The sequence below is a fragment of the Vulpes lagopus genome, chromosome 5 (genome assembly GCF_018345385.1).
Source record: "Vulpes lagopus strain Blue_001 chromosome 5, ASM1834538v1, whole genome shotgun sequence".
Classification (NCBI taxonomy): domain Eukaryota; kingdom Metazoa; phylum Chordata; class Mammalia; order Carnivora; family Canidae; genus Vulpes; species Vulpes lagopus.
This window is the reverse complement of record NC_054828.1, coordinates 21,939,124-22,052,375: the sequence shown is the minus strand read 5'-3', so window position 1 is coordinate 22,052,375 and position 113,252 is coordinate 21,939,124. Positions and strand designations below refer to the sequence as shown.

Below are 113,252 nucleotides of genomic sequence, written 5' to 3'. Positions count from 1 at the left end.
CCCCGGGATCATGACCTGAGCCCAAGGAAGACTCTCAACCACTGAGCCACCCAGGTGTCCCCAGATCTGGCATGTTATTGATGGGACTATACTAGCCATCTGCCCTGATAGAGGCCCCCTTGACCTTGCCGAATGCCTTGTGATTCGAAAGGTGCTTTCATAAATATTTACTGTTCACAACAGCGTTGGGAGGTACATACAAAAGAAGAATCAGAGGCTGGAATGTTGGGAATTGCTCCCCAGGTGACAAGGCTAAGGAGCAGAGACCATAGTTTAGATCTTCTGGAGTTGCCCTGCGAGTCACGCAGGCCCCGCTGCCTCCTGGACTTCATTCATTCATCTTGACTTTATGTTAGTGGATTAGTATTTTGGTGGAGGCATGAGTGAATAAGTTTAGCTTGCCCTGCTCCCTACCCTGCTAACACTTGTTAAGTCAGGCTCATGAATGTCACCGTGGGCCAGGACTGAGGGACTAAAGTGATTTAAATGATTTTCCCTCTTTATGAGGACGGTAGCCTCTTCAGTGCTACTTTCTTTCATATGTCGTGGGTCAGGGCAAGAATGTAAGGGCAGGGGCTTCTGGAGTGACCAGCCTTCCATTAGAATTGTCCAATTCTTGGGGGTTTGGGGAACTCATTTTTGGAAAATAAACTGAAATCACTATTAAACAATTAAATCAGATGACTGCAAATAGACATAAGGGATCTTTTTTGGGGGGTGGGTGGCAATGATCTACGTGGATAGACGGGGACAGTTGTACAATGTTATAAGTTGACTAAAGATCACTGCATTATAAACTTACAATGAGCAAATGTTATGATATGTACACTATGTCCCAATAAAGCTGTTGAAAACATTAAAACATCATCAAAATAATTTTAACCAAACAGATAAGCTGTATCTGTCTTTATTATAAACCAAGAGGCATATTTTTAACCAGATTTAGGTTTTCTTTTTCTTTTTTTTTTTTTTTTCAGAACAGAGGCATGAAATGTTAGAAAAATTGCAAACGATACAGAAAGGAGTTTAAAATTGGTTTTTGAGGAAGCCAAATAAAAGTAGGGGAAGGGCGCCTAGTAGCTGTGATTTTCGAGAAGGGAAAAGTTTTTGCAAAGCAGCCCAGCTGCAACCTGAGAAGTCGGAGGTGCCAGCATCAGGTTCTTCTGACATGAGTAAGCCACAGCCGTCCTGGGAGCCCCTGGGTACAGGCTACTTGGGACGTCACATATTCTACCTGGAGGAACTCGGCATTGGCAGCTCTTCTAGCATCTTGAAAAACACTAAGTCTCAGATTTCATTAAAATATCAAGCTATATCCATTTTTAAATAAGCGCCATATGCTTTGTGCCTCTAGCAAATCTTCATACATGGTTCAGGGAGTTTAAAAACCCTATCTTAGATGCAACACCTCTAAATTGGTTCAGAAAGGAAAAATAAATAAATAAATGAATAAGTTGGCTTTTAACAGTTAAATGCACAAATGAAACTCTGAAAGATGTGCTTGGAAACTAATGACTCTGAGAAAGTAATACACTGTAACTTCCTCTAAAGAAAGGTAGTAACACATGCAGACATAAAAACAGACATGTTGTGAGTATTGGGTGGGTTATTCTGGACTTTTCATTCTTTCTCATAACTATATCAAGGGTAGCCAGTTAGTTGACCTGAATCATAATCTGAACCTGTAGAGAGGGTTTTGTGCGCACAACAACATCCTGAGTACAGTAGTAGGAATCCCTGACCTGGGCCCTACCCAGGACAGAGGAAAGGGGATAAAAGCCTACAAGTAAAAGAGAAGAATGTCCTCTTCCACTTGTACCATCTTAAGCAAATCACTGAATCCGTATTGTTGTCTCATCTGTAAATGGAAGTAAGAATATATCATCAGATGGCCATGAGAAAGAAAGAAGAACACATTTTTTTGGCAACATTTTGTATATTTCAAAATCTTATCCAAATACTAGATACTATTATTGTGTCTTTGGTCAGAGGAAAAATTTAGTCTACTAAATTGGCTACTCAGGATTAGGCTTCCCAACCAGGGTGCATGGCCCCAGAGCAGTGAATGGACTACCGGGGTGTCCAAGGAATTAACTCGCTCAGCCCTCTGTCATTCTAGTCTACCATACAAATATTTTTTGTATGTGTCCTGGGGAAGAAGCAAGGATTGAACAGACACTGGTTAGTGGCCGAATCCCCATGCTACACTGTGTCTCTGTGGATCTGGCATTAAATCCTACCTCCTCTACAGCCAGCAGATTTTAAAGTGGTGGACAAGTAGGTTCCATCCACATTGGCTCCAAAGGCATCTGTGCGAGCTGGTCCGTCTGGGGCACAGAATGGAACTGAGGTCCGAGGGCAGCCTGGTGTTCATGACTGCTGAGGCCCTGCTGCGCGTCAGCCTTTGCCAGTCCTACAAAGGGTCTCTGCATCCTCTCCCCTTGTCTCTTCTCTGCTCCTGCCAAAAGACGTCCTTGCTCTTGCTCTGCAATCCTAACCCATGACAAATATAAAAGTCTTTTTAAAAAAGATATTTATTTATTTATTTGACAGTGAGAGAGCAAGCACAAGCAGGGGGAGCGGCAGAGAGAGAAGCAGGCTCCCCACCGAGTAGGGAGCTGAACGTGGGGCTCTATGCCAAGACCCCTGGGCCTCGGGATCACGACCTGAGCGAAGACAGACATTTAACCAACTGAGCCGCCCAGGCACCCCAGCAAACAAAAAAAGTCTTAAGTGAACCACCACTTACGTCATAACGGAAGTGGCACAGCCAGGGATTAAACCGGAACTCCTGGGTTCCAATGCAGGTGAATCTACTACTTTCTAGGTAAAGAACAGCTCATTGGTTTCCTCATCCATAAAACTGGGTCATTGGCCAGGTTCAATGAGATAAGCTATGGTTGTGGTTCTCAGATGTTCCGAGGCCATCTACCTCCCTGGACCCTTTGTTGAAACAGATGGTGGAGCTCCCCTCACCCCCACACCCCACCACTGGAGCTCAGATCAGTGGGTCTTGCTGGCCCTGATAATCTGCATTTGAAACACGTTCCTTGGTGATGATAGTGCAAATCCAGAGAGCCCCTGCGCTGTGAAAAAGGCTTAGCCTGGACGTAAAAAAAATGTAGGTACTACTAAGAAAAATAATAAAGATTTGCTCCCTTAAAGCTTCCCAATTCTGTTCTATTTGAAAATTTCTCCCCAAGAGTCCTGCCTGAGTTGAGAAATAAAAACTCTGGTCTCTTTCAGTTCACTTTTCTTAGAAATTCAGACACGTGGGGTAACACCTGTTTCTAAACACAGCTACTTGACGTATTACTTTTGGCAGCACTTGCATATTTTCTCATTGCCAATAAAGTTGTTGAAATTGAAATACACCATCTGTTTGAGAATTTGTATCAGAGACAGGTGACAGGGTTGCAGGTAATGACAGAGTCAAGCTGTTTCAACAGCAAACTTACCCATCTGCCAAAATTGACTTCATTCCTTAGAGTTGGCATTTGTGAACTGATATGTTCTTCTGGTGTAGGAATTAAAAATCCAATATTACAAACACCCATTGGTTACTTAAAGCAATATTAACCACTCCGGAGAAAGGACTCACCAAATTTCCCGCCATGTGGCTTGATCAGAACCAGCAAAAACAGCAAGTTCTATTGGCGATCTATATACCTGCTATAGTCTGTATTATATTCACAATACATACATGTACATATATGTCAATGGGTGTGTATTTCTAAATCTGTGAATTAAAATGTAGATGTACTTGTGCATATAGTGAGTACCTGACTTCTTTACTGTTTGTGTAAAATAGTTCCAAAAGAACTCTGACTCCCTGGCAGGGCACAAGGGGCCCTTTGTTCCTACTAGGTCGTCCCCCAGGAACACACGGGCCGGCTGGCGGGACCTCAACCCAACAATCTCCTCTCCTCTCAGGGGAGCGCGAGTGCACGGGGACGCGCGGGTGCACGGGGACGCGCGGGGGCGCGCGGTGCATGGGGCCGCTCGAGTGCACGGGGACGCACAGGGACGCGCGGGTGCACGGAGACGCGCGGTGCACGGGGACGCGCGGTACACGGGGACGCGCGGTGCACGGGGACGCGCGGTACACGGGGACGCGCGGTGCACAGGGACGCGCGGGTGCACGGGGACGCTTGAGTGCACGGGGACGCGCGGTGCACGGGGACGCACAGGGACGCGCGGGTGCACGGAGACGCGCGGTGCACGGGGACGCGCGGTACACGGGGACGCGCGGTACACGGGGACGCGCGGTGCACAGGGACGCGCGGGTGCACGGGGACGCTTGAGTGCACGGGGACGCGCGGTGCACGGGGACGCACAGGGACGCGCAGGTGCACGGAGACGCGCGGTGCACGGGGACGCGCGGTACACGGGGGCGCGCGGTGCACGGGGACGCTTGAGTGCACGGGGACGCCGGTGCACGGGGACGCACAGGGGCGCGCGGGTGCACGGAGACGCGTGGTGCACGGAGACGCTCGAGTACACGGGGACGCGCGGTGCACGGGGACGCACAGGTGCACAGAGACGCGCGGTGCACGGGGACGCGCGGTACACGGAGGCGCGCGGGTGCTCCGCACACCCTGCAGGAGCTTGCAGCCAGGGATATTGCATTAGGTACAGGTACAGAGCCACATGGGGAGAGGGAAGGGCCGAGGACTGCTCTGCTTGAGGACAGGCAGGTGTCGCAAAGGAGCTCACCCCTGGAGTTCAGAGTCATTATTGCCTGGGAAAATTCACTCATTTTCCTGATATCCTAACGGCAGTAACACAGACTTTCTGGATTGGCCTGGACTCACTTTTCACTTAATGCTTTCCACTGTCTGCACGCAGACTTGTGTTGCGGCCATTCTGTTTAGAGGCGTCGGAGAAGGCGATCTGGGCCCTCCATTAAAAACCCACACTGAAGCAAATGGTGGGTATTTGTCGTTTCTAATGGCTGAGGAATATTCCATTGTATACATAGACCACATCTTCTTTATCCATTCATCTTCCGATGGACACCGAGGCTCCTTCCACAGTTTGGCTATTGTGGACATTGCTGCTAGAAACATCGGGGTGCAGGTGTCCCCGCGTTTCATTGCATCTGAATCTTTGGGGTAAATCCCCAACAGTGCAATTGCTGGGTCCTAGGGCAGGTCTATTTTTAACTCTTTGAGGAACCTCCACACAGTTTTCCAGAGTGGCTGCACCAGTTCACATTCCCACCAACAGTGTAAGAGGGTTCCCTTTTCTCCGCATCCTCTCCAACATTTGTGGTTTCCTGCCTTGTTAATTTTCCCCATTCTCACTGGTGTGAGGTGGGATCTCATTGTGGTTTTGATTTGTATTTCCCTGATGGCCAGTGATGCAGAGCATTTTCTCATGTGGGTGTTGGCCATGTCTGTGTCTTCCTCTGTGAGATTTCTCTTCATGTCCTTTGCCCATTTCACGATTGGATTGTTTGTTTCTTTGCTGTTGAGTTTAATAAGTTCTTTATAGATCTTGGATACCAGCCCTTTATCTGATGCGTCATTTGCAAATATCTTCTCCCATTCTGTAGGTTGTCTTTTAGTTTTGTTGACTGTATCCTTTGCTGTGCAAAAGCTTCTTAACTTGATGAAATCCCAATAGTTCATTTTTGCTTTTGTTTCTTTTGCCTTCGTGGATGTATCTTGGAAGAAGTTACTGTGGCTGAGTTCAAAAAGGGTGTTGCCTGTGTTCTCCTCTAGGATTTTGATGGAATCTTGTCTCACATTTAGATCTTTCATCCATTTTGAGTTTATCTTTGTGTATGGTGAAAGAGAGTGGTCCAGTTTCATTCTTCTGCATGTGGATGTCCAATTTTCCCAGCATCATTTATTGAAGAGACTTTCTTCCACGTGGATGGAACTGGAGGGTATTATGCTGAGTGAAATAAGTCAATCGAAGAAGGACAACATTATATGGTCCCATTCATTCGGGGAATATAAATAATAGTGAAAGGGAATAAATAGAAGGGAAGGGAGAAGAAATGGGTAGGAAACATCAGAAAGGGAGACAGAACATGAAGACTCCTAACTCTGGGAAAGGAACTAGGGGTGGTGGAAGGGGAGGAGGGCGGAGGGTGGGGGTGAATGGGTGACGGGCACTGAGGGGGGTACTTGATGGGATGAGCACTGGGTGTTATTCTGTATGTTGGCAAATTGAACACCAATAAAAAATAAATTTATTATTAAAAAGAAAAAAGAAAAAGAAAAGAAAACCCACGCTGGTGCTTGCTCACCCCAGCGGCCAGGCTCCGCGGCCCTCCCAGCCTCCCTGCCCTGCCTCCCACTCCTCTGCTCCGTTCTCGCATTCCACCCTTCACTGCTTTCCCCTCTTCCCTCCAGGCCTTGCAGCTCTCCAAGTTTCTAGTGTACAGCTTGACTGATCTTTCCTTATCTGACCTTGACGATGAAGAAAGAAGAGGTTTGGGACTCTGTCCTTCCCATCAATTTAAAGCCAAACATATTCCCAGCTAAAGTCGAGATTTGCTGTCTGAAACTAGAGGTTTGCAAAACAGAGAGGAAATAGCCCATCGGACTCCTCTCTGGTTTAGGTCCATCACTATTAGATTGGGTCAAACACTTGGAAGGGCTTGGAGAGGTGCCTGCTGGGAATCTTACTCCCCCTGCAGCCCTCCTGTCTTCTAGGATCTTCTCCTTGGTTTGTATTTCTCCACTTGTCCATCAGGATACTCCTGTACCTCATAGCCTGGCCTCCTCTCTCTCCAAGAAAACCTAGCAGAATCCCCTTGCCCGGCTGGGAACAAAAGCCTGATGAGGAGGTGATAGGGACAAGGAATTATAGAGCTGCTGCCCACAAAAATGGAAGGAAGTGGGAAAAATCTCAAAACTTGGTCAAATGGGGCTTTGAGATTCTAGTTTTTCTGTTTCTAGAGGTTTGAAATGTAGTATTATAAAAAGTTTTTAGAAGTTATCAAGGAAAGAGAGAGACAAAGAGAAAGGAAGAAGGGGATGGGACGGGGGAGGGAGGAAGAAAGGCAGGCAAGCAGGAGTCACCAGCGCTTCCTGGCAACCTGGGGCTGGCCCTTGCCCTCAGAGATCCCTCGGGGTGCCAGCTGGTGGTCCCACACTGGGCTGTCAAAATGGAGAGCAGAGGAGAAGTTTCCTTCCCTCAGCCTCGTGGTTACCAGCCACCGAAGCTGTGTGTGTAAACATCCATTCTTCACCTCCTGGAAAGGAGAGCAGGGTGGGATCTCATCTCAAAGTTTTCTCCACCTCATCTTGGATGGTTTGGGGTGGGAGATTGCTTTCTTTTTCCCCATGCTTGTGAGCCTCATTGACCTAAGGCCTTCCTCACTCTCGCTATGGTCCTAACCAACACTGGTTTCCCTTTTGGGGCCTCTCAGTACCAGAAACCTGGCTTCCAGCCCTGGCTCCACGTTTTTACCGCTTTTATGACGTTGAGCTCTCATGACTGTATCAGAGCATCCCTTTCATCTCCCGCCCTCCCTCCCCCAGTTGTGAGGATGGCAGGAGGGCATAGCTGGGGGCTTGGGAAGGAGTCCTCACTGTGCAGAAGCAAGGTGGCAGGACAGTGAGGGTGGGGCGGTTGAAGGAGCTTTAGAAAACATCACAGCAAATTCGGTGTGTGGATAGCAGTGTTTCCTCTTTGCTCAAGGTCAAAAGCACCTTCTATCCTTTGCACAGATCCAGCTCATGAGGACATCGTCAGCCTGCTTGTGCTCACCCCTGAGCACACAGGCAATGCACAGGCTGGTTGTCCTCTCCTTAGCTTATTGATCTTCTGACACCTATGTGACACTCCCCACCCCCATTCCGGAGTGAGATGATTTGGATTGGAAAAACTATGATAAGTACCTTGAAACGGTTCCATTCCCAGCTGTCTTCTTTCTCGGCTTATAATTCACACCGTGGCTCCCATTCCTCAGAGTGAAAACCACCAGAGAGAGAGTGAGGGCTGTTTCAAACTGAAAGATCGGTAGTGGAACATTCCCTGTGCAACTTGTCACCTTTTACTCTGATCTTTAACTTGCCAAAATGTCTGGTAATAAATGTGTTGTCGATTTGGATATTAACAACAGGACTGTGACCAAAACGCTAAATTAAATATCTAAGACAAGTTGTTGCCTAGAAGCCCAAACAATTTTCATCTGATTCAACCTCAAGATACAACATATTTTTTGAAAAATTCTCTGCACTATCTGTTCCTTTGGTGAAACACGAAACCACTCTCTGTAACTATTACGGTAGGGACAATCCAATCTTACAGCATCACAAGGGTGCAGGTGAAGGACTCCCCACCAGTTAGGATCAACAGGCACACGGATACGGAAGAGCGTGTTTTCTATTCAGTGCCCCTTATTTTGTGTTCCAGGAAGAGCTTAATCCATGAGGGCTTCATATCTGCATGTCACAGTTTCTACTCTTTGATCCAAGAGAAAGAAATCCATGATTGAAATAGTGAGATGTGGAGTTGATTTATCATTAGTTTTTTATTTTTTTAATTTTAATTTTTAAATTTTAATAATTATTTGATCTTACTCCCTTCTTTGTACCAGGCATTGCATATGTATTTGAAAACTCTGGGAAGAGATAGGTAATTATCCCCATTTCACAGATCATAAAACTGAGGCACGAAGGTACTGTATCACGCTAACACAAGCATCTGTGTTCTGCACAAGGGATATCCCTCACTTGTAGAATAACAACACCCTGGACCTCTCATTATTCAGCTCAACCTCCAGAAGTTGGGTAACTGGACCCACCACTGAAAGATGAGCCCATCCTAGGCATGCTTGGCCAAATCAGGTTCTAGGCTGTATCTAAACTGAGGTAACATCACCAAGATACTACCACTTGCAGAAGCTTTATCCTTGCTGGCCTGGTGTTGGGTCTCCTGACCTTTTACTTTACCATATCCCTTCAATTCCAGGTACAGGTGTTCCCCACTATCTGAATTAAAGTGTTCCTGTGAAACCTCTTATAAGCTGAAGCGGTGTCCCTGCAATGAAGCAATTACCATTAATTTAGATGGGAAAATTTTTTCGGGACCCCCCCCCAGACCTAAAAGATAACCGCTGTTGGACTTTTCTGATACTCATAGACATATCTTGCTAGTGGATGCACAGAATAAATGGAGATAAAAAAGCGCAGATGCTCACAGACACAGGTCAGAGCTCTGGCGGTGTGATGCTGAGATGCTGAGTGCAGCTCCCCTGAAAAGAGCTTGGGTACATGATGCCTCTGGAGTGCTCGCTGCAAAACTGACATTGAACACTAGTGTTGCTTTTTGCCTTATTTATTTATTTATTTATTTATTTATTTATTTATTTAGGGAAAAAAAAATCCTCTTTGGATTTCTTTCAGTTAGGGAAAACCAGGACTAATGTAGGTTTGACATAAAAGCTAAGTGGCATACAGAAAACTTTCAAAAAGCAGGTGATCCATTTATCTATAATATCAACCATAAGGAGCTTAGGAAAAAGACACTTCTGGAAGCACAGGGGATGAAGTGGGACTTGCTAAGTGGAAAGCAGGATGGAAGCTTCCGAAGAAGAAAAGCAGGTCAAGTGTGTCCCTGCGGGAGTCTCTGGAAGCCTTTGTCAAGTCTAATTCTTATCCGATTCCCATGTTTTGTTTCTGGTAGAAAGTAGAAGGATGAAGAAACAATTCAAGTTTCCTTTTACTGCTTTCACTCTGGTGCCCTTATCCATGGTAGGAAGCTCTCGGCGGTCAAGTGTTCTTAGGGCTCATCTGCAGGCCTTGCCTCCACCAGGCCCAAGGAAGGGCTGCCATGTGATCCTTTGCCATGGCCAACGGAGATTGCAGGTGACCTGGTGGGGCCAGAAGCTGCTGCCTCCCCTCCCTGATGGCTCTCTGGCAGATTCACCTTGCATAACAACATTCTTTTTATTGAAATTATTATATATTTATTTCCCAAAATTAAAAAAAAAAAACCTGCTCCTATAAAAAGAACAATTGGTCAAATTGTTGTCTTGATGATTACAGCTTTGTAATACAGCTTGAAGTCCAGAGATGCCTCTAACTTTGTTTTCTTTTTCAACATTACTTTGGCTATTCAGGGTCTTTTCTAGTTCCATACATATTTTAGGATTGTTTATTTTGGCTCTGTGAAAATTGCTGATGGTATTTTGATAGGGATTGAATTGAATGTGTAGATTGCTTTCAGTAGCATCGACATTTTAACGCATTTGTTCTTCTAATCCATGAGCATGGAAAGTTTTTCCATTTCCTTGGATCTTCCTCAATTTCTTTTATAAGTGTTCTATAGTTTCCAGAGTACAGATCTTTTGCCTCTTTGGTCCTATTTATTCCTAAGTATCTTATGGTTTTGGGTACAATTATAAACAGGATCGATTCCTTGGTTTCTCTTTCTGTTGCCTCATTGTTAGTGTACAGAAACGCAACAAACTCCCGTGTGTTTATTTTATATTACTATCAGGTGATTTTAAGAAGTATATAAGGTATGCTATATTGTTTAACAATTCAAAACTGCATTCCATCTTAAGAAAACTTTTGCCAAGGTAAATGAATCCTCTAGCCTAGAAATAACAAAGGAAGGAAGGAAAGACAGATCCACCTTCCCTCTGTCACCCCCCACTGGAAATCCAGCAGCCCAGCGCAGAGAAAGACACTGTCTCTCTTCTCCCATGTCTCTCCATGGGAGAAGAAAAGTGAGCATCTGACTTCACCAGAGACCCCAGCATCAGTCCAAGCCAGTACCAGGCCAGTTTCTATGGCCCTAGGTGGCTCCCAGGGTTCCAAGCTCCTAGCAGTCTCCTGTGAACCCAGGCTCCCTACTCACTCCAGTGTCACCTGGCTCCTGCTGACCCAGCAGGTCCTGTGGCTTCTAGCTCTCAATCAGCCCTAGTTCCAGGCCAACTACTAGGGACTGACCCCGGCCCCTGGCGCACCCCAGCACCAACCAGCCCCCATAGACTCATGCTCTAAACCAGCTTCCACGGACTTAGATTCCTGACTTACTCTAGCACCATCCCCAGGTCTGCCCCTAAGGCCCCAGGTTATAGGCCACCACCATGGCCAGAGTCTCTGGACTGAGCCCTGTGTACCCAGATAGTGGTCCCCAGAGCTGGGTTGGGCCCAGTGGACCCAGGACTCAGGTCCACATAGACCTTGTCTTAGACCTATAACTGCAAGCTGAAGCCCCAGCCCGCACCACTGTTGACCCAGGCACCTCTCCAGGGGCTCCACCAGCAAGTATACCCGCTAACACCACCAGATGACCCACCCAGAATCTCTGGATCAGCTTGCCCCTGCTGAATATAGTCTGTAAAGACTAGAAGTGGTGCCTACTTCCTCAAATGGGCAGAACCAATCCAAGACCATAAGGATCATAAATATTCAAGGAAACATGTCACCAACAAAGGAAACTAATAAAGACTTTAAATAGCCAAAGCCATCCTGAGAAAGATAGTCAAGGCTAAAGGGCAACACAATTCCTGATTTCAAACTTTATTGCAAAGCTGTAGTAATCACAACGGTATGGTCCTGGCATAAAACCAGATACGTACATCAATGGAACAGAATTAAGAGCCCAGAAATAAGCCCATGCATGTAGGGTCAACTAATATTTAACAAGAGATACTCAGTGGGAAAAGGATACTGTCCAATAAATGATGCTGGGGAAACCGGATACTCACAAACAAAAGAATGAAATTGGACCCCTGTCTCACAGCACTCACAAAAAATTAACCTGAAATGGATTAAAGACTTAAATATAAGCCCCCAACTACTGGGATGCCTGGGTGGTTCTGTCTGCCTTTTGGCTCAGGGAGTGGTCTTAAAGTCCCGGGATTGAGACCTGCATTGGGCTTCCTGTGTGGAGCCTGCTTCTCCCTCTGCCTGTGTCTCTGCCTCTCTCTCTGTGTCTCTCATGGATAAATAAATAATATTAAAAAAAAAAAAAACACCACTAGAAGAAAACATTGGAAAATGGTTCCTTGACACTGGTCTTGGCAGTGACTTTTTGGATATGACACCAACAAGCAACAAAAAGCAAAAATAAATAAGCAGGATGATGTCAAACTAAAAAGCTTCTGCACAGCAAAAGAAACAATCAGAAAAATGAAAGAGCAACCTACAGAATGGGAGAAAATATTTGCAAGCCATGTATTTGACAAGGGGTTAATATCCAAAATATATAAGGAAATACAACCCAAGAGTGAAAAACAAACCAATGAAAACAATAGACTTGATTACACATGAAAAAAAAAAAAAGACGTGATTTCACATTTCCCCAAAGAAGACATATGAATGGCCAACAGGTACATGGAAGTGAAAAGCTAAGAATGCAATTAAAAAGAAAGGTGTAAATATTAATACATGTTTGGAAATGCAACTTTAATTGGAAATCTGCCGGAACCAAGGTGGATTTCCCCGTGTTTCTGTTTCTTTATACATACAGCTACATCACTTCCCTCTGCCCCCGAATAGCTACTTACTGACTTAGTTTCCACTTCCTCAGAGCTTGGGTTTGTTTGCCAGGACCCCTTGTATCAGAGTGTAAATAGGAAAGAGCTCAGCCCCTGATTAATAAGGGATTCTTGTCAAAGGAGAGGCCGGGTCAAGGGAAACCAGGAGGGTGGCAGCCGCGGGAAGCCCCTTCACCTCTTAGCCTGCGGGGCGAGGCAGGGAGCAGGAGGGAATCTGCAGAGAGGCTTCCTGGAGGCACTGAGAGCTTGGAGAGGAATAGACCACTGCCAGCCACACCCAGGTGGGAGGGAGCCAGAGCAAGAAAACCTTCCCCCTCCCCTCCCACCAGAGGCCCAGGGGAGGGGGCCCAGTCTCCCAGACAGTGGCAGGGGAGGGGAGAGAGTGGCCAGGAGATCTGGAGAAGCGAAAGCAGAGTGTCCACCATACCCCTGGGGCCTTGAGACTTCTCTCTATACCCTTTGTGACATCTCAGGGCAATTGCTTCAGTGGCTCAGTATTTCCCAGTTCCGATTTCCAGCTGAGTGAGTGGAGTGAGAGCATTTCAGCTCTGCCATCACTGGCCAGGCTATGGATTAGCTGCCCTTGGGGCCGCTGCCCATCCAATCAACTATCCAAGCACACCTCGGAGATACTGTAGGTTTGGTTCCAGGCCACTAAACAAAGCAAATATTGCAATAAAGTGAGTCAAATGATGTTTTTTGGCTTCCCAGCACATATAAAAAGTTATGCTTACACTAAACTGTAGTCTATTAAGTGTGCAACAGCATTATATCTTTTTTTTAAAAAGATAATTATATATCTTAATTTTAAACTATTGCTAAAAAATGCTAGCCATCATCTGAGCTTGCAGCAATTTGTAATCTTTTCGCTGGTGGAGGGTCTCGCCTCCATGTTGATGGCTGCTGAAGGTTGGGGTGGCTGTGGCAATTTCTTTAGTCTTTTCTCTCTCTCCTTGTCCCCCATCACTGCCACACTACGCCTGTGGCAATTTCTTAAAATGAGTCAAAGATGAAGTTGGCCACACTGATCAACTCTTCCTTTCACGAACGATTTCTCTGCAGCAGACGATGCTGTTTGGTAGCAGTTTAGCCAAGTAGAACTTCTTTCAAAATTGGAGTCCATCCTCTCAAACCCTGCCACTGCTTTATCAATTAAGTTCATGTCATAGTCTGAATGCTTTGTTGTCATTTCAACAATCTTCACAGCATCTTCACCAGGAGTAGATTCCATCTCCAGAAACCACTTTCTTTGCTCATCCTTTTATGTTTTAGAAGCAACTGCTCAACCATTTACGTTTTAACATGAGATTGCAAAAAAAAAAATAAATAAATAACATGAGATTGCAGCAATTCAAATAGAAGAATAATGAAAAACTTTGAGATATTGGAAAAATTACCAAAATGTGACACAGACACAAAGCAAGCAAATGCTGTTGGAAAAAGGGTGCTGATAGACTTGTTTGACACAGGGTTGCCACAAACCTTCAATTTGTAAACCAACATATAAACAAGATGCAATCATCTGCAAAGCACAATAAAGAGAAGGCCATAAAACAAAGAATGTGTGTATTGAAAATGGTGAGGGGTGAGGTAACTGGAAATGTGCTGGGAACATCCTCACTCTGGATAGAGCCGCTTCACGGGCTGGCAGGTCTAGAACACATGCCAATGCGCCCATGTGTATGACATATAAATGAAGCAACAGCCATTGTAACATTGTGATTGGTTTTCCTCGGGGCTCCATGATAATAGTTAACATTCATTAAATGCCATCTATGATCTAGGCGTGCTTTATTTTTTTTTTAAGATTTTATTTATTTATTGATGAGAGGCACAGAGAGAGAGGCAGAGACACAGGCATAGGGAGAAGCAGGCTCCCTGCAGGGGGCCCGATGCAGGATTCAATCCTAGGACCCCAGGATCACATCCTGAGCCGAAGGCAGATGCTCAACTACTGAGCCACCCAGGTGCCCCGATCTAGGTGTGCTTAAATCATTCTTTGGGCATTCTCTCATTTAATCTTTGCAGCTCGTCTATAGTAGGCCTAATTATTACTCACATGTTGCAGTGGAGGAGGTCATGTCAGCAGAGTCTAAGCAGCCTGCCAGCGGGTGCCCAGTGAGAGATAAGTAGTGGATGCAGACTTTACCCAGCCCAGGCAGTCTGACTCTGTGAGCTACTGGACACTGTTCTTAGCACACCTATGAGATATGAAATAAAAATTAACATTCTCTTTTAAAAGAACTTCTCTTGCGGCCCCTGGGTGGCTCTGTGGTTGAACATCTGCCTTCAGCTCAGGTCGTGATCCTAGGATCCCGGGATCGAGTCCTGCATCAGGCTCCCTTGCAGGGAGCCTGCTCCTCCCTCTGCCCCTCTCTGTGTCTCTCATGAATAAATAATAAAATATTCTAAAAACAAAAATAAATAAAAGAACTTATGTTTAGGGACAGTTTCCTCCTTTCCATCAGCATTTCCAAAAGTAATCCTATGGCAGCACTACAGTTACTTTAGACGTTACCATCAGGGAAAAGTAGGTGAAGGGCATATAAGATCTGGCTGCATTTTCTTCCCCATAACTGCATGTGAACCTACACTTATCTCAAAATAAGTTTAAACAAATACTGTAGCAACAGCCTCAACTACCATGTATTCATTAACCTCGGCTCAACATTGGGCATCTTCTCTGTGCCCGTCCTGTTCTCAGTGCTGGGGTTCCAGCAGAGAACACACACACACACACACACACACACACACACACACACATCAGTCCTCACGAAGCTGGCGTTCTAAAGGAAGCAGGCTTGTCCAAAGCTTCATTTGGTCAGGTTGCTTACAATAAAATGTATTGAATGCATGCTCATTACATAGATACTGACCACAAAGTATTCACGTTCTCATCCCACACAAAATAGGTCTGATGAGATTTCCTGGGGCTACTTGACAAGGCTCCTAATCTCTTGTGACTACCAAGCCTTGTTCTGAATATGCTAAATCAACGAGGCATTATTTCTCTCCACCCTAATGTTTATAATACCTGAAAAATCTAAACACTGTTGTATGCAAAGCTGCTTGGAAAGTCTCACTTCCTTCTCCCCCCTGCTTTGCTCTAGGCTACAGAGAGCATCCAAATAGGAAGCTGCAGACACAGTTGGCGGTCATGCAGATGATGAGACTGTGATTGATTTTGCAAATTCTGGCTAGTGCTTCCAAAGAAAGACGCTTCGCGACCATTCCAAGGCCCTAGGGATCCAAGAATGCAACCGGCACACTGAAAATGGCAGCCACCGAAGGGCTGAGGGGAGTCCTTCCAGTCCTTTCTGTCCCAGCTCCAAATTGTTTTCCATGATGGCCTGCAACAGCTCCACCATTGAGACCTACCAGAACTTGCTGCTGAACGGGAGCAATGTGTCCGACTCTGGGGTCCCCCTGGCACCTGCCCCCCTCAGGATATCCTTGGCAATAATCATGATGCTGATGATCGTGGTGGGATTCCTTGGCAACGCCGTGGTCTGCATCATCGTGTACCAGCGGCCAGCCATGCGCTCGGCCATCAACCTGCTGCTGGCCACGCTGGCCTTCTCCGACATCATGCTGTCCCTGTGCTGCATGCCCTTCACCGCTGTCACCCTCATCACCGTCCACTGGCACTTCGGCGATTACTTCTGCCGCCTCTCGGCCACCCTGTACTGGTTTTTCGTCCTGGAGGGCGTGGCCATCCTGCTCATCATCAGCGTGGACCGCTTTCTCATCATCGTGCAGCGCCAGGACAAGCTGAACCCGCGGCGGGCCAAGCGGATCATCGCCGTCTCCTGGGCGCTGTCCTTCTGCGTGGCGGCGCCCTCGCTGGCCGGCCGGACGTTCGTGGAGGTGCCGGCGCGGGCCCCCCAGTGCGTGCTGGGCTACACGGAGCTCCCGGCCGAGCGCGCCTACGTGGTGGCGCTGGTGGTGGCCGTGTTCTTCGTGCCCTTCGGGGTCATGCTGTGCTCCTACCTGTGCATCCTGCACACGGTCCGCAAGAACGCCATTCGCGTGCACAACCAGTCGGACAGCCTGGACCTCAGACAACTCACCCGGGCAGGCCTGCGGCGGCTGCAGCGCCAACAGCAGGTCAGCCTGGACTTGAGCTTCAAGACCAAGGCGTGCACCACCATCCTCATCCTCTTTGTGGGCTTCTCGCTCTGCTGGCTGCCACACTCCGTCTACAGCCTCCTGTCGGTGTTCAGCCGGGGCTTCTACTGCAGCTCCTCCTTCTACACCACCAGCTCCTGCGTCCTGTGGCTCAGCTACCTCAAGTCTGTCTTCAACCCCATCGTCTACTGCTGGAGAATCAAAAAATTCCGTGAGGCCTGCATTGAGCTGCTGCCCCAGACCTTCCAAATCCTCCCCAAAGTGCCTGAGCGGATCCGAAGGAGAATCCAGCCAAGCACAGTCTACGTGTGCAATGAAAACCAGTCGGCGGTGTAAAAGGAAACCTGCAGGTGGAGCGCCGCGGACTGGTCCCAGGGCGCATCATGCGTCCCTCCACTCGGTGGCCGGGCGCCTTGGGTGTAGTCAGCGTCTGGGGTGGCTTTGGAAGCACTGGGGTACTCATTTGTTGCTGGATAAGCTGCAGCTCCCAGGTTTGCAAGATGAATGATTTTTGTTTCTCGCAGGGGAAGAGCAGGATTTGAGTCTGATGGAAACAGGAGGATAGTCGAGACAGAGTGGGAGTGGGTGGGCACGTGGGGCAGAAAGTCAGGGAGGGGGGTGGGGAGGAAGGCTCTGTCCAAAGAGCTCCCAGTTCACCTGCTTCGGAGCAGGTGCCCCGCTCTGAGGCGGGAACACAGTAGGGATCATCTCACGGGTTCCCACTCATTTCACTTGACGCCAGCGTTCTTCACACGGATTTATGTCTGTGGAGCATAGGAAATGCGCAGGCTTCTTTGTGTTGGTCGGGAATGCGTTTCTGATCACGCTGAATCATCCTTTCTATAAACCAAAATCGCGCGGGGAAGCAGAGTGAGCCCCTGTGTGTTTTCAGTTCCCCCGTGTGACACGTGGGAGTCCTCAGCGGCTCAAAGCCCAGGGCATGATCAGGGGTAGTTCAGCGGGAAATGAGCAGCCCACCCAAGTGGTCCGCATGGACCCGTCCTCATCCTCTTTGTGGGCTTCTCGCTCTGCCGGCTGCCACACTCCGTCTACAGCCTCCTGTGGGTGTTCAGCCGGGGCTTCTACCGCAGCTCTGCTGGCCTACCTGGCCCCGCCAGCCCTGTCCCCAGCCCGGAGGCCCTTCGCCCTCTCTGTGGGGCCGTGACAGCCCCTCTGCCCCTTCTCTTTTCCCCCACTGTCCCCCGTGCCTCCCTTTGTTTCATGCCATCCATCTGCTGCACAGAAAAAAACCCACTCCTCCTGTAATCCATCTTTTCAGCAAGTATCTGCAATGACTTGTTTTCAGTTTCAGAAGTGGTCAGTGGGCTTGGTTGGTGTTTCCTCTCCATGTTTGAGGCTGCAGTCTCTGTGAGCTGCCACAAGGATTTCAGTGCTGGGGCGGGCGGGTGGCATCATAAACACCCGCCCTGCTGAGTGGGTCCCTGTTGAGCTCTGCCTTCCTCCTACCTCATTCAGACCTGCAGTCTGACTGCTGCTGTCTGGGCTACCTACCCAAGCCTGGGGCCTCTGACCCCACATGGGACTGGGACCCCAGGACTAAAGCTGCCTGGAGGGGACCTTTCTGCTTGTGCCATACACTCGGCCGCTGTGCCCAGGCAGGGCCACCCATCACCACCAGGAGCTTCTGATGCCAGGGGCTGATTTCCAAGTTCAGGCAGGCCACTGAGGCCACAGAGTTCTTGTTATAGTTTCAGATCTGAAGAGAGTGGGAATTTAAGGAGAGTTCAGGAAATCTGATTCCAAGTCTAACTCTGCCAGGAGCTAGTCCTGTGAACGTGTTCATTTTACCACACTTCTCTGGGTCTCAGTTTCCCTGTTTGCCTAGTAAGGAAGGAGACCTAGATGATCTCCAACGTCCCCTGCTGTTTCACAGACGCTCGGATTCTAAGTGTGTATGTTTCCTACCTGGAGTCACCAGATCCCCTGCATTTGTTTATTTGCCCATGCAATGAGCATTTTATTAAGTGCCTACTAGATGCAAGGCACTGTAGGGAATAGGGATGAATAAGGCATGGGATGTGATGAAAAACAGTTGTCCGGTTTATTCCAGGATAATTGTCACTTGAATTTGGTCTAACAGCACAGAAGCTCTCTTTTTGTCTCTTTCCTCATTTCCTTTCCAAGATTGTGTTAAGAGGCCAACTCTGCATTCTAATGCTCTCTTCCTGTGATACTCGTGCCAGAGGCAAAGAGAGAACATGATTTACATTAATCTAAGCCCAGAGGAAGGTCTGTTGAGGAAATAATTGCCACTTTCTCACCAACTCCCCCATCTGTCTATATGCAGATAAGAGAAAGAGAGAGAGAGAGACTTCTGAAGACTTGCAGTTGGCCTGTGATTGAATGAGGTGGATCCTGTCAACTCTAGTGCACCAGGCAGGGTTGGGGGATTTGCCTTCAGTTCCCACAAGATGAGTTGCATGGCCTTAGTGGTATCCAAGAGCACAGCCAGCACACCCAGGGTCACAGCCACAGGGCCCTCTCCTCTGGTGGGCAATCAAGGGAATGTTTTTCAGGAGCAAAAGAGATATCACAAACTGAATGAAGGTATCAAAATTTATATATCAGTGTTCTATGATGTATGTTGTACAGTAACATATATGTTTTAAAGTAATAATTTTGTATATATTTTAAATAAAGTATTATTGCTCTTTCAGTGTACAAGACTGTGTTCTTACTAGAATTAGCACCACGGCTGTGAATAGTAAGCCACCATCTGGTGTCTAACACCTCCTAGGACGAAACAGCTTCAGGAAATCTAGAACCTTGACTAACCAAGTCAAGGTTACTAACCAAGCTGGAATGACTAAAGGAAGCTAACAATAAGATGACAATGGGGAGACTATTTGATCAATGGGGGTCACAACCTGGGTTCCCATTTTTTTAAAACAAATCATAGCACCACTAAGAAACTCCAGCTGGTCAGTCTTCACCTCCAGTCTGCCACCTTCAGAATTCTCTCCAGCCTCGCTGAACTTTTAATGAACTTTGCTTTCCTAAAACAGTGAATGAGGACCAAGTTCTTATCTCCTTCCCCCAGACATGCAGGGCAAGGGCAAGTGGTGCTTATGGACTTTTAGTTTACATCTTCTCTTTAGCCCTGAGGCTCCTGAATTTTTTTCTGTGGGGCCTGGGCAGCAACTGAATACCTATCTCAGAAGCTCCTTGGGAGGGCCTCACCTCAGAAAATGAAACACAAATACCTCAGAAGTGTCATCCTAATTCTTGCTACCCCGAAAAATCCACTGCCTTTTTCTCTTGAGTCTTGATGCCTGTTGCTGGCGTGAAATGAAAGTGAAGTTTCTCTTCGACATTCTGACAACCAAGCCAAGCAACAAAAGTCTAGATCAATTCCTCCTTTGCTATTCTGACCCCTGGGAATATTTTCCCCAACGTGAATTATAGCACATGTTGTCTTGGACTAAAAAACCTACTATGGGGGGCGCCTGGGTGGCTCAGTCAGTTAAGCATCTGCCTTTGGCTCAGGCCATGATCTCAGGGTCCTGGGATGGAGCCCCATGTGGACTCCCTGCTCAGCAGAGAGTCTGCTTCTCCCTCTCCCTCTGCCCTCCCTCTGCTCATGCTCTCTCTCTCACTCTCTCAAATTAAAAGCAAACAAACCCACTATGTTAAGACTTTCCTACATTGCCCTGCTTGCCTGAGCAGATAGTGATGGGTAGGGTATGGGCGCTATCTCTGAACCTCTGAAATAGCAGGAGTGCCCAGAGGTTGGGTTTTCACTCTTATGGAAACACATGGGCCGTGGAGGGGGAAGGACATGTTTTCTGGAATGGGACAGTCCAAACCCAGGGCCGCCATGCTCTCCATGTGATTTGGAGCAAGATGTAGAGCATTTGCACACCTCGGCTTCCTCATGTCCTACACGGCAGGATCCTCCAGCCAGGGGGTCTCTCTGAAGAATAAAGGAAATAATGTGTATAAAGGATTTAGCACAGGCCTGGTCCACGGAGAGGCTGATTATATGGTGGCAATACCGGTCACAGTTGTTCTGCTAACTTGCTCTATGGCTAAGGTTTGTCCTTTTTGGGCAAGGGTAGAAATCTGTTTAAGAGGCTTGGCTGTTCAGTCCACGTCCTAAGATTTCAGGGTTCAGCTGACAAGAACACAGTATCCACAAGAGCTGGGAGCATGGGTGGGCTTAACGTCAGAGAGCAAACTTCTTGGGGCACCTGGATGGCTCAGTCCGTTGAGCATCTGACTTGATTTCGGCTCATGTCATGATCTCAGGGTCTCTGGAACTAGCCCCCCATCAGGCTCCATGCTGGGCTCAGAGTCTCCTTGAGATTCTCTTCTCCTCTCCCTCTGCTCCTCCTCCCACTCTCCTCTCTCTCTCTCTCATAAATACATACATAAATAAAATCTTTAAAACAATAACCTTGTTTCCCTCTCCTTGAGGTCCAGGGCAGCTGGGTGGGTTCCCTGCTCATGGAGTTGCTCAACTCAGGTTCCTTCTATGGCACTGTCCTCATCTTTGTGGTGAATTTTGGTTGGAGTCAGGGCTCTGTTTGGCTCCTGAGGAAAGGAATGGTGGGATAAGACCCCTGGTTTTCAGCTGCCAGGAGCCAAGTCAAATGACCACAGCCAGCTGCAAAGGAGGCTAGGAAATGGAGTCCCTGGTCAGAGGACCTGGGCCCAGCTACAGCTTTCTTAGCATGGAAGGGGAGAGGATTCGGTGGATTCTTAGCAGTTTCTGCCAAAATGTCACACAATTTTGAAAAACAAGGGATCCTAGCTGACGTACCAATTCTGAAATCCTCAGCACAAATTTCACAGGTGAAGTTGTAAAATAAACACACCTCTATCCCATCCACCCAAGAAGGTGCCTCTCTACCTCTAGCCCTCAACACATAGGGACCTACATCCACTGAGAAGTACTGCTCGAATTTATGCCTGGCCTAAGAAGATAAAGCTGCCACATTTAATCTTTCAGACACAGAAGGGAGACAGGAAAGCTAAACTCTTTGAAAATTTGCAGCCACAAAGGGGAATAAATTTTGGTCAAGATAAAAAAAAAATTACTATTTAAAACAACAGTCAAGGGGCACCTGGGTGGCTCAGTGGTTGAGCATCTGCCTTCAACTCAGGTTATAATCCCAGGGTCCTGGGATGGAGGCCCACATTGGGCTCCCCACAGGGAGCCTGCCTTCTCTCTCTGTCCTTCATGAATAGATAAATAAAATCTTTAAAAATAAATAAACTAAACAACAGTCAACAGTGATTGAGAACAACTCTGCTTAAGAATTTAATTATGTTCAAGGCAAAAGTATAATATCAAAGTTTTGCCTAGTGTATGGTGGAGACTAGCTCTACTAGGGCAAGGTGGACCAACAGGCAGTGTGGGCGGGCGCTCAGGCCAGGATGACCCAATGTAACTACTCACAAAAAGGGAGGGCCTGGGGACCCCAGTTGGGAGTTTCACATCTGGATCCTGCAAGAATAAAGAGGTTGGGACGCAAAAGCATAGCGTTCTGTGTGTGTGCGTGCACATGCGTGTGCCCCTGTGTTATATTGGGCAGGCATCCAAGGTTACTTTAGCAGTCTGCCTTCTGCTCTCTCATCTTTCATCCTGGAAAAGCAGGGGACAGGTGTCCTAGGAACAAGAGGAATGCCCAACATTGCCTGGTTCAGAGAATGAAACGGGAGGGGCTGCAGCACAGATTTTTTTTTTCTTCTAATTTTTCTGATAGGAACAGAAAAAACTTACCTGTATGACCAGAACTTGACCTTCTTGCCATCAGAAATCTGAGGCAAGTTGAGCCTTCTGAGGTGCTCCCATGAATGCCTGAAGATCCCTTGAGGTCCAGTAGGTAAGACAGATCCCTTGCACTGGATCTGGGCCTTCCAGCCTCCCTGCGCTCTTTCCTGCTGCCTCTGGCAACTGCTAGCCCTTTGCCGATCATGGCAGTGGGGGGAAAAAATAGCCAAGCTCACGTCTGGAAGCATTTTTAAAGACAGGTTTGCTGCTCCTTCCTAATTGTCCTTTGGGGGACTATATGTCTCATTTCTCCTTTCATTAAAGGGCTGCCGACCTAGCTCCCTGTCACACTATTTTGCTGTAGTGTCACGATGTCTTCCAATGTTGTATTAAACCATGAAGAAAGGATTACCATAAAAGACCAACAAGATGGAACAATTTAAAATATGCATAGGGAAAAATGGGAAGCTGAATTTGCTTTCAAAGCGTGAACAAAGGCAACAGGGAAACATGAGAAATGGGAAGCTCTTTCTCCACAAGGCTTTCCATACTTTCTGGAATTTGCTGGGCCTCTCTGGAAGCAGTCCAGGCTATTCAGAAGGCACCTCCCCCTTGGTGGGGAGCCCTGGGGCTTCAGATAGGCAGCCACCTCAGGCCTGCACCGTGGTTGTGGGCACTTCTGGCCTTCACTCTGGCTGTTTCCCCATTCCCCTTACATAGTGGTAATGTCCCACAAGATTTTGTCACAAGGAGTTAGATCTCTGTTATACTTCCCGTGAGCCTCTTCTGCCTACAGGTCCTCTTCATTCCCTGGCCTGCTCCTCTGGTTTTCTTGGATCTTCTCATAATGCAATAAGGAGATATGAGTAAGCTTTTAATTAGACAAGAGGGGATCCTAATTTATTAAAGTTTAGATTTATATTCTGTAGAAGAATTATATATTCTCCATCCTTAGGAATAAATTTCTCTAGTTTTAGGAAAAGTTATAAAAGATCAGGGCCCGGGTTGGCTCAGTCAGTTAAGGGTCTAACTCTTGATTTTGGCTCAGGTCATGATCTCAGGGTTGTGACACTGAGCCCCAGCTCAGGCTCTGCACTGGGCGTGGAACCTGCTTAAGATTCTCTCTCTCTTTCCTTCTCTCCCTCCTTTCCACTCCTGTTCACTTTCTCTTTCTCTCTCTAAAAGAATTAAGTAAAAAAGTTATAAAGATCATATCTATTAATTTTTTCAATTATAGATTTTTCAATTATAATTTTCTGCTTATAGAAATGAAAATGAGACTTGGATTTTTTTTTACTCCAACACAAAGAAAATTAAACATTTTCTAAACTTGCATAATAAAAATCCACAATTGTATTTTTATGTAAGAAATAGAAAAAAAATAGAGGGCACCTGGGTGGCTCAGTGGTTGAGCATCTGCCTTTGGCTCAGGTCGTGATTCTGGGGTCCTGGGATTAAGTCATACATCGGGCTCCCCGAAGGGAGCCTGCTTCTCCCTCTGCCTAGGTCTCTGCCTCTCTCTGTGTCTCTCAGGAATAAATAAATAGAATCTTTAAAAAATTTTTTTTAAAAGGAATGTAAAAAATGTGTATTTTCTTTTGCAAAGTTCAGATCATGCAATACCACACTACAACTTCACAGCCTAGTTTTTTCTTGTGGGTTTTTGTTTGTTTGTTTGTTTTTGTTTTTTCAAAGTGCTTTCTGCTGACTGGAAGTTTCCCATTGTGTGGATGCACCACAAGCTAAGTAACTGATGTACTCTTTTTTTTGTGCATTTTTTACATTTTTCATTATTTTTAAAAAATGTTGTAATGAACATCTTTGGCATAAATTTCTCTGCCAAGCTACTATTTTCTTAAAGTAAATTCTAAAAGTGGAATGGGTGGCTTTTTGTGCAATAATATATATATAATTTCATTATATATTACATTATGTAAATATACGTATTATAATATATATAATTATATATATATTTTTAGAAAGTGTGTGGCAATTTATTTTCTCACCGGTTGTGCTTAAGAATTACCAACAACTGGGACGCCTGGGTGGCTCAGTGATTGAGCATCTGCCTTCGGCTTAGGTCATGATTCTGGAGTCCTGGGATCAAGTCCCACATCGGGCTCCCCACAGGGAGCCTGCTTCTCCCTCTGCCTGTGTCTCTGCCTCTCTCTCTCTGTGTTTCTCATGGATAAATAAATAAAATATTAAAAAAAAAAAAAAAAAGAATTACCAACAACCTGAAAGAGTGTATGGGCAGGTCATGAAACACTTCTCATTAACCACCAATGGGCCCTATGCCTACGAGCTGGGCAGAGGCTCCTTTGGGCATCAGCTCCATCATAAATTGGGGCGTGGAGGTAGCTGGCAGAGCCAACAGGCGTCTGTCATGACTGAGGAGGCATGTACAAGAACACTGCAGTTGTGCGATAGTTAAGGCCAATTAATATGTATTCACTGATTCCATATAGAACGGAGTCACAGAAATAACTGTTAAAGCCATTCTACCTCTCCAGAAACCAATTTGGGCTGAAAGGATTATTTGTAGCAAGTGCAGGCTAACTCGAGTCAGCCAGACTCGAGACCCTTTGAACACAGAGAAGTCTGGCTGGCTGGCAGGCTGGGCCTAGGAAGCATGTCCAGACCATTCTATTTTCCGTTCCCCACCTTTATGTGACTCTGAGGCAACCTTTTCTACCCTGCTGTACAAAGCATATTAAGTATTTAAGTTCAATTCTCTGAGCTGGGAGGCAGAGTAGAATACAATTGAGACTGCCCGGGTGGCTGCATGCAAAGGATGTGTTAACCACATCTCTTATTTTCTATCTTCCGATGCTTTGACATTGTGGCCTTACTGCCAGTGGAGACACTGCCACTCCCAGGGCTAGCTAATTCCCAGAGTACCCAAATTGCCTATCGGGCATCTCTTAAATGCAAAACAGCAATCCAGATCTTAAATCTCCTTAATGCAAAACCCCACATCACCTCCTTGAGGCTCCCACGCCCCCGCTGCTTTCTACCTCCGCTGCTTACCCCCGGGCCTGGGACTAGACAACCAGGGACAGCCTCTACACCCCAGAGCCTCCTCAAATCATTCAAGCCTGTTTCCCTTGCCTCACCCATTCCTTCCCTGGGAGACCACAAGAAAGACCCTTGCCTACTGCACCCACCCTCTCCTGGAGCATCGTGACTACCCTGGGGACTCCTTGTGCAACCCTAGGCCACGGCATGGCCCCTCCTCTTGGGGACCGAGTATAAAAACTACCTTTTCAATTGCCATCATCTCCTGGTCTGCTGGCTTTCCTCTACCTCTAGTTGTCTATTAATACACATTTTAAAATAAAGGATTCTCCAAATAAACTGGCTAAAACAATTTGTGTTGTGGTCTTTTGGGAGCTCTTTCCAGTGTCATTAAAACTATGTAAAGATGAAGAGGCAAAATCCTAGATGCAGATGTTGGCAGTGGATACCCTGGTGTATTGGGACAGTTGGTCATTTCACAGCACAAACACTGGCATGTTTCCTTCTGCTGAGAAGCAGGCTGAAGCCTCAGCCCCAGTGTCATCTGTCACCCTTCCCTGCCTGCTTTCCAGGCTGCAGTCAAACTGAGTCTCTATTTTCAAGGTGCTCGACCATCCCACTTACCTTCCAGCTTGGCTCTGCTCTTCCCTCTGGCTGGAGCACTTCCTTTCTGACCGAGGGTTCACAGGTGCTGCGGGTGTACCTGCCTCCTCTTGGCATTTGTCCCGCTGTGTTCTAAGTATTCCTAAGGTGAACTCCAGCAGGGCCGAGACCAGATGTGTCTCTTTCACTGTTTTGTTTTGTTTTTTAAAGATTTATTTATTTGAAGTGGAGTAGGAGGGGCAGAGAGAAGACCAAGCAGACTCCCCACTGAATGTGGAGCCCAATGCGGAGCTCCATCCCAGGACGCTGAGATCCTGACCTGAGCCCAAACCAAGAATTGGATGCTTAATTAACTGAGCCACCCAGGCACCCCTTTTATCACTGTTTTATCCACAGAGCTTAGCACAATACCTGGCGCATAGCAGTCTTCCAACATAGGCTTGAGGGATGAATGAATGATTGAATATATGACTAAATGAAAACATGAATCGAAACAGGAAAACCTCATTAAATTGGCATTAAAACGTCATTAAATACAGTTCCTGGTAACGTGAGGCCTTTATCCCCTCCGCGCCTTCCTCTGGCAAGGTTGGTTCTGTTTCTGCACGTGCTTGAGCAGGACAGTAACTTGCAGTCACCATGGCTGCGATTGCCAGAGAAGGGACCCTAGCCGCTCCCCACCGAGGACAGCCCTGCACAGCATCCACGAAGAGAGCCTTCCATCCTCCCGGCCCACTGGATGTGCATCCAGGCACAGCCCTGGTGGGTTAGGAAGAGCTGAGTTTCCCTGTCAGCTGCGATGAAGCAGCTCATTTTCTTTTCTTTTTTTTCTTAGAAGCTCATTTTCTACTATTTTCCATAAACATGAGGTATCTGGAAATTATACCAGTAGGTGCACAAATCCGAATTTGGCCCATCGCCCACACTTTGCCAATGTTCCACTGCATGAGATTGCAGTTACGGGAGCAAAGATGATGCTCGTGTACTCCATGTGCCTTCCCCAGTGATGACATAGCCTTTGCTGTGGATGACCCAGAATGTAGGTGTGCAGTGCAGCTGCAGAAACGTGCTAGAATTCCCTGGCCCCAAGACTCCTCGTGGCAGCGGAAGGAATTGGACTGAAGTGAATAGGCTGGTTGCCACTTGCTGTGGTAGCTTCCCTGCTTCCCATGTTTGGAGGAAGTAGAGAATGCCACCGCTCACCATCCCAGACCCGGACACATACGACACACACTGTCCACACTGCCTGTCGCTTTCTTGCTCTCGCAGGAAAGCAAGGAAGAAAATGCCCTCTTCCTACCCAGTGTTTGGCTTCATCAGGCTCCACACTCCTGGGACCTACTGGGAAAAGGAACTGGACCCATAGTATCTGGAACAACAGCCTAAGAAGGGGCCTGACCAGGGGTCTGGGAGCCACCAACCCTCCTTCCTTCCCGATGTTCCAGAGATTTGTGTAAGGAATACTTGGGAAAACCGTGGATGCCGTGCACACCTTCAGTAGAAGGCCTGCTAAGGAAGCCCCCGTGTCCCCACTTGCCTGCTGTCAGATGCTCTGGCCTGTCGGGAAGTTGCTCTGGCTTTGGCCACTTTCTCCTATAGGCTAGTCTGGCCTGTTTCTGAATCAGCTCTATGCTGACCCTTGCAGATGAAGAGTATCACTTTGTGATGGGGAAAGGTTTGTGTCTTGCTTGTGGACAAAGAGCTGTGCTGATGTTGAACCCATTTTCAAAGGGCCCACATAAGGGGACTTGTGAGCCTTGTTTGTAGGTCTGTTTTAACCCAGCCAAAGAGGTTAGGACAGTAAATGGATGACCTTTAGATGGTTGGCATAGGGCTCTACCTTACATGTTGATAAGGATATATAAAGTGACAATTCTAATTTCATATAAAATCAGTATCAGTAAATGGTCTTCTGTACACACACTTTGTGTAACTACATATACTACTTAAAAGCCATGAAACTGATTACTACTCAGCCTTAAAAAGGAAGGAGGCACTGTGGTACATGGGTGGATTTGGGGGACTTTATAATGAGTGCGATACACCAGTCACAAAAGGACAAATACTGTGGCTTATAGGAGGACCCTAGTAGTCCAGTTCATAGAGCCAGAAAGTAGAATGGGGGTTCTGAGGGGCTGGGGAAAGAGGGTGGAGAGTTAGTGTTTAATGGGCACAGAGTTACAGTTTGGGAAGAGGAAAGCGTTCTGGAGATGGTGGTGAGGGATCTGTGAATGTACTTAATGCCACTGGACCATACACTGAAAAATAATGATAAAATGGCAAATTCTGTTATGTATATTTTATAATTTAAAAAATCCCTGAAAATGGCAAGAAGACTAAGACATGAAAAACATATTGACATACAGCCATTATTAGTAATATGGTAACTTTTTTTGATAGGAAATTGAGTTTGATTATCATTCATAATAAAAAAGCAAACACATTCCTGTAAATTAAGTGAAAGCAAAAAAAAAAAAAATTCAAATGACTTTAGATGTGTACAACTAGGAAGGAACCTGCTAATTCTAAAGAAAGCCAAAGTTTAGCATTTTGGTTTATTTGCAAGCTTAAGTGAACAGTTGACTGTAAATCAGCAATGTATTGAAAAATACTTTAGAAATAGTTGTGGGAGTTGACACCGTGCTGGCAGCAGAGGTGGGAGGGGTGGTGGGCAGCCCCGCTATGCTAATTTTACTGTACACACTTAGTGCTCTAGGTAAATCTCTGACACATGCGGATGAAAAAGGTAGAGGCTGGGATGAGTCAGTCAGATGGGTACCAATGGTGCCACACACTATGTATTGAAGCTTACAAGGCTACTGAGATGAGGCTGGGTATCTGCCTCCCTAGCTTAGTTGGGGACACTAAATGAAAAACTTGTCAAGTGAGACAAATGGACTACATTCACCAGAGGAAGATGACCCTAACCGTAAAGGACTATAGGAGAGCTAGGGCACAGCCTGAGATCCAAGAGCCTCTGGGGCCACATTTGGTCTCAAAGGCTGGACCATACCCACTTCACTCCTCTGCCCTGATTTCCCGAAGGATCCCCAGATACCACCCAGCTCCAGCTCCAGTCTACAGATGACGCCACCAAGGTCTAGGGGATGTGACCAGCCAAGGCCCTCAGCTGGGTGTGTCAGAGCCCAACGAGACCCAGGGTCCCTGGAGTCCAGTGATGACATCTTCCTTTCGCACCTGGCCTGTTGAGCTGCACGTGGTGCTTCTGGGCCCACTTGCCACATGTCTCATTTAACTAATCTACAGCTCTGGACTGCAGACTGAATTATAGCTATTTGTTTCCCTTCTCTGGCTGCAAGCTAAAGAAATGCAGGCTTCATTAATTCCCATGCTTATCACTGAACAAGGTATTAACAAGCTTTTAGATGGCGCTCCAGCCATTTAACGTTTTTGAGGTGAAAGGGCCTCTAGTCCATATGGTCTAGATTCTTGTACATTTTCATTTCAGATGCTAAGGCTGACAGATCTGCTACAAGCAAATGGGGTGTTAGTTGGTATCTAATTAATCTAACACAAGTCACAGCCCATTTCATGGAGTCAGGCACCAGTCTTTGCTTCTACCAACAGCCACATTTAGGACAACAGTTTACACTCTTTTTCTCTGTCAGCCACTTGGCCTTGTAATATTCTGGTAGGCAGTGTGAATCTACCACTTTGCCCTTTCTAGTCGGGTTTGTAAGCTTAAGGACCCATTCATTCATTCATTCATTCATTCATTCAGAGAGAGCATATGATCAGGACAGGGAGGAGCAGAGGGAGAGAGAGAATCCCAAGCAGGCTCCACATCCAGCATGGAGCCCAATGCAGGACTCGGTCTCACGACCCTGAGATCATGACCTGAGCCAAAATCAAGAACAGGATGTTTAACCGACTGAGCCACTCAGGCGCCCCTATGCATCCCACTTTTAATCTTCAATATGCTAAGAGCCACAGGATCCCAAAAATACAGAAAAAAGAGGATATTAAACTTGTTGCTTCATGATTTTCTGAAAGCAGCAGCACCACTGTTTGAATACCCCAGTCAACCCTGGGTTGATTATGGGTTTTGTGGTTGGTGGAACACTGGGAGGGTAACGCTGTCGGCAGGGACTAGAGTTCTTGATTTTGTCCTCGCAACAAAATCACCCACCAACCTGTGCCTCAGTTCCTTCAACCTGAGATACAGATGACACCTAACATCTCACCTCTACTATCAGCCACACGTATTTGGAATTTACCAGCCCAGCCGGCATGCAGAATAGGGTTAGAGCACAGCCTCTCCTCAGGGCTGGCACAGTGCCTGGAATGAAAAAGAGCAACCAGGGAACACATGGTGAAATTCATTCCACAGGGTTTCTCAAAGACCTGCTATAAAAAAAATTCTAGGGATGAAGTAAAATTTAAAAGGTGAAACAAAGAAATAAAAAAGTTCTATTCCTTGAATATGTTCAGAGTTAGAAATATAAGGGCCACAGTCTTACTTAAAGGGCATTTGGCTAAAAGATGAAGGATGTGAGAAGTTACCAGAAATCTCCTCTGCTAAATTCCTTAGGGTATGATGGATGCGAAGGTAACAAATGTCAAGGGGCACCTTGAAAATATGCAGGAGATAAATTCAGATGTAGATCGTTTAAAATTCAGTAAAGTAATATCAAAGAATTTAAGGGGCGGCCAATGCAAGTCCCCTGCAGGTGCTGGGAGGAGCCATAAGGTCCAGGTAAGTTCCAGAACACCTTTGGCTAGGTATTGTGCAAGTGGAAACCATCACTTCGCCAAGATAATTTTTATTAAAAAAAAAATTACAGAAAGAACAAAGAATTAAAAGAATTTTAATAAAATCAACAAGTTTACATTTGTACATCTTGTGTATTTGGGACCCAACCAGGGGTGAAGGATAAAGTTGCAAGGACACAGGTTTCCACAGGAGAGCAAGCAAAAAGGAAGGGCTACCCTAGTTGTGTGACGGGTATCAATTTGACGGTGCAACCCCATGGCCACCTGAGCTGCTCTGGACTCCTGACATAAGCAAGCATATTTACCAAGCTTGTGGGCATGAGCTTTTTGGCTCTGACCTCAGGCCATATGCTCCACACCCTACAGGACACTCCCACATTAATATCTGACAGGCAACAGCGGAGAAACAGTTCATAAAATTCAATAGTATTGCCCATAGAATATTAATGTCAACTGGGTTCAGTTCATGCTGTTTTAACTAGAATGGTTACATAGGACCTAATGAGGGGAGAAAGGGGCTGAGCAATGTTCTAACTGTTCTATTCAATGTCACAGTCACAAAACAGCGGGCCTTTAGAAAGAACCATGTATTTATTTTAAAAATCTGATTTGCGAAAAGGGCCTGTGGGAGTCAGAGAAAGATGGGAGCAAGGTATGATTTTGAACACGGGAGATGATTCAACTTTAATCCCCGTCATTCTAAAGGATGACAAACATTTCAAAAAAATGACCAATGTTCAGAGAGAGCAGAGACTAGTGTCCCCAAGTTAGGAATGAGCAACCACAAGGCGCTCTCCAGATTTTACCCATTTTGTGTCCAGTGAAACAGTGCTTTCAGAAGTGTGATACTGCATGTGCCAGGGACTTCTTCTTTGAGGAAGTAATGCAGTCTCGTCAGGTATAATGATAACGTGCACAGTAATACAACCATTCCCTGATAGTCATCCACAGGGTCAAACTCATGACTGGGCTGCGACTTCATCCCTGTTGACATAGTATGGGGTTGAGTTACCAGGAGAAGTTCTTCATCATTTATTCTTTAGATGGAGACACAGTTAGGGAAGAATGCAGGGGTGCCTTCGCTTTCTTGAGCCACTTAGAATCACAGAAGGAAGAAGAATACTGACCATTATTAGTACAGACAAACATGGTTTTGAGAATGGACCATGAGCTTTTCTGCCCCTGTTCGGCAAGGCTGGGGCCGATGGAGAGAGGCCATATTCCAGGGTCCTCTCTTGTGACACATAACAAGCAGGTGCTTGCTTTCCCAGCATCACGGCAGGGGTGAGGGGCACAGTGTTTAGTGTTAGTTCGTAATAGAATCATTCATCCCAATGAAGAAATTTCAAGAGAGGGCAGTGAAATAAGAATAGCTTCAGCTTCTCTGCGATGTTTGGCAGAAACACATAACGAATCCCCGGTCTGTGGTGAGCAAGAGGGACTCCTGTGTGTTCAGGAAACCTCAGAGCAGGCGTTAAAGTGCTGGGAGGTAAGGCAGCCTGACTGGACTTCCTCATCGGGGTGTGCAGAAGCACCCGGCAGGAAGGGGTGACGCTGTGGTCACAGGCGGGGGCAGCTGCCACCCATGGCCTGCCCCGCTAAGGGTGCGAGGTTAAAACTGGCCTCTCGTGAAATGCTGCTCGGCTTGTGCTCATAACATTTCCCTTTTCATTTCCCGAGTGGTCAGTTGGAGGTACATTTTAACAAGAAAAAAATGTCTCTAATGGATACGACAGATGAATTTCTAAATGCGAGAAAAACTGCAGAGATGACGGAACTTCAAATAAAAACCATTAGTTAAACGTATCAATCGCGGTGTCTCGAATCAGCAGGTGGCAGGACAGCACAGGGACGGACAGAAGATACCCGGGCGCCCGCCTGCCTCCCGGGGGCTCCTGTCTGCTGTCCTCTCACATGTGGGGCGAGCAGCTTCCCTCCTGGGGCTCTCGCACTTTCCAGTGGGTCCTTGCTGGTGCAGCAGCCAGAAGCACGGATATCCCCGGGTGAGGGTGCTCGGGAAACAAGGCAGACCCTTCAGGGGTTGGTGGCCAGCTGGGAACTGGGAAAGAACGAAAAGCCTTTCCCCAAGGTGAGCCGTTTCTAAGGGCAAAGGCAAAGCCCCCGAGGTGATCCCAACACAGACAGCACCCCCGCCCCCTGAGGCTGTGCTCCTCACCCTGCGGAGAGAGCTTCATCTCCGTGCCACCCTGAAGCAAACATTTCCAGTGCCAAAGCATGTCTGAAGACTGGGGCGCCGGGGAGGGGGAATCCAGCTGGTCTGGACGGTGCAGGGAAGGCTCATTTGTCTCTCTAAGCAGACATTTCTTTGGGGTGACTATGTCCTGGGGTGGGTGAACCCTGACGTGTCTCTGTTTCCGAGGTTTTCCACGTACATTCAATGTGGAGTGGTCAGCAGTGAAGAGCCCCTGTTTCATGTTGACTCAAGTCTCCCCAGCGCCCAGATGTCACTCCTTCATCTTGGCTGACACTAGTGCAGCGGATTTCCGCTCTCTGCACCCAGCAGGCTTGGTAAAGAACTCAGCGTCCTCCTCACGCCCTCGGTGGGCCTTTTCAGGTCCGAGTGCCAGGGCCGGGGGAGCTGGGGTTCGTGTGTCTGCTGGCGGCACAATGGGTGTGGACGAGCCCACCATTTGGATATCTAACAAATACAGGCTCACAAAAGGGGTTTTGGCACATCTGGCAGAGCTTTTTGTCCGAGAGCTGAACTGAGCTTCCCTTCAACTTCATCTGCAAAAAATAAATAAATAAATAAAACAAAGGAGAGAGAAATAAACACCGAGGACCCTGTCATCTACAGTGACACCAGAGCACATCTGCGTTACCCTGTGGATTGTTACTACTCCTGAGGACTGCTTTCACATCAACCTCTCAAAACAGAACACTAGAGGTGAAAATTAACAAAAATGTCCCAAGTAACTAGAGAAGTTAAAAAAAAAAAAAAGCTATAAAACTGCTTTCTTATTTTACAAATGTACTGCCTATTTGCTTGGTCAAGGCATTGCTAACCAGACCCTCTCTCAAACATCTGATGCAAAGTCCCACTGTGTCGGAGCTGAGGAAGGTCGGACAGATCATCTAATTCTCTGGTCCACTCATTTGCAAACAAGTCAAAGCCATATGGTCGATGACTGGCACGGTCCTCCCTGGTCCTGGGAAATATACTCTCATCTGTTTAAAGGTAACTAACAAAACTGGGCTGTACCTCCCTCAGACACTGTTTCATAAACAGGACAGTAGTTCAGCAAGTTAAAAAGCCTTTTCACACAGTTCACTGGTGTCAGCCCAGGCAAGCACCCTGTACTCAGTTTCATCAGTCCGTCAACAAGCATTTCTTAAACACCTTTGAGATGCCAGGTTTGGCTCTAGGGATACCAAGATAAACAGAAGAAGTTTCCTGCCCTCAAAGACCCCAGAGTCTAAGAGTGAAGGGAGACGGTTATGGACACGGGCACGGAACATGCAGGTAGACAAAGGGGGGAATTTACCTGCTTGAAGGGACATGAAGGCTTCACAAAGGAAAAACTACTAAGACTGGGTTTTGAGTGGGCAGTCACCAGGCCCAAAAGGAAAGGTTAAGAATATCTCAGAGGGAACTGCAGGTACAAAGGCTGTGTATATGAAACAACACATGACATCAGGGAGGTTCCACATGTCCTGGGGAAGCAGGGAGAGGTGAAGAGGGCCAGGCCAAAGGAGAGGAGAGGGGACTTTCCAGGCCTCAACTCCTCCCCTGGAGAGTCATAAAGGCTTCTACATGGGAGAACCATGTCAGGTTCTCACTCAGGAAAGATCCCTCTGCTGGGCGCATGCTGTCCAGCATGTCCTTCTCTAACAGGGGAGAAAAATAGCACCCTCCAGCCCAGCTCCCACCTCTGCTTCCATGCACCCCAGTTTCTACGTGAGGTGAATCATGTGTCCAAGGTGTCAAAGATGCAGAAAAAAAAACTGACAAAGAATAACCTTCCCAGGTAACTACCTGAAATACAATGGCCCCAGGGGCGGTGGGGGGGCGGGGGGGATGTCAAGAAGGTTGGCTCGGCCACCAGGGCCTGGCACTCACCTTGTCGTATTTATAGATCAGGTTTTCAGACTTGGCCAGTCCCAGAGCCACCTGCGTGGTCCTGCGGGCATGCACACTGTTCCGCACAGCCCCGGTCAGGAACGGGCGCAGGAGCTGCACTGACCAGCCACCCGGCAGCAGCTGCAGGACCCGGGCGGCGTCAAAGTTGGCCGCGTGGCGGTTCAGCAGGTCGGCGGCGGCCACAGCCAGCTCAGGTGCGGTGGGGCCAGGCTGCAGGTACATGGCCAGCAGCGTGTGGAAGAGGCGCTGCCGGTACGGCGGGTCCCGGCCCTCGGAGCGCCACAGGCAGTAGTCCTCAGCCGCGGAGAAGTCCTGCAGCTCATGCACCAGGATGCGCAGGGCCTCCTCGTGCTCCTCCAGCTTCCCATGCAGGATGGCGCTCTCCATGGGGAGGCCAGCACCCCGGATCCTGTCTGTGCAGCAGCAGCCTGCAGTCAGAGCCAGTCCCAGCCTGCCCGCCCCATGCCCTCCTCTTGAGAAAGGGCAAAGCACACTTGGCTACCTAGACGGTTCATACAAGGCTCGCAGGTATCCCCATGCTGCAGATCGGGGTGCTCCCAGTGGGGCAGCTAGGCCCTACTTCTGGGTAGTGCCTAATTGCAGAATACATATTTTTAATAATGCTTAGTGACTGAACAAAACAAATGACCTGTCATCTCAGCAGGCCCAAGTGACACATGAGCATCACGGCTCCAGGCTTCCAATTAATCCAGCATTGTTCCTATTTTCCCAGTCTGGGAACTTTCAACAACAGCAGAAAGAAACTATACTGATTTAAATTCAGACACTAACCATCCCTGGCAAAAAATGTGTGGTGAACTCCTTTATTTCAATTTAAACTATATTTCACATAAAGTAGTATGGGTTCATGTTGTCAAAAATCCCTATCTACGTTACTCTACAGCTCTTCTTTTGTTTCTCCTGCATTCAAGTTTTTAGGCTATAAGTAAAATGGCACCATCACAGAAAGTTCTGCCCAAGGCCCTGCCCGTCGTGGGCTGTGTCTCATGGAGAAAGAGGCCCTTTGCTTTCCAGTCCCCCTGTAACACAGGAAGATAATGGGACATCTTTTCCTGCTGTGAAAGATATTTCAGGGGCCAACATTAATACTCAGATTATAGGCCTCCCGCCTTTGGAGCTTGACCATACTCAGGCCGGAAGCGCATGGCAGACTTGTGCAGCAAAGAACTGGTTGTACCATGTATGCCGCCCAGGGAACTAAACACAGAAGCTGCAGTGTGCATTCTTGTCAGACGCGTGAGGAACGGTCACCAAATAATTACTAAGTGGCTACCATGTTTAAGGCACGGGACAGGTGCAAAGATGGTTAAGAAACCACATCTGCCATCTGTCATCCTGTTTATATGAGATTCTTAGCCACCCCGAAAGGGCAGGCTGCACAAGAATTATCATCACACTGTGCCAGGCTGGCCACCCCCAAGTCACCTATCATAGTAAACATGCCGACTTGGGTCTGGTACATACAACCAGTCCTCGTGATTCACAGATCCTATATTCATGAATTTGCCTGCTTGTCTAAATTCCTCCGTAACTCCAAAATCAGCAGTTGTGGTGCTTTTATGATTATTTGCAGACATGTGCAGGGTGGCACACAATCTGAGCCACCTGCTACGCATTTTTCCCACTAAGGTCCCATCAGGCAATCAATGTTCTGTCTTCTAGTTGCAGCCCTTATTCTGCAAATAGTCCTCTCGTGGTTTACTCAGTGCCACCATTTTTGCATTTTTGTGCTTTTTTGTTGGTAATACTGCCCCCTAAAATGGGCCTCCAGCACAGTGTTGAAGTGTGGCCTAATGTTTCCAAGCACAGGCAGGTTGTGATGTGCCTTGTGTGGAAAGCGTGTGTGTTAGCTAAGCTTCATTCAGGTCTGAGCTAGAGTTCTGTTGGCTCTGAGTTCCATGTTCATGGATCAACAATACCTATTAAATAAGGTGTCTTTACACAGAAACACTCATAAAACAAGGGTATGTACTGCTTGGCTGATGAAAATGTTGTGATCAGCAGTTTGCAGGAACCTGCCTCTATGTTTCTCTGGGAGAATGGTTCAGTGTCCATGGAGACTTTTTAGAATATAACTATGGTGAATAATGAGAAGTGACTATGGTTAATGGTCAAAAAACAGTGTCAATGCTGTTAAGCAGAAATACACTATTAATCCCAGTAAGAACAAATCTGAAAATTCTACGATGTCAAATACATTAAGAAACTCGTCAATTGTACCAGGCATGGGCACTGTGCTGCTCTGTGGCGCTTTCCACAACACAAAAACCATGGGCTGTGCACCCCAAGGAATGAAAACCAGGCTCCCATCCAAGATACCTGCCTACCTTCCTACGGCTCAGGGCTCGGAGCCTCACGCAGCCTGAGTGGGCTGCTGGGGGCAGTGCCAGCTGGCACGGTCTCGCCCAAACACTGGTGCCATCAGAAGGAACTATGATTTAAGCACACCAAAGCCAAATAAGGCAGTCTAAATGATGTGATGCTCAACAAGTAACACAGACTTCCAAACCCAGTGGGGCAGCTTTATGTCACCGACCAAAGGGCCAATGTCTGTTTCTTCACTCTGCCCTCCAGGAAGGCTGACTTTGTGCCAAAGGAGGCTCAAGGAATCACCCCATGGACTCAGGACAAGGAGCTGTGCCAGAGCCTTCATTTGTTCCCACCCTCCCTGCTGGGTGCAGTGGATCAGGGAGAGACTAGTGGGCTACTCCTCACCTATCAGGATGTGGACTCGGTACAGATCGGACTTCTGGAGCAGGTGCTGGAGCTTCACCTGTGTCTCTGTCGCTTCTACACCTTTACTGTTGGTGCCGGACCTCTCCTGCAGCACCTTGTCCAGGTAGAGGAGGGCCAGGTGAGTGTGGTACTCTTCCTTCTGCAGGAAATGGGGATCCAAGCAGACAGACAGTGTTTGTAGGCGGGAAGTGGGAACTCCCCCAGCCAGCAGGTGCTCCCAAGATCAGGACTGCGCCAAGGCAAGCGGGGCAGGGTCTCTGGGGCAGTTAACAGGACATGCTCACTGAATGAAAACATCAGAATACAGAGAAACCACAATACAGAGAAGGTAGACTTATGATCTGTGAGAAAAAATGCAAAAGGGTCGCTTCTCATTTGAGAAGTGAGGGCCACAGGATTTAGGTACTTTCCAGAAAGGTGAAGCTTCCCTCATTTCCCTAAGGATAATAACAAAGGAAGATAGAGACAAAGCCATGCGCTCCAGGCTGCAGAAACCTCCAGCGCCCTAGGCCATCCACAAATACAGGCTGAGCATCCTGGGAACAGGGCATTTAAAATACTACATTAGAACATTTAAAACACCTACACCTGGGCAGCCCCTGTGGCTCAGCAGTTTTGCGCCACCTTCAGCCTAGGGTGTGATCTTGGAGACCCGGGATTGAGTCTCACATCAGGCTCCCTGCATGGAGCCTGCTTCTCCCTCTGCCTGTGTCTCTGCCTCTCTCTCTGTCTCTCTCATGAATAAATAAATAAAAATCTTAAAAAAAAACCAAACAAACACCTACACCTAAAATATTGCATTAGAGCCATCTGCCAACAAGCCTTCTAGTCCACCTCTATCTCTTAGGTCACTACTATGACCGGGCAGCCCTGCACACGTTAGTCTAAGTTTGGAGGTGCTCACCTGCAGTCTTCTGTCTATGACTAGATGTTCCAGGTACTTGACAAGGGCTTTAGGGTATTTTTTAAGGCAAGTGATTATACTGTCTGGATTAAAACTGTTCTGCTGTTCATCCAAAGGTCTCTTGGTGAAAACTTGAACTCCAACCTGAAAGAAGAATGGCAATTTTGTTATGGCTTTTTTCCAAGACACCACCTTTTCTTTATTCTGAGCACTGCCCATTTATGTTTGGGTAATATTATTGTCAATACAGGGGATATAGAGGATACAGAAGGGCACCTGGATGCCTCAGTTGGTTAAGTGGCCAACTCTTGATTTTGGCTCAGGTTGTGATCTCAGGGCTTTGGGATTGAGCCGAGCCCTGCATGGGCTCCATGCTCAGCACAGAGCCTGCTTGGGATTCTCTCTCTCTCTCTTTCTCTGCAGCCCCCAAAACAAACAAACAAATAAATCTTATTTTTTAATTTTTTAAAGGTTTTATTTATTTATTCATGATAGAGAGAGAGAGAGAGAGAGAGGGAGAGAGGCAGAGACACAGGCAGAGGGACAAGCAGGCTCCATGCCGGGAGCCCGAAGCGGGACTCAATCCCAGGACTCCAGGATTGTGCCCTGGGTCAAAGGCAGGCGCTAAACTGCCAAGCCACCCAGGGATCCCCTAAATACATCTTTTAAAACCCCACAAAAAACAAAAACATAGGGATACAGAAAATCAGTGCAGGATGGGACTCTGACAGAGACCAAAGAGCATGACACAAAGGCAGGAAAGATGACCTAAACTCTGAAACCTACTCATACATCTAGTCGGAACTTCTTCCCAAAGGGTCACAAATTAAAGAAAGAAACATTTATTGGTAGCAGGTTTTGACCCAAGAAGCTTTGGCTTTGTGCTATTAAGATCGTCTGAAAACAAGGATGGCCACTTACTGAACAGTAAGTGACAGAGTATGTACAGTACTGAGTATCCTGTAAACTCAGTACTCTGCACACTAGTATCCGTGATGTGGTTCATCTGTGCAGATCCAAGGCCAGTCTGGAGCAAGTTTCCAGACTGCCTTTCTGTACCTGTCAAATGGAGCTCACTGTGGCAACTCCATCTCCCAGGGAAATGCTAATGGGTCAAGCAGGGAAGTAAATGCATCCTGCTCCTCTCCAGGCACTGATGTGTGCTCACTCTATCTCACACTGACACACACACACACACACACCACCCCCCTCATGGGCAATACAGCACAGCTCCCTTGAGTATGAATTCTCAGTTCTGTTAGCCTGGATCTCAGTTCTGTAAGCCTGGATCTGTCTGTGCTGTACCAATGACACGACATGGGGGAAGTCTCCAAAGCTGAGCTTCAATTCCCTTGTCTGTAGCTGCCACCTCCTGACGTTGCTGTGGCATTTAAGAGGTGATGTGCATTGAGCGGCTGGCACCTCATCAGGCACAGAATTCTAGGGATTATCTGCTGATGCCATCCGTCAGCACTGTGAAGAGCCCAAAGCGTCCCACAGCTTTGAGTCTGCATTGCAGGTGTGCGTGAGTGTGTCTGGGTACATTATCTATGCGTGTGCACAGAGACAAGGTAAAGATGAAGGAAAAAGTACACGAGGCACAAGGGCTTGGACCTTCCTGTTCAGATGGCACCATGGAACACAGACCCTAGCTGAGATTTTAGAAAGGCAGATGTGACACACAGAAAATTCTATGTTCATGATGAAGGTCCTCCATCAGAAAGCTAAGTTTGTCTCTCCAAGGGGAGCCAAGGAAACATGTGTTTTTAACGGTGAGAACTGAGATGCTATTATTAACTCTTTTCCAGTCATTCTGGGGCTTCCCTAAGGAGTCTTGAGCTTGCTGCACACCGCCCCCTGCCCCCAGGAGTGAGCAGCCACCAGCCACCAGCACCCCCTCTCTGCTGTCCCTTCTTGGCCTCGAAGATGGCAAGTCCCGTGCAGCTTCCTTCCCTCCTCCAGACCCACAGCTTCCATGCCAGGGGCTGTGGCAGCACAGAGACAGGACAAGGGGTGGCCTGCTATGGCCCAGGCAGGGGCACCACGCCCTGCGAGGGGACAGTCTGATACTGCTCCGGCCCACCAAAAATGGAGGTGCCACACTTGGTCAGGCAGGGGGATTCACACAGACACATACACACAGACACACACACACATTTTTCAAAAGACGCTAAGAAGGTGACCTGGCTCTGCTTTCTGCTTTTCTGTAAAAGTGGCCTGCCTCAGACAGATATGCCAAGCAGCACATCTCAGGACTGAGATGCAAGACTTTCCTAAGGGCTGGCACGCCAGGGGCACACTGAGATGTATTAGAAGGGAGCAAATGACAGGCAGGCTGAGGCTACAGTGTGATGGCTTGTGTCTCACTGGAAACAAAGCTTTCTATTTTTGCCAGCCACCCCCTCCTCCCAAAAGAAAAAGGCATTTATAAGGCACAAACCTCTTCACTTTTCTGCAGGACCCAATCGGCATACTTCCAGACAAGTTCCTGGTCTAAGCTGTAGGTGAGGAAGTCAACGACATATTCATACAGGTCTGAGCGAGTGGAGTCATGAATGTCGCCATTCACGATGTTCACCCACAGCTGGAGGGGAGAAAATTAGAAAGAGAAATGGAAGGTTACATACCTTCTAGGATTATCTAAGCAAGAGCATACGCTCACTCATTTGGCCTTCTGAGACTTGAAAGTAGTAGGACACATTTTGAATGCTTGTGTCAATTTTAAAGTTTTCAGAGAAACAGAACGATGGGGAAGACGTGGCCCAGGAAACCAAGGAGATAAAGGGCCAGATTCTTTTTCTTTCCATCCTAATGGTATTGCAGTAATGCAAATAGGAAACACAGGAAGTGGTAGATGTATTAAAAAGGTTTCTCCATGAAATAGAACAATCACTGACAGCATCTCAACCCAGAGGAGGAAACTCACCAGCCTCCACCAGCGGGGCTGTTTCCACCTTCCCCACCTCGGGAATCCTCGCCGTTGAAGTCCCAGTGGACTGTCATAGGCAGACACTGTGCTTTCGGAAATACTAGTGATTCTGTCCCTTACTGTGCTGTCTTGTGCACCAGGGCTCATGGCAGCTGCTAATAGTAACAGTCCCTCACTAGATCATCCAGAAACTTCCCTGCCATGTCAACCCAAGCTTCCTGCCAGAGACCCAGAGTGAGGCTGCATCATGATGCAGCAACCTTGGGGTTGGGGGAGGGAGGCTGCCCCACAGCCATACCACATCCCCTGTACCTTGCCCACCCACCTGCCCGCCTGCTGCGCTGCACTTCAGGACCATACCACCACCGGCACGAAACCCAAGAAACAGGGCTGGCAGGGTCAACTCTGTGATTCTGGTATCAGCATGTGAACCTTTCTCATGATACCAGTTTCTTTAACACTGAATTCCTCAAACCAAATAAGCTAATCACACACAGAAATATGTCTTTTTTTTTTTTTAACCAGTAGAATCCCACCATATATGAAGATATCTTTCGTACCACTTCGATTTTGCAAATCCCTCCTATGTAGCTCTGCTGATGTTACTATTATGCTCACATCAAGCTGTAATTCCTAGGGTTGTGTGTTTTACAGTATAAAAATGTTGCCCCTGACACTCAAGTCTACTCAGCCACTGGGTATGTATTGATGGAAACCCATTTTTTTTTTTTAACTTCATCTACAATCATATCATTACCATGACAGTGACTGCATGTGTGGCTTTGCCAAAGTCATGAGGCTGACCTTAGCTTTGTGACCACTGCTAATGTTCTTGGCCACTCATAGAACAAAATAAAAAAGGCCCATGAGGAAACTATAATACAGAGTGATACCAGTGGCTAACAAGTGACAGAAGGGGACAGTGTCTCCTGAGGAGTCACAAGACTTGGGAGGAGAGACGAGATATGAGCCTAGAAACGAACGGCCAGGGCCACCGGAACAGTGGTTCACATCCCTGTTCTATTGCTGAGCATGGCTGTGACCCCAGGCAAGCAAGTGGCCTTCATCAGCTTTCGTTCTGTCCCAGGTGATGAGTGAGAATGATTTACCCTGCTCATGGCAATAGTTATTGTCATTGATAGTGGAAATCACAAACAAACTGTTATCTGCAGGGTTATTTTCCCAGTAAGGTAGTGATGTCATATGCCGTGTGGCTCAGTAAGAAATCATTTACTTTTGTTTCCTCAAATTTCAAAACCTCAATATTGATAATGTCCTTGAAAGAAGACGAAAGAAAACTGCTGACTGACTTTTCTCAAGGAATTCACTTTCTAAAACAGTATTATATTCGTTCAGTAAAAAAAAGTTGTGGGTCAGGCAAAAGTGGTCTCTGTCAACTTGTGCATTTCTTTTCCAAGTTAAATGATAATGATTTTTAAGTCATGCTAAGATGCTTTTGAACTAACCTGAACAGCAGCTGCATCTTGGTTATTATAATGATAGAGCAGTCCGAGTGCAAAATACCTGAAAGGAGACAAGGTGGTAAGTACACCCTCTTCCCACCACCCGCTGTGGGTGGTACCCGCCCAGTGACAGCCCCCGATCGCCTGTGTTCGAGGAGTTCAAAAACCGATTTCCAAGGACAACAAGATCTTCATTTCTGTTTATTTACTCTGGTATTAAACTGTATGCCCTATTGGGGCACCTGGGTGGCTCAGTGGCTGAGGATCTACCTCCGGCTCAGGTCGTGATCCCGGGGTCCTGGAATTGAGTTCCATATCAGGCTCCCTGAAGGGAGCCTGTTTCTCCCTCTGCCTATGTCTCTGCCTCTCTGTGTCTTTCATGAATAAATACATAAAATCTTAAAAAAGAATCTGCCCTATCAATTTCCAAAAAAGGATCATATTCAAGTCTAGGATGAGCCAAAAAATAAAATAACTATATTACAGAGAATCAAAATTGGAATTGTTTTACAATTTCCTCAAATATTAATCTAATCTCATATCTTTTCAGATGATCACCGTCAACCCATCACGAAGTGTCGAAGAATATTTGGAGGGTGTGTCATCAGAGCTGTTACTGAAAGGGGGTGTCAGGAGCCTGAAGAACGACAGCAATGCAGGCCCACAGGGCCCAGCTGTTACAGAGAACAGAAAGTCCAGGAGGGTCAGGGAGGGCACCTAGGTATCTAGGCCCAAGGTTCAATTCAGGTTCTGTTACTTGAGGACTATGTGGCCTTGAGCAAGTGGAAAGCCTGCCTGGCCCCCCATTTCCTCAGTGGTGAGTGGGAAGGGTGAGCAGTAGCTCAGGCACTGCCTGGGCATGAGCTGCTCCAGCCTCCCAAGTTCCACAGGAACGTCCTGCTCCCTGTCCAGTTTCTCCTGGTGATGGACCGGTGATGGACCAAGCTGAGCCAGGGGGGGATCCTGGATTGCCTCCCTCCGAGAGCGAACTCTCAAGGTACCCAACTATTCATCCCCTCCTCTTTTCCTCAGTCTTTCAGGAAGTTATACTGACTCTCTGGACCCTACCAGTCCAAGCCACGATTATGAGGCATCAGTGAGGTTTTCTGGTTCCTAAGCAAAGTAATTCCCTTCTATAGCATGTCTGGGAAATGGAGGGAAAGTGCTGGGAAGGGCCAACACCCACGTGGAGACCAATCCTGAGCCCCTATTCCATCTGAACAGGATCTATACTGTAACCCCTAAGATTCTCGTGGGACTGCATCCGTCCTTCTACATTTCAAATACATAACAAAAATCACAGATGAAGAACCTTACTGCTTAAGGCAGTCTAGAGATCATCTGACACTTCTGAAAGAATCCCCCCTCACCCCATACCTGCCCAGGATGGAGAAGCTACCGGCTCTTACCCAGCCAGGTGCTATGGCCAACTGCCCTTGTGTGTCAGGCAAGGGGGCGGCTGTCTACCAACTCGTGCTCATTATGAAGGCAGAGTTCAAAGCCATAAACTTTTATCAACAAGATCAAGAAGTCTCCCTTTTAATCTATTTATCCAGACAGCTATCTATCTGTGCGATTTGGCCTACTGATGACTAAAGTGTGCTATTAATTCCACCAACATGCATGTGGCATCTTCCATGGGAGAGTTTTACATGGAACAGTATGGATATGAATGCTAAGAATCCCTTCATTTACTAACTGGGCCTCTGACTGGCTGTAATTACTAACCTTAAAGAGTTGCTATGGGGGGCACTTGGATGGCTCAGTTGGTTAAGCGTCTGCCTTCGGCTCAGGTCATGATCTCAGGGTCTTGGGATCAAGCCCTGTGTTGGGCTCCCTGCTCAGCAGGGAGTCTGCTTCTCCCTCTCCTTCTGCCCCTCCCTCTTCTCCTGATCTCTCTTTCTTTCTCAAATAAATAAAATCTTATAAAACAACAACAAAAAAAGAGTTGCTATGAGAGCTAATGCCTTCCAAGACCTCTCTAGTTGTTTGCAGACTGTGCCAAGGGTGATCTAACTTGAGGGGTGCGGGGATGTCACTATGACATCATGGAAGTCACTTGATGAGTGTCCTGGGGACTCACACCCACCAGCTGTGTTGGCTTCACAACAGCCCAACCCCCTTCACGATGCCCCTGGCCACATGTGGGAAGGGAACACTCACTTTTTGTGCTTCTCTAGCCAGGCAGCGCTGTCTGTTAGGAGACAGGAGTTCTCAGTGACCAGGAGGTCCAGCAGACTGTCATGGTCAGCCTCTGCGTACAGCTTGAGCAAGGCCGTGTCGATATCCTCTTTGTAGCCATTGGCTACCTCTGTGCTGCGGACCTCATTCAGGTAGCTCATGAGGAAGCGCTTACACTTGGCCATCTTCTCCTGGTCCCCCTGTGTCAGCTGGTTCAGGTCTGCATACTCGTGGAGAGGAGGGTGGGACCGTGTGAATGAGGAAGAGGTGGGCAACAGGAAGGGGTACAGAGAGATCAGCTCCCGGACGTCAAGCTGGCCGCTTCTGCAATTACAGTGTCAAACTAAATGAAGCAAAAAGAGAGAAAGACTACACATAGGCACACAAAACGACATGGGGGAGGGGGCGTGCACATCCGCACACAGTAACGGGGAGCTGATGTGTGGGTAAGTCCTAATTGGCAAGCCCAGCAGAGCACATGATCCCAAGAACGCATGAGGGGACCACAGAGAAAGATACAGACACTACCAGTGCTGATGCCCAGTATCAAGACCTAAGGTGGTCTGAACACCAAGTGAGCATCAGACTCCATGGAAACCAAGGCCAAGAAAGGAATATGGAGGGAACGCAGCACTGTCTGGTCAAAGGCAAAGTACAGTCCTTCTGAAACCAACATTTGTCCTGGCACCAAATTATAAGCAGGTTTGCTCAATGGCCCACAAAGGGACTTTGTCAGACATGACTTACAACTGCCTCATCAAAGATCTTAGGACAGGAGCCATGGGAGTGTTCATGAGGCTGTTGCTCTGCTGACTCTCGACGGCCTCTCAGAGCATAAGGTTAGGCCACAACTCAAACAGCCGCGTGGTGTCCTAACCTCAGAAGGCCAGGGAACCCATCTGGTGATGTCCTACCTCTACTGCCTGTAGGCCCCGCCGTGCTCGCAGGCCTACTCATCCTGTCCACCATGATGACAACGGCAACATCACGGAGCCGCAGACCTCAACCTTGGCCCAGGAGCAGCCCCACCTGTGGGCCCCTCTTATGGAAACAGCTGCAGGGCCCCCGACATGAATGGGAACCCCAGGTAGGGCCTGGGGTCTACACATCCTGCAACTTTCACTGCACCCGCCTCCCTGCAAGTTCTGACAGCCTCTCCTCCTCCCCAGCTTCCGGCCTCTGGTTCTCCTTGCTTCCACTCCTGCCACCTCCCCACTCCACCTTCCTTGCTGCTGGGCCTCTTGAGGACAAACCTCAGACCTCTGAGCACGGCATTCTTCCTTGATGCTCCTTGATGCTTTTTTTTTTTTTTTTTGTAATGCAAAACCAATTTATTTCCATGTACAACAATGAAGATTGGGATACTATTAAAAGTAAAGCAGTCTTCTGTCAAATAGAGATCCAGATTTTTAAGTAGCTGCTTTTGGGAACTACTACGATGGAAGACTTGCTGTGTTGCCTTCAGATGTTAAGCCTGTCTGTCTGATGCTTCACCAAACTGTTCCGAGATGCCTTCCTTCGAAGTCATCTTATAGCTTTGGCTTCCACCATCCTGCCCACTCTACGATGCTTCTGCACCACCCATCATTTCCCTAGTTTACACATTTCATGCCTTAGGCTTTGCTGCCTTGCTTCTTCTGCTTAAAGTCATGGCCTTCCACGGAAGCAGTTTTGCTCCCCAGGGGACTTTTCTCCATGTCTGGAGATACTTCTGGTCACCACTGGAGGGTACTACTGGCACTGAGTGGGGAGAGGCCACAGTTCCTAGGATGCACAAGAGGCCGCCCATAACAGATTATCCAGCCCAAAAGGTGATGACAGGTATGATTCTCAATTTTGGAAGCTTCCAGCCAAATCCTGATCTAAGCCCATGCTGTGCATTGCCCCCAAAGCACTCCACCTCCACCGTGGAGCGGCACCCACGTTGCTGCCCAACGGACACACAGCCAGAGTCCAGACCCACATGGGCATGCCATAAAAGCAGGGTGCAGTGTGACCCTGACATTCTGGCTGTGACACTGGGGCCAAGTCAGCTTCATGGGAGACGTGCTGACCTGACCGGACACAAAGACATCTAGAGGAAGAGGCACAGACCGTGTGGCCCACAACGTGCATCATAAACAGGTTCTCTCCAGGCTGCCGACCAGGATTAGTTGGCAGTTGTGGCTTCTAGCTCTGAACTGAGAAAGAATCTGAGGATAGGTCTCAAATCAGTAAGAAAAAAAAATCACAAGTTATTAGCAAGATCTGCCGTGGGCACCGGAAGGGAAAGTGGAATCACGCTTCTCTTCGACATGCCTACTTCAAGTATTAAGTGTCGGTCACATTTTTGACAAAAACTGAGCAGCCATCAATTTAAGCTATTAAGGGGCCGAAGCATGAGAAACAGGAACCTCATGTTAATGACCAGCAGGCCCTCCACTTACTCTGCCACACAGTCTGAACTCTTCTAGGAATGCATGATGACCATTCGCCCACTGTTACAAATTAACTCACGAGAAGAAGACAGTCCCGTGACCCCGAGGAGGGTTTTGACACCACCTGGCTAAAACAGGTAGGGCAGAAAGGAGCTAGGTCCACGGGGACAAAGAATCTACCTCAGTCCCCAAGTTACTGCTGACCCTGCCAGGAACAGATGACGATAGCACGCAGAATTCACATACATGTAAGTTATTCAGGGCATCACTCCTTGCTAAGTGACTATACTCAGAAGTGTGCTCCTCCAACCAGAGCAGGAGGCCGGGCCTGGGCTGAGTCCACGCCCCACAGAATGGACTGCGGATGGCATGCTATAGTCGTGCTCTGCTCTGCTTGCTACTTGGATGTGAAGGATCTGTTCGGAACCTTTGTTATACACTTTATCCTCTAAACTGTGTCGAATCTAGTCTGGTTAGTCCGAAAAATTATATCCTAAGTTGTCCTTATGAAGGTTTCCGTGCAAAGTCTTTGGAAGGAGCAGTTTCTACCGGTCTTCCCAGAGGCACCTGCTCTTTTCCTAAACTTCTAATTTCCTGTAAAATATCTGAAGAAAAGGAAGGTGAGCAAATAATAGCATTTTCCTAGGAATCTTCCATGTTAGTGAATTCACTCCAGGATTCCCTTCTCCTCTCTCCACGGGCCTGCTATGGGCACCTACTCGTTAGCTTCTACCCTCCTCAAGACACAGGGCAGGTAAACTGAGGGTAAGGGGTGGGGGTGGAGAATGAGCATCGGTGGCGGGCGCTGCTGTCAACAAGCCTCCCCATCACCCCTGAGCACACTCTAATCATGGCATCCCAATCAAGATGAAGGTTTGGGCCACAGAGGGACATGAGGGGAGGCTCGCCACCAGCACCTCAAATTACCTGAAGAGCTCCTTAGCTTCCAGGAACTGAAGCTGTGCAAACTGTATAAACCCCGCCTGCTGCAGAATCCTTCTGTACATTACCTGCAAGGAAAGACAGGTTTAATCCATCTCTTAGACACACCCTAAAACCAACACAACAGGAGAAGCTTTCTGATCAGAACCCAAGCCAAATGTTCGTGGTTACACAGGAACTGGAAGTTCCAACCAAGGTAAAGAAAAAAATGGCATATATGAAATTATTTTCAATATAGACAAATATATTTGTGGGCGTGTGTGTGTCAATCAACCCCCTCATTCCTGAAATAATGCTGTTCACTATTTGACTATTCTCCCTCACTTTCTCCTCAGATCTTCCCCCTAAATCTCATTTCCTTCCCAAATGTGTTCTTTGATCTTCCTCCTCTTCCTTAACTCACAGGACAGCAGTGAGGGCTTCTACCTCTGGATGCTCAGATGAATATCAACAGCTCCAGTGTTTCTGGAGGTCCAGAAGCTGCTCACCCTGCTTCCAACTCCTCTGGAATTGACACCTCACTTCTGAGTATCCCTCAGAGCACAGGGCCAATGCCATTTAATCAAAATAGATAAACCCTCATGCTTTCCCAGCCCACACTGGGAAAATGCAGTGCATTCTCTCTCCTGGAGCTGCATGATCCATAGTCGCACACCAGTCAGAATTCCTGTTGTCAAGGTGCTGTTTGTTTCAGTCAGTACCACCAAGGTTTCCTTGACCACAGAACTTCTTTCTTGTGACATCCTGTAACAGCAAAGTGCGCTACAGAAAGCTCTCCTGTGGTGTCTCGATTCCACCCTGTTGCTATCCAACATGGTCAGTGCTGGACATGCAGGTATCCATCCTTTGCCGGAAGTAGCCCTAGGACATGTCTCTTTGCTTTGTTCATACTGGCGCCATCCTACAGCCAGGCTGTCACCCTCACATGATCAAAGATTCTACTCATGATTCAGACCCTGAGAGTTCAATTCCTCCACCTTCCAACCACTGTGCTGCTGTATGAGCCATGAATTCCTTGGAAGCACAGTGCATATGTTATTCCTCTTTGTAGCCCCACACCCCAGCATAGCACCTGCCATTCAGGAAGTGCTTCTGGATCTGAAGAGCTGTTGTCTTGGTATTGAGACAATACTGCTGCTCAGAGATATTAAGATCTTAGCCCAAAGTTAGTGAAGTCATAACTGGTAGAGCCGGGTTTAAAAAATAGATCTTTCGGAGTCTAGAGCCCAATTCTTTCCACTCACTGAGTCGCACAGTTATACAGCAAGCAGTTAATACTGTTACTCACTGAAGAAGTGAGAGAAGAGACTTGGAACCTAGAGGCTAAGAATCCTGTTTCCTCACATCAGCTTTTAAAGGAATTTTTGCTGTACTTTTGAAGAGTTCTCAAAATGTAGCATTCCTTTCCTGTCCCCATAGAAATTCCTTGAGAGAAGTCAGAAAGGCAGGTTGCTTTTTCATCTCCTTACCTTTACCTTTCTTCCCTGACAGCAGCCATTTGTGGCCTAACAATATACACCCAACAATAAGCAGACAGGGGTGGGTCAAGGTTCTGTTATACAGGAATGCCAGCTCCATTTCCAGAAATAGATGTGATAAAGACTATCCACTTAGCAAAAAGGATCCAAAGGACCCAGCAGCTCCAGTAGAAGAATTCTTGATCACTGCCTGGCCTTGTGATGAGAAATCAGCCAAACTACAATTTACTCCTCGTGGTTGCAGTATTCAAATGCCATCTACTGTTTCCCTTCCTAAAGGGAAATAAAAAACACTTATGCAAACACTTCCAATCTTTAAGAATATGGAGTTACTTTTTGCATTCTAGTCCACAAACACTCTAGGTAGACTTAGAAGCAGCATGCAAAGAGATCCCATCATCCTGAACATAAGCATCTAGAGGCAAACCATGGATGATACATAAAACCACTGACAGACCTAAAAACACCTGATCAAAAACCTTAGCAAGCATAGCCAATTCCCAGTGCTCTGAAAGTCTGTCTCCTTTCCAGACTGCCTACTATGACTGACCGCTCCTTTGGCACTCCACTCAGGTGATGCGGACTATAAACCTGGGGCCAGGTTGGCCAGCAGGACAAGGAGGATGGCCATGTGAGGAAAAAGAACAAGAAAGTCTGTTTATCTTCCCAGCATCAGAACTAATTCAATGGAATCTTTAGCTGTCTTTTTAACTTATTAATTTGTCCCTTGGTGTAAGGTAGCTATTAGAAGTCCCAGGCCAAGAGAGTAAATTAGCAAAATAGAGCTCTAAGTCTAAGTCATGCCACTCACTCAGCACAGAGATGGGGGGCTCCTACGAGCCAGGTGTAAGAGGTCATGTATATTCTGGGAGCAAAGTGAAACTGAAGTCAAAACTTCTGTTTCTACTATCCTATTTCTGAATTGATATTTCTAAATTTCATGCTTTGGGTAACTAGAAATGTTGTGAAACAGAAGATTCTATTCTATTTGATTTAGAATGAGGTTTTTTTAAGGGCAGAAAAGCCAACTTCTAGGATCAGGCTTGGATCCCCCAATTCCCACCTCAGGGGTTTAGCACTTCCGCTTTGCCAGTGGGCTCATTTTCAGGACGGCAGGGTAGGTGGGCATACCCCTTTCCTACTGAGAATAACTGTGTATCTGTTGTTAACAAATCACCAGGTACAGTCATTACCAACCAGATACAAACCCAGAGGACAGCCTACTCTTGACATGAGACTACCTATAAGTTTCTGGTTATAATGCTCTATAAGAAGAAGACTTGGGATATATGGTACCTACATATCATTCCTGTAAAATGAGTACAACACTTTAAATAAAAATTGGTACAGATGTTATACTTTAAACTGTATTCATACCTTTTCCTATAATACATACTTCAGTGGTGGGTTTTAGGCTTTTTAAAAACTCTTCTTACTTAATTATTGCCTAAATAGAAACACTTTTCCCAAAACACACTGGGTGAAACAGTAATCCCACCTAAGCAGCCATGATATTCTCTCCTTGTTCAAAAGGCAATCCATCCTGATTAAGTTTGGAAACATATCTACATGTATATATGTGTGTGTATTACTGTAAATGTTGATATGGGGTGTCTGGGTGGGGTCAGTCAGTTAAACATCTGCCTTTGGCTCAGGTCATTGATCCCATGGTCCTGGAATGGAGCCCCATATTGGGTTCCCTGCTCAGCAGGGAGTCTGCTTCTCCCTCTCCCTCTGGTCCTCCTCCCCACTTGTGTTCTCTCTCTGTCTCAAATCAATCAATCTTAAAATAAATAAGTAAATGATATGTAAAATATATATGTAAAAAGTATTTACATGCCATATATACACACACCTACATATATAAAACAAATCCATAATGTATAAAATAATGTATTTTACATATGTCCCTTTTTGGGAATTCATAGAAAGATAGCAATAAAAATATAATACATGGATATTAGTATATTAGAAGCTCTGAGAAATCCTCCAATTACGAAACCCAATTAATGCAACTGTACAAAACAGAACCTTTCCACCTTGCACCCATCACCTTCCCAGAGCAAGGGTCTGGTGACATGCAAACTGGAAGCCATGCTCCAGAAGGCAGCCATTTAATGGGGAAGCATGCAAAGCAGGAAAAATGGTTAGTTCCAAAGGTGCGGATGGTGGGGGCCAGCATGAGAAGAGGCAAGAGAAGAGGGCCTGAGGAACTCAGCATGCATAACGAAACCTACCCAAAGCACAGGTCCAAACCCTTGCAAAGGATACACTAAGAGATAGGAGCACATGGCTGTTTAGAAGAAAAATGATGTTCTGAAGGCAAAAGCCCCCTTGCTCTTCGATCTTTTTTTCTTTACTGATATACATGTATTTTTTAAGATTTACAATGTAAGTGATGCATTCATATAGCTCAAATTTCAAAATATTCAAAGGGATTTAATCCCTCCCACTGCCAGCACTGCTCCAGAGATAATCCGATGCTATCAATTTCTGGGGTAGCCACAGAAATACCTTATGTGTTTATAAGCAAACTCCCCCCCATTTAATAGCACTAAAGACAGAGTACTGTCTGTACTCTCTGTACATATTTAACCCAGTGTCTTTCAGAAATCCTTCTGCCTTGACACACAAAGTCCCTGGTTCTCGTTCATGGCTCTGCAGCATCCCAACAGCCCTCTAGACCACAGTGCATTCAACCATTCCTCCACCGACAGCATCTGAGTCATTGGTTTTCTTTTTAAGTAAACAGTGTGATCGTGAAGCATCTTCTCCATTAGTTATTTTGCATTTTTGTGGTTAGATCCATAGAATACCCCTCTAGACACAAATTTGTAACTTGGAGAGAGATTCTCAAATTGTCCTCCCATAGGCAGTTTACATTTGCAGAAGTGCTATCTGTGAGTGTCCATTTCCCCACACCCTCAACAGAGTATCCTTGAGCCCTCTGATCCTTAACAATCTGAATGGAAAACATATTAGTGAGTTTTGAATTTGCACATCTCTATGAGTGAGACAAAATATCTTTTCATACATTTGTAAGACAGGTGATTTCAGTTTCTATGAAATATCTGTTCATATCCATTTTTCTATTGGGCTATTCGTTTTCTTTCTTATTTATTTGAAGGAGGTCCTAACATTTTACAGAAATCAGCCTACCTTCTGTGCTTTAAATTGCAAGTACTTTTTTGCTACTTACTTTTTAAACTTATAGGTTTTACATGTAGAATATGTTTGTAAGTGTATGTATGTAAATTTATTAAATTTTTAAAAATTACTTTAAAATGTTCCAAAACCAAAGTATCTGAGAAGATAGTGGCATGCAGTCTTTTTAATCTTGCAGCTTCCTCATAAAAACAGAACAATTAGTTCATAGCAGTTCACAAGAGCCAAAAGGCAGAAGCAACCCAAATGTCAGTGGATGAATGGATAAACAAAATGTGGTATATCCATAAATGGAATATACTATTCAGCCTTAGAGAGGAAGGAAATTCCGACACATAGGCACTATACTATAGATGAGCCTTGATGACATTATGCTAAGTGACGTAAGCCATGGAACAAAAGGACAAATCCTGCATGAGTCCACTTACAGGAGGTACTCGGAACAGCCAAAATCATAGACCACAGAAAGTATGACATTGCCACAGGGAGGAGGAGGGGCAGTCGGCACTTAATGAAGACAAAGTTTCAGTTTTGCAAGATGACAAGTTCTAGAAATGCATGGTAGTGATGGTTGACCAACAATGTGAACATGCTCAATGCCACCAAACTGTAGACTTAAGAATGGTTAGGATGGGGATCCCTGGGTGGCGCAGCGGTTTGGCGCCTGCCTTTGGCCCAGGGCGCGATCCTGGAGACCCGGGATCGAATCCCACATCAGGCTCCCAGTGCATGGAGCCTGCTTCTCCCTCTGCCTATGTCTCTGCCTCTCTCTCTCTCTCTGTATGACTATCATAAATAAATAATAAGAAAATTAAAAAAAAAAAAGAATGGTTAGGATGGTACATTTTATGTTAATGTGTATTTTACCACAAGTCAAACAAACTATTGAAATAACAAAACCAAAAACGCACCGACAACACTGACAACAGCATCAAGTGACAGCATCCCACAAACCCAGAAGTGAGAGCTGTTGGGGACAAACCAGCACCAACTATACAGGAAGCCAATATACATTATGAGACTGTGGGGAGCCGCGGAGAGAGGCCAAGGGGGTTGTACGGTCATGAAAGTCAGAGTTTCCAAACCTCTGTCAGGAACCACTGGAAAGCCTGGGAGGGAAAGGGGCCTTCGCCAGCAATAATCTGCCAGTAAGTGGCAAAAATGAGAAAGGGAGCTTTAAACCAAGGAAAACCTCCTTGGGCATCTAAGACAAAAGGCTAACTCACTGAAAGGGAGAGGAATTCAGATTGTCATCCGATTTTTGTCAATGCTTGATGGCAAAAAATAATGGTGCAACTTATTTAAGTTTCTCATTGAAAGAGTGTGAGTCAATGATTTTAGGGCCAGCCACAGTGGTCTTCAGGCATAAAAGCTGCGGATGAACTGTTATCAATGTGTAGGGACAGTGTTCTCAAACCCCCATGCTGGGATACCTGATGGGGGATCAACTGCTGCAGGAAGCCAGAGGACTGGAGAGTCAGCAGCATAAAATGTGCCAGTGAGCATTCAGTATACATCTGCCCTGAGCAAAGACAGACAAATACAAGGGAGGCAGGAGATGCATTCAAACAGCAGAGACATCATGACCATCGAAACACAGGGGGCAACAGAGAGATGATGCAGAAGTACAATGTGCTCTCTGAGGATTAAGGAATGTGACTTGAACACAGATGCTGGGGGCTAGGAGGGAAAAGTGCTAAGGGCTTACCAGCTAATTCCAAATGCTGCTCAAAGTGGGGAATCGACAGACAATAGGAGCTCTCCCCAGCAAAAAAAAAGAAAAAAGCCAAAGGACTTTTATAAAGTTAATACTATTAGGGGAACCATTAGAACAGAAATTGCAAGCTTCATGCCAAAAGAAGACCTGGGAATGAGGAGGAAGGAAGAGTGCTGGAGGTGGGGGTGGACAGGTGAAGGGAGAACAACGTTCTGTGAATGAACGGTTTTGTTGATTTGACTTCTAAATTCTGTAAATATTTTACATAACCGAAAGACAAAATTAAATTCCAAAAAGCAATCCCTGGAAGACAAAAGTGCAAACAAAGGACCCTAACTACATACATGAGAGATGCAGTGGCGGGCCTGCACAGAGCTGGCTCCCGGGGGGCTCTATCACAGTCACCTGACTTCACAGCCTGCTTGGGAGTTCCCCGAAGGACAGAGAGAATAACAAGACACGGCACTTACAGGACAACAGGAATGCAAACACTGCTGGGACTCTCTGTTCTCTGAAGGACTTTGTAATGAATTTGGGGAGTTCTGCAGACTGTACTGTGGTTACACTTAAAAGGGGACATCTTGACTTTTAAAGATATATACTCAACTAGTTTTAGATGAGACAGAAAAAGAAATAACAGGTATTGGAGTTCAAGCTTAAATAGGAAAACTGTCCATAGTACTCAACACAAACCAAGAGAACTTTCTGACACAAGCCTTTGTGTGTAACACAAGAGGTCTCCTTACTGCTGCTTTCTTTACAATGTCTTAAACCTTAAGATAATTTAAGCCCAGTTTTCTTTTTTAATTTTTATTTATTTATGATAGTCACACAGAGAGAGAGAGAGAGAGGCAGAGACACAGGCAGAGGGAGAAGCAGGCTTCATGTACTGGGAGCCCGATGTGGGATTCGATCCCGGGTCTCCAGGATCACGCCCTGGGCCAAAGGCAGGCGCCAAACCACTGCGCCACCCAGGGATCCCTAAGCCCAGTTTTCTTAAAGATCTAAACTCTCTGGCCCTTTGGGATCTCTAGGAGCATTATTCTTTTAATCCTGGTCCCAGAATTAAACTTCTTGATAAATCCCTCCCTATCCAGAAGTCAGTGACACAAAACCGACGAAACAGTGACAAGCCTGTCCACTAGATAGTTGTCCCTATTCCTCTCCCTTTCTGGCTTCTCTAAGCCCACAGTCCAGCATTTAGTGGCAAGCACCCTCAGGTTAAAATAAGTAACGTGCTTCATCATTTAAGAGTCACATCTCATCCTCAAAAACACAGACATGTTCAGGAAAAGTTCTCTCTAAACCTTTTCTGTCAATATTATTCTTCCCTTATGGTTCTGTTTTTAACACAAAACTTCTGCTCTGTAATCCACTATATCCCAGCTGTGTTTGGAGGAGTAGGTTACCATCACCCACTGCATGGCATTTTGGCCCCAGGTGTGACCAGGCTACCAAAGGACAGAAAGAGGGCAGAGTCTACCTAGGAACTCAGGAGGCCAAAACTTGAGCCATGTAGTGCAAACAGATCTATTAAGTGTTAACACACAAAGCGCAGGGGAGGGGTGGGGAAGACTCAGAGGAGAGGGATAAGCAAAGTTCTGTATCATCGAGTACAGAAGCATACCCCAGTAATGGAAGCCAGCGTAAATAACAAGTCAGGCAAAGGGGGAGGACAGAGAGGTGTGTGAAAGCACACGGCGCCTTCTGCAAACGGGCAGGCAAGGCACATGGGGTGAAGTGCCACTTCACAGGGCTGGCACTGATGCAGCTGGACAGGTAGCCCCATGTGAAACCATCTCAGCTGGCCTGCCTTCTCATCTTTGGACAGTGGTGCTGGCTACTTCTTAATTATTTTGAGGATTAAAAATGTCTTGAGGTGCCTCACAGAACGCTTACATGTTTCAGGGCTCAAGAGTTGTCGACTCCTTTGCCCTCCACCCTTTGAGGCGTAGTGTGGGTCATGGAAGTGGCATGGGCCAGACCACGAAGCTCTTCAAGACTGTGCATGAGGCACCCGCCATGATACTCTGAGCAAACGAGTCCACTAGAATGCAGAAAAAAGAACATTCCCACAATGGCATGGAGGATGGAACACACACACACACACACACACACACACACACAGGTTGTTAAAGTAACAACTCAGGCAAAACAGATGTGTCTGCACACCAGCAAAAGCAACAGGCACTGGAAATGAGGGCTAAATTCGAGATCATTCTGAAGATCTATTTCCAGGTCTGGATATATGATTTTGTCACAAGTGGGAGAAGGCAGGAGCATGTGAGAAAGAAAAAACTACACCTGAGATAGGATGACACTTAGGTGACGTCTGAGCAAGATGAGAACTAATGTGAGTCAATATTGACTGCATTTCTCTACTCAGCAAAAGGAGAAGCAAGGGAGCAAAGATCAGACAAGGAACACTGGGTGTTTCTGGAAGAACATTTCCTGCATCTAAAGCGTGCACGTGTATGTATGTATGTAAGGAGGGGGCCCCCCAATGTGGGGCCCACCTAGGCATCCACACGTCCACAGGAGGCAGCTCGGGGGTGGAGCCAGCAGGGTGGGGCGGCCTCAGACCCTGTGGAAGGCACAGCCACCCCTCTGGGACAGCCTCAGGGCTGCAGGGGGAAGTGGCTCAATGCTGCTCCTGAACCCACAGGAGCTGCTGCTCTTTCTTTGCCTCTGCTGCCCCCTGCTGAACGCTAATAGATCAGTTTCACTTTAAATAACTAGGACCCTGGAGGAACAGTTTATCATTCTTTAAATATAGAAAAGACACCCTCTTCACATGTAGTGAGCCCTGCATAACATATAGAGAAGCTGCATCCCTATGTCGTACACCTGAGATTTATGTAACATGGTGTCTCAACTCTACTCAAATTAAAAAAAAATTACAGAAATAAATGCCCACTTTCATACTTAAAACAGTAAGTTACACGTCCGGTCTTCTTTCATTTGGCAGCATAAAGCAGCTAAGGTCAGAAGGTGTTACTTCATTGCACAACAATCACTGAGTCTGGTGCCAATATGGCTGATTGGCACTATCGAGGGATCATGATGAAGTCACAGAACTTTTCATGATCGGTTTCGATAATCAGTGAAGCAGAATGTTTCATTACTTTCAAATACGTAGAATAATGTGAACTAACCTAACAACCAATTGAGCAGTAATTTTTAGGGAACCTGATTTCAATGGACATAAGAATAACCCATGATTCTTGGATCCATTTTATTTATCATTCCAACTATATTAAAGTTGGTGTCTCAAGTGCATTAAAAGTTTTCTCCTATGGAAATTAATTAGATGGATTCCTGCAGAATTAGATCATTTACCAGTATGGCTAACAAAGCTTTTCCCGTAGATACTGAACGTCTAAACTTTTAGCATTGAATCCTGTCCCAAGAAATGCAAATTCTAAATTAGGAGACAAATTAAGCTGATGTTGAGGTTTATGAGCAGTATGCTCCTGCCTCTTCTCCGAAGGCCCATTGGGAAGAGAGTTGATTAGAAATACCACTTGGTATCAAGTCAGAGCTTCACAGTTTGACCTGGCCTCAGCTGGCAGTGAGGCCTCAGTCCAGCTCTCCAGCTGCTCTGCAACCTGCCTCCGTATCTGTGTAATGGGGATGGGCTTGAGGAAGTTAAACCACAGATACAGAAGCAGTCTGCAGGATCATGGCACACAAGAAGGGCCAACGTACCTAAGTGAAATCTGAATGTCATGTAGCTGGTGGCTTGGCGGCACGGTTTCCTGTGACCAACTAATTACAAACCTGAAATTTTTCTTTTGGAATGTTCCTCCGGGCTCCTTTTGCTAAAACCAAAGCCTCTTCCACTCTATGGCTTGCTAGAAGATCCTGTATTTGCTTTTCCAGGGGCAATGGTACCAAGATGTAAACTCCTTTACTTGTGGCAACAATCACTCTTCCTGGGAAAAAATTCAACAATATTGGAAAGAGAAAGAACACACTGCACAGACACACGCTGTTTCCCCCAAATAGGATTGTCATCCGATCTGATGGCTGATTTCTTTGTCTTTGTTTTTTTTTTTTTTTTTAAGATTTTATTTATTTATTTTAGAAAGAGAGAGAGAACACAGAGGCAGAGGGAAAGGGAGAAGCAGGCTCCTCGCTGAGCATAGCCTGACACAGGGCTCAATCCTAGGACCTTGAGATCATGACTTGAGCAAAAGGCACATGCTTAGACTGAGCCACCCAGGCACCCCTTGATGGCTAATTTCGTTGTAGTTCTCCCAACACAGAATTCCTACAGAAATTATAAATTACAATGCTTTTATTTTCTTCTTCCCATATTGTCAACTGTCAGAAAAAGGGTGGGATGCTAATACCACATTTCCAAAGTACAAAATATGCTTTTTTGCTGTTTGTTTGAAAGTGCTGATAAATTTAAAATCAGTTGAGCAGTGGGGCACCTGGGTAGCTCAGTCAGTTAAGCATCCGACTTCGGCTCAGGTCACGATCCCAGGGGTCCTCGGATGGATCCTGTCAGGCTCTGTCCTCAGTGGAGGGAGCCTGCTCCTCCCTCTCCCTCTCCCCGTGCTCATGCTCTGTGTCTAAAATAAATAAATACAATCTTTAAAATAAATAAATAAATAAAATCAGTTGAGTAGATACATAACATATAGTCCAAAGAAGTACAGATCAATTATGGCAAATGATTTATGGGAATTATGATATACTTCCTTTTCTTTCCACGTTAGTTTATAGGAACCTAAGATTATAATACTACATTCTGAACCATTAGATATTTCATACTCACCTACCATCCAAATACTCAAGTGTTGGCCTGACTTTATTGACTTCCCCATAGCCCTGTGAGTTCACCTGACCTGTGGCCAACACCATCACCCTCATGTTACTTATGAGACCCTGTGTCGATAGCCCACAGAACTGGAGCTGCAATCCAAGACACTCCTGCTACAAAGCTTTGAGTTCTGCTCCCCTCTGGAGACATTCTTTAAGCAAACTATAACTGTGCATAGGAAGCAATGGGATGATCTTTCCTTCCTGTTTGAAGGATGACTCAATGTCAGCCATGCCTTCCCACTCCTCTGCTCTTCTCTCCTGGGAACCCATCGTTTCACTCCAGCCCCTCTCCTTGCCTGGACATCTTCCTTTTAGTCTTCCCATTCTGCTCTCTTGTCCACATTATCTGCCTTCTATATCACAAACAAAGTAATTTTTTTCATACTCAGATGAGATCCTGTCCCTTCTCTGCACTGGTGTCCCTCTTCCTGGGAAGCCTTCCCTTGTCTGCACCTGGGGGGTAGGGGGGTATTATGTTGGCAGTCTCTATGTGCTCATAACCCTGTGCTCACCTCTACCACTCAATGTCTGTGGCACTATGATATTGTTACAAGACATGTGCTTATGTGTGTTGGGACCCCAACTGGAATGTGACATGCTTAGTGTGGGGGCCAAGAGTCTCAGTAAGTTTATATCCCTTGCATCTATAACAGGAAGGGTGATGTTTGGTGAGCTAAAATCCTTAAATGGCGAATGCAACGTGTAAATCTAGATCAGTTCCCAGTTGGAAGAAAATAGCATAAAAGACCTTCTTGGGACAACTGGGGAAATCTGAACATGGACAGGATATTAGAGTTGATTTTCTAAGGGGTGAAAGGGCTTTGTGGTTATATAGGAAAATACTCTAACTCTTAGGAGATGCATGTTGCAGTATTTCAGATTAAATGTCATGATGTCTTTTACTTACTTTTGAATGGCTCAGTGAAATGTTTACAAGTGCTGAGCCAAGGTGAATGGTATATGGTGCTTCATTTTGTTTTTCTTTTGACTTTTCAGTAAGTTTTAAAATGTTCGTAATAAACTTTAAGAAAGTAAAAGAAACCCCTTGCCTGGCTCACCACTGCACACAAGGGGAGGTTACTCCTGGAGGCCCTGGTCTCTTGCAGCCTCAGCTCAGGCCAGCCTGGCCCTCCCAGCGTCAGGGCTCCCTCTTGTGCAAATCTGCAAGTACCTTTCTCTCTACCTGAGGTTCTTTCACACCAAATCTGTTGGGTTGACTCCTACACATCCTTCAAGGTTTGGCTCAAATACCATCTCCTTCAGGAAGCCCTCTGCAATATTTCCAGGAAACCTTCCCCCCTCCCGTCCCCCACTCTCCTCACTGGCCTTGTTTCATGCCTATCAAGCTCCTAAACTGCTAGTTATCTGTCCAAATGTCTATTTCCCCTTTAACCTTGGAGCCCCTGCAGCACAGACTCCGTATCACCATCACCCATGTGGCTTCTAAGTTTAGCATGAGGTCCAAACTCTGAAAGGGGCCTTAATACCATTTACTGAAGAAACATCACAAAAGGGTTGAGAACTAAGTTTCATTAAGATTCTTGTCAAAAAGGTACCTTCAAAGTCCTGTAGAATGTGGCCTTCCTTAAAGGGCAGGGTCTGCTTCTGCTGCTGATCCAACATGCTGTGCACCGTGATGAACTCATCATCGAGCGCGATGACGTATGGAAAGCAAATGGCCGCTCCGATCACATTCTCCGACCAGTGCACGGGGGCTCGCTGAGATATGCCAGCAACTGTGGCAAACATGCCTGCAAAAATAGGAAACGTTAGGTGGGCCTCCAAAGGACCGTGGCACTTTTCCTTTCTGTAGATGTGTCTGGATACAGAATACCACCCCCTCCTTCCTTATATTTCAAGATTGGAAAGATAATTTATTATGCTGCAGGCGTGGAGAACCTTCCATGACTTATTTTTTTTTGTGAAAAGAACTATCCCCCCCCACACCAGAATGTGTACCTTTCATTTACTTCCATGTATAAATGAGCTTACAAAAAGGTTTACATGTACCCACCCAAAGGTTTATAAAGCACATGTCCTCACCTGTGGGGCAAAAAATGATTTCCAAACAACTGAAGCAGCTTTGCCAGCTGTCTCTCATATCCAGTCCTGCAACTGGTTAGTGTCTCTAAGTTACGGCTCTTCCTTGTTGAATGGATATTGAATACATTCCCTCAAGCATTTACTGAGCTCCTACTATGTGCCAGACACTTCACAAAGCATCCTATCGGGAACTGTCCCTGCTCAGAACTGCAGTCTAATATTGGACATGGGCACTCTATAATGCAGGCATAGAACCAGTTTGGCCCTTCAAGACACACTGCTGTTGAGTGTTTGTCAATAATATCCATACCAAATGACAGCTTATCTGTCTCATGCATAAAGTACCAAACTAGCCATTTCCCAATGAGCTACATATAGTCCACAGATATTGGGGTTTACCAAAATTAAGATAGTCACAAAGTCAATACATTTTAACTTGGTTTTCAAACCAGTTGACTTAAAACACCTTTAAAAAAATAAATAAATAAAAACAGCACGCTGTTGCCTGCAAACCATCAGCTGTTACTGCAATAAATGTTTTTTTTTTTTTTTTTTTTTTACCACGTAGGATGCAGAATGCGGAGGGTGGAGACAGAGACATGGAGAGAACTTCAAGATTAAAACAAGGGAACGTATCTCAACTATATCATGAGCAAAATTCCTAAACCCATGAAATCATCAACCTGCCTAAATTTTATGTAGTTATAAAGATGAAATATGCTGCAATCAATCATTTGTAAATAGAGCTCTTTTCCTCTAAATCAGGCTGTTTCTGAAACTGGGTATTACAGGGACCTCACACATGTATACATGCCCTGCTCTTAATGTAACACACGCAAGGCCCCCCCGAAGAACAGCACTGTGCTCAGAACACTGTTAGGTCCTGCTTAACACTTCACATACGGGCTCTCAGCACATGAGAAACAACTGGAACTCTCAACCTGAGGGTTGCTCGAAGTGAGCTGGGGGGAGTGGATGGGCCAAATGGGTAATGGACATTAAGGAGGGCACTTGTTGGAATGAGCAGTGGGTGTTATATGCAAGTGACGATCACTAAATTCTACTCCTGAAACCAATACTATACTATATGTTAGCTATCTTGAATCAAAAAAAAAAAAAAAAAAAAAGACAGAACAATAAGCCCAGTGTGTGTGTGTGTGTGTGTGTGTGCACACTCATACGCGTGTGTGCACACGCATGTGTCCCCTAAGGAGTCACAATTACCTAACATAAACCATTCTCATCATAAGTATTTCTCATTGACCCTTCAAAGTCTCCAAAAATCATTAGGACAAAGACTAACAACACAGAGAGAGGAGCTATAAATTAGTAATTCACAAAAGGCAAAGTGCAAATAGCTAATGAATCCCTGAAGATTCTCATATTCATTAGTAACCAAGGGCATAAATTTAAATGAAAAAACAAGCCCAATAAAAACCACAACTTTTATCCACTGATTGGCCAAAGATGATAGATCGATAATTCTAAGTATCAGCATTGCGTAAGGAAACACTTTTTGAAGAATAATTTGGGTATTATCTACCAAAACTGAACATAAACTTACCCTCTTCAATTGATTCTACTTGCCAACTGGCAAGTACAAGGATGGTCACAGTGATATTTTTAGTAACAGTGTAAAACTGAGTATAATACACTAAAAAAATATGTGGTCCTGGGTGAACGCACCATGAACAGGAGAGAAAGCTAGCTCACCTCTTAAATGAGTACAGACAAAAGGAACTACTACAAATGAGAACACTGGGCAGTGATTTCAGTTCAGTGAACATTCGCTGTGTGGAGCTCGGAGTTAATGACCAAGAGACAGATGAAGGATTCAACAGTTCATGAGTGGTGAAGGGGTTAAAGGAAATACGTAAATAATGACCACTTGAGAGATAAAGACCAGGACACAGAAAGGTGTAAAAAGCTGTTGGAGTGCTGATGGCAGCTCTGACGGAGGTCAAGCCCAGACAGAGCTGAGTGATCAGCCTCCAGCTGGCACAAGGAAGAGGGCCCAGGGAGGGCACAGCAGTGGGGAGGGCATGTGTCCCTGAACAGGGCAAACCCTGTCAGAAAGTCAAGTTGGCGTTGGAACAGGGAGCACTGGCCTCTAGTCAGGCTGAGGAGTGCGGCCTGTGTCTGTGACAGCTCACAGGTGTGTCCGAAGGCCCGCCTGCCGCAAGTGTGGAGGCTGTGTGCCAGGGGCCACACAAGGGGAGGCCCTGGCCAGGCCAGGGCTGGAGCAGAGCAGCAGGGGTGGGGTGGGGGGGTGGGGGTTGAACTTCCGGGGGTGAAGCCGGGAGCGAAGCCGGGAGCGAAGCCGGGAGCCTGGCAGCTGACTCAGTGGGAGTGAGAGAGGGGGTGAGTCAAGGGTCACCACGCAGCTCTTAGCCTCAGGATTAACAGCCCCTCAGGGAGTCTAACACAGAACAGGGATTAGGATGCAGGGCTGGTCAAGAGGCAGAGTTTGCACTTCCCAGAAATGGATGTCACAGACTTCCAGGAGAGGGGAGTCTGGCATTCCAGGGCTTTCTCGTGGGGGTGGTGGTGGCATGCTTCCAGAAAGGGGCAGGTTGTTCCATGTAGCACACCAAAGGCACAGCACAATACAGGGTGTCGGTAGAGCGCAACCGAGAACTGCTCCTGAGGCTGGTAGGGCCTTTGTTCCCGTCTCTTTCCAAAGCAGGTATGAAGTCAGGAGTTCAAAGAAAACACGGAAAAGTCCAACCACATGACTCAGAGCTGGAAGGCAGGACGGAACGATACCGGCGGCTGGACAATGCAAGGGGCTGAAGGCCCCAGGTGTGGCATTTCCAGTGTTTTACGGTAACAGAGAGGATGAGGACGTAAGCACAACCTGAACTAGCCTGCCAACTGCATCACCAAAGTATTCAGACAGCATTAAGAACTGCTGGAGAGAAACCGAGGGCTAGAGTTTTGAGAAGTATCAAGAATGTGGAATGAGGGCTTAGCTTTGGAGGAAATTCTGTTAGCGCTAAATGTCCTGTGAGTTTAGAGCCAGCCAGCTAAAAAGAAGCTGAGGGGACAGGTGCCTACATGCCACTCACCCAGGCAGTTGGCAATCGTAAAGCCCCGGGAGGACAAGCAAACATTAAGGCAGAAGATGCTGTGACACTTTGGGTCAAGTAACCATGTGAGAGTGGATAGCTCACTCTCATGGGGACATGGATGGTAAGATGTTGTCCAGTCTCATCCTGGAATTAAATCCAGGTGACCACATTTCCCCAACTCAAGGCTGGGTAGCATGTGGGCCAGGAAGTGTACAGTGCAGAGGGCCTGACATGAATGTTCTCAGAGTAAAATAAGCAGAAACCAGAGGTCAAGAACTAAGGCTCTATACACCCAGAAAGCAGAAGATGACACTGGAATAAAAGAGCGGAGCAGTAACTGGCAGCTGACAGGCCCAGGGCAGGCAGTAGAAGGGGCTGCAGAACCACTTAGGAACAGGAGGTAACTGTTATTAACACCCACGAATTAATTCTATGTCTGCTGAGCAAGTGACAAACTATTGTTTCTATATTGTCCAGTCAAGTGCTGTCAACGTGCAAATGTAATAAATATGTAAATGGTACATCCTTAAAAAGCATTATTTTCAATCATGCACCCTTTAAAGATTAGAGGTCCCCTTATCTGAACTAGGAGCCGGGGAGGGGGCCAGGGGGCTGTGTGAGTCAGGAAAAGCTGAATTATCTGCATTTCTCAAGAAGTAATTATCAAAGGATAGAGTTTAAAGTCACAAGACTCCATCACGTTATGAAAATTTCAACAAAGTATTGCTGAGAATAGGAAAATTCAAGCTCAGGCAAAAAGCTAAGAGTGCTTTCTCATGACATGGGACTGAGTGTGTATAATCTTCAGAGAGAAACAGGAGCAGAATGAAAATATAGAGCTTTCATATGTTTAAAGGTACATTTGCATTCCTGACAATAATTTATTTGAACTTAGTTCTATATTTTTATAAAGATTTTACTTATTTATTTGAAAGAATGAGAGAGAGAGAGTGAGAGAGAGAGAGAATGAACAGGGGGGAGGCAGAGGCGCAGAGGGAGAAGCAGATTGACTGCTGAGCAACATTGGGCAGGGGGCTCCAACCCAGGACCCTGGGATTATGATCCGAGCCAAAGGCAGATGCTTAATTGCCTGAGCGTCCCATGTAATAATGCTGGTGATTACTATGCTGCATACAGAATCTGTATACGAGTAAAGTATAAGAGAGCATACAAGTGATACTGGAGTAAAATGTTTTCACTATAAAGCCTTTATAACTGAAATATTAAGGTACTGGCTCGTTTTCCACTCAGGTTGTGATCTCGGGGTTGTGAGACTGAGCCCAAATTGGGCTCCAAGAGGAGTCTGCTTAAGATTCTCTCTCCCTCTATGCCCCCCCCCCCAATAAGTGAATAAATCATTTTTAAAAATGTTTACTCTTGTTCATGACAGGAGAAATGCAACTAACTACACTGATACCATTTCTCATGTATGGGACTGGGAACAACATGGGAGTTTGGATAGCATTGTCCTATGTTGCATAGGACAGAAAACATACAACTTCTATCAAAAGAATATGGCAATACCTAGCAAAATTCACATGCGTTTGTACTTTGACTCAACAATCCCACCTACAGAAGGCTTTCCCATGGATGCACCAGGAAAACACACACACACATACAAAATCCCTGTTAATACTGGGAAAAAACTCACATGACCACCAATAGGGGCCTGATTGAGATAACCATGGTGACTCCACACAACAGAGTAGCATGCAGCTATGAAATGAGAAATATCTTTGGATTATATTGTAAAGGGATCACCATAATACACTGTTAGTTAAAAAAAAAAAAAAAAAAAGAGGCACTGAGAAAGAGATGTAAAGATCTACATATTTATTTGTACTTTTTATTAAAAAATGAAAGGATAAACCATAAAAATACAGGTTGCCTATGGGGGAAGAAGAGAATAAGTGAAGGAGACAGGATACCAGCTCTCTGAGTATACCTTGCTGGAGCTTGCCTAACTTGGAGCCTTGTAAATGTTTACATAGTAAAAACACAAAATTAAATAAAGCCATCCCTAAAAATCAGAAGTAAAATAAAATAAATGAACTGCATACCTGGGTGATGGCATAACCAGACAGAGGGGAAATCTTCCAAGTGACTTTAAGACACAGCAACGTGACTGTACATCCCTGACGGGTTTTACGTCCACACCCTGCCTTAAAGACAAAAAGAACTCTAAACAACCAAACTCTCTTCAGTCATTACGTTGTGGGAATGATGGTGATAGCATCGTTCTGCATACTGTGGGATTCACCAAAGGAACAACTATACTGGGCAGTGGTTTACGAAGACTTCCCATGCAGCTGAAAGCAGATACGAGCACAGAGACAGACAAGGTCAATGTCCTGCAGCCCTGAATCGGTTCCATCTGTATGACCTCACGATGGATTTTACCTTTACAGAAACACATCCTTCCCAACTCTGTCCCTAAAGAGGCCTAAAAACAATGGACAGCAAGCAGCTCTAGCACCCAACTGTGGTCTCTAAACATCAGGGGTCCTTAGAGAAACAGCTGCAACCAGATCAAGGGCAGGAAATGCACAAGATGAGCCTAGAACACCTTGTCACGCCAGAAGGCCATCAACGTTCCAGGGTCATGTGAAAGGGGCTTGGCAGTCAACCTGGATTAACTTCCCTCCCCACCCCCAGCACAAATAGATGGAAACACACCATATATGTCTGCATCCATGATGCGTAAATGATAGTTTTTAAAAAACTATCACTTCCGGAAGACAGAGGAATCACCTTATTGAAAACCCTCTTGTTCTGCCTTTCTTATACAATGTATTGGGGAGCAATGAAATAGAGTATAAGTTTCTCTTCACTGAAGCAGTCCAGTTAATGTACGAAGGAGGAAAGGACAGAAACAGAATGCTGCCATTTGGCAGCCCCCCATGATTCAAAGGGTCCACGCATCACGTATCACTCATCAGTGGCTACTGACATCACAGAGAGAGAAAAAGAAATTACACAACCTCAGTGGAAGTCCTCCACTGCCTATGAGGAATTCTTGTCTCTCCTCAAAATAAGCAAAAACAAAACAAAACAAAACCCTCACAAACCCTACATTAGAATCTGACAAACCAGGATCCCTGGGTAGCTCAGTGGTTGAGCATCTGCCTTTGACTCAGGGCATGATCCTAGAGTTCTGGAATCGATTCCCGCATCAGGTTCCCTGCATGGAGCCTGCTTCTCCCTCTGCTTGTGTCTCTGCCTCTTCTCTGTGTTTCTCATGAATAAATGAATCAAATCTTTGAAAAAAAAAAAAAAAGGGCAGTCCCGGTGGCGCAGTGGTTTGGCGCCGCCTGCAGCCCGGAGTGTGATCCTGGAGACCCCGGATCGAGTCCCACGTCGGGCTCCCTGCATGGAGCCTGCTTCTCCCTCTGCCTGTGTCTCTGCATCTCTCTCTGTGTCTACGAATAAATAAATAAAATATTAAAAAAAAAAAGGAATCTGACAAACCTGGCATCCTAATTACCAGTTGGCAGGAATCATAAAGGTCAGCCTGACACAGTAAACAATAAAAGGGGATAAAATAATCAAAATTCAAGCCGTGGGAAGCTATAGGTGAAATGGTCAAACCCCTTCAACAAAACATTAGGGAAAAATAAAAAGAGAAGAAGGAACCTTAAGAGGACTTACTGACCCAGAGAAGCTTAACAGATCCATCAACTGCAATGTACAGGCCGCGTATGGGATCTGACCCAAACAAATTGGAAAATAAATATACAAATCCTTAGACATAAATGTATATGGATAAGCATTTGCATACGTCTCTCTACATACGTGTAATAATAGGAGAAATACAACATGCCTTGATATTTGATGATATTAAGGAATCACTGTTAAGGTTTCTTTTTTAGGAAAGCAATGGTATTGTGGTTTTCTTTCTTTCTTTTTAAGGAACTTAAAACTACATACTGAACAATTAGTTTATAGGAGAAGTGCTATGATGTCCATGATGCTGTGATAAATGATAAATCAAACAACTGGCAAGGAACTAGTTACGCCTGGAATTGAGTGATGGATACATTTGAGTTCATCAGAATGTTCTCTTTACTATATACATGTATGTTTTCCATAAGACAAGCTTTTCATTAAAATTGTGAATTTTGCTAAAGAAAAAAAGCAGTTGGAATAAAGAATTTTTTTCCCAAAAGGTAAAAATCTGAGCTATCAAGCCACGAAGAGGTGTAGAGGAACCTTAAATGCATGTTATTAGGTGAAAGCCGTCAGTGCGAAAAGGTAGCCTACGACAAGACAATCTGGAAAGATCAGCAGTTGCCACAGGTTGAGGTGCAGGGGATGAACAGAGGAACATGGAGGATTTTAAAGGCAGTGAACGTACTCTCTATGGCACCATAATGATAGATGCATGTCATCATACATTTGTCCAGACCCACAGAATGTACAACTCTATGAGTGACCCTGACGGAAACCACAGACCTTGGGTGACTGTAACATATCAACGTTGATTCAGTCATTATCATGAATGTGCCACTCTGGGGTGGGGTGGGGGGTATATGGTTAGTGCAGGAGGACATGCGTGTGTTTGGGGACAGTGGGTGTAGGGGAACTCTGGACTTCCTGCTCAACCGTGCTATGAACCCAAAATTGCTCTAAAAATTAAAATCTATTTTAAAAAGTGAAAACCAGGATGCCTGGGTGGCTCAGTGGGTTAAACGTCTGCCTTCAGCTCAGGTCATGATCCCAGGGTCCTGGGATTGAGCCCCACATCAGGTTCCCTGCTCAGCAGGAAGCCTGCTTCTCCCCCTCCCTCTGCTGCTCCCCCTGCTTGTGCTCTCTGTCAAATAAATAAAATCTTTTAAAAAATGTAAAAACCACTAAGTGTACACCAACTAGTTCATGACTTCAACTTATGTTATTACCAGAAAATATGTTTGTACTCATCACTCTGAGATGAGATGCCTACACACAGACCACGGTTAAGGAGTACCGGCAGTGAGGACTCACCACCCCCCCCAGCACCCACAGGTCACAGATACACGCAAGCCCTAAACTGAGCCATCGGCAACTGCAAGAAAGTACAAGTCGCCCACCACGAGCAGCTCTGAGTCTTAATTTCAAGAAGGTGGCACAGAGAATTCGCAAGGCGGGATGACAGAGCCAAAGAAAGGCCTTTCAGGAGGCTGGTGGCAAGAAAGCGCGGTGGGATGGAACCGCAGTGGGTACTATTACGGCCGAACACTGATGTCTCCGGCCTGGAAAAGACATCTCAGGGATCTCCACTGGGACTGACAGCGGAGGCTAAAAACGATCAACTGACCAGCCCACCCACATGAGAAAATCTTCCAAGGAAGTCCTACAGGACTTTTTATTTTGCAGTTATTTACTTGAAGGAATTGTCTGCCCAGAGCCACCTTGGGGCTCCTCTTTAGTGCAGCCCGAAGCCGCCCTGCGTTTGCTGCGCCAGCCCTACAGCTGCGGGGCGAGCCAGGGGACATGGGCCAACGCCGGCGAGGCCCTCTGCGGCCACCGTGCCACCCAGCCTCGATGCTGGCGGATGCCCTTCCCAGGCATCTCCTTTCACAGCTACATCCTCCCTGTTGGGTCCGGGCATGGGTTCCCAGAGGCCAGGCCGAGGGAACGGACCGACGGGAGGCAGGGGCCGGCGGAGGCTCACCCAGTCCTCCGGGGCCCGCCAGGAGGAACTCCTGTCTCCCGATCCTCTTGACGATGGGCCGCTTCTCCTCGCTGCAGTAAGGAAACAGGTCCTGGGAGAAGCCCGTGTTGTAGTTGAGGATGATGTACTGCGTGGTCAGAGCCAGGCACAGGAAGTGGCCATCCACGGCCACGGCCAGCGGCTGCTCCGGCGTCGACACCTCCCTGACGATCTGAACCCGGTCCTCGTACACCAGGAACAGCTGGATGGTCCGGCGCTTGACCGAGATGATGCAGACTTCCACGCAGAACGGGTCCCCGCTCACGGGGTTCTCGTTCAAGGCCAACGCTGCGGCCCCTTTGATGCGTGCCCCTGAGGGGACGGGCTCCAGGCTCATCATGTTGAGCAGGGTGATGGAGTTGTCACACAGCACCAGCAGCCTGTTGAGGGCCGAGGCCGCTCGCAGCTCGCTCACGGGCTTCCGGAAGCCCAGGTGTCGGTGCAGCTGCTTGGTGGCAGAGAATGTGGCCGTCCCCGTGGGAAGCGCCCGCTCCTCTAACAGGAAGTGGTAAACCACGCAGTCCCCGGTGCCCACGTACAGGTTCTTTCCGCAGCACTCCACGCACTCGATGTGCACCCGCTCCTTGTCGCCCGCCAGCAGCTCCCACTCCACGGCGGAGACCAGCGTGAAGGCCTTGGTGCTCATCATGTCTGCGGTGATCTGTGGGGACGGGGACAGGAAGGTTAATGCAGGGTAGCCAACCACAAAGCAGGACCACGTCGGGTCTCAGTGGATATGCCCAATTCCTCAGTTATGATTTCAGTGGAGGGAAACCATTCGACCCTGTTAAGAAAAAGCTCTCCGTCTGGGTCTCCTTCCACCAGGCAAATGGAAGACCTCCCCCCACACACCCCAGGATAGCACAGACACACGCTTTTATTTATTTATTTGTTTATTTATTTATTTGGCATGCACTTTTAATTAGGGCCAACTTGCCCGTTCTTAACAGAGCTGAGATTTACACGGAGCCTCCTCAGGTTGTTCTTGGGAGACATACCTGTCAGCAGAAGACAACCACACATATTCACCCAAAGATGACCGAACAGGAATGTTATGGAAAAAGGCAAAATGATCCCCCTTGATCTTTCCCTGAGCTTCTCTGGCCACCTGATTTAGCATTTAAGTGAAGTGGGTCACAACTGCATCAGGTGGTTAAGTATTACCCCTGGATCTTGTCACGAACACTGAGGCAGGGACCACACCTTGAACCCTGTGTTCTTTCCAGCATCATATGTGTTCATGGTAAAGACATGCCTCAGATCTCTACATCTGTCAGGTAAGGAGCTGAGGTGTCCGGTGCACTTGGGAGAAGGTCACTGACACGTCAGTTAATGGATGACCTCCACTGGGAGGCCGACTGCCCCAACCTGGGGCCCTCACCTTCCTACCTCCTCCTCTGAAGTCCTCCTCTGAGGACTCTGGTTTCACATTCGACAAAGTCAGAGGCAGCAGAAACGAGCAAGACAGCCTTTCCATGATGTCCCAGCCTGCAGGAGGCAATCCACATAGGCTCCCTGACCCACCCACACAGGAGGGAGAAATGGAGCCCCAAAGAGGTCTGCAGAAGGCAGACAGAAGTTAGGGAAGGCCAGATGGACTCTTCCATCACTTCAGGCTGTCCAGAAGCAGGGTGGCCTCAAGAGAGTCTAAATTCCTTAATCCTTTGAGGCACTCTAGCCAAGGGTGGAAGACCTCTTGGAAATATTCAAGAAAGAATATAGAATTTTGTAACTTCTTATCTCCCCTTGCCTATTGGGGCAGCCACACCTACATGAGGAAAACATCAGTCTCCTTTCCTGAGTCAATAAAATCCCCAGGAAGGAGGGTATCAGGTCTGGGGATGAGGTACTTCTGCCGGACACCATCGGAGTTCCTTCCCAGCACTTATTAACTCTGTGACCTTGGGAAAGTCACTCAACTCCTCTGTGCCTCAGTTTCCTCATCTGCAAAGTGAACGGAATTATGGCACCTACTTCATAACAATACCTTAAGGAATAAGTACGTCAGCTCACGTGAAATGCTTAATATCTGGCCCGTGGTGACTACCTGATAAACCTGATCTAATCTTGGATATATTCCTCTCAAAGCCCCAGCCTACTTTCAGTCTTCATTTCCCCAGCTGAGCACCGGGAGATGAAATAACGCTGTCTTCTGCCCTTAGCCGAGGAGGCTGCGTCCACCGTGTTGCCACTGAAGGGCAGACTGAACTGTGAGCCAGACACGGGCTCGCACACACTCTCCCCTGGCCCAGGCATCGTCAGACTCACTTATGTGAGCTCCTCTTCACAGAGACTACAGGAAGGGGCAAGAAAGTCTGGTGTGAGGCTCAGAACTAAGGCACCACAGAGAAGGAACCGTGTCCATCTATGTGGGACCGCGGGAACTTGAGGGTCCCAGGGAAAGTCTGGCGTTGGGAGAAAAGCTTTGGTGTCTGACACCAGCCGTTTGGAAAGACGACTGTCTATTTGTCATGACCACATAGAACCACAAAACCCAACTTAGACAATACTTTTTTTTTTCCACTTAAATGCCAATGAGTTAAACACAGGTATTGAAATGTCCTATGGCTAAGACATCCTAAGTGCCTGAAAGCAAGGTATCACGAAATACTACTGCCTTCCCTGCTTGATCAGTACAGGCTGCCCTTCAGGAGCTCTGGAGAGCGAGGCTGCGATTGGGGTGTGAAGTGTACCCTTCCCTCTGCAGAAGGCACAGAGGTACAGGCTTCGGGCCCTCGCCAGCGAACTCCCCTACGTCACTCTCCCCAGGTGTAGTGTCTTCCTGTCGCACAAGAGATAAACTAGACACGTTCGTGGTGAAAATACAGAAAACACCCATATTTAGTCTAAATCCTGGATGGAGGGAGAAGGAGAGAGGGGAGAGCTAGGGCTGTAAGAAAAGCAACTGGTTTATTAAACAGTGACAAGATGAGTATTTAAGAAGATGTGCAACACTGTTTCACTACATGGTAAGCAAGGCGACTCCAGTCTTGCTCAAGTTCCCCAGGACAGGACTTAAAAACAAAAGTTCAATGTAGTTTATAAGCAGCACCACGTCAGCCTCACGGCAGCTAAGATGTTGCTCCTTCTCTCCACCATCTTCACAACAAGTTAGACATCCACCCACACACTGAGCCCCGGTGGGGGGTCGGGATCTGGGCCCCAAGGGGCCTCACCCATAGGCAGGTCCAGCAACAGGCACACAGGCCCCTGCTGCGGAGCCTGGAGCCACCCCCCAAACCCCTGCTGAGGCTGCAGAGAACCTGCGGGCGCTGACCTGGGCGGGAGCACACAGGAGACAGGAGTGTCCAGTCATCCCCAGGGGAGGTCCCAGTGGGCCACTGGAGCCCACAGAACCAGAAAACAAGACAATCCAGGTCTGTTCACAGCAGGGGCAGCCTGAAGAGAAACCTTCCCAGGCTGGGCCTGCAAGGAAGCACTGCGGGGGCGGGGGGGGGGGGGCTCATCTGGGGGCGGGTACAGCCCCTGCAGCAGAGGGCGGATGGGAAGATGGGAAGAGGATGGAGAAGAACGGGGAGAGGGGGGAGATGAGGGAGAATGAGGAGGATGGGGGAAGACAGGGGAGGATGGGGGGAAGATGAAGGAGAACAGGGGGAGGATGAGGAAGGACAGGAGAGTATGGAGGAGGATGGAGAGGATGGGGGAAGATGGGAAAGACGAGGGAGGATAGGGGAGGACGAGGGAGGACAGAGGGAGGACAGGGGGAGGATGGGGAGGACAGGGAGAGGACATGGGGAGGATGAGGGAGGATGGGAGAGGACAGGGAGAGGACAGGGAGAGGATGGGGAGGACAGAGAGAGGGCGGAGGAGGACGGAGAGGATGAGGGAGGACAGGAGAGGACAGGGGGAGGATGGAGGAGGACAGGGAAGGAGGGGGAGGGCAGGGGAAGATGGGGGACAGCAGGGCAGGAGTACGGCTACCCCAGCTGTGTGGGAGGCGTCTGCACAATCCCATGGCTCTCCAGGAGGAACCACGGTACTGAGGCTGGATGTCCCTGCCTGGGGAGAGAAGACCGGGAGAGAGGCCCATGAGAACTGCAAAGGGCCTTAAGGGGGTTGTGTGTAGCAGGAAGTCAACCAGGAGCTGTGGGAGCACCCAGCTGGGGACCTCACCGGTGTGCTCCAGGCACCCCCAATGGACCCACACCTCCTCCCAGGGTGCAGCTGCCCCAGCACGCTTCCCTGCAGAGAGAGCCAGGACAGCAGGCCACAGTGTGCGGGGAGGGAGAAACCAGAGGAGCCTCAGAGCCACCTTCAGGAAAACAGAGGCAGGCCTTCCAGCAGCCACCAGAGTCCGAGGAACCAGAGAAGACGTCGTCATTTAAAAAACCCGCCACCAGGAGGAGCAAGGGAGCAGAGCTGCCGGGTCCAGGCCCAAGCACCAACCAGCCTACCCCCCCCCCCCGCACCCCCTCCCTGCCTACCCCCACGGACCCCCATCTGCCCCCTCCTACCCCCTCCTATCCCCACAAGCGCCCAGCTACCCCCACCTACCTCCACCAACCCCCACCTACCCCCTTCTACTCCCACCGACTTCCACCTACCCCCACCTACCCCCACCCACCCCTTCCTACTCCCACTCACCACCTCCTACCCCCATCTACCCCCTCCTTCCCTCCTATATCCATCAACCCCCACATACCCCCTCCTACCCCCACCAACCTCCACCTACCCCCACCTACTCCCACTCACCCCCTCCTACTCCCATCTACCCTCTCCTTCCCTCCTACCTCCATCAACCCCCCCACCCCCTCCTACCCCCACCGACCTCCACCTACCCCCTCCTACCTCTACCGCCCCCACCGGCCCCCACTGATCCCCTCCTACCTCTACCGCCCCCACTGGCCCCCACTGATTCGCAGCTTGAACACCCTCTCTCAAGGCAACTTGCAGGGATTGAGGGAGGTGTCCGCTACCATAAATATGAGTGCGGCAACGCACAGCCACAAGGAACATGATAAACCAAGAACACGTGCCATCACAAAGACAGCAGTAACTCCTCTAAAACTGAATTCAAAGGCATGAAATTTGTGATCTAGCTGATTAAAAAATTCAAAGTAGCTGCTCTGAAGAAACTCTGAGCTACAAGAAAACTCAGCCAGTTCAGTGAAGCTTTGAAAAAAATTACATGATCCAAACGAGATTTTACCAAAGAAAAAGAAATCATAAAAAAAAAGACCCCAATGGAAATTCTGAGGCTGAAGAACTCAATGAGTAAAATGAAAAATGCAATAGGGCATCTGCAGTAGGGTAAAGTGTATGGAGGACAGAAGTGGTTAGAGATTGGAGGAGGACGAGGAGAAGGGAATAAAGAGTGAAGGAAGCCGGAGAGAGATCAACAGGATTCCACCAAAAGAACAGATGCTGGAACACCTGCAGTTTTCAGAAGAGAGAATGGGGCAGAAAATTATTTACAGAAATAATAGCTGAGAGTGTCCCAAACCTGGGGAGGGAAATGAACATCCAAGGTTACTGAGCCAACAGGTCACCCTATTATCTCAATGCAAAAAAGACGCATTATCATCAAACTGTCAGAAATCAAGGATAAAGAAAGAATTCTAAAAGCAGCCAGGGGAAGAAACATTGTGACCTTCAAAGGAACCCCATTAGGCTATCCAGGGATTTTGAATTTTTCCCTGACAGGCCAGGAGAGTCTTTCAACTGAGAAATGGGTAAAGGTGTGTGTGTATATAGGCAATGGAATATTATTCAGCTGAAAGAAAGAAATGCTGCCATTTGTGACAACATGGATGGATCTGGAGGGCATTATGCTAAGTGAGATCATTCAGACACAGGAAGACAAACACTGCATGATCTCAATTATATGTGGTACCTAAAAGAGTCAAACTCATACAAATAGAGTTAAATGGTGCTTAGCAGAGGCTGGGGGTGGGGATACCGGGGAGATGTTGTCTAGGGCACAAACTTGGAACTAGGGGATAGATAATACAGCCTCCCAATTATCAGCAATGTGTTATAAACTTTACAGTTGCTAAATCAGGATCACACAAGGGTAACTGAAAGCTGACGCAATAACATTCTGGTACCTAAAAGTGGTTTACTCCTTCAAGCAGCAGGGAGATTTTCTCCATGATCTAATTCATAGGATAAACCCACTCTGAGACAGTATGAATCGTAAAAAGGTAAACTGTAGGCCAAACCTCTGTATTATCATTAAGTCCAAGTTACTGGGGGTCTGAAGTCAGAGAGGTTTCAACATGGTAACAAAATTGAAACTTTCTCTAAGATGTACAATTCATATTGTGATCTCAAATTGATCTGAAATTTAGACTAACTTTTTGATAGAATATCATCTTTAAAAGCATGGCTATCATTTGAAAGAGCAACATTTTAATATATTTCTCAAAACTGCAAAATTCAGAGCTAGTGAGGGAAAGAGACTGAAAAATATTAGTACGTTCACAGACAGTAGTTCAAATAAGAATAACACTACAAACACAATAAACACTTAAGTGTGCACAAAAAAAAAAAACCAAAAAACCCACTGCTCCATTTCCCAAGAGTATCCCAAACACATTAAGGAAAAAGGACTAGAAAAATAAGCAAGTATGTAAAACAATATGTACTAAGGACCAAAGTTAAAATATTAGTAATGACTTTCCACCACATTGAGAGCCTACACACCCTGCTGGTAACATTAGAATCTAAGTGAGCATCTTTGAAAATGCTAATGGAAAAATATTAATTTTCTTTTGCAGGTGTACACAGAAACATTATCTTCTAGTTCACACCCGTAGCCACAGTGAAAGGCTCTTGCTGCTTAGCATCTTCCCTCAGATTCTTTTTTTTTTAAAGATAATTTTTTTTTATTTATTATTTATGATAGTCACACACACACACAGAGAGAGAGAGAGGCAGAGACACAGGCAGAGGGAGAAGCAGGCTCCATGCACCGGGAGCCCGACATGGGATTCGATCCCGGGTCTCCAGGATCGCGCCCTGGGCCAAAGGCAGGTGCCAAACCGCTGCGCCACCCAGGGATCCCCTCTTCCCTCAGATTCTTTATGTTTCTTAAATCTCAACTCAAGTATGACAATTTCATTCTTTCTGCTATATCCCGAGCTGGGCAGTGGAGATTCTGAGGTTACCCATAAGCTTCAAAAATGTTTTTCCTTGTTCTTGACTTAAGATCTGTAACAACAGTTATACAGGCTTCTACAGGCCCAGGAAAGAGCAGATTCAGATGAATTTATAAGCAATGCAAGGGCAACTGGCTATATTCTGCTTTCTTTTCTTTTTTTTTTTTTAATTTAATTTATTTATTCATGAGAGGCACAGAGAGAGAGAGAGAGAGGCAGAGACACAGGCAGAAGGAGAAGCAGGCTCCGTGCAGGAAGCCCGATGTGGGACTCGATCCCGGGTCTCCAGGATCAGGCCCTGGGCTGAAGGCGGCGCTAAACCGCTGGGCCACCAGGACTGCCCTATACTCTGCTTTCATGGACACTGTCCCAGAAAACAAGCACCATGTCCACATGGGTCTCCTATCAAGTTCTACCAAACATTCAGGAATCAGATAGTACCAACTCTAAATAATAAATCTTCCTGAAAATTAAAAAAAAAAAAAAAAGAGGAGGGGGCACATATCTCACTTCCTTTTATAAAGCCAGTATAAAATATAACTTTAATATCCAAACCCAATAATGATATAGGAAAAAATAAAATCCTAATCATTCTTACTTATAAATCACATGGAAAAGTATTAAATATCAGCACCCTGAACACACACACACACACACACACACACACACACACACACATACAGTATGAATAAGCTGGCATGTGATATTGGCTTAAGGTAATAAAATCTGTTGGTTTATCACATTTACAAAATAAAAGAGAAAAAGCGTAAAACAAGGAACAAGACTATTGCCATCTGTTATGGGTAGATTATGTCCCCCCAAATATGTTAAAGTCCTAACTCCCTACCACTTGCAAATAGGATCTTATGTGGAAACAGGGTCACTGAAGATGATCAACTTAAGATGAGGTCATTAGGGTGAGCCCTAACCCCATATGACAGGTGTCATTATACAACGGGAGAGATCTGGAGACAAGACAGACACACATAGTGCAAAGACTGGGAGAAGGCCATCTACCAGCCAAGGAATGCATGAGGCTACCGGAAGGCTGGCCAAGAGGACTGCAACAGAGTGTCCCTCAAGAGAAGCTAACTTTGTCCTGCTGACACCCTGTCCTCAGACTTCTACGCTCCAGAACCATAAGGCACAATAAACACTTTTGGTGTTTATTTATTTTTTAAATTTATATTAAGCCACCCAGTTTATGGCACTCTGTTATGGAAGCCCCAGCACACTAATGCACCATCTCTATCCAACATCAAATTGGAAGTTTCTGCCAGCTAAAGAACAGTTATGAAACTGAAAACAGCAACATAAAACTGTAATTATTTACAGATACTATTACTGTTTACATGGAAACTCACAAATAAACTACTAGAATTACTAAAATTTTAGAAATATTGCTTAATTTTAAAAATCAATATATTAAAGTAATCTGCATTTCCATCCACAGACACTTTAATCTTTAAAAAAAGATATTTCGGGATCCCTGGGTGGCGCAGCGGTTTGGCGCCTGCCTTTGGCCCGGGGTGCGATCCTGGAGACCCGGGGTCGAATCCCACGTCAGGCTCCCGGTGCATGGAGCCTGCTTCTCCCTCTGCCTATGTCTCTGCCTCTCTCTCTCTGTGTGTGACTATCATGAATAAATAAATAAAATCTTTAAAAAAAAAAGATATTTCAACAGTATTAAAAAATTAATTATGAATGAATTATCTAACAAAGATGTAGATCTTTATGGAGAAAAGCATAAAATCTTACTGTTCAGCATTAAGAAAGACTAAATTATAATCCCAGCAGATTTTCCTGCAAAAATTGACAAGCTGGTTTTAAAAATTGAAATGGCAATTAAAGTACCTATATCGTCAAAACCATCCTGAAAATGAAAAACAAACATGAAGGACATACATTAACTGATTTCAGAAACTGCTATAAAATTGCAATAATTAAGATAACAGGAAAGACAAACAGATCCATGGAACAGAAGATCAAATCAGACCTACACATATGCATAAAATTGGTTTTTGACAAAAGTGCCAATACCAAATACCAAAAGTCATGGATAAATGGTGCTGAAACAACTGGATAACCTAATGAGGGGAAAATTTTACTTTAAACATTCCTGCCTCACACCATATACAGAAATTAATTTGAGATGAATCAAATTATTTTAAAAGCAAAGGCCAAAACTATTAGGCTTCTAGAAGAAAATATCAAAGAATATCTTTGAGACCTTGAGGTATATAAAGATTTCTTAGGATACGGAAAGCACTAACCATAAAAAAAGTTGATAAACTGGATTTTATAAAAATTAAAAACTGTGTCCACTGAAAGGCATCATTAGGGAAGTGAACATGGAAGCCTCAGACTGGAAAAAAATTTGCAGTATTATATATCCAGCAAAGGGCTCATATGTAGAATTCATAAAAACTTCTACAAACTAATAATAATAAAAAGACAAACTTATTTTTTTTAAAATATGCAAAAAAGGAAGGTATACAAGAGGCTCCTGGCTGGCTCACTTGGAGGAGCATGTGAGTGACTCTTATTCTTGGGGTTGAGTTCAAACCCCATGTTGGGTGTAGAGATTACTTAAAATAAATAAACTTGAAAAAAAAAAAGAGGGTATTTGAGTGACCAATAAGAACATGAAAAGAGATGTTCACCATCATTAGTCGTAAGAGAAATTTATTTTAAGCCATAACGAAATAACATTTCACATCTCTTAGAATGGTTACAAGTAAAAGGATTAAATGTTAATGGCAATGCTAAACATTAATGAGGATGAAGAACAACTAAAAATGTCATACTTCTTTGAAAGATATATAAAATGGTATCATCCCCACAGCTGACATCATACTCAAAGCTGAAAACTTAAAAGCTTTTCCTCTAAGACAGGAACAAAACAAGGATGTTCGCTCTCATCACTTTTATTCAACATACTCCTGGAAGACCTAGCTGCAGCAATCAGACAAGAAAAGGAAATAAAAATCATCCAGATTGGTAAAGAAGAGGTAAAAGTGTCAGGGTTTGCAGATGACGTGATACTATATGCAGAAAACCCTAAAGACTCCACTGAAACAAACCATTAGAATAAGTGAATTCTGTAAAGCCACAGGGAACAAAAGTAAACAGAGAAATCTGCTGTATTTCTATACATGAATAATCAAGTAGCAGAAGGAGAAATTTCAAAAAATGTATCATTTACAAATGCATCATAAATGAAATACTGAAAAGTAAATTTAACTGAGGAGATAAAAGCCCTGTACTCTGAAAACTACAAAACACTGAAGACAACACAAATGGAAAGATATACCATGCTTATGGATTAAAATAATTAATATCGTTAAAATGTCCATACTTCCCAAATCCGTCTCAGATTCACGTCAATCCCTATCAAATACCAATAGTATTTTCCATGGAACTATAATAATCCTAAATACACCAGAATTTGTATGGAACCACAAATGACTTTGAAGAGCCAAAACAATCTTGAGAAAGAACAAAGCTGCAGGCATCACAATCCCAGGTTTCAAGATACACCACAAAGCTGCAGTAATCAGAACAGTATGATGATGGCACAGAAACAGACACATAAACCAACAGAACAGGACACAGAGCCCAGGAATAAAACCACACTTACATGGTCAATTAATCTATGACAAAAGAGACAAGAACATACAATAGAGAAAAGACAGTTTCTTCAACAAATGGTGCTGGGAAAACTGGACTGCTACATCCAAAAGAATGAAACTGGACCACTTTCTTACACCATACACAAAAATTAACTCAAAAATGGATTAAGGACCTAAAATATAAGACCTAAAACCATAAAACTCCTAGAAGGAAACATAGGCAGTAACCTCTTAGACATCAGCAACTATTGTCTAGATAGGTCTTCTCAGGCAAGAGACACAAAAATAAGCTATTGCAACTATGCCAAATAAAAAGCTCTTACAAAAAAAAAAAAAAAAAAAAAAAAGCTTTTACAGTGAAGGAAACCATCAAAAAAAAAAAAAAAAGAAAAGAAAAAGAAAAGGCAACCTACTGAATGGGAGAAGATATTTGTAACAATATAATATATATCTAGTAAAGGTTAATATCCAAAATACATAAACAACTTATATAATTCAACAACAAAATAATAATATGATTGAAAAATGAGCAGAGGACTAAATAGACATTTTTCCAAAGTAGACATACAGATGGCCAACAGACACATGACAAGACGCTCAACATCACTAATCATGGCACGATGAGACATCACCTTACACTTATCAGAATGGCTGGTATCCAAACGACAAGAAATAACAAATGTTGGTGAGGATGTGCAGAAACAGGAACCCTCACAGATTGTTGGCGGGGAAATACATTGATGCAACTACTATGGAAAACAGTATGGAGGTTCTTCAAAAAATTTTTAAAATACCATACAACCTAGTAATTCTATTACTGGGTATTTACCCAAAGAAAATGAAAATAGTAATTCAAAAAGATTAATGCATCCTTATGTTTACTGACAATAGCCAAGATATGAAAGCAACTCAAGAGCCCACTGATAGATGAATGGATAAAGAAGATATGATGTATATGTTACATATACATGTGTATGTGTATACATATAAATATTTTGCAATATTAGTCAGCCATATAAACATGGATGGACCTATAGAGTATTATGCTAAGTGAAATAAGTCAGAGAAAGACAGATATTTCATTTACATATGGAATCTAAAAAACAAAAACCGAAGACCAAAAGACAACCACCCCCTCCCCCAAAACACAAAAAAGCAGAGATAGAACCATAAAACAAACTGATGGTTGTCCGAGGGGAGGAGATTGGAGTGAGGAGTGAAATAGTTGAAGGGGATTAAGAGATACAAATCTACAGTTATAAAATAAAATAAATTAGTCATGGGGATGAAAAGTACAATGTAGGAAATATAGTCAATAATATTGTAGGGGCACCTGGGTGGTTCAGTTGGTTAAGTGTCTGCCTTTGGCTCAGGTCATGATCTCAGGGTCCTAAGATCAAGCACTGCGTCAGGCTCCCTGCTCACCACCAAGTTCACTTGTCCCTCTCCTTCCCCTTTTGCTCCTCTCTCTACTCTCTCTTGTTCCTTCTCAAATAAATACATATAATCTTTTTTTAAAAAAATAATATTGTGATAACACTGTGTGGTGAAAGATGGTGACTACACCTGCTATAGTGAGCACCGAGTAATGTAGAGAATTGTGAAATCATTACATTGTACACCTAAAACTAATCACACTATATGTCAAGTACATTTCAACTTAAAAAAAAATGATGTGATTGCTGTGGAAATCTGATGGTTTTTTATAAAGTTAAACATGCATTTTTCCTGTTCCTCCACAATTCCACTGAATGCTTCCAGTTCTCTTGAGCACATATCAATGTCTGCAGAAAGACCTTTACCAGAATGTGCACAGCAGCTTTATTCATAATAGCCCCAAATAGGAAACAGCTCAGTTTTATTCATTTGTATTCATTTCAATGTGTGGTATTCACATGACTTGGAAGTAAAAAATGAATAAATTACTGGTAAACACCAATATGAATGAAATAAAAAACATTGAATGAAAAAAATGATACAACTACGGTATATGTTCATTTAGATGAAGTTCAAAAGTAGGCAACGCTCCTCTCTAGCGACAGAAATCAGAATGGTGTAGACCTTGGAGGGAAGGGGGTGACCAAATGGAAAGGGACACAAGGAAATATCGGGGGTGACAGAAATATTCTAGACCTTGTTTGGAGTATTGGTTACGCAGGTGTGTTAGATCTGGCAAAATTTACTGAGCTGCGCACGTAGGGTCTGTATATGCAATCAGGAAAAATTCTCACAGGAATACACGTGTGTGTAACTGAACATGCAGATTATAAAATTCATATGGCAGAGAAGGGCCAGGTAAGCAAGACACTTCTGGAAAAGATAAGTAAGGAAACTTGACTCAACAGATAAAAGGTAACATAAAGGTATGGCTATTAAGATAACGGGGTACAGGTATGAGGCAAACCCAAGAGAACATGTCCAGCTCCAGGAAACAGATGTGCATGGATAGAACCTCAAACTATGACAGGGTGGTACTGTATATCATGGTGTGTACAGAGAACCTATACATGTTCAATAATCAGTGCAAGACAACTGGATGCCATGAAGAAGAAAAAAAAGAAACTTGACTCCTTATATCATTTTCAAAATTATTCCAGGTGGATTAAGATCCTTAAGTATGGAAGGCATAACTTTAAAACTTTGAGAGGAAAATATGGAAAAAATGCTTATGACCTTCGGGTAGGGAAGAATTTCTAAAATAAGGTATATATATATATATATATATATATATATATATATATATATATATAAATAAATGCCAGGAAAAGATAAGTTCGTTCACGTTAAAATGTAAAATCTCTGTTCTTCAGAGGACACTGTGAAGAAAGTGATAAGATGGGAAAGGACACTGACATCACATATCTGATTAAAAAAAAAAAAAATCCCTGGATGATGCAGCAAACTGCTACAGAAAGAAAATAACAATGATCTCATAGATGAATGGGCAAAATATGTGAGCAGGCGTCTCGTAGAAGAGAAAAGGTGAACGGCCAACAGACATGAAAGAATGCTCAACCTGATTTCATCATCTAGAATTGCAAATTGTAACTACAGTGAAACTTCATTTTATACCATGAAACCGACAAAACATCTGAAGTCCCATGACATCGGCTAATTGCAAGAACATGGAGCAATGAGAACTCTCCACTGCTGGTGGAAGCTTCCAACCTGTCAAGACCTTTCCGGCGCTATGCAGAAGCCCTGGACACCAGGAGCAAGCCAGCAATCCTACTTCTAAGCATATGTTCTTCAGATTTTATGTTCACTGGGCCATAAGCAAGAACATCAACCACAATCTTGTTTGAGACAGAGGAAACTGGGAACAGCTCATGTTCCTGGCCAGGACGGAGCACTAAACAGCAAAAGAGCTGCAGCTACAAATAAGGATGGATCTCAAGCTAAGGGGCAAGTTGCAGAGCACGCTACGCTGAATGATAGGTATATAAGGCTCCGTAAGACTCAGAAACATGACCATCTATCTAATACAATGTTTAGGGCTTCAGCCATATGTACTAAGATCATAAAGCAAGGTAAGGGAATGATAAACACAAATCCAGGGAGGCAGGATGGAGAATAAGTATAGGCTGGATTCCAAATGTATTAGTAATGTTCTGTTTCTTTAGCTCAGGTTGCTTTTTTTTTTTTTTTTTTTTAAGATTTATTTAAGATTTATTTATTTACTGGGGGAAAGGGCCAGAGGGAGAGAGAGAATTGTGAAGCAGACTCCCTGCTGATCATGGAACCCGATGCAGGGCTCAATCCCAGGAGCCTGAGATCATGACCTGAGCTGAAATCAACAGTCGGACGCTTAACCAACTGAGCCACCCAGACACCCCAAACGGAGGCTGCTTTTGTTATTATTCCTTATGCCTTAATGTAGACTATATTCTTTTAAGTGTACTGAATAGCAATTAAGTTATATGTACACACACACATACACACACACAAATTCTACTCATTTCCCCAAACCAGCTTACTGTAGAAATAGATACAGAACCTCAGCTTAATAAACCTGAAGAAAGTCACAAAATCTAAGTTCCTGGTCTAAAATTTCATTTAATGAAAACAGTTATCATTGATATAAGTGGTTTACTCATAATTTCTTATTTCATCTAAACCCAGAGCTTACTTTACAGTGTATCCATATTTACAAAGTTCAATACAGGGCAGCCTATCAGTTATTTCCACAAATCCCCCTAGATTCTTGGAAGACAGAGGAAAATACTAACATGTAATACTAACATGAGGTGCCCAAGAAGGTAAATGCCCTGCACGTTCTGGGGTCCCAGCTCCCACGAGGTCAGCCTCTTCCCTCTGGGACCTCTCCCCAGCTTCACCTTCCATATAAGTACAGTTGACCCTTGAATAACCCTGGATGTCAACCCCCAGCACAATCCAAAATCCATGTATAACTTTTGATTCCCCCAAGAGCTTAACTTACTAATAACCTGCTATTAACCGGAAGCTTTACTGATAATATAAGCTGCAGATTAGTACATATTTGTAGGTTTATGTATTTTATACCATATTCTCACAATAAAGTAGGTTAAAGAAAATATTACTAAGAAAATCATAAGGAAGAGAAAATACATTTAGGGTACTGTATCTATGGAAAATATCCAAGTGTAAATGGACTCGTGCAGTTCAAACCTGTGTTTTTCAAGGGTCAACTGTATCTCCACTCTTATTTTTCAACCAGTTCAAGACTGGTATTAGTAAGTGTCTTGTTCCCCTCTTCATTTTCTCAGTACTAAATCCCACCAAGGCCAGGCCTCATTTTTAAAAAGTCATAGAGAAAGAATAAACATGGACTATGACAATGATTGAAAGAGATTATCTGCATGTGGAAAGAGGCTTATAGATCCAACATTACAAGATTAAAAATATATACATATATATGTAAAAAACATATACCTTTGATCTGGGACAGAAATACATTCTGCTCTAAGAATGCTATGACAAAGTGACATTAAGATGAAATCTTTACCAGTAATTATTATTCTTGAACCAACAGAATGATACTCTGTTAGCTCCTGTCACAGAATGTGCACAGAGTATGAGAACAACCTCAAGATGGATACAGTGTCCTATGTGTCTCCAAAAAAATCTCACATTGGAGAATGACATCAACACTTTAAAATGAAACAGACTCTTTAGAGCCCTATCAGCTCTACATGCACCAGAGATTCATCACCTTGGAGGGTAAAAACTCAAAAACTCATCAATGCGTTTGACAGCCCTCTAACAGGAGGTGACCTCCTATGACAAGCTAGGGATTAATTCTTCATCTACGTTTTAAAAAGGATAAGGGATTAATTCTTCCTCTACATTTAAAAAGGATACTCTACCTAAAGTTAGATTTACTATTTTTCTCACTTTACATTAATTTCTTCTGAGTTTCTGATAGTCCATTTTAAATGAATAGAGATCAAACAGTCATCCTAATGTTTGGGCCTAAGTCAGGCCAGGTTCAAAGCCATAGGTGAGGATGAGCAGGAACACGGACCTCATGCCTAAAACATCATGTTGTCACTATCCTTAAAATGCTTCAGAAAGGATGCCACTGCCTAACAGCTAGACTCTGAACTCAGCAGAAGTTATGCAGCCCTTAAAAATCCAATCCCGGCCAATCTTTATGCTCCTGTGTATAAAGACAAGTTACAGCTATTGATCTATTCATATCAGTCCCTCATTATTAGTCCCTTGCTTCGTTATTATTCAGCTACATTCAGTTCTGAATTCTTGAGTCCACTAGCTGCTTGAGTTTGAAAGTGCCAGTACCTGCAAATGTTGCAAACCAACCAGTGGTGAAGAGGGGTCCTGAGCCAAAACTATTCTCCCAGTACCTTTTCAAGAGTCTGAAACCATTAGTTAGAAAATAGTTATCATTAACCATGATGGTTTGTTTGAATTTAACAACATAAGAATCTCTAATGTAAAAGACTGCCTCATCTACATCTGCCAACTGTCGTCACCTGTACACACGGAAAGAAGTAATGTGTGAGGGTCAAAGCTGGGGCTGGAAGTGGGCATGGGGGACTGCAGACTTACCCCTAACCATTCACGGGTTCATCATGGGAATTCAGGCATTGGGTAGAAGTGTGCCTGCATTCCTAAATCTTCCTGTGATTTGCAGTATTTCTTTACATGAACTTTTAGAAAGTTTGGATTTGCCATATTAATAAAGGACTTTCCTTTTATGGAAAAAAAAGTTTCTTAAGAAGTTTCTCACTTATCCTGGGTAAACATACTTATTGAGAATACGAAGCCATAACCAGATACCAATACCCATTTCAGGGGAAAATCTTTGTGAAAACTGAAAACACCAGCTCTAAAAACCAAACATAGAGGGGAGTTAAGCCAAGCCATCATCCAGCCTCACACCCTGGGAAAGGGGTGGGAGGGAATACAGAGCCTCCTGGGCTCCATCAGCTATTTTCAGCTGCATGCCAATGGATTTTTACATTGGTCCCCTGTGATCAGGAGGGACAGTGGAAACGCAGAGGGTGGAGCTGATAGCACATCATCATGGGGGAGGAGGAAGGGTCCAGAAGGGAGTGTTCCACAACACAGCACAACCTTCTGCCTGACTCCCAGGTTGTTTCAGGCTGGTCCTGAGGGACATTTTGGGTCGGAAAGTTAGAAGCCATGGAGGCTGACCTGATGCCTGCCCTGGGCCAGCCAGGAACATTAGATGATAGACTTGGCTAGGTGGAGGGCATGTACTGCTATCAGCCCAGCTCGGGTCAGCTTACTACATAAAGCAGAAACAGTACGGGCAGTGGCTTGGGACCTGCTGCCTGGTGTCCAGCCTCTGTCTCTGTACCTGCTGGTCCTGAGCACCACTCTGACCTGCCCATCCTCCTCCCTCCCACTGCACGCTCATCCTGGGCATCAGGCTGGGCAGGAAGCTGGGACTGGACACCCATTTTTTCCTTTGGCCTGGAAACCTCTATTTCCTTTGTTATGTTCCTGACTGAATGAATAGCCAAGTCACAGACTCAAAACTCTCTCTTGGGTGGGAAGAGGCAAATCTTGCTAGCCAAAGTTCTTCCACTGCAAGCTACCTTCAGATGCTTCCTTTGTGCTAAATAAGCAAAATAAAATGTTAATCAAAGTCCTTTACTAAAACAAAGTGCTAAATATCCCCAATTCCTATGGGTGCTGACAAGTGACTTCAGTCTGCAGAAATAATACATTTAATAAAACACCAGCATCTTAAAAGTTTTAGTTCACACCTTAAAGATGAATTAAGCTTTGTGGGCCCATCAGCTCTCTTCTTAGGATACAAATTGACTATAACTAAAATCAACATAATCTCGAGGTTAAGAAAAAAAACATGACTTATCTTAGTAACCACTCAAAAGTTAGATGAGAGTTGATAGGACTTAAGGGCTCAGTGGTCACAAACAATTTTTAATGATAAGAAAACTTGACATTTTTGTTTCTTAAACTGTGACTGGGTCTTCTGAAAAAATCTCCCCTAAATCCTTGAGGGAATATAGCAGGGGAGTTAGGGGACTGGTCATAGGAAAGCAAGAGAGACCTGATGGAGAAGAAGAGAACATCTCTGTCCTGGCTCCGCAGGGGTCTGGCAGGGGTATCAGTACTGGGGCTTGGGCAGAGGGACCAGCAAAGTTCCAGCAGTTTCCCCTGCTGTTTCGGGGGTGAAAAACAAAGCTATGAAAAGCATTGCACCCTAAAATTAAAATGGAATTGAGGCATGTCACTACTGTGGTGTTCTAGACAAAAACCCATCATACTCACTGCAACCTCATCATGAGAAAACACCGGACAAGCCCCAGCTAAAGGACAGTCTACAACATCCCTGACTCTCTTTCATGAGTTATAAAGGTCATGAAAAACGAAGACTGAGGAAGTGTCACAGATCAGAAGCCAAGAAGACACGACACCTAAATGCAATGTGGTGAAATTGGATCAGAAGCAGGATCACAGAACAGAAAACTGGTATGTGAGTGGAAAAATCGGTGAAGATGAATAGAGTGTGTAGTCTGGTTATAGTACTGATGTTAGTGTATTAGTCTTGATCGCTCTACCATGGCCATGCAAGGTGTTCACAAAAGGGGAAGGTGGGGCAGACGTATGTGTGAGCTCTGGACTCTTCTGACTCTTCAGTAAACCCAGAGTGGCTTCAGAACAGAGTTAAGGGCAGCCCCGGTGGCGCAGCGGTTTAGCACCGCCTGCAGCCCAGGGCGTGATCCTGGAGGCCGGGGATCGAGTCCCACCATCAGGCTCTCTGTATGATGCCTGCTTCTCCCTCTGCCTGTGTCTCTGCCTCTCTCTCTCTCTCTCTGCCTCTATGAATAAATAAATAAAATCTTTAAAAAAAAATTTTTCCTAAAAAAAAAAAAGAACAGAGTTAAAAAGATAAATGTAATTGTAGTTTATTAGTTTATCATCTTGCCTTAGAGTAATCGAAGAGAATGGAGCTCCTAGACTCTCCTTTGTGAGCAGGAAAAGAGATGCTCAGAATGATCTGTGTCAGTAACCGAGAAGGATGGAGGGCAGCCCGCCATGCCCTGACTGCCACAGGCTCCGGGAGCGGTTTGATCAGCTGCTTTATAGAGTTACTTTCCGAGGTAATTTGTCTCAAGTTTGGTGTCCTAGCTTAAAATGACAAGTATGAATAATACCTACGAATCAAGCTTTTTGTTTGTTTGTTTGTTTTTGTTGTTGTTGGAGTTAGGGTAAATGTGAACGGATTCCCACTGGGCCCGAAATCTGATATACTCTGAGCTTCAGGAGAAGCAGGCCAGTATAGGACTCAGATGAAGAGCCGTGGGGCTCTGGGTCAGCAGAGGAAAGGGATGAAGGCTTCCAGTGCCCTCTGTAAGGATTCAGGCCCCAGAGCCAACCTGGCAAGCGGTGCTAAAGCAGGTATGGGCCACAGCAGGCATTCTCAATATTAATCTGGGGACCTTGAGCTCTCATGGCTTGGGCACCTGCTTATGAGTTTAGGCAAGTCACTTAAAGCCTCTGGGCCTGATACCTCCTTGTAAAATAATAATTTAGACTGCACTACATGCTTCCCCACTATTTTTCTAGCTCCTTTGCAGGAAGAGTAGTAGTAATAGTACCAGAGGACTGAAGACTTCTGGAAGGCTCACTGTGTGCCAGACTCAGTATTAAGAGCTATCTCCATGCTCACAAGGAGCCTGTCAGAAAGTACTACCATTATTCACTCTGCAGAGAGGGGAATGGGCTTAGAAAGGCTAAACGACCATGAGAGCTGATTCCAACCAAGGTAGTTCGACTCAAGCACCCACACCCTTAAGCACGGAGCACACAGCCTGCCCAGGGGTAAAGACTGCTCCAAGTATGGGCTGAGTTTGGGCACCAACCACCCACAGCCCTGGCGGATGCCTTGACAGCCACCTCTTGAGAGCCCCAAGCACTGGGTTCTGGTGGTTACTGCATATTGGATAGAAATGATTTTCTTTCACACCCACGGTTCTCTGACAGGTGGATACTATTATGGACATGCAGAGATTTTTCAGTGGCTTGGTCAAGGTTACTCAGCTACAAGGTAATGATATCAGCTTCAACCCCAGTGCCTATTTCTGACTCCATGGTTGTATTCCTTCCACTCTGATGACAGAAGGGGGCACGTTGATTTCAAACCGGTCTTAGAATTCAGTCCTCCTGAAGGAACTGACTACTCCAAACATGAGGCCACTAAGGTACCAGGTCTTTAGATGTCCTGCAGTAAGCTCCTCCTCAGGAACACCTGTTCTCAGCATAGCCCTACCTTTGCCATCATGAGTCCAGAAGAGAAACGCTATTATCATCCCTCAGCTTACCCCTTGCTGCCACACGGCCTACCCCTGCTCCGCGGCCCCCTAAACAACGCTAGTCATAAATAAATGCCTCTGACCATGTGGAATTCAGTGTCAGCACTGCCTTACTAAATTTCAGATACAGAAATGATAGATATGTTCACACTTTTCCCCACTAGCTAGTAATTTTATCAAAACAGGATATATGTTCACGTGACATAAATAGTTCTTACGGGAGAGTACCCCACGCTGGTCCCTAGGTTCTTCACTAAGTTCTCACAGCCATCTGCTTCCTGACTCAATCTTGAAAGTTGCCAGGAATCAACAGCAAATGTATTGACGTGCACCACAGACAACGTTTTTGTCTTTTGATTAGGGCCCTGCCTGACAACCACTTCAGGTTATCTTTGCACTCATGTGACAGAGATAGTGTGAGACTAGCTACAGCACAATAAACCTGCTCCAGTGACCCAAAAGTATATCTTATAAAAGAAGAAAAAAACACAGCTAATGTCTAACATCTACTCTGTCATCTTGATATTATCCTGGCGCATTCCTATATGTAACTATTCATAGTTGGTATCCATTTCCTTGGCAACACTCATCAAAATTATTCAAATACATGTAAATATATATGTAAGTGTATACATAATATATATTCACTACTTATACACACTACATATATATATATATACACACACACACCCTATTTGCATGTTTACGGTATACAGATGTCTATATGTGTACATATCCTAGGTACAAACACACACACATGTATGTACATGTTATGTCTATGCATGTATATATCACATACATCCTAGAATATTACTGTCAACAGTTATAACTAAAGGGATTTGGGAAGTGAAGGAAGAGCAGAAGAGGACCAGAGCGGGGCTTGGGTCTTAAGGGCATCTCCTTTAGAGCATCTCCTCAATACTGGACCTTCAAAGAGCTACAAAGAATTACCGAGTGCCTGCTGGAAGCTAGGCAATGGTCTTAAACTTTACATTCGGTATTTTTTTTTGAGTCTTTGATTTCCTCAATAGCAGTTACTTGACGATCGAGAAAAGATCTTGCTTTCCAATTATCTGCAAGATTTCACAACATACTCAAATGAGTGCTCCTGTTCTTTTGCGTGAAACACTCAAGCTTGTCTGGGGCAGCCCCGAATTAACTTGTTACTTCTACGTTCATTTAGTAGTTACATGTTTTTTAATAAAGAAAAACAGGTCAGGTTTGCCACAGAGGAGATGAGTTGTAGAGCCCCAGCCAAATTATTCCAGCAGTATCCAAACACCTGGCCGCCACAAATGATTACTTTAATGTATTTCTAATGAGGACTGGATTCAGACCAAGATGAAGATGCTTAACCCAGTAAGGAAAATTTCCTCAAGGTTTCTTAAAGGATCACACATTTTTAATATTAGTATGAAGGAAGAAATTATAATACTCACTTTTTTTTTTCTCCTTTCTCCCTGATCAGAAATGCTAGCTGCCAATCAGGCCTAGAAAATTTAGCGTTTTTAAAATTGTGAGCTCTGTGCTTTTAAAACTAGAGGGAGAAGCTCTTGGACCAAGGGCTGCTCTTCACAGTCCTGAGCAGAGGAGAAAAGGCAGAGGATCTGAAGGTGAGGGGGACTGCCACACCTCTCACACGATTTCTTTGTAAAATGTACGCTGTGATGTGTACAGCAAATTGAAACTCTGAACCCAAACAGTCTAACTCCAGAGCAAAATATTCATTAAGTTAGCAATTTCTCAGAGCATAAAACTACTGATTTTTCAGAGCTGGGATACAGCACTATATTCTCATTTACATTTATTAATAATCTACCGAGCACCTACTAAGTCCCAGGCCCTGTGCCAAATGCACATTTTCTTATTGGAACACATGCATCTTTCCAGTACTTTGATGGGGGAAATCGGAACGCAGAGCATCCAGGAGCCGGCCCAAGGCTCACAGTTAGGAGGCGGCAGGGGCAGGGTGTGAACCCAGAGCTCCACGCGGAGCAGCACTGTCCCCCTTAGACAGAGGAACTGGAGCCCGGGAAGGCACGTTGCAGAGGGTTCCACGGGATTCTGGTCGGTGCTCCTGGTGGCACGCATCAAAGACGCCACTTGGAGGACCGCTGAATCTGCTGGGCTGGCAGAAATGCAAAGGAAGCAGCAGCCCCGAGTTCCTTCCTATCCGACCACAGGCCCACAGGCCGGGAGCTTCCTGGGCCGGACAGACGGAGGGCGAGGGAGCCCACCGGGAGGGAGCGGGGGGGGGGGGGCACCTGGGCCCTGGCAGGTCGGCCAGCGCACCCTGCCCCACACCCTCCTCAGCGCCTCGGCACTGCCTTCACGCGCGGCCGCGGGCACTCACTTCGGATGCGCGGGCGCCTACCCACGCGCGCTCCGTGGGGGACAGACCCCGCTCCGGCGGGTTCCGACGCCAGCGCCCCATGCAGTCCCCTGACAAGCAGCGCGTGCACCCCCGTGCCCGGCAGCCAGCCGGGGGCTCTGAAGACCACCCGACAGCCGGGGCAGAAGCAACGGCAGGTGCAAACAAGTGGGGAGCACCGCGCCTGTCCTCGGAGTCGGACCCGTGAACACCGAGGCAAGCGGAGCGCCCGACCGGCACCTGCGCCGCCAGGAGGCCGCGGAAAGGAAGAACCCCGCAGGGCCGGCGCTTCCAGGCCCCGAAGCCGCTCTCCTCCTCCGCACCACACCCCTGCGCTGTCTCCCAGTTCGGGGGCCACGACTCGGGCCCCAGCGCGACCCGGAATCTCAACTCTGAAATCCCGGGAGCTCCAGCGACAGAACCCTTCCCTGCGCGGGGCGGAGTCCGGGGCTCCTCCCCCCAGAAAACCCAAAGCCTCCCCCAGACCCGGCACTGGGTCTTCCCCGCCTCCCCCGCCCTAAGCACGCACACGCCCCGCACCCTCCGCACCCGCTGACCCCCGCGCGGGCGCACCTGTGCCGCCACGCGCACGTGCACACTTGCCCTCGCCAACGACCCCCCGCGCCCGCCGACACACCTGCCGGCCGCGCCCCGCCCCCACCCCAGGCGCCCCTCCCTCGCCGCCCCCCGCGCCCCGCGCCCCGCCCGGCCCCGCCGCCGCCCCCCGCACTCACCCGCGCGGCGCCCGCCGCCCTCCGCCGCCCTCCGCCGCCCTCCGCCGCCCCGCGCGGCCCTGCGGCCTGGGGCCCCGCGCCGCCCGCCGCTCCCGGCCCGCCGCTCCTGGGCTGGCCCGGCCCCGCCGCCGCCGCCGCCGCCGCCGCCGCTTCCCGTCACGTGGGCCGGCGGAGGGCGGGAGCGGCGGGCCCCGCGCAGTCCAGCCGGGCCTGCGCCCCGCCGCCCCGGGAGCCCCCGAGCCCCGCCTGCGCCCCGCCGCCCCGGGAGCCCCCGAGCCCCGCCTGCGCTCCCCCGAGCCCCCCGAGCCCCGGCCTGCGCCCCGCCGCCCCGGGAGCCCCCGAGCCCGGCCTGCGCCCCGCCGCCCCGGGAGCCCCCGAGCCCCGCCTGCGCCCCGCCGCCCCGGGAGCCCCCGAGCCCCGCCTGCGCCCCGGCCTCGGCTTCCTCCCCGCGCCGGCCCGCCCGGGCCGTGTACGGCACCTACAGCGTCGCCTGCGCGGCGTGGCTGCTCCGGAGCTGCTGGCGGGGACTGTCTCCCCCACCGGCGCGCACAGCTGCGGGAGAGCACGCGCCCCGCCCGGTCTGCTCACCCCCAATTTCCAACCCGACGCGGCGCTGGGCAGTGCGGGCTCTCGGGAATCCCTGCTGGATGAATGAATGAACCAGCCAACCGGTCCGGGAAAAGCCTGACTACGCTGCCGTCTCACAAAGTCGGGCTTGCAGAGTTGACGCGCTCGCGGTGTTCACGGTGGGGCTGAAACGTCCGGGGGGGCGGCCGCCGCCCACCAGCCCCAGGCCCACCAGCCCCAGGCCCACCAGCCCCAGGCCCACCAGCCCCAGGCCCACCGCTGGCCCAGCGAATCCGGAAAGGAATCCCCAGAGAGAGCTGTGTATTTGAACGAAGTGTTTATTTTAAAAGGGAGCCCTGGGTCTATCTTACCCCCTCTTTTTACTAAAGCCTATCGGTACCTGTTCCTCTGTGTCACCAGCCACAGTGAAGAATCCTGGGGTACCAGGAATCCATGAACCTGTCTCTTCAATATAGAGTCCAAATCCAGTGTTGAGATGAAACGATTAGGAAGCTCCCTCCATCGTTGTCAGCATCCAATTATTAGCATAGAAAAGGCACATTTTCTCAATGGTTTTCCCTGACTTTAGAATCCACCAGTGACCGATGGCCTCAGCTTTCTTCTGGCCCCGCAGGGACTGTAAAACAAAGATACTATCCTGAACCAGGAGGCAAACACACTGCATTCTACTCGGCGCTCTTGTTTCAAAGGGAGGACAAGTGACACCCCCACCACTACGACAAAGGTAAATGAAGGAAATAACCATCAAGAAGCAATCTTCTTGTGTGGCTTGTCCTTCACTCCCCCAACCCCCGCCCCCACCCTGTGAGTTCATGGCCACACACATGACCTACCCCCAAACAGTGCTTCAGTTCTGCCCAGTGGAACCAGCTTAACCTCTGACTGGGAACTGGTTTCCCAAAGTGTAGAGAGCTATGACTAGCAGTTGCACGTCAAGGCCTAGCTCAGTGAAAGGACTCAAGTCTAAGGAGGCCAGCAGCCAGCTGAGCCAAGGAGCAGAAAGGCACGCAAGCAAATCCAGCCCAGTCTCATTTTGCCCAGGCTCAGGGAGAACACGTGAGTGGTCATCAGCTACTCACTGACAGAGCTAGGCCTAGAATTTGTGGTCTTTCATTTTAGTGCCCTACTGTATCATCAGATGGAGAGCTGCACAAAACTGCTTGCAGAGGTGACGATCTCCTAAATGCCCAACACTGTGCTTACAGCAATGATCTCATTTGAGCCTTGCCATATCCTTATGAAGTGGACATTAATAATGTCTCCATTTTATAGGTGAGTTGACTGAAGCAAAGAAAACTGAATTATTTGTCCCAAAATCCATGGTGGTAAGAATAGAACAGGAATAAGAATACAGAATTCAGCACAGTGAATTTAATTGATAGAGCATTTGTGTTCTGCTTTAAACAATCTAGAAGTAAAAAATGTATATTAACAAAAAAGAGGGGAAAGGGGTAATTCAGAAATAATTATTTCCTTTGTGAAAGGATTTACCATAGGATTCTTAAAATGGCAAGTTCCACATGTGCACACTATTCCACCTAGAAACATTTTTTTCTTCCTGGAACTTTCTGAGAAGCCTGTATCACATATGACACCCGGATGTAAGTAACTATTCCATAAACATGCAAATATCTGCATCAGGCTAATTCTAAATTCCTCCTGTTGTTTTATTTGGTTACATTGAAGAAGAACTATCAAAGTCATGTTTTTCAAAGACATTTTTAACTTCATTTATTAATATTTAGTCAATATCCCTTGGGCCCATACTAAACATTTTAAGAGTATTTTAAAGAATGTGCAAAAGATGAGTTCTAACAGATTAATGATGATTAGGAGTTGAATTGATACCAGTGAATCCCTTCATAGTTGCTAACTGTTCCCCAAACTCAATTTCCTCTACTTCCACCTCCTCACACTTCCTCTGGCTCCTTCCTTCCTCACTGGCTGTAAGCTCCTGAGGGCACCGAGTGTGTCTACCATGTTCTTGCTGTGTCTATCTCCATTTAGGAAGCACACAACCAATTTTGAAAATTCCTGATGCTCAATATTAATAAACTAGGTCATCTTTAAAACAGGTTTTTAATGTTAAGATTCTGTTACTCTCATTTATAAACTCTCGATTATAAACAAGGATAATATATATCCTTATATATAAGATACCTTTTGAATGTTTGGATATCATTTTAGAAGGTGAAGTTAAGCAAAGAAAGGTTACATTTGTAATTTTTTAAAGCAAATTTAACTCACTACATGCCATGTTTTAAGAGCTTTCATGTGTATTAGCTCATTTAACTATATATGTACATATATTCATTTACCTGCAATCTAGATCCAGTAGCTACTCCTATGTACCAGGTACTATGGCAGAGGCTGCTGGGGATCCTGAAATGAGAAAGACACAGCCCCTGCCCTCAAACAGCTTAATTTAGTGCAGTGCTTTATAAAGTATGGTCAGTAATCAACAGTATCAACATCAGCTCAGAACCTGCAAATGCAAATTCCCATGTCCCTACTCCAAACTTCCTAAATCAGAAACTGTGGGGTGGGGCCCAGCAAAGTTTTTCATAAGTTCTCCATGTGACTCTAATACTCGATTTTGAGAATCCCTGATTTAGTGGAATACGTGGAAGAAATACCGACCTACCTAATCAGACACCAAGGCAAAAAAAAATAAATAAATAACATGCTCTAGAAGTTTGGTCATAGGAAAGCTCAGTTAGGAAGTGCCTGAGAATTTGGAAAGCTTTTTGCTTCTATTCATTCAGCGCATTATTGGTCTTATACTGTGTGCAAGGCACTGCACTGGGTGCCGAGAAACCAAAGACTAAACACTGTTTCAAGGAGCTCATGAAGGGGTGATCTATGGGATAAGTAGTTGAAGTCTCTGAATGCATCCTTATTATGATCTGATTATGAAAGGAATAAGAAAGGACAATAAAAATATCACCATTAATTACTATTGTGGTACTGAAAGTAGTTATTTGGAACTCAAAGCTGAACAGTGGTTCCAAATACAAAAATATTTGTAACAAGTATCTTAAATATCATGCTACCAATAAGAAGAATCAACACCTAAAGTTTTTGGTACGTATTTCATTCATGATTCATTCATTCAACATTCACTGAGTACTTACTAAATGTAAGCATCGTGTGTGCTACTGACCAGGTGGGAGAGTCAAAGGGAATGTACGGACCCCGTCCTACAGGAACTCACAACCCTGTGAGGTAATGATGCCAGGCATGGCAGTGTTTGTTGGTACACCTCAGTTTGTTTTTGTCAACGATAGACACCAAATAAAAGTGTTAAAGAATGAAACCTCATGATCTTAAAAATTGTTGGTTACTATAGAATGCTCACAGATAACAGCGTAGCAGGAATGAACTTCTGTCTACAAACTGAAATGTGTTAGCAAAAAGAATTTTTTTCTATAACTGAGAAATTTCTCAGTTATGAGTTATTTCTTTTTCAAGCCTCCACCCAGCTGCAGTGACAATAATCTCACCAATGGAAGCCCTGTGTCTTCCCCAGGGCTGTGTTAATTGGATCGGGGAATTTCTGAAGAGCCAAGATGGGAAGCGGGATATTCAGGTCCTAGCATCACTGGTCCCCCACAGGGGTTTGGAGATGTTCCTTGTCCACTCTGGTGTTTGGTGTTCTGTCTCATGGTTTTGGTGCTGAGAGGCCTGGTTCTTCCAATCAAGGTGACAGCCTGGCTTAAGGGTGGGGGAATATCTGTCTTCCTTGCCCTGTGATGGGGACAGAATCTCTGTGAGATGGCCCTTCTGTCTAGATATATTTGAAACATCACCTCAGAATTTGTTAGAAATGCAAATTCTCCCCCAATCCAACTTCCTACACCAGGACTCTGATTAAAGCCAATCACCTGACCACAAATTCTCTGAGCCTCCACTCTCCCAGGCTCTGCCCAGGATGGAGCAGGGGCAGGCTTTACCAAATAGTCTCTCCTTTGTGAAGTATTACGATCTCATTCTACTGCCTCTTCTCTGAATCTGGATGTTTTTTTTTCCTGCCCCAGAGAACGCTCCGTCTAGAGATTTTTGGTTCAGAGGCAACTGGAAATATCTTAACGGATTTAGTTTTAAAGCAGAGAAGTACTTCAGGGAAATTAAGAAAACTAGACAGAGCTTACCTGTCACAAAACAATTTTTGCTGATAAAAAGCTTGGGGCTTTAGGTGAGGCGATTGGTCTAGAAAACCACAGGGAAAAAGATCACACAGCAAGGATGTATAATCATACTTTCAGAGTCTTAAACTCATTTTTCCCCACCCACACCACCATCCTGCCACTTGCCTCCTTTGATGACAGTCAGGAGGCTGTCACTGACTACCTGTCACTATCTCCAGGTAGTGGCAACAGAGGAGGCACTTTACAGACTCTAGTTCCAACCTCACAACACTGTGGGATGGCCCTACAATGTCCACTTCACAACTGAGCACACTGCAGTGGGGAGACATGAAATATTTGTGCTAGGTGGGTGCTGGAGCCACCCAAAGCCTGCACTTTCTGCACTTCTCTAGACTGCCTCATAATTATAGTTGAATGCTTTCTAAAAACCAGCTACCGGTTAATAAGCATCTGCTCTGTGCCAAGCAAGTTATATAATCTGTACTCCTTTGATAATTCTTCACAGATGTTAGCACAGCATTTTTTTTTTTTCTGATAAGATTGAGCCTGAGGGACTCAAGGTCTTGTTTTGCAGCCGAACAAAATTTGAACCAAGGTCTAGTTTTCAAGCCCAGGCTTCTTCCGAGAGAACTGCTTTTGCCATTAAAACAACGTGCCTTCCGGCAAAGGAAATGAGAATACTAATTTCACTATTGTTATGAAAATGTAATCAGACTTTAGATATAAAATACTACCATCCTAATACCATGAAGTTAATACACTTAACCCCAGATTAGAACATCCAAATACCTGCCTCAGCTAGGCTCTAAAACTCTGTTCTAGTTTGGGCAAGTCATTCAAATGCCCTTCAGGTCAGCCTCCTCAACACTAAAATGAAAGAAGTGGCCTAACTTAAGTTTCTGCCCAGCTCTGAAATTCAATTTCTAGATAAAGTATCGTCTACATAAATGATGAAGAAAAATTGCAAAAACACCCCTCAGCTTTCCTTTATCTTTTTTGATTTAGCATCTCACTTATTTTCCAATTTTTTCCCCCCAAGGTTTATCTTTTAGCATCCTCAGAGTCATTCCTGTGTCTTAAAGCAGTGATTTCCAATAAAATGATACATCATAGAAGATGCAAACAGCACTTAGAACACTTCCGCAAGTTTTAGATGTGCTTAATGTTTTGGGATGTTATCTGTCTTGCACAAAAGATGAAAAACAAGTAGAAGAGACTTCTTGGTGAATTACCAGGGGTTGGATCACCACTGTTTCACCGGCGGTTTTATTATTATTTTCACACGTGAGCAAGTTTATTCGGAGTATTACTTCAGAGATTACTTGAGCACCTACGATGTGCGGAGCCATGGGCTTACAAGGAATTAAGGTATCTGGCCTTACAGCATCCTACTGAAAAAGGTTTAAGGGAAGTAGGTTTAAAAAGAATCAAGACGACCGCAAGCGCGAGCGGCGCCATTTTTAGGTCAACGGACTCGCGGCCGCCCCGCTGCTTTCCCGCGAGACTGTTTTTAGGAATCCCTTTGGCCTCTGCCATTGGACGTCACAGGAAGCGCGACCAACCGTGGCCCGCTCTGGGAACTTCGTTTTTCCCGTCCCTTCTTGCAAGACGTCAAACGCCAATCATTTCCTCTGCAGAAGTCCCTTCCACTTCTTTCGGCCCCGGGAGTCTCCCCTCCGCCAGATCTCTCCCAGCACCCCTGCAAGCCACCAGAGGCGGAGCGGGGCGCGCGGCGCACCCGGGATGATGTCACATGCAAGGCCCCGAGCGTTACGTCACTTCCGGGACGCTTCCTTCGTGGAGCCTTGTGGGTAGCCGGCCGGGGTCTCCTGGCGACGACGATGGCGGGGGATGTGGGCGGTCGCAGCTGCACGGATTCGGAGCTGCTGCTGCACCCGGAGCTGCTGTCTCAGGAGTTTCTTCTCCTCACCCTGGAGCAGGTCGGGTGCGCAGGTCGGGGTGGGCCTGTTAGGGAGCGGGGTCCGGACTTGAGCCGGCCCGGGTAACCCTCGGTGGGAGCGGACACGCCCGCCGCCGGCGCCTCTCCCGCGCAGTGTGTGTCACTGACTACTCCACGCGGACTTGACCGGGTCTCCTCACACCCCGGTCCGGGAAGACACGTGTTTGGAGTGTCAGGAATTCCTCGGAAGGAGGACTTACCTTTTTGGGTCTTTGATGGCTCCGACGGAGGAACCGTAGGCGACCCCTGCGGCCCCCAGCGGGGGCTGAGGGGGGAATCGAAGTAGAAATGAAGGGCGGTGGTCAGGGCCTGTCAGGGCTGGAATCGCCCTTTGTTCATCCCTCACCTCGTTGAAGACGAAACTCAGCCTCGGAGAAGTGAAGCGACTTATTTCAAAGGTCGCTACGTGGTGCAGGCAGGAGAACTCGGGACCCCTGGCTCTCACGGCAGCATTTCTTCTTTTCGAGCTAATATAATATGGCCTCAGATAGTCAACAAAAAGTAGGACCAGAAAAGTGATGAATATGGTTTAAAGTGGTAGAGAATTGCTGAAAGTTTCTCTGTGGCTTGAAATATCACGTTTTGTTGCTTTCCTTGTTTGCCCCTCAGTACTCAGATTTCCTCAAACCCTGTTGAGTGTATTTATTGACGGGACTTAACCTTTCAAACACGATTCTCACGCTTTTTAGGTGCATTCCCCGCCCCTCGCCAGGGCCTGTTAGAACACGGATTACCGGGCTCCAGCCCCACAGTGTCGGATTCGGGAGGTCCGGGGTGTGTCCTAAGAGTGGACATTTTCAGCAAGTTCCCGCTGTTAGCCCGGGGCCCATAGCTTGAGCACCTCCCCTGGAGCAGTGCTGCCCAAACTAAGGTGCCGGGGAATCCTCTGGGAATGTTTCCAAGACAGTCTCCTGGGTTTTTCCGTATCTCTGAGTGAGTAGAGGGTGAAAACTGATAACAAAGGGCGGTCAGGTATAAGAGAGAAAAGTAATATTTGTGCTTTTAAATATTGAAGAAAAAAGTAATCGGGGTAAGGTTATCAGAGGACACAGATTGGGCTTGTTTTGCCATTTATACTGAACACACATGTTCCCAGGCCTTTCTGAATTGCAGATGAAGAGTGTATCCTCATTTTTCTTCCTAAATCCAAACTCTCTATCCATAACTACTCCTTTTCCTTTTGCCACATATTCCATGATGTTGAGAGGAAATTGAAAAGTGAGGGAGAATGAGGCAGTTTAGATGGGTGGTTGGACAGTGACTGGAAGCTACTTGAAAGGAGTGGTGACAACATGATGCACTGTTACCAAAACAGGCATCAGTAAGGGGACTGCAGTGTTCATCTGTAGGGCCATTTGAAATCTTGGTCGTTGACTCCAATTTAAGAAGCATTTTTAGGGAGACATGGGAAACAAAATACAGGGTGAGACCTGCAGCCCACTACTTTGATCATGATAGTAACACACTGTGTAACTCAGCATGTAGTGATTGTTGTCGCCTTGGGGGGGGGGGCAGCGGCGTTGATTTCTACAGGCAGTCTTCCATCTTCAGTTTACTTCATAGACTAAGACGATGCTACTGTAAATGGTCTCCATGCCTGGTATGCTGACTGACCTGTGGTGGACTGCAGTCCTTGTCACACTGGGATCATGTGACCATTGTCTTTTAAGATGAGGCTGAGCCTAATATTTGCAGAGCGTAACGCTATAATACTTACAGTATACTCTGTAAGTCTGCAGTATAGTCAAGTTCCTATAAGTCACTATATGAGGGCAGCCCAGGTGGCTCAGCGGTTTAGCACCGCCTTCAGTCCAGGGCCTGATCCTGGAGACCTGGGATCAAGCCCCACTTCGGGCTCCCTGCATGGAGCCTGCTTCTCCCGCTGCCTGTGTCTGTCTCTCTCTGTGTGTCTCTCATGAATAAATAAAATCTTAAAAAGAAAAAAGTACCTGTATGACTTAAATAACAGGCTTAAATAACAAATTCTATAATTATAGTAAATATGTAATAACTGTAAAATTATAAATTGAGTTGTGTTACATTAAATTTTATGTATTATAATCTTGTGTTATAAATTCTAAGTAAATAAGTTATACAGCTTAAATTTTATGATGGCAAATAAGTTGCAAATTACATCATTATTAAACTCCATGAAGTTTGTTACTTAAGCAGAAATGTTCTACCCTGTTAGGTAGGTAGTAATTACCATGAAGAATGTTATTTTGAAATTACTTTTGTTTTCTTTTCCACAGAAGAACATAGCTGTTGAAAATGACTTAAGAATAAACAAAGACAATCTCACTGATCTTTATGTTCAGCACGCAATACCATTGCCTCAGAGAGAGTTGCCAAAGAATAGATGGGGAAAAATGATGGAAAAGAAAAGAGAGCAACATGAGATGAAAAACGAGACTAGAAGGTACTTCTTAGTGGTTCTGGTTTTTATCTTACATGACTTAACAACTTCGCTTTTCTTTTTTTTTTTTCCTCCAGGTAAACTTAGGTAAGAAACATTTGTTTACTCAATAACTATTAAGCACCAGGCACTGTGCTTATAGCATGAGTGAAACTGACAGAATTCCCTGCTCTTATTTTAATTGGGAGAATCATAATTTAAAAAATTAGGTAGAACATATGCTGTGTTACATAGTGACAAGTGCTAAGGAGAAAAGTAAAATGGAGAGAGAGTACCGTTTTAGGTACAGTGGCCAGGAGCAACCTCACTGAGAAATGACATGTCAGGAGAGAAACCTGTAGAAGGTAGAGTGCAAGCTAGCATTCGAAACAGACTACGAGAGTCTGGGTCAGGAGTGTGCCCATCATAAACAAAGAACAGTAAAGAGGCCATCAAGGCTAAAGTAGAGAGAATCAAGGGGAGAGTAAAGAGCCTTTTTGGAGGTAAGTAGGGGATCTTGTTGGTTAGATCGCGTAAAGCTTTGTAAGTTGTAAGAACTTTGGCTTTGCTCTGAGATAAGAAGCCATTGAAGGATTTTGAGCAGAGTGATGACACCATCTGATATGCATTTTCACAGCATCACTCTGGCTGCTGTACTGAGAAGTGATTTAAGATGTGGGGAGGGGAACAGGGAAATCAGTCAGGAGGCTATACTGTGATCCAGGCAATGGATATGGTAACTTCATAGATGGTGACTTTGACTGAAGTCGTGAACTTCATAAGAAGTGGTTGGAGTCTTGGATGTATTTTGGAGGTAGAGCCAAGATTTGCTGAGTTGTGAGTCAAATAAGATTTTAAGGTCTTTGAATAATACAGAAATGAAGGAGCTGTGGTATTGCTTCAAGGACACTGAAATTTTTAAATTTCAGGAAGTTTTTCATAAAACCACAAGCAAATGAATTTCCTTTTTAAAAGAAGGTTACAGGGCAGCCCGGGTGGCTCAGCAGTTTAGCGCTGCCTTCAGCCCAGGGCGTGATCCTGGAGACCCGGGATCAAGTCCCACGTCAGGCTCCCTGTATGGAGCCTGCTTCTCCCTCTGCCTGTGTCTCTGCCTCTCTCTCTCTCTCTGTGTGTCTCTCAGGAATAAATAAATAAAGTCTTTTAAAAAAATAAAAATACAAAAAAAAATAAAAAAAGAAGGTTACACTTCTTTGATAGTGATAGTGTAATGAGGACAAAGTGAGTTATTTCTTTTCCTTTGTCTATTTTATCACAAGTGGGTGCTATGGATTAATTACTGAATTCATTTTTAGAGCTTTCTCTTTGTAAGGTACTGTCATCGGCATTGATTGTGGGAGAGGGTGGAATGAGGGCTGAGGGTGAAGGAGAATGGTAGCTCTGAGTTGATGAGGGGTGTTAATCTCTAGTTACAAAGAGTCATTATTGATAGAGTATTCTCCAAGTATGAAAACAGTTGAAGAATATAACATGCGTGCTCTTAGTTTTTTGGAAAAGGAATAGTCTTTCTTTTGATCAGGAACACATTCAATTCAGGTTGAGTTTCATTTTAGCCTGATGGTTATATGTTGGTACAGGCTACATATTAGTGTTAGCTTTTGTAAATTTATAGATTAGGCCAAATATATCTTCAGTTTACTTTTGTTGAGTCATTTTTTTTGGAAAAGATTTATGTATTTATTTTAGAGAGCATGAGTAAGCAGGAGGAGGAGAGGGAGAGAGAGGGACAGAATCCTGAAGCAGACCCTGTGCTGAGTGCAGAGCCCAGAGCCCACTATAGGGCTCTGTCCCAGGATCCTGAGATCATGACCTGAGCCGAAATCATGAGTTGTCTGCTTAATGAGCTGTGCCACCCAGACACCTCTTATTTTTGTTGATTCTTAATAAGAAAGTATTTTCTTCTTGATCTGCACATTCAGGCATATTGTCCTAAGCAAAGCTTTCAATACTGTTACTTCAAATGATCCCTTTAAGTCCCTCAATATCCTTTTGGAAGGGATTGTGACTTTGTAAAAACGTCACAAATTTGACTCTTAAATCAGAACATTAAAGCTGGAAGGATCTAAGAGATCCAGGTATTGTTGAATTGCTTATTTTTCTGTGGAGGAAATGAGCTCCAGAGAAATGTTGTGATGTTCCCCAGGTCACACAGAGCTAGGCCCAGATCAACAGTGCAGTGCTTCTCAAACTTCAGCATGCTCTGGGATCTTCAGTTGAACTCTCACAAGCTGATGAGCCCTGTTTTCTCTGATGAGCCCTCTGTTTCCATTCTGCAGCAGCAGTGGATATGCAGGAAACTTATTTTGAGTTCTCTATGTAGGAACTCAAACAGATGATGATCATTGGTGACCTAAGAATTAGTGAATTTAGCCAATCACCTGGAATCTGGTTAAAATTCAGATTCAGATCAGTACAGGTTAAGGCCCCAGATTCTGCATTTCTTAACAGGCTCCCAAGGTGATGCTTATGCTGTTGGTCCATCCACCACACTTTGAGTAGCAAGGCGGAAGTGTTCTTCCTAATAACTAGCTGCTCAAGTTCTTTTACATGTTTAATTAAAAGTTTTTTTTTCCCATAAATTTGTTATTTCACTTGAGATATAGTGGATAATGGACAAATGAATGCTTTTATTACTTAATCTTTATCATTCAGAGTGGAAATTAGGTTTTCAGAAGCTAAACATGAAGATTTGCCAAATTTTAAAATCAAAATTACACAAATATTATAGTTATAATTTAGAAAGTGTCTTGGCTTTAGAAACCTTTGATTAATAGAATGTTCTCACTGTTTGTAGACAGCTACTGAGGTACTCTTGCTGTAATTTTATAGTTCATTATTCTTTTTAAATAATAATTATTACATAGTCAAGATATCCTATCAATTAGGTGGGGTAGGGTGATTTTTAAAACTGAATTTTTTTTTTTAATCACCAGGGAATTTTCTTTTAAGTTCTAGGGTTAAGTGGTTGGTTGATGTTTTAAAAATACCTGTATCTTGTGTGTACATTACAGCTAACTTATGTTTCTTGTCAGTAAATATTGTAAACTTTCAAGCATTAGGAAATTGATCATTTCATTTAGTGTGATAATAGAAAACTTCATTCCCAGGGGTCCTACTTAAAATAGATTAGTCTTACCGATAAATATTTTTGGTCGTTGATTTAGCTTTGAGTTCCTGCAAAGGTTTGCCATTGCAGATGGTATTTTTCAAGAATATGTCTCTTTGATTTCAGGACTAGCACTGTAGATGGGTTAAGGAAAAGACCTCTTATTGTGTTTGATGGAAGTTCAACCAGTACAAGCATCAAAGTGAGAAAGACAGAGAATGGAGATAATGACCGACTCAGGCCTCCTCCTCAGGCAAGCTTTACCAGTAATGCCTTTCGAAAATTGTCAAATTCCTCTTCAAATGTTTCACCCCTAATTCTGTCTTCCAATTTGCCTATGAACAATAAAATGGAACACAATAATAATGACACTAAACAGAACCATGACTTAACGCATAGGAAAAGTCCTTTGGGTCCTGTGAAGTCCCCACCTTTGTCCCCTGTTGGAGCTACTCCCGTGAAGTTAAAGCGAGCGGCCCCTAAAGAAGAAGCTGAGGCTGTGGTAAGTGTGGGGCGGCTTTTGTGCTAGTAAGAGCGGGATGAAGGTTCTAAGTGCGTGGGCCTCCTGTAGCCAGGGTGGGCGGGACGGGCTGGGCAAGCCAGGCCATAGGGAGTTCTTGAACTCTGAAGTGGTCTGACTTACATGTCCTTTCTCATGTTGACTCCTGAAATCCTAAAATCCATGTAGATAAGCTAATGTTTTTTCAAGTCTACTCAATTTATTTCTCTTTAAAATGTATAAAGCACATCTCTTAGGCACTTTTCCTAGATTTTTCTCATTTCAATCCTTTAACCATTTTGGAACTAAAAGAGAAATATATTCCTTTATTAGTAGAGCTCAAAATGTTAAGTGATTTGTCCAAGGTCACATATTAAGTAGCATTTGAGAGCTTGTCGTTCAGTGTGTCTGTTTTGCACTTACCTTAAAACCACACTACAGTGTTCAGGATTTTAGTGCCCCCTCCCCCTTTTCCTCAAATGTACCTATCCTTAGAGGGATATAGGAAGTTTAGGGGAATCTACTGTGTTGGTCTGTATTTTAATTAAGCATTTGGATGCTTCGATTTCATATACTGGCAAATTTGGTACAGATTGGTAATGTATTATTTTAGAGTTTAATTTATGAGATGGTATACACACACACTTGATTCTTCCCTAGGCTCCTCAGAAAATTATTTCTAAACATCCAGCAGCTTTACAGGTTTTATTTCTTGTCTTAGTCTATTTGTCTTAGTTTATTTAGACTGCTATAACAAAAAAATAATACTGACTAGATGACTTACACAACAGACATGTATTTCGCACAGTTTTGGAGGCTGGGAAGTCCAGAATCAAGGTGCTGGCAGGTTCAGTGTCCGATGAGGGCCCACGTCCTGGTTCATAGTTGGCTGTTTCCCACTGTTTTTTTTTTTTCATGTAGCAGAAGGGCAAGTAAGCTGTCTGAGGTCTCTTTTAAGGGCCCACTCATGAGAGTGCCTCCTTTGTGTCTTAAGCACCTGCCAAAGGCCCCTCCCCTTAATTCTAGAATACATGTTGGGAATTAGGTTTCAACATAAGAATTTTGAGGGCACCTACACATTCAGACACACACATTTGTCTTTATTATCCTCTTTGAATTGTGTGTCAAAGGGGGTGAAAACTCAGAGTAGGTCAAACATTCTAAAATAGTAGTAGAAAGAAGATAACTAGTGTAAATATGACCAGCTGTTAGTTCTTACATTAGTTCATCGCTTCAGCCATCCTGTGACATAGCTTTTTTGACACAGTTCTTTTTCTTGTTGAACAGATGAGGAAATAGAAGTTCACTTTAAATTTTTTGAAGATTTTGTTTGTTTATTTATTTATTTATTTATTTATTTATTTATTTGTGTGCACGCGCACACGTGTATGTTTGTATGAAAGAGTGAGCACAAGGGTGGGGGGAAAAGGGAGAGGGAGAAGCAGACTCCCCGCTGAGCAGGGAGCCCCATGTGGTTTGATCCCAGGACTCCGAGATCATGACCTGAGCCGAAGGCAGACACTCTACCAACTGAGCCACCCAGGCACCCCAGAAGCTCAGTTTAAACGAACTTGTCCAGGGTTCAAGAGTTAGTAAGTGGCCAGGCTGCAGAATGTAGGCCTGTTTGACCTCAGTGCATGAACTTCTAAAGATACCGAGCTGCCTACTTATTTCAGTTACTTTTGTGGGAAAAACAAGGAGGGTGTCAGATAAGAATGAGAAGGAGAGAAAAAAAAAGTAGGAAAAAGAACTTAGACCTCCAATAATATAATAAAGAGTCTCGAGGATCTTTTTTTCTTAAAACACATCTTTCTACTCAGAAAAAATTTACTCTTTCAGAGATGTGATTTTATTTTATCTCTAAATTTACTAGTATTAAGATCTTGGACTGTGAGATTTTGAGGAAGGCAGTGGAGTAGGCAGGGAGGAAGCAAGTCTGGAGCTGTCAGTGGTTTTCAATTCTGAATACATTTTAGGATTACCTGGAAGAGCTTCCACAAAACCCAGACAGAAGTCAGAGCCTCATCCCTGCCACCTTCTGTGGATTCTGACTTAATTGGTTCTGGGATAAGGCCCAGGTCTAGGCATGTTTGTAAGTACTGTGGGTGATTCTAATATGCAAATGTTTGAGAACCACAGCTGAAAAAAAAATGGGTGGCAAGGGAGACTTGCTTTTTTTCCTTAATCTCCTAATGATCTTCTCCCACCAGATGGCAGCAGTGACTTACCATTTGTGTATTAGTAGTAAACTGGTGGTTTTAAGTGCTCATTTCAAGCTATCCTCTGGCATTTCTGCAGATTTAAACTGATTTCTATTCATGTCTTTTCAGAATAATCTGAAGCCTCCAGAAGCAAAGAGGAAGATACAGCATGTTACATGGCCCTGAAGGAAAGTTTCCAAAAATGTAAATATAACTAACTGTAGTTTTTCAAGCAAGTTCACATATATTGACAGTATTTACAGAGATCCTGATTATTGTGGAATTTTCTTAAGAGGTTTAAAATTAGGTTGAAAAAGTCTTCCTTTCCCCTTCCTTTTTTTTTTTTCTTTTTAAAATTTTTGCCTTTTGTGCCCTGATTAGGAAAGAATTTCTTTTTAAACAGATGGCTTAGTGTAAGTCATTTATATTGATCCTAGTCAGTCATTAGCTGCAAGTCTGATATAAAGCATCTGATGAATTTTAGGAATTATTTTCATTACTCTGTTTCAGTGTTTGGGGAAATTTGAGATTTTGTTTAAATTCAAAATATTTTAGAAGTTCACAATTTTTATTTCGTTTTCCTAGCAAAAGAATTTAACAGTTTATCCCAATATTTTAGTAAATACTGCCAAACTCCTCCTCAAGGTTCACCAAGAAAAGCATATTTGTAGTGCTGCCAATAAACTATTCAGAATATACAGATGAAATTGCTGTTCTTAAGTGCTTACATTACTCTTTCCCATAAACATCAAAAGAGAACTCAGTGCTTACTGCTGCACCTTCCCTTGAAGTCATAACAGAATTGGTCTGTTAGGAGTTGACTGGTTAGTCTCAGAGCTGGTCCACCCTTTAGATGTCCTTGTCATGCAGCAGTCCTCACTATTATCATGAGCAGTCTGTGATCTCTGGGAGCTCAGGTGTCACTCCTTCTTGGGAGCTTCATCCTTTCAAAAAGATCTTAAAAGAAACTTTAAGATGTTCAGGTGACATAGTCCTATTCGAGGTGGTACCTGATGGCAGAAGGTTTAGAGAATGGCGGGTGGGGGGGATGAAATTCCAGCACTTCAGAGAGTCCAGGAGGGATAGTGCTGAGGCTGGAAGCTTAATATGACCTGGTGTAAACAGAAGAGAAGATGGTAAAGCCAGAAGTCACCGCAAAGTGACAGCATAGGAGGCGAGTACCAGCCGGACAGGGCTCCCTGCTGGGCTAACTGGCAACTTCCCACAGGGCTGTCACACGCACATCATCCGCTGAGGTTTTGTGTTCGTGTTAAAGCAGTGTTACCATCCCAATTGTACGATGGAAATCCATGGGAACATAGGGTATACCTTATACCCATGCATTCCTCTGTCCACTTTTTTGCCTTGTATTTCTAAGCAAGTACAGAGGATAGATACTTCATACTTTTCTCCTTATATGACTGATCTTCAAATAGGGGGTTCGCCTTTTCATTAACTTTTTACAGCAGTCTCATTCTTCTTTTGGTTTGTTAAAACAAGTATTTTAGTTCAGCTATTAAATAGCCTTAGAAAAAATTCATTCAGCCTGGCAGGTAAGTACTGTACTAAAACTAGAACCCTACAGTTTCTAGCCATTCTGCCTTTATCCAAACTATAAATCTGTACAGATAAGACAAAATTGAATACAGTATGTGTTGCATAAGCTATTGACGTTATGGCAAAGTAGTGAATACATAATTATCTGCAGGGCTGATACCTGTAATACTGTTGAAGGACAGCTGTCACCTTCTACATTACTGTGTGTTAGAGGAGATTTTCAAAGTACAGATTTTAGGGTAGAATGACAAATTATATTTGATAATTCAGTTGTCCCTTCTGCTTCCACCTGCATTTCTCTCTTAGTTAGGAGAGAGTTAGCCATTTGACAGTTTTAAGTCAATGGAAACTTTCTAGTTACTCAATAAAATTAATTTTTAATTTGTATATTTAACTTACAGAGTAGGTTGGTAATAACAGCTGAACTGTGTAACATTGTTGCTTCAAATTGAAGTTTATATTATGAACATTCAGAATCAATGCTCATATAGAAGCATATTATTGAGCTATTTTGAGTTTGAAATGTGGAGAAGTGCTAAACCATGTACTGTGTATTACATAATAGCAACATCTTAGAGCACTGTGCCTTCTCAAGGTGTATAGATATAGCTTGTCTTGAAATGTCTTCCTCCAATGTAGTGAAGCCTACCGAATGATGGGAATCTGAAGCACGTGTCGGGAATCTTAGGTTTTGAAGGGTTGCTTTGGTGTGCTTTAAAGTTTAGGACTTGATTTGAATGGCAAACAACTTTGGAATACCCTTGACTCACTTACATGGGTTAATTTTGTTTCTATTGGTTTCATATTCCAACAGAGCCACCCTTTTTTTTTTATTATTGGGGTAGGCAAATGAATGGTTGAGTCAGTGACTGGCTTTCGAGGTGTAGTTACAGGCACTTTACCACTTCTTGCCATTGGCAGGTGGTCCTGTCGTTTTCTTCCCCTTCTTCTTTGTCCCGTTTTCCTTTTTCTTACTCTCCTTTCCCATGTTTCAACTCTTTGCTTCCATTTTCCATCCTCCTTTCTGCAGACCCTAAGCGTCAGGCTTAGGTTTGCATCTCATAATGCTTGGCCCTATGCATTCATTGAGGAGTGAAGATAGGATGACCCCCAGTCCTGTATTTGAGGGATCATAGACTGCTGCGTGAATTCTGGAAATCTCGAGCCCCTGCAGCACCAAGGGCCCTAAATTGCTTCCCAGTGGCTGTAAAGGCAGTACAGTTTACCAAAATAGCTTTATTAATCTAGACAGCTACCAGGCACTTTGGAAAGTTGTTCAACTACTACTATGAGGCCATAATATTTTTGCTAGTATTGAAATTCTTCAGAATTGTAATTATTATTTGAAATAATATTTTGGTTGACTTAAGTTTTGAGAGGATTCTAAAACTGGTGTAGAGACTCACTGAATAGCAATGACCTTTTTAAAAACTTACATTAAGTAAAACTGCCAGTAGATTAAATCATATGTATGTAAGAGCTTCCTCTATTTACTACTGTGCCACTTCAGTAATTTTTAGAGGCTACAAAATGGTCAAAATGTTTTTAAGTGTGCTCTTTTATTAAAATGCTTGTGCAGGTTTTGTAATTCAGTACAGAAAGTTTAACCTTGTAATGTACATTTTTGTATGTAAAAGGTCTTTTAAGTAGCTTTATCCATATTTAATAAATGGAATAAAATTACTGAGTAGGTCTGTCATTCATAAAAAAATAAAGTGGAAAAACATTCTGTAATGACTTGATCTCATTTTATTTGAACAAACTATATGGTGGGAAAGTGTTATGCTTTATAGTAAAACCTTCTGTACCAGGATTGATTGGGATCAGGCTTGATGCCAGTTGTCTGGCCACATCTCAGGGTGCCCCTTTGAAGTGGTGGTGGGCCAGAGTGGCCCAGTATTTGGGATATCCTGATGCCACAGGGACTGAAACGCTGACTGCCACTATGCTTTGATGCATGGAAACAAGTCCCTCAAACTTTATCCTGAGTAAGCTTTCTTATAAACTGGAACAAACCAGAGGTTCAGTTAAAGGATTATTTATTCATGTCTGAGGTGGTCCTTAAAAAGTAAACTTCTAAACTGGTATATTAATTTTGGAGACTGAAACTCTAACAGTTGGAAACATTCCAGGTTACTTTCTACCTTGAATTTAAAAAAAAACAAAACAAAATGGGGACACCTGGGTGCCTCAGCAGTTGAGCGCCTGCCTTCGGCTCGGGCATGATCCCAGGTCTGGGGATTTGAGCCCCTTATCATGCCCCTTGCAAAGAGCTTGCTTCTCCTTCTACCTGTGTCCCTGCCTCTCTCTGTGTGTGTTTCTCATGGGTAAATGAATAAAATCTTAAAAAAAAAAAAAAAAAAAAAAAAAAAAGCCATTTGGACAGAAGAGACAAAATTTATTTTCATTGACATTGTTTTTACTAAAGTGCTTTTTACTGAAGTGCTTTGCTCTTCAGTTCTTTCTTTCTTTCTTTCTTTCTTTCTTTCTTTTTTTTTTTTTTTTTTTTTTTTTTTAAAGATTTGCTCTATTTATTCATGAAAGACAGAGAGAGAGAGAGGAAGAGACACAGGCAGAGGGAGAAGCAGGCTCCATGCAGGGAGCCCTTGTGGGACTTGATCCCAGGTCTCCAGGATCACACCCTGGGCCGAAGGCAGTGCTAAACCACTGAGCCACCTGGGCTGCCCTGCTCTTCAGTTCTTAAACCTAGTTGTCTATCCTATT

General features: G+C 45.4%; 3 protein-coding genes across 4 annotated transcripts; 2 read left to right on the top strand and 1 right to left on the bottom strand.

The window, feature by feature from the left end:
• Positions 1-15,657: 15,657 nt before the first annotated feature.
• GPR45 (G protein-coupled receptor 45) lies at positions 15,658-16,994 on the top strand. The gene has a single exon (XM_041756560.1). The coding sequence runs from the start codon at positions 15,818-15,820 to the stop codon at positions 16,937-16,939; it is 1,122 nt and encodes a 373-aa protein (XP_041612494.1). The 5' UTR covers positions 15,658-15,817; the 3' UTR covers positions 16,940-16,994.
• A 13,780-nt stretch (positions 16,995-30,774) lies between these two features.
• TGFBRAP1 (transforming growth factor beta receptor associated protein 1) lies at positions 30,775-94,109 on the bottom strand. The gene is made up of 12 exons (XM_041755821.1): positions 94,057-94,109; positions 70,348-71,047; positions 61,140-61,334; positions 58,531-58,685; positions 48,376-48,458; positions 45,014-45,355; positions 42,854-42,911; positions 40,899-41,042; positions 38,459-38,602; positions 37,534-37,693; positions 34,777-35,210; positions 30,775-33,443 (listed from the first exon to the last, which is right to left on the bottom strand). Exons 2-12 carry the CDS (start codon positions 71,033-71,035, stop codon positions 33,267-33,269), a joined length of 2,580 nt encoding a protein of 859 aa, XP_041611755.1. The 5' UTR covers positions 71,036-71,047; positions 94,057-94,109; the 3' UTR covers positions 30,775-33,266.
• A 6,429-nt stretch (positions 94,110-100,538) lies between these two features.
• C5H2orf49 (chromosome 5 C2orf49 homolog) lies at positions 100,539-112,257 on the top strand. 2 transcript variants are annotated; one of them, XM_041756808.1, is made up of 5 exons: positions 100,546-100,732; positions 103,005-103,171; positions 106,398-106,524; positions 106,651-106,773; positions 109,101-112,257. In XM_041756808.1, the coding sequence occupies exons 1-5, from the start codon at positions 100,634-100,636 to the stop codon at positions 109,155-109,157; spliced, it is 573 nt and encodes a 190-aa protein (XP_041612742.1). In that variant the 5' UTR covers positions 100,546-100,633; the 3' UTR covers positions 109,158-112,257. The 2 variants fall into 2 exon arrangements, with proteins under 2 accessions (XP_041612741.1, XP_041612742.1); XM_041756807.1 differs by having other exon boundaries at positions 100,539-100,732; positions 106,398-106,773.
• The last annotated feature ends 995 nt before the right edge of the window (positions 112,258-113,252 follow it).

Excerpts from the sequence above, each read along its gene's own strand:
- C5H2orf49 (XM_041756807.1), top strand. The coding sequence starts at position 100,634 with ATGGCGGGGGATGTGGGCGGTCGCAGCTGCACGGATTCGGAGCTGCTG. Across the intron at positions 100,733-103,004 it reads TTCTCCTCACCCTGGAGCAG|AAGAACATAGCTGTTGAAAA; the intron begins GTCGGGTGCGCA and ends TCTTTTCCACAG. Across the intron at positions 103,172-106,397 it reads ATGAAAAACGAGACTAGAAG|GACTAGCACTGTAGATGGGT; the intron begins GTACTTCTTAGT and ends CTTTGATTTCAG.
- GPR45 (XM_041756560.1), top strand. The coding sequence starts at position 15,818 with ATGATGGCCTGCAACAGCTCCACCATTGAGACCTACCAGAACTTGCTG.
- TGFBRAP1 (XM_041755821.1), bottom strand. The coding sequence starts at position 71,035 with ATGATGAGCACCAAGGCCTTCACGCTGGTCTCCGCCGTGGAGTGGGAG. Across the intron at positions 38,603-40,898 it reads TCCTGCAGAAAAGTGAAGAG|GTTGGAGTTCAAGTTTTCAC; the intron begins GTTTGTGCCTTA and ends TTCTTCTTTCAG. Across the intron at positions 33,444-34,776 it reads TGATCTATAAATACGACAAG|ATGAAGTTGAAGGGAAGCTC; the intron begins GTGAGTGCCAGG and ends TATTTTTTGCAG.